Genomic DNA, 144179 nt, shown 5'->3' with positions numbered 1-144179 from the left:
GATATAATCCCAAACATCATGCTCCTGCTACCCATCCAGATACAGCCCAAAGTGTGCTTTACTACACTCTCAAGTCAATCAAGTTGATAGTCAAGGTTAACAATCACAACCAGCTTCACCAGATAAAGAAAAAAACTGCACAAAGAGGTACTTTCTCTACTGGGAGAGTTCTACATTCAAGATTTCCTTTGCTTCTCTTGGGAGGTGAAGTTTCTACACCCTATTCTAAGCTACCAGCTCTCCTGATGAATATTTCAAATCAGAAGTCTGGACCAACTGAAGAAGTAAACCAAAAAAGGTGTGTTTATGAGCAAATTTCCAGCTGGAATTTCTTTTTTTTTTATTTTAAGAACAAGCAAATAAAAACCCAAGTGAAAACTGGAAATATTTTTAGTATAAAAGAAATCATATATTATGAAGTATCTACTGTTATTTTTTTTAATCTAGAAAAAGTAGAAGTAAATACTTTATAATGGCTTCTTTGTCAAAAATTCAGCAAAATCCAGCATTAATAGATCACATACTGGGTGTGATACTCTGTAGTGATATAACTTCAAAGGTCCTATCATAAAGAAACTAAAATAAATTCTAGTAAAATAAACTAAATGATGGTTACTGATAAGTATTGTGAAGTGAATGAGTGAATGAATGAATGATTGTAGCCAAGGGAAAGGAGAAAGAGTAACTCTTTATGCAGGGCAGGGCTGTAGATAGGAGAATGGGCAACTCCATTCCACCGTCCTCTGTTGTGCCTTCCAATTTTGTTTTTGGTTGTTCTTAGGTAGAAAGCTGAAATTCTTTTCAAAACTTTTTCACCTTAAATTTTGAAAGTGACTTAGGCTCTACTAATTGTATGGCCTTGAGTAAAAGTGTAACTCAAATATGTGGCAGTTGCCTTCTACTAAATGCAAGTCCATAAGAGAATAGTTGGTCTTGTGGCAGCAATATTAGTAGATATTTTTGTGTCTGGACAGTATCTCCATGGCTGCTGAGAGGCGGGGTGTGGTGCATTCATTTTTTTCAGAACTTCAAATGTTCTATGAACCATTTAAGAATTTTAATAAATCTTTTAGCTTTAATTGCCTGGAGGACTAGTCCAGTCCCCAGTCTGCACTGTGATGGGTATAGGTAGTCACTGAGAAGATGGAAATATGTGAATACTTTCCTGAACCTGGTGGATTTGAAAGCAGTATTCTTAGCAAAATATGAGTTACTTTGCTGTTTGTGATACACATGAAGCTATGGTAACATTGCCAGGGGGGCTCAGCCAGTAACATGAGGCAGGTTGACTGCTTTGGATTCTTCCTATAATGGAAGTGAAAGTGAGTATACTGAGTAGAATAATAATTTGGGATATGAATTCACCTTGGCTGCCTACTTTGTAATGCAACTTATTTTTACTTACTGAATATTTTTTTATCATAGTATTGCTACAAAACACAATTTCTGACAACCCATAAAATTCATCATACAGAAGAAAAGGATGAAAAAGTCCAGTGATTCTCAGGGAATTCATTATTCCTACATAAACTCAGAAACAATGAGCCTTTTGTAAACACAGATTACACTATTGGAACTGTAAGTGGATGCCTTACCAAGTTAAAATGTTTTCTTGCAGGAGAGTATATGCTTTGAACCAACAAAAGACATGTAGTCCTTTTTCTCTCAAGAGAAGCAACACAGAAGACATTAGATATATGGGTGATAGGTGTTGCATAAAGAGAAATCAGAATTAATTAGATGCAGTATTTATAATTGGGATAAGAGGGAACAAACGAAAAGTAGAAATCTTAATCCAGAAAATGATAGGTCTGAGTGCTGAGAGCACAAAGCCTCCTCTAAAGGTTGAGGTAAAAATTCCTATGATATGTTGGAATTCAAAGATAGATAAGATGTGCACAAACATCCTGGCCCAAACAATAACTACCTTCCAAACTCTAGTTATATTAGAAATCAGAAACAAAAGTGTTTTTGCTCTACAATGTTTTGTAACATAGCATGATAAAATAATGTACCTTATATTTGAGGGAAAATTTGTTATGGGCTAAGAACTCTAAAGCAAATTCAGTGAATGCAATAGAAGCAGTTTGTGATCCATAAGAACTCAGAAGGATGCCATCCCTGAGGCCTTCCTGAAACCAATCATGCTATCACCAATGTCAGCAACCAGGATGAATCAAAACATATAAGTGACAATTATGGTAAGTGTGATGTGAAAAGATGGGGATCCCTGGTATTAGACAGAAATTAAATTGGAAATAGAAATTAATGTTACAAATACAGTACTTCTTAAGTGGAAAAAGAATACTTTAATATTAATAAATTTGGTTTTTATATGTCCACTGAGTATTTATTAAGTGGATCATATATTAAGACATAAAATTTTGTTCAATACATCCCCCAAAACACCCATATTGGACCATATTGCCACAAATTAAAAACTACTTTGGGATAGAGGGGGAAAAAAACTCATAAATAACTCCTTGTACAGATAGAAAATGAAAAATTATAATTAAATAGTATTCAGAAAAAAATAGAAATAAAAGCACTGCAAAGTAAACATGTTTAATATAAGTAGAGGCAATTTCAGCACTTTAAAATTTTTCACTGCTTACAAGAAAAATAAAACATATAAACGATGCATTTTCCAGAGGTTGTGCTAAATAAAATTAAACATAAACAGAAGAATTAAGTTAAAAAGTAAAAAAAAGCAGAAAATGCCAGTTCACAAATACAAAAAAATTAGAATTGATAATGACAAATTGGCTTTAAAATAATACACTCAAACGAATATGTTTATTTTAATTAAACAAGCTGATGCCACATTAGAAGATCAGGAAAATACAACCTACAGATCCAGTGATTGGAAGAGTAAAACACAAGAAAATACAAGGTGTAAACCTATTCTAAAGAATGTAGAAATTTCTAAATGAATGATTTCCAATAAGAGACCTTCTAAAAAATTAAAACAAAAATTAGGGCAAATAAATAACTATGAAAACATGCTAAAAAATTAAAACTCTGGAAATGTTGACAAGAAAATTATACAGCTCAATTTTCTATAATTTTTAGAGGCCTGACGAGTTCCAAAACTACAGTAATTAATCTCCAAAAAACTGTCAGATGGAAATATACCAATTAAATTTACCAACCAAGCACACTATTGATATCAAAACCTGAGAAAACACATAAAGCAAAAACTATGGATCAATATAAGTTACAGATCAAAATACATAAATTCTAATAAAATAAAGCAACATATTATCAAGTATTTTTATCAATTTTTTTGATATTAATCACATAGTATTTACTGATAAATATTTCTGTATTATATGTTTATATGTAAAACTTCATTATTTTGTTATCTAAGTATCTTCTATTATAAAAAAGTAAATAACTGACAAAACACATTTCATTTAAAAAGTAATCATTGTACTCAATAGTAAGAAAGTTGACAAAATGTATGAAAACTCTTGGGATTTAAAATTATATATTAAAAGATTAAAATAAACAAAAAGATAAAACATTCTTGAATAGAGAGGCATACAATTAAAAACTTGTAGTTGTCCTCAAATAATTTTGCTTAATTAAAACCAAAATATCAATTTTGTTTGTGTATAATTTTAACATTTTTGTTAAGAAAAAACAAGTAAAGGTGTACAATATTTTGACAGACTGATAAAGAGTATAAAATTTGTTCTAGATCAAACATAAAGGAATATTAAACATCATACATACTACAGGTAAATTGTATTTTATAAAGTCAAAAGTTAAATGGATAGAGAAATAACCATAAAAAAGGTAGTATCAAGAATTGGTGCAACATTTCAGGGTACCATCTGGCAATAATATTCATTTATAATGTATGTATTTTATTTATCTCAGAAATTTTTTCACTAAATATACAGGTATAATTCTACAAATACATGTGAATACAAAACTCATCATTTTTATATAATTTGTAATGGTAAAGTTACATGGGAGTAAATAAGGTACATGAAAATTTACAAGAGAAATAATTACTAAAATACATTTGTCGAGGATTATTTAAGTAATTTTGAGTTTATGAAATAATATAATATTCATTTTTTGAAAATGAAGATGAATTATCTTATAAGAAAAATATTTTAACAATATTTTGAAGTTGAAAAAATAATATTCAGAACAACATTTTAGTGTGATTCTATGTGTATACTAAAATCAATATATAGTATTTACATATAACAGTGTAATATACAAACTGTTTTTATAGATACAAATATATCAACATAGACATGCAAATTTTCACATCCTTACCTCTTAATGCTTCTTGAGTAGAATGTGATGGAATAGACTCTGATATTTTCAACATGTGTATGTTTTGCATATTAAAAGTTCTTAAATGATTACACCATTAGGTAAATATTAATTATGACAATAACTATGATTGTTAAAATACTGTTTCACTTGTACATAATTAGGTTAATGCACAGATTGGAATACCCAGCCAACAGAAAGTTTTTATGTTAAACAGAATCAGGATTTGTGAACATTATTTGTGAACATAGCCATGTTTTCTGAAGGGCAATGTGGCAGAATTAATCAAAAGCCTGATATCTATGAATATTCTTCTACCTAATACATTTATATCTACAAATGAAATTTAATAAATTACTGTATATTTATGCAATATTTCCATAGCTAAATATAAAGATACAAAATTCAGGAAGAACACAGTTCAAATGAACAACTGATTTGATAAATTATAGAATATACACATAATATATTATTAATAAACTATTCTTGATATAGTTAAGACTTCTTGATATATAATTCGTACATTACATAAAATTCATCTGTTTAGAGTGTACAATTCAATGGTTTTTATTATATTCTCAGAGTTGTGCAACCCTCATAATCTTTTCTTTAATATAGGCATTGATAATTTTATATTTCTTTTATGTGTGGCTTTGGTCACATTCCACAAGTTTTGGTATTATGTGTTTTCATCTCATTCTTCTCAGAGCGTTTTAGATGGCCCTTTGATGGTCTTTGACATACTGCTGAGAAGGATACTGTTTCATTTCCATATATTTATGAAAATTCCATTTTTTCTTGTGTTACTGATCTCTAATTTAATTTCAATATGTTCTGCAAATGTATGTTTTATGACTTCAGTCACAATCACTTTACACTTGTTAGGCTTGTGTTGCTCTAACACACGACCATTCTGGAAAATGTCCCATGTGTACTTGAGAAGATGTGTAGTCTTCAACTATTATTAGTGAATCGTTTATTTTTCTTCTCAGTTCATTCAGTCTTTATTTCCTATATTTTGGGGCTCTAGTGTTAGGTGCATGTAAGTGTATAATTATTATATCTTGCTGATAGATTGATCTTTCATGATTATAAAATGTATTTCTTTATTTCCAGTAACATCTTTGACTCAAAGTCTATTATGTCTGATATTAGTATAAATATATATATTTATTTTCATTATTTTACATTCCTTTCCATTTTTAAATCTCAAGGGTGTCTACTCTAGACAGGCTGTAGGTTGATCTTGGTTTTGTCTTGTTTTCTTTTTATCCAATCTGATGATGTCTGCCTTTTGACATAGTGAGTTCAAGGTCAGCCCCTGAACTGCATAGCGAGACCCTGTCTCAAAAATCAAAAAAGGAAACAAAAAAGAAAGAAAAGAAAAGGAAAACAAGGACAGAACAAGTGTGCATTATGTAGTTTGATATATTAAATTTCTGATTTTCTTCATTTGTTTCTGTGTATTTAAGTTACCATTTGATACAATTTCCTTATTGTGATGTATCCTTGTCTGCACTCTTTCTTTGTGTGTGATCTTAGTGTCAAGCATATTTCATTCTTACATAGTTTTAGCTCACCAATAAATTAAACATATATTATTTTTTGTAGTTTTCAAATAAATTAAAAAAGAACTATCCATATATACTATTTTTTCATTAACCTAAATATTTATCTTTACATTCTTTATGTGTGTGGACCCAATATATTATTAAATGAGAAATATTTTATAAACTGGGAAATTATGTCAGTCTATAGATACACAGCAGTTTTATTTATAAACAAGATAATTTGGAAAATGTGTCAAAGATCAATCATTTTTATTTCATATTTGTTCCAATATCAAGGGTTTTACATTGGTATTTTTTCCAATTTCCTTGTAATGAATATATATTATTTTTAAGAAAAAATGTGCTTTAAAAAACAGATTCTAAGGTAGCACACTCCATTGTTTCAAAGGTCTGAAATTTTTTTCTGATTATCTATCTCTATTTACTTCAGCAACCTTGGTGAAGATCACGATATCTCTGAAGCATTCTGCAATGTCCATAGGATACTACAAAACTTATAATCATTCCAGCCAAAGAATTTACTTTCCTCAAACAATACTTTTGCATCTTGTCAAGAGGAAAAATATCCTCCAAATGAAGTGAAAATGGCAAAGCAATCTGAGCTGTAATAATATAGAAATAATAAGGGAGACTATCAAATTTTTTAATTTATTATTCTTGATGCTTTAGTCATGAAGAGGGCTTATTTTTCCAGAACAAGAAGTAAAACATGTTGCATAGTCATGACAGTTAACCTGGCATTGCTATGGATAAATGCCTAAGATAAGTCTAAGGACACAGACCATAACCACTTCAAAGTGTCAAACTAAGAAGCCCCCTCACTTCTCTTTAAAACATAGGGTTCTAATAAATATTTCTAAATAAATATTGATGCAGGTACCTACACAGTTGCATTGTTAATGGAGTTTTGAAAACTTTGTGTAGCATCACTCTGAATGAATCAGATAAATCTTCTTTCAGAGTAACACAGCCTTTCATATAGGCGTTTAGGCAGATATGCGTTATTTTCTCCTTTAGTTTTTTTTTTTTCTGTTGGGTCGTGTCTGGATTCAAGGTAAACATCTTATCCTAATATGACATAGAAGTGTTGGATCTACTCTGTGTCCAATTTATTTTTCTGAGTGACACCTTAGACTTTTTCCTTTCACTCACCTTTTTTCTTTGAAATCTCATACATTTTTATACACATTGTAATCTAAGGGCTTTTACATAGGTTTTATTTGTGGATGAATCATTTTTAACTCATTATATTTCCGTTCATTTCCTAAATGTATTATTTTAACTAATAAGTGTATCAAGTATATTCCTTCTCATTTTGGTGGCTCTTGCATGAAAAGTTGAGTTAAATAATAAGCTAACCATGATACTGAGGCCTAAAAATGAGAGCACTGTTATTTAGAAGCTACACATGGTGTAGCAAGAATATGGGAACTTTTATGATACATATATATTTAGTTATAGGCTCTGTTTTTAAGAAAGGTGGCTTTCATACCAGAAAAATCTCTGCAAACCTCAAGAAAATTTAAGCAACTTTGAAACTTGAGTGAAAGTTAGACATTTACTTTTCAAAGTATTAATTTAGTTATATGGAATAACTTTATTGCTCTCTGATTATTGGCAAAGGCAAAGTGTGCAAGCTCTTTTTCTGAAGTATATTAATGAAATTGAAGGTTTGTGCCTTCTGCTACGAATGTTCTGCAACATTTTGAAAGCTTAGCTAGGAATCCCTGTGGTGCTGACTGAAGGAAAAAAGGAAGCAAAGTCTTCTCCAGTTTTTGAAAACCAAAAGCATATTTTAGAAGTCATGTATGAAATAAACCGCTTATGAACAAAGAACTGTAATGCAGCCTCAGTTATTGGTGATAGAGGGATCTGTTTAAAACACTCTGACATAAAAAATAAATCAGCTTTAACTTCAATTATTAAGAACTAAAGTAGCATTCTTTGATAGAAAGAATGGGTTTCTGGCATTTCAACAATAAATATGTATGAAAAATAGTTATGTCACTATGGAAACCAAGACTTCATATATATACACATAGGCACATAGTATAGTAGAAACTTGGGATCTCTAAAAACAAACCATTGTTAGGGTATGTTTATGTATTCTTAAATTTTAGCATTCCTTAACCTTCAGCATGTATTTAATGTTCTGAAGGATATTTTGAGATTTTCTCCCAGTCATTTTTGGAATTTCAAGGATTTTAATAAATATTTCTAAATAACTAGTGATGCAAATACCTGCACAGTTGCATTGATAACTGGGTTTTGAAAACTTTGAACAACATCACTCTGAATGAATCAGATAGGTCTCCTTTCAGCACAACACAGCCAACCTTATAGGCGTTCAGGCACATATGTTTTATTTTTCTCCTTTAGTTTTTGTTTCCAGTGAGTGGAATCTGGATTAGAGGTGACGACTGTATCTGAAAGACTTCATTTTTCTTTTGACAAATTTTTCAAACACTCTCTGCAGTTTCTGATGGAATGTGTCTCCTGACTCTCTTAGCCTGGACCAACTCCTGCTAAGCCAAAACATTTTATACTCCCTGCTTTCCTAAAAGTACACTATTTTTAATGACTTCATTTTAAATATACATATATGTAAATATATATTTCAATGAAGGAAATAGTTGGAAGTTCAAAAGTGTACTTTCTTACCTAAGAGGCACTATTTGTGAAAAAAAAAAAAAAAAAAAAAAAAAGCATCAGTCCAAAATATCCAAATCTTTAATCCTAGTTTGACTTTTTAAAGAATTCTGCCCTAGAAAAGCCATCTCATCTCTCTAAACTCTTAGTTCCATGTTTATAAAGTGGAACTCATAATATATGCACATGTCCAAGATTATCTTTAGAGTCACCCCTCATTTTAAATTCTTTTTAAAGACCATAAATCATATTCCAAATGTATGATGAGTTTTACTATAGCTAAAAAACCCCACCTAGTTTAAATCTTTCATAATACCAATATAAGATAAATTAAATTTATAGCTGACAAAGCACATCTAGACTGTGCTCATGTAATATGAGAAATATTCAGTTGAAAAGTAAAAAAATTATACAGAATATATTTTCAAATAAAATCTCACCTGCTTACATGATTTTTGTGATTCCTTTTTGTTTAGCCATCGAAATTATTGTTGGTAATGAAGTTATCACTTTGCAGTTCAGTATAACTAAAAATAAATGAACTAAATTCTTACCTCAAGAGACATAATCAGTTTGGATATGTTTACCTTTCTTATAAGAACTCTGTTTCAATGAGGAAGAAAAATTTTGATATAACTGGACACTAGTAAATTGTTTAAAAAACATATAAGCAAAATGTATTTCAGTGATAATGAACAGTAAAATATCTTGTAGAACTTCGCTCTTTCAGCTGCTGTCTCCTAAAAACGTACCTCCTTTATCCAGAACATTCTCCCAATTCCAGACCCTTGGCTGGATTCTTTGAGTCTCTGGTGTGCAGCTAGATCTCTTGCACTCCTCTGTATTTGACTTTTTGGGTGACTATTATAAAATAATCCTATAAACTATGTGTCCTGTATTACATATATTCCCTTGCCAGCCCTGACCACAACATGGATTATTGAGAATACTGAAAAACAAGAACTCACAAAATAGCTTTCCTATTGAATGACCACATTTAATTATAAAAGTTGTATCTATCAATATCCAAGGATACCTTTAAGTGTTGCCACTCTTTCTTATAAAAATTCAAACTTCAGCCACTTTCCAAAGCAAAAAAGAAGATACTACTTGGACATTTCCATCCATAGACAAGAATAATATAGTGAACTTATACACAAAAAGTAAATATTTAGATAATTTAAAAACAAATCAAAGTCATTTCCAAATCTAGATTATTTCTTACACTAACATCTTGAAATTTTATTATTACTCGGGATTTTTTTAAATTAATACCATTAAATGTAATTCAAGTGTAGCAGTCAGACAATAATGTGACTGAGCAATAGCAATCTCTCAGACAATAATTTGACTGCAGCAAAACTAGTCAGTATTGCCATCCCACCATAATAAGTTAATTTTATACTGCACACTTCTACTTGTTTTTTGTTTTGCCCACAGTATGGGGTTTTGTTTTTTTTTCTTTTTGATACCAGCCATGGAACTCGGGTCCTTCCGCTTGCGAGGCAGGCGGCAGAACCACTGAGCTAAATCCCCAGCCCATTGCCCACATTGTGGGTTTTAAAACTTTCTTGAAAAGTTATACACAATCTTTGACTCTTAAAGGGAGAAAAAAGGACTAACATTTCTTACAAAGTTAGATCAATGATATTTTCAGGCTAAAGTTCAAATTATGATTTCTTTTAGTGATACTGTATCATTCATTGATTTAAGAAACCCTATTAGATTTTAACGTTAAGTTTCCATTTGCCCTGAGAATATTCCCGGTCATTTTTGCAGCTGCATCATTTACGTCAAGATAAAGCGTGAGATTATGGTCCTAACATTACTGCCATAATTTGCTGTATCTTGCTTTTATTATTATTATTGCATTGCTCTAGTACATCAATAGTTTTTGGAAACAGAAGACACCATTTTATTTATAACACTCGGCTTTTAGTAGTGGCACTTCCATTTTGAAAATGTACTAATTATATTTTGCTGAAAAGTAAAGGAATACTGAGAGTGAGCTGCACTTTACCATATTTATAGATATCAATAATTTTTAAAACAGAATTAAAGTACTCAAATGAAGATCTAAGTTTTATATTGTATTCATTTGATGGAAAACTGTGCCAACAAATGTATCCAAAGAGAGTTTAAATCTAGGCTAATGTAGGGAGTAATAATTTATGGTAATGGTAATTAGTTAATGGTAATAATTTGGGGATGTAAGACAGTTAATTTTTTTCTAAAGTATCCCTGATGCATCTTTGTGAGAAAGGTGAGGAAATATTGTAGAAAAAGAAAAACCAAATGAACGTTTCAGATTGAAAGACAGACAACAGACACCTGAGGTCCTTGAACATAAAATTTATTCCAAGCTCTTTCTAGGCTTCATGGTCTCCAACTTCCTCCTTTAAGAATGCACCAATGGAGTCACGTTGAAAACACCGAATTAGCCTGCTGGAGACAGGCAGGTCTGCAGACAAGGTCCCGAGGTCGCCAGTCGCTCTGAAACCAATGAATCAGCCCACGACCCGGCAGCAATCCACTGGAACCCCCACCCCCCACCCCGCCTGCTCCTTTGGCCTCTTCTCTGTACAGTCAACTGGTTCCACACTACAAAGATGCAGAGGACACCGGACCACCAGACCACTGTACTGGAGCTAATCAAGTTCTCAGCATTTGAAGAATTCCTGGCCAGAGGTAGGGGTTTCTGAGCCTCCATCCCATTGCTCCTGGTCCAGAGGAAGGGGCTTTCAGGCCACCATCCCTACTGCCACTCCTGGCCCCTAGCCCACCTCTCCCAGCTCAGAGGGGGTGAGCCACGTGGGCGCCAACAGCATCTCCCCGCCCCTCCCCCAGTTGAAATCAGAAAACACCTAAATAAGTCTCAAAACCAGACTTTCAGATCACCTACAGCAACCCCAAAGGGAAATGAGATGGAACACTCTGATACTCAACCACCTGGACCCACTGAACTGGCTACAAAAGGGGATTTGGAGAAAATGAAATCACAAATGATTTCTCAGATAATAGGAGAAATTGTGCTCCTAGTGCAAGGCATGATTAATAAATCTAGAGAGGAGCTGAGGAACATGATGGAATCCCAACAGAGGAAACAAATGGAATCCATAAAACAGATGCAAATAGATTTCCAGGAGATGAAAAACTCCATTGAAAGTCTACATAGCAGAATGAGCCAATATGAGGACAGAGTTTCAGATATAGAGGATAAGATTGCAATTAATGACCAGGAAAAGAAAAATTGTTTCAAAATTATAAGGGAACACAAGAAATCAATCCAGCAGCTGCTAGACAATGCAAAGAAGAGTAACATAAGACTGATCGGAGTCAATGAAGAAAAAGAGAGAGTGCAGATGACATAAAAAATCTCTTCACAGAAATAATGGCAGAAAATTTCCCAAGCAGGAGAAAAGAACTTGAAATACAGATAAGTGAGGCATGTAGGCCTCTAAATAGACTTGATCAAAAAAAATCTACACATAGGCATATAATTGTTAAGATTCCAGAAACTCAAAAGAAGAACAAAGTTCTACAAGCAGTTAGAGAAAAGAAACAAATCACATACAAAGGAAAGCCCATCAGAATCACAACAGACTTCTCAACACAAACCATCAAGGCAAGAAGAGCTTGGAGTGACATATTCCAAGCCCTAAAAGAAAACAGCCTGCAACCCAGATTGATGTACCCTGCAAAACTATTTTTCAAAACGGATGGAGAAATAAGATACTTTCATGACAAGGAGCACCTGAGGAACTTCATGAATACCAAACCAGCACTCCAAAGAATTTTACACAATATCCTAGGAACAGACATTGAGGATCACAACCCCAGGAAGCAAAGCAGAATGAACCCATCTGGCATGACAAGAAATTAAATGTAAAGGAGGAGAACCCAACAAAAAGAAAATGTCATGGCAATGATAAGTCAATATGTTTCAGTTATAACCATCAACGTTAATGGTCTCAATTCACCAATCAAAAGAAATAGATTGGCAGAATGGGTCAAGAGGCAAAATCCAACAATATGCTGCATACAAGAAACACACTTAATTCAAAAGGAAACTCATAGACTGAAAGTTAAAGAGTGGAAAACAATACTCCATGCAATGGGAACCCTAAAAAAAGCAGGAGTAGCTGTACTCTTTGCAGATCAAGTAGATTTCAAACCAACACTGATTAAGAGAGACAAAGAAGGACACTACATCCTTGTAAAGGGAACAATCCAACAGGAAGAGATGACAATCATAAATATTTATCCACCAAACACTAGTGCACCCAACTATATAAAACAAATACTAATGGACATGAAAAGTCATATATGCACTAATACAATTGTAGTGGGGGACCTCAACACCCCACTGTCACAAATAGATAGATCAACTAGACAAAAAATAAGTAATGAAATACTAGAATTCAATCGAACTCTTGAATAAATGAACTTAACAGATGTTTACAGAGTCTTCCACCCCACAAAATCAGAATACACATTCTTCTTGGCTGCACATGGGTCATTTTCAAAAATAGACCACATACTCACACATAGAACATGTTTAAGTAAGTGCAAAGGAATTGAAGTTATCCCCTGTATATTATCAGACCATAGTGCAATGAAATTGGAGATCCATAGCAAAAGAAACTCAAAAAATTTCATAAACACTTGGAAATTGAAAAACACACTTCTGAATAACCAAGGGGTCACAGAGGAAATTAAAGTAGAAATCAGAAAATTCCTTCAATTAAATGACAATGACAATACAACATATCAGAATCTATGGGACACAATGAAAGCAGTCTTATGAGGGAAATTCATAGCAGTGAATACACATATTAGGAAAACAGAATGAGCTCAATTAAACAACCTGATGCTGAACCTCAAGCTTCTAGAGAAAGAAGAACAGGATGACCACAGAGCTCATACAAGGGAGGAAGTTACACAGGTCAGAGGAGAAATCAATGCAATGGAGACTGAGTGAATGATACAAAAAATCAATGAAGCCAAGAGTTGGTTCTTCGAAAGAATCAACAAAATTGACAAACCTTTAGACAACCTTGTCAGAAAAAGGAAAGAAAAGGCCCAAATCCATGCAATTAGGAATGAAAAGGGTGAAATTACAACAGACCCAGCAGAAATCCAGAGGATCATCAATACCTACTTCCAGAAGCTATACGCCAATAAGATGGACAACACAGAAGAAATGGACAGATTCCTAGATACATATGAATTACCGAAGGTGAACGAAGAAGACCTAAAAATTCTAAACAACCCAATATCAACCAATGAAATTGAAAATGTAATTAAAACTTATCAACTAAGAAAAGCCCGAGCCCTGATGGCTTCACTGCTGAATTCTACAAGACATTTAGAGAGGAACTACTGGCACTAATGTATAAACTCTTCAATGAAATTGAAAGGGAAGTAATACTCCCAAATTCATTCCTGGAAGCAAGCATCACCTTGATCCCCAAAGCAGAGAAAGACCCAACCAAAAAGGAGAACTACAGGCCAATCTCACTAATGAACATAGATGCAAAAATCCTTAAGAAGATAATGGCAAATAGAATGAGGAAGATCATCAAGAAGATCATACACACTGATCAAGTGGGATTCATCCCAGGTATGCAGGGATGGTTCAACGTATGCAAATTAAACAATGTAATACACTACATCAATAGAACCAAGGACAAAAACTGTATGATTATCTCCATAGATGCAGAAAAACTATTTGACAAAATCCAACATGCATTTATGATAAAAACCCTACAAAAAATTGGAATAGATGGTCTCTACCTCAAACTGATTAAAGCCATCTATGAAAAACCAACAGCCAATATCATACTAAATGGTCAAAAACTGAAATCCTTCACACTAAAATCAGGAACAAGACAAGGATGTCCACTATCAACACTCTTCTTCAATATAGTTTTGGAAACACTAGCCATGGCAATTAGACAAGAGAAAACAATAAAAGGAATAAAGATAGGAAATGAAGAAGTCAAATTGTCATTATTTGCAGATGACATGATACTCTATATAGAAGACCCCAAGAACTCCACCAAAAGTCTTCTAGATTTAATAACCAAATTCAGTCAAGTAGCTGGTTACAAGGTCAACACACAAAAATCAAGAGCTTTCCTCTACACCAATGACAGACTCACTGAGAGAGAAATAGGGCAAACAATTCCTTTCACAATAGCATCCAAAAAACTGAAATACCTAGGAATCAACCTAATGAAAGAAATCAAAGACCTCTTCTCTGAAAGCTATGGCACTCTGAAAAGAGAGATTGAAGATGATATCAGAAAATGGACAGACATCCCCTTCTCCTGGGTAGGAAGGATTAATATAGTGAAAATGGCCATACTTCCAAAACTGCTATATAGATTTAATGCAATTCCAATTGAGATTCCAGCAGCATACTTCATAGACCTTGAGAAAACAATTCAAAAATTCATTTGGAACAAGAAGAGACCCAGAATAGCAAAAGCAATTCTAGGTAACAGAGACATGGCAGGGGGTATCACAATCCCCAACCTGCAACTATACTACAAAGCTACTGTGATAAAAACAGCATGGTACTGGCAAAGAAACAGACCTGTGGACCGGTGGAACAGATTAGAAGATGCAGAAACAATGCCAGACACACTCAGCAATCTCATCTTTGATAAAAGACCCAAACACCCTCACTGGAGGAAAGATAGCCTCTTTAATAAATGGCATGGGAAAAATTGGGTTTCAACTTGCCAAAGATTAAAACTAGACCTATATCTCTTGCCATGCACTAAACTAAAATCAAAATGGATTAAAGATCTAAATATTAAAATAGAAACTCTGAACCAGTTGGAACAGAGGTTAGGTAGAACTCTTGAAGACATTGGTGTAGGAAAAGATTTTATGAACAAAACCTCAGTTGCCCATGAACTAGCACAAACAATCAACAAGTGGGATCTCTTCTTATTAAAAAGCTTCTGCACAGCAAGAGAAACCACCAGCAGTGTGAAGAGACAACCCACAATGTGGGAAAAAATGTTCACCTGCTTTTCCTCAGACAAAGGTCTACTATCTTGAATCTATAAAGATCAGACCTCCTAAATTTAAAGACCCAATCTGAAAATGGGCATCTGAAATGAACAGACATTTCTCACACAAAGAACTAGAAATAGCAAATAAATACATGAAAAAATGTTCAACATCACTGATCACTTGAGAGATGCAAATGAAAACAACACTGAGATTCCACCTCACTCCAGAAAGAATGGCTGCTATCATGAAATCAACCAATAATAAATGCTGGCGGGGCTGTGGGGAAAAAGGAACCCTGCTCCACTGCTGGTGAGAGTGTAGACTGGTGCAACCACTGTGGAAATCAGTATGGAGATACCTTGAAGAACTAGGACTGGAAGTCCCATTTGACCCTGCTATTCCACTGCTGGGGATCTTCCCCAAAGAATTAAAAGAATCATACCACAGTGATATATGTGCACCCATGTTCATAGCAGCACAGTTTGTGATAGCTAAAACTTGGAAACAGCCCAAATGCCCATCAACTGGAGACTGGATAAAGAAAATGTGGTTTTTTAATAAAATGGAGTACTACTCAACCATCAAAAATGAGAAATTAGAGACATTTATAGCTAAATGGATGCACATTGAGGTGATACTCTTAAGTGAAATAAATAGGACACACATGTATAAATACCAAATAGTTTCTCTAGTGTGAGAAACTGAAAGTGTAAATGGGGACTAAAATGTATGATAGGTAATGTGAAATAGGAAGCAAAGGGGCAAAAGGGAAGGAGGTGGGAGGAGTAGGGGAAAGGAAAGAAGGGAATGGAATTAATATGAGAAAATGGAAAAATAGGAACAAAATCTTTGTAAATAGTGAGGAATGGAGGGGTTGAAGGAAGGCCTGGGCAAGGGTGAAAGATAGGAACCAAGAGAGATTATGTAAAGGTGCAAATTTCCAATGATGAATGTCATTATATTGTATACCTAAAATGTACCAATGATTAGAATGAATAATCGATAATGCAAAACAGGAAGAAAAGTTCCAAAGGGGTAGAGGTAGTGGGAGGGGCAGGGGAAAGGAAAGAAGGAAAAGGAAAAATGATGAGAAATGGAAAAAATGGAAATAAAGTCTTTGTAAATAGGGAAGGGTGGAGGGGGTGAAGGGAGGGCTAGGAATGGGGAAAAAATAAGAACCAAGATGCATCATGTAAAGGTACAATTCCCAATGAGAAATATAATTGTGTTGTATACCTAAAATGTACCAATAAAAGAATTTATGAAAAAAAAAAAAAAAGAATGCACCAATGCCCTGTTGACAGTAGAATGACGTCGTACTTGTTGGTTTGCCTTCTTGACAGTAGAATGACGTCGTACTTGTTGGTTTGCCTTCAGCATACCTGGCTTGCCGCAGCTCACACGGGATGTAAAGCAGCAGGCATCACTCACACATGGTTCACATGGTTCACAGATCTGAGCTGAGAATTTAAAAAGATGAAACAAAAAGAGATTTTTCTGACAGATCTCCAGGGAACTAGGAGCAGAAGTTCAATATAAACATAACACAAAAAGGCTATGTTAATTTAAAAAGTAATAGTTTTACCAGAATTGAGTTGTAAAACCCTGGGTCTTTGATAACATTTATTGTAATGTTTGTATTTTAAAATTTTGATTCATTTTAGAAAATTTTCTGTATGTTTAAAACCATTGTCACTTTCCATTAATTTATTTATTCCAAAATTATTTTTCTTCATTTATGAGACATTGCAGGACACAAAAATGCAACTTGTAAATAGCTTTGGCTGGGCGAGATTTTATATACACTAACAGATTACATATTGCTCTGATTAGACACACCAAACATGCTACTCAATATGTAGATGAAGAAGTAGTGCAACTCCTGATGACAGCTCATGTGTGATTTACTGCCCTGAAGGCTCACAGCATTTGTGCAGGTTCAATATTCATATTTATTTATGCCAAAATTTAGTTATATAAATGATGTATCAGATGGCTACTAACAAAGATCTTTTAAAAACTGTTTACGTGTACTTTGAAGGAAAAAAATCATATAAATATGTCAAGTTCCCATGAAAATAAAGTAGATCTTTTTAGAAGTCAATTTGTATAAAGCCAATGATATTGTACAATGTTTTCGGTGTCATTTTAGTTATCTACCAAACTGTCAACAAGATGATTCAAACATTTGCTTCAGAAACATAATCTTTGTCTATTAAAAAAAAAGGCCTTTAAAGAATAAAAAGTCACATTCTTTTTTAAAGTTTACTTACGTCAGAGCTAACATCCAAGGGCCTATGGTTGTCCGTGCAAAGCTTGCATAGGATCTAAGTGCTGAACGGTCATTGCTCAAGCAGCATAACACACACTATTTTACCTTAACAATCAGCTGTAAATTACTCTATCAAGGGAAACACTTGTTAAAAGCTTAATGGTCAGAGAAAAAAACATACATATTTCCAAAAGGAAAACAAGGTCCCATTTCTGATTTTTCTCATAAATTGTACCCTGATTGGCCACAGAGACAGAAGCACAGCTCCTTGCCTAGGAAATAAACCAAAACTATTCACTCAAGGGCCAATGCACTGTTGATCCATGTCTTCCTGGAATTTTTAACTATGATCAAGGTAACTCTAATTACAATTTAGTACTGGGAGGAGCACCTGAATAGTTGTATTCCCATGATGGACTAATATAAATATGATATATATAATTAATAAATATTCTTTAAAAATCACTAAGACATATTCACAGTGTCTTCAAAATGCCTTTCACTGACCTCATAAACTCATTTAGTATTTAAAATGGAAGATGTGAATAAAAGTTAAGCAAACATTCTAAAATGTTATAGAAGGTTTGGTGTGGAAGCACACACCTATAATCCCAGTTACTCAGGAGGCAAAGGTAAGAGGATCATGAGTTTGAGCCCAGCTTGGGCAATGTAGTGAGATTCTGACTCAAAATAATAATAGCAAAAGTCTGAAGATGTAGCTCAGCATTATAATGCTTGCCTGCAATGAGTAAGGCCCTTGGTTCAAACCCCAGTGGCAAAAAAAATAAGAATAAAAACTATTGCAGAATGAAGAGAAAAGAATTAAATGATAGAGCGAAAAATAAGGGAGGGGACTTTCAAAAAGCCTTCTTTGGGTTCCATTTCATCTTTACGTCACCCCAAAACAAAAGCGTAATTTTTGCAATTATTAAGACTACAATGAAAATGAAACCAATCTGACTTATATCAATAGTATTCCATTAATCCCCAAGTAACTAATAGATATTTATTATTTTTACTTAAAGGATTAGTGAAACAAAGGTGTAATATGTCTTTTGAAAGTTGGCATATCGCTTATAATCTTTTACACATAATACATTCAACATCACAATGCCAATAATTTCTCTGAATAAAAGTGGCTTGATAAAGACACAGAAATGTAATCAACTATGTGCCTTGGTTACTGAGATGTGTAGAAAAGATCTCTTGAAGATGCAATATCATGTTCTTTTCAAGAAAGAAAAAAGCTTCGTTCCTTCACTTCTAATTTCTCTACAGAAGTTTTCAGCTTATGTATTTTAATGACAATATATTTTATTATGCCTCTTTCAAAATTATATTTTGAACTGTGAAAGTTTTGCTGTGGACTAATTTCGGCAACAAATTTCCCTGACAAGAAAAGAAAAAGACAAACTATCACTTATATAGAACATGTCTTCATTGCTGAATTTTGATTAATTTTTTGTTGATCAGATAAGATATTACCAATTGGGTTAACCTATCCTCTTGTTAATTCAATAATAAGTGTTTGACAGTATAGATATTAGTTCCTAGGTTAGAAACAAGAAGGAAATCTATATTTAGGGGTATAGGGTCTGCTGATAGACTAACAAAATAAAACAAAACAAAAATTCTTGCAATGGACACCAATCCTTAAAATCCATGCTTCTTAAAGATAGCACTTATTTTGCATTGCACTAAAATGAGCCAATTAATATTCTGTAAAAAGGTAAGTGTTTTTTTTAATAAAATGCCATTAGTCTCTCCTTAACTGTCAGCATTTAGAATCTGCATATTTCTGTGGCATGTACTTATGCTCTCTATGATTCTATCAAACTACTGGTTATTTGTTTGGTTGGATTTTAAACAATCGTGTCTTTTTCTCAACTAGCAGAAAAATTCAGTTACTTGTGGGTCCCACAACGGTCACTTAACCTTGCTGACCATTTTATCATCAATGGTAAATTAACAACTGCTCTTAATCTTCCTGAACTGAACTTGCAGGCACCTGTGATGTCGAGCTATTATTCCAGCCATCCAACTGCTCACACAGGTCACCTGTATGTGCTTTTGTAGAGGGAACTGTCACTCACAAAGAGAGACCAAGACTGTAAAAAAAATACCTGTTCAAGTTAGTCCCACAAGTTTAAAATATATTCTAGTCATTCCTTTATTTAATGTCACTAATGATTTGTATTCATTATTTGACCCTCAATTTAGTTAAAATTGTTGAAGTGGTTATATGGGTAGATTTAGCTTTGATTACTAAATATACTGATATGTCTGAATTGGTGTTGAAAGAAAAGAGGTACTTAATTGCTTAATAATTTACAGTCGGTGTAAGAGGTATTGGTTAAACTCTTTGGGTAGCAGGATAAAATTTCAATAATGTAAATAATGCATTATCTATCTTCTGCTTCCATTACAGTACAGTTTCTGATTCTCAAAACTGTTGTCTGACAGGTCTGTGTTCTCCTGGCCAGGTTGTGGTACATTTTGCAGCTTGTCAAATCTCCTCGCTTCCTGGCGCCCTTTTTCATTATACAGCATTGCTCTGTGCTTAGCCACTGTATCCGTTCATGCAGACATACTCTACCTCCAGTATAACACTAAAATTGATTTGCTAGGCACTCCTTTTGCCTCTTCACATTTCACATCTTCCCACTGAATTTCTTGTGTCAAGAACACAGCTCTGTCTTTCTACTTCCATCCTCAGAAATATGAACATTCTTTGGATTTTCTGAATATTTAAATAGCTTTGTGACTGATGTCAGCGTGTTTCATTTTATAGTACTCTGTTCAATGCAATTCTGTATTATGCTTTAAGACTATTCTATGCTTATTTTCATTTTAGAATTTTGTTTTAAAATTATTGGAAATTATTTGTTTTTTCACATGAATTAATGGCAAGAGACCTTTGTGGTAAAAAGCACAGCTTCTAATTAGTACTTCATTCAGGAAGTACATTTTAAAAATAAAAATTTCCATAATATTATAAGGATTTTCCTGAAATTAATAGTGTATTTTCCATCTAAGAAATAGAAAGGAAACAGTAAAAAAAGAGACACCTTTACAGAAAGGGGAAAATATGCTTTCTTTTCCCCTGAAAATATGAAAGAAATGAATGTAAAATGGTTCCAGCTTACAATTTACATGATCTAAGTTGGCACCAGACTTAGATCTCTCAAGAGAATTCAAAGCCTGACTGCTTAGTGCTCCTTGATAAGGCATATTTATTTTGGTATATTGTTTTAACTGGTCAAATTTTGAGACTTTTGGAAGCGTAGGTGAAAGTTCAAACTTCTTTACTAAAAGTGTAGCCATTGTTTAATAAAATACCCAAGGTGATTCATTCAGCCAACCTAATATCTACTCATCAAGGAAGAGAACAAGCTAAGCAGGCATTATATCTTTTTCTAGCATAACATGTTAAGTGCTGCATTCCAATCTAAAAGGTAGAATTGTTCCTTTGAGTAAAATAATTAATGATCTCAACAAAAGAAAAGCCGTTACGAGAGAGACCTCTAGTGGGAAAAAATACAAGTGTCTAGGAAAAGAGTTTTATTGTTTATGCTTCGTCTGAAAAACAGAACTTGACCATGCTATTTAAAGCGGGTATCCATAAAGCAGGAAAGTACATTCCTCTTTAATGCTTAGTACACGCTATTTGTCCAAGCAAAGAATGCTTTTCGGAGCAGGGCCAGCAAAGTGCTGCAGGGAAGCTTAACTTCTTAGACAACAGATTTTGAAAAACAAGTTACAGATATCTAAGAAGAAAGACAAGATGTTTTAAAAGGGACAACAAGAAACTGAAAGCACTCTGTTTTCTTTTGATCTATTTGTTGAGGTAACATTTTAATTACAGTTAATTTTTCTACATATAAAAATATCCAAACCCTTTCCGAGGATGAGGTAAGGATTGGGAGGATTTGTAAGCTTTAAAAAATATAAATTTAAAAATAAGACACAATAAATATCAGTTAAAAGTTATGTTAGAAGAAAAATGACAAAGTTCTGAGATACACAGAGTAGAGAGGAACTGAAGTACAAATTATTTAAAGAAAATCTTTGCTTTTGGATTATGGAGTATTTCATTTGACTAATGCTCCTTAGAAGATTAATCCTCCTTTGTTCTCTACACAGTTACACTTAATTCATCCTGTGATGTATAATCTAATTTTAACTGCTTATTAAATTTTTTCTACTTTAAACAACATTAATGGTAAATATGAAAATCAGGACATGTTTTCTGCCTAAAGATCTAACACTAAATCCTGAAGAAATGTGCACCTACTCACTATGTTTACCAAATATAAAGTAATGTAGCTTCTAATTTAAATTAAAGGTCCACTATAGTTCAGGGAGACACTAATTCAGAACAATAAGCTTAAGTTGTCAGAAATTTTAAAAAGTGAAAGAATTTAAGATTCCAAAAATATAGTGTTAACTCAGCACTGAATGTGGTCACAATTTATAAGTATTATAGCTATAAGAATTACTTGCTTACAATAACAGTTCCTGAAATTCTATTCTGTAATAATGACAAAGGCAACATACATCTTTTACAAATTAATCACAATGGACCTTCAGTATTCATTGCTCAGCTGTATCCTACAAATTTAGGAAAAAAGTATTTTGTAAGTCTGTTTTCATTTTCATTTTCATTGTCAACCACTACTTTTCTTATCCATTTTAAATTCTATCTGTTGTCTTTAATAATACTATTTTGAATTTCTGCTTAGGATGATGAAATTTCAGAGCTTATTTTCAAGGAGCACTTAGAGTCCTCCTACTAATATAGCTCAATTAATACTGCACAGGTTCTATAGTTCCACACTTACCAGAGTCACAACATCCTATAAAACAGGGCATCATTATTCCCAGGAAATGGAGTTCATGAATCTCTTCAAATTTGAGCTGGTGGCTGACAGTCTCTTGAATGACAAGTGGTAGCAGAGTGGGGAGAAGAACAAAAAAGAGTTTGAGAGAGTTACACAAATTTTATTTTTTTTACTTTGTTTCTAGTTTAGAATGGAGCTTTCTCAAACAATGAAAAAATAGCTTCATATTTAGAAGCATTGGATGAGATTCTTATACTTTAACATAATCATAATGGCTAGAAAAATCTTCCTAAAATAAAAGCATAAAGAAACATTTATCTGGCTTCCTTTCTGATTATCTGTTCTTTAAAAGAAAATGAATGGGGGCCGGGGATTTAGCTCAGTGGTGCTGCCGCCCACCTCGCACATGCAAGGTCCTGAGTTCAAAAATAAATAAATAAATAAATAAATAAATAAATAAATAAATAAATATTATAAAATGAATTACATTCCTATGTTGCCAGGTATTCTTCAAATAAAACTTCACAGTTCAGTTCATAGATGTTTTCCCTGACCACATTGAACACTAACTTTTGGTATATCCACTTTTAGAATGGTTTTCCTTGCCATCTTTACAATCTTAATAGGTAGGTCTTACCTTCCTTGCTCTACAAAAACTAAATTTTCAAAGCATCCTGGGATGAAAGAAACAGTGAAAGTGGAAACAAAAGTCTTCAGAGTTTGCCAGAATTTTTATGGGAAAGGAAAAAAATAACAAACTGGTCTACAGAGGGACTAAAATGCAACTCATTCTAAAATGGCATTGCTCCTTGCTTTAGGGTCTCAAACTCACTTACACCTACCCCACCTATACACTCACCCCTACCTACTAACAGTAGGAAAGAAATCTAAAGGTAGAATTTCACTTTTACTGTCGGTAAATTTACTTTTTTTTCTTTTTGCTGTTCTTTGGGAAGCAAATGATGCAGGGAAATAAAAAATTAAAAGTGAACCTGAGTCCTTTTCACACTAAATATGTGCATTATTTTTAATTCTGCTTTTTTAGTTTGGGACTGTATTTGTATATACTCCTCTGGGTTGCAAAAATTTACAATTTCTTCACCATTCAATATCATCCTCAAGGAAAGAAGGGAAAGGAAAAATTATGAGAAAAGAAAAAAAATGGAAACAAAGTCTATGTAAATAGGGAAGAGTGGAGGGGGTGAAGGACTCACAAGTAATGGGGAAAAAATAAGAACCAGGATACATCATGTACAGGTACAAACACCCAATGATAAATGTAAACGTATTGTCTACCTAAAATGTACCAATAAAAGAATTTAGGCAAAAAAAAAAAAAATCATCCTCACTCTTACTCCAGTTCCAACAGCCATGAATCACCAAGTGGCCACAAGATGTGCTAGCACAAAATAAATAATGAAAAACATATAAAAGCCAGGAGATCAGCACACAGTAGATCTGAGTTCTCATCTCTGCAGCTCTCTACTCTGATAGGTCCCTAATTCTACGATGCTTGTCTTCTCTATGACACTAAAATATAAGTATTTCCCTATCAAAATATTGATTTAAAGTCCTTTGAAAAATATAAAGTAACACTGCATCTCAAATTGATGGTAACAAGTGTGGGATACTGTTCAGAGAATTCTTCTGCCTAACTGGATCAATAGTTATACTTGAATCCCTCTGCCTAACAGAATTGATGGTTATACCTGAAATCCTCCTAGCTTAGATCCTGTGCCTATTGCTTTGTGACCACACTTTAGTCACAATAAGGATGCTGTGTGGCTGAGCCAACTTTCAATAGACCTGATCTTGCTTTTGTTCCTTCACCAGTAAAGCATTAGTGCTCAACACTAACTTCCAGCAGTTAAGTGATTTTATGTTCCAGATGCAATTGTGGTTTTGTAGCTCCTGGTTGTTTTAGATTTTTTCATCCTCAAGGAGTATCAAAGGAAACAAGGACTGAGGAGGTCATCTGTCCCCCTTCAGACAATAAAAATTGAGCACCTACAAACCAAGCATAACTTTCTGTTTTTTCAACAAGAGCATGTCTGGAAGACTGATGTTATGTTGAGTTATATTATTATAACTGACACCTTACTCAACATAAGATTTTTTTTTACATAGTTAAACATTAGGCTTAATTTCCCCTTTTCATGAGAAATGAAGATCAGTCAGCATGGGCTACATCAAATGTAGGGAGAGAGGAAACAGAAGTTAGTCATCGGTCTTCCTTAAAAGAATATATGCATAATATATAATTTACCTCATTAAAAAAAATGAAAACAGAAAAAACTTTCCTTACCTTGACTTTATTTATCTACAAGATTAAATCTCTTATTTTATTCTTTTTTGTTCACCTGTCAAAATTCATAGAAATCTTAAAATAGTTTGTGTTAGTATTGGTTTGATTTGTGTGTGGATAGTATGCATGTTTACACACAGAAAAAGAAGACTAGAGGAATTGCCAGGGAGTTGTTTAATATAACACTGCTGAGGTTATGCAGGTATAATTTCAAATTATGTTATAGAAAATTGTTCATATATCCACCTCCTCTACTTGATTATGAGTTTTTGAGAGTAAAGATCACATTAATTGCTGTAGCTCTAGAATCCTGAATTTATTCACCATGCTTTCACTCCACATTTGAGGGCTTAGTATATATCAGGCATAGTGTTAAGTGTAGAAACTTTTATTAAAATGAATAAAATATGGTCCTATCATTAAAAGAGTTCACAGTCTGATAGAATTAAATTAATATTATACAATTTTAGCAACTATACAATTTGAAAATAACGTTTACTTCCATGATATCCTCTGTACCTTAACAACCATGTGAGGTTGTATAATTATCGCTACTTTTACAAATGAGGAAAGTAAATTTCACAGAATTTAGTTATGTTCCTCCAGGTTACTCAGCTAAGCAATGGCAGATCCTGGGCTTTAGCCTTCTTACTCCAAATCTCATGGGTGCATACTACTAATAATACAATTATAGAAAATATTATTTCATAGAGTTGAATTATTAGAATTGTTGGATTATCAGTTTTCTTGCTCCTCTTGCTTCTGATCAGATGAAAAAGTCTATGAAACATCTTCCTAAACATCTGTCTTAAATCCATCCCATAAGCAAATTACATGGACTCAAAGCTAAATTCCCGATCTGACCAGATGAATTGTGAACATAGAATTTTTTTTAAAAAATCAAAAAATTCACAACCCCCCTCCCAAATTTAGTACAACAAATCTAATTCAATCCATTTCAATAGCTTAAAAAGCTGCTTTTTGTGCATAAGGCATTGGATCCAATAGAAGGTTACGCTACTTCTTGCCCTCGTGGTTCCACTTCAAAGAATGTCTGTGCCAGAAGTTGTTTCCTCTGTTACAGGTACAGGAAAGTCTGATTCTTGTTAATATCATTTCCTGTACACAAAAAAGGAAGGAAAATGCTGCCTTGATTCAATCCAGTCTACACATCCACTGTTCCTGCCAGGCTAGATTTGTATTAAAAAGAGAAAAAAAGAATAATATGTTACAAAGCTTGTGTGTTCCAATCAGTCTGTGTGTGTGTGTGTGTGTGTGTGTGTAGGGGGGTGATGAAATCCCATGTGTGCTGAAGAAATGTTACAAAGAACAATTGAAGATCAGACAACACGATATGTGAGTTAATTAGAGTAAAAACATAGAGCCGACAAGCTAAAACTTGGGTGAGGAACCATCAACAGAAGAATCATTTAGTGTTTAATTTTTAAAACTTGACCTGGCAGATCTTGTTTGATCCACATGGAGGAAGTGGCATGGAGGTCATCTTGACTTGGGTCTACATTATTCTCAGGCACAGCCACTACAAGCAAGACCATCTGTGGCCCACATTGGAATATAAGTTTCCCTTTCAGCCTTTTTAAAATTCCTTGCCAGACATTGACTTGGGAAAAGAACAGTGTTTAAGATGATGGAAAATACTGTGCACGATGTTTGAAAATCCCAGGCTGAAGACCAGAAAGCTAGAGATCACAATTAGGTGTTATGAATCCTGTTTACTAGTTTGTCTATTCATTCATCCCACAAAATTTTGTTCAGCATTTGCCTTGGGGTTAAAAATAATGAGTAGGTCTTTCCATGAAGGAATCCACCACTTAATGCAGTAAGAAAGGCAAATATAATTATCTGTGTGGGGAAAGCACATCAGTTAATAATGAAGATGAGAGCTAAATGAAAATGAGGGCAGTCAAATCATCTGATGAGTGTTAAAGGGTAAGATTATTATCAGGTCCTCAAAGTTACAGGCACTGTATGGTTCATCACTATTGTCTACAGTGCCTAGAAGAGTTACTGATACCCTATACACAATAAAAGGCAAAAAGAATAAACGAATGAATGAACGCTGAAGGCCAAATTCCCAAAGACTCCGGAAAGTTCTATTTTACTGGCTCCAAAAAATAAACAAATGAAAAGCTAATAATAAGTGAATAAAATAAATGTTGCTGGTCCTACAGCTCAAAATATCTAGAAAAGATCTTTTTCCTTCATTCAGTAGCTGGTGGACTGCTAGCCCAGACTACATTGCTTTCTTCATCTAATCACCTCATCATTTCATAAGATAGATTGTGTGACAAGGGGCGTAAGTTCATGAAATGGCCAAAGAAGGAGTGCCTTAGTGTTCACAGGGGCCTGGCCTATCCAGTAGTCACAGAGTCGCCACATGATGTGTGGTGCATAGGGCTCTGCATGTGCTCTGAGGGGTTTTTTTAATGCACTTAGAAAGCCTCTTCTGTTTTAAGGTTCTGCTATGACATCACTCTGACAAACAGTAAGCATGATAGCACATTTTATGGCACTGGAAAAATAAGCAAGAAGAGGAAATATCTTTCCTCTACACTTCGGTCAAATATATTTCATAGTTAACTAAGTTTAACACACATGTGATTTTCAGAACTGTGTATAAAAGGACTTTCTATTTTGAGTAATTTTGATCTAATGAATGCTAATATTCACAGAAAAACTTAGAAATTTTTTAAAAATACATTATTTCCTATTTCAGAGATGTATTTTATCCTCTGCAAAATGTCTTTACTATAATTCTCGTTCTAGGTCATTAATATTGATAGGCTTATGGCCCATTTTCAAGCTCCCAGAATGCAAATAAAGTAGTTAAACCTGAAAGATTCTATTCATTTTAAGATTTTTTTCCCAATCACAGCTCTGAGCTCAGTCTCATTTTTATTTAATGGCCATCAGAAAGGGGAAAAATGAAAATAAAAGGAATTAAATTCAGTAGAGAATATATAAGGAACCAAGGGATAGGCAACAAACAGAACCCCAAAGTGGAAATTGAGGCTGCTGTTAGCTTTCTCTCTAGTGGGTTGCATTGGGTCCCCATGCTTTTATTGTGACCTAGTGGTTTCAGAGGGAGGCAAGCCAGGTAACTGATGCTTTCAAAGTGACTCAGGGAAGATGCTTTATCATGAAGGTTATGCAAAATTATACAATAAAGTAATATTTCATCATTTCTTAAGTATTAATCAAAACCTTATGTTGCAACACTTTTTATTTTGCTTCAAATTATTTAACATTGACTTTCCTTCAAAACAGGCATTTCAAAACAGTCTTTTGTATACCTTGCTTAAACACACAGCCCCAATGCATCCTGTGAATATAAGTCATCTCTGTAATAAATACTTACTATGAAAATTACTCTTCATTGTTTTAACATGTAATTCATTTAGATATATAGACAGAATAAGATGTTCGGTTGACTCATTTTTTAAAGTTAAGGAAAAAATATACAATTAAGCTCGGTAAGTTCAACATTCCTCAAAGGTTGGTAGAAATTAAATTCCTACATTTACATACAAAAAAAATATTTTTAATATATTTACCTAAAGAGAAAACTGATTTGCTGTTTCATCCAGCTGACCAAGCAGAGCAATTCTGTTCCATTGTCTACACAAAGTTAATTGCAACTTCTTGTACTATTATAAATGTAGGTTTTCCTTTTTTGTTGTTGTTCTAGCATTTAGCATTTACTAAAGATGTTTAAAATAATCTTAAATTACTTCAGCAGCTGTTTATCAATGTATTGTATGCTTTTTGTTAGCTATAATCTTAGTCATTTTAGTACATTGAGCCCTAATCTTCAAGTCTGTCAGTCCCATTTTGCATTACAAATCATATGTAGTTTTATAACTGTCATTTCCAAGGACATCTAGAAAAGATGGATTTATGAAAGGTTACCATGCATTCTAAGAAGGCCGAGAATTAGCATGACTTTGTAAAGGTTCTTATAAATTGAGCTGCAGCCATCACTTGCAATAAGGTGTTTTTTGCTCTTCTCAAGTATCTTTATTTAAATATTAAGGGAGAGATAATGACCTTTGGCCTTGGAGATCACAGTGACATAGCAATGGGCCCATCTATTAGCTGTCAATGGAGTGCAATAGCCTGACTCTCTCAAGGCCCCTATTTGTGGACAGTGTTATAATAACCCTTCCATTAGGCATCCCCAAGGCAAATAACCTCAGCTTTAACAGAGTCAGTTTAAAACTCCTTAGAGTAACATTAAGAGACTATCTGGTTTGTGTCAGTTTAAGATCAACTTCTGTCTGCATAGGTTCAATTCTGTAAATTTTAAGTAGCCCCAGTTATTTAAGAATTATTTTATATATGCCTGCAGGTAAATATTAGACACACAGAATGTTAAAATAATCCCCAACTGTGTCTTTGATATCTTAACCAACTGTTTTAGAGATTAACTAAATTGCTACGGGTTGAGAATTTTTTTAAACGTGACTCTCTATCTGTTTACATATCTTTTCTTGATAGAAATTTCACAGACTTGCTGCAGTGAGATGGTATGAACAGGGATTGGAGAAATCCAGCACATAAAAACTATCACAAAGGGAAGAAGAGATAAAATAGTGCGCATGAGGAAGCGGGAATATCTCTCCATGTGTGTGCTAGGAGTAATCGTTGGTTATGAGACCCAAAATGTGGTTTTCTCTGCCTTTTCACCCTGATTTTGCCTGCTTCTGACAAATGCTTGTATGTGAATCACAATTGATTGCTCTGATCTCTGACCACTTAGGATCGTTATTAGGCTCAGACATGGGAGGAAAGTTAGATCTAAATTCAAAAGACATCTTTATTCTATGAAATATCAAGGTCAAACTACCCTAAAATGCTTTGGAAACTTGCAGTTGTTATGCGGGATCTAAAAATAATCACTAAATGTATTAATTGTACTTCGAATATTTGGTCAGAAAATGAATGAAATGACTCCTCTAAATTCAATTTTTGTATTTGAGTGACTTCTCTATCAAAACTTCTTTATATAAATCCAAATTACATATTGCAAAAATTCATTGGCTACTGTAGATTGATTCTCAAGTGCCATTTTAGTTGTTTTATTTCCTTCATTTAACACCAAGAGATTAATTGGTTTAATGTGGAAACTTTATTTTTAAAACTCATGGAAAAATCAGCAAATATGAGGCTTCACAATGTGTACATACTATTGACATAAACATACATATCTTCAAATAGTCTTTCCATGCATAAAATTTCTGTCATATTTAAAAGACTAATTTTAGAAAAATAATGTATATATTTAATACCTGACCTTATTTATTGATGCCAAAACATTAAAATGTAAGTAATTGTTCACTGAATTAAGTTTTGTCCCACATCAGATTAACTGTTACGAAGGAAAAGAAAAAGTGAAATGCTATTATGTGCCAAAACCCCAGTGCTCATAAACCACACTTAACTTTTTATTTACAGTGAAATTCTAATTCTCCATTTCTTGTTCCTTCTGTTTCTGACATTGCTTGGAAGGCCATAGGCCAATACATGCCCTATGACATAAGATGTAATTTAAAGAGTTCTATTGATGCTAAAAATCACAAGTAGTTCTGCTGAAGCAGTTTATGAATGGTAGTAAAACACTAAGACTATATTATATCATTAAAATTATGTATCACATGGCAAGTATTGTTATTTGTAATTAGAGACAAAGTATTACAAAACATATATAGATAGATAGATAGATGTCATTTTTCTTGATATTTACAATCTTTCATGCAAGAAGATGTGCTTTGGGGGAGTATAGGAAATTTAGAGTTGTAGAATATCTGTAATTCTAGAGAAAAGGTTTGTGTGTTCTGAGAGTAGACCATAATATTTAGAACAGATTCTGACAGGTCTCACATAACCTAAGTGGTAGAAGTACAAAAGGCCATTCTCTATGGTTTGTCAGCATGCTTGATAAGGTTTGTTAGTACTCAGTTAAAAACATAACATTACAATGACTAACAGTATGATGTCCTAAATATGAGCTGAAGAATGTAAATCTGTTAGTACTTTCTACAGGACATTTAAAACTCTCATGGACTTATTTTTCCACTGAACTGACTGTATTTTTTGCACACGTTGCTGTTCTGAAGCTCTGAAATCATCTGGACTTAAACCTTTCTGGGGGGCATAAAATGACAGTGGCAAATCTTCAACTATTCTGAGCATCACTTTGATGATGAAGAGATCTGTCTCTTTTAATTGCACCTTTCTGTTATTTTGAGTAAATTCTTCTAATGGATCTATCTATGGAACTAAATCAGACAGCATAGTTGAATGCCATGATAGTTCTTCCTTCTGCTATTTAATTTGTTTTCTCAAATAAATAAAAATGAAATAATGTATAGTAGAATATTGCAAGAAGTCTCAGAATATTTTAGGTGGGTGTCTGTCTTCTTCAGATTAATATCACCAAATTGAGGTCAATCTTGATTAAAGCCTAAAATAAGTTCAGACTTGAGTAGCTGCTACCTTTCCTCCCAGACCCTGAGCAGCAATAAGAAATCAAACCTCCAACATCACCTTTAGTTTCCCCAAAACAGTGCAAGAAAATAGGACATTCCAGAATTGTCTGGATTATCATCTATCAGACCAATGTCTATCATTTTGGGCCTGTTACTGGTGTATTTAGGTTTCCACAGAAAGAAATTTATTCCAATGGGAATTTATTCCAATTCTCAATACAATACATGTTATTTTAAAGTGACTTACTGGGAGTAACTCTAGAATTGATTAATCTAAAGATTTAAAGAGGCAGATATAATGAGCTATGACAGTTTAAACATGATAAAAATGACTTTCTGTTGGAAGTTCTATGAGAAATTTCTAGGAGGAAGTACAGTTTTAGGAGACCCATAAAGGTCAATCAGCACATACAGAGAAATATAGTCATTCTGGAGGAGCTTAATTGAGGCATAAGAGCAGAAGAGTGAGAAATTCTGGGTGCATAAAAGAGGACTGTGAGACATTGTCACTGTGCAGACATTGGGAAATACAGAAGCATGCAGAAAAGAAAGCAATTTTATATTATAATTTTGTGGTAAAAAATAATCAGTATTAATATTCTTATATTTCCAGTTGTTTTATGCACATAATTTAAATTAAACAATAATTATTGTATATATTATCATATATTTATTATATATTATTCACTTTTCAATCATTACATATTATTTTAAAGGCTACATATTTTTAATAAGCATGATTATTATTCTTATTCTATCCCATCCTACCCTTTCTGTCCTGTTGTATGATATAATTTCCTATCATCAACTTTCTAGGAAAGTTAAGCTTTTCCTTACATTTAGCTATTTTGAGTAAAGTTGAATTTAGGCTTACATATAATTCTTTGTCTGCATTTGGAATTATTTTCTTAATATGTATTTGAAATGAAATTGGTATCAAATGTGTTAAAGAATTAAAGGTTTCTGATATATATATACTAGTTATATATACTAGTTACACTTTCCAAGTCATGGTGAAGAATGCCATCTCAATATCTATTTACATTTTTTTACTCATACCTAAATTTGTAAATACAGCAGGTAGTATATCACTTAAACTTATTAATGATGATTCCTTTTAATGAACTCCTCCCTACTTTTAGGCCATTCAGTTGCCTATAAGAATGTTAGAATAATTACCATAGAAATAAAGAAAAGTTTTTATTTAATTTCTAAGCAAATAGCATTTTTTCCAAAAATATAAATGGTTGGAAAGCTCCCCTACTGTGAGAGAGGAAGGATCTTTTTTAAAACACTTAAAGTATGAAGGATCAAGTCTAAAAATCAAAACCAAGAGTGCAGTTAGGAAATTTCTCTTTTTATTCAGCTTGCTTGGAGTTCACTGTGCTTCTGGGAGTTGATATCTTTTAAAGAATTTAGGAAATTCTCGGCCTTTTTTTTTTTTGTAAATATTGATTTGGCTCCACGATTTCTGTTCTCTCCATGTGACTCCAACTACACATATATTGGACCTTTTGAGTTTCTGAAGTTTCTTATGCATTGTTTTCTGAGATATTCCAATTGTTTTTATCCTCTCAGATTTCAGTTTTAATATTGTTCCACTAACATGATTTTAATTTTGCTGACATTGAGCTATGTACAGCAAGCTATTAGACTTATCTAATGTGTTCCTAAAATCAGATATTTATTTGTGATGTTTTCTTTCTTTCTTTCTCTTTCTCTCTCTCTCTTTCTTCCTTCCTCCCTCCCTCCCCCCCCCCCGCTTTCTTTCTTTCTTTCTTCTTCTTTCTTTTTTTTGAGACAGGGTCACCCTATGTATCTCAGATTGGTCTTAAACTCACTATGTAGCCCAGAGTGGCAGGCTGGCCTAGAACTCATGGCAATCCTTCTGCCTCAGGCTACCTAACACTGGGTTTATAACTGTGTACCAATATGCTCTGCTGTATTTGCAATTTTTATTCAATATATTTTTCAGTCTTTTCCTTTATTGAGATTGTATCATTTCATCATTTTTTTCCTGTATTTTCTTTGAAGTAGGATTCACAATCATTTTGAACTACTTTTTGCTATTTTCAACCTCTGGACTATACCTGAATTTTCTGATTGACATTTTTAAAAATCTCTTAATTACCAATAACGTGTTTCTATTTCTTTTTATGTATAGTGCTATATTCCAAATATTGTGTAAAATATATTAGAACAACTCCAGATTATATTATTTTCCTATAAGAATTGTAAAATTTACTTCTAACAAGATGTTAAATTATTAGAGGGTAATTTGGAGCTGTGAAGCTTTGGATTTAGGCTTTGTTAAGGTGGGTTTGATTCAGCTTTGTTATAATTCCTAAAACAGATTCATCAGAATTTTTAGGATATCCTTTTATTCCCAGAACATGGATTTTTCTGAACTAAAAGGCAAAGCTATTTGGTAAAGACTGTCTGCTTTATCTGGCCTGAACCTGAATTTTTCTATAGAATTCTGTGCTTTCTGAAATGTACACCCACATTTTTCACCTTCCTACAATTATTCCATGTCACCCTTCCCAGTTTTGCATCATGCATTTACACCACAGGTATTGACTCAGAACAAATTTCATTAAATACCCTCATCTGCTTCTTACTCCTCTTTGATAACCTGCCTGCCAAAACCTACCTGCCAATTAGCCCCAAATTCTATCTTCTGATTCCCCAACAGAGGCACTCATAAATTTCTACTTGAGTTCCAGTTCCATATTTCTTACATGTAAGAATCACAACGGGGCATTCTTCTTTCCAAAAATTATGACCCTATTTTAGTTGCTGTTTAATCAGCAAACAGTTGTTTTATTTGGGTGTTATTTACAGTGAAAGGGTAAGTCTGATACCACCTGCCCTATCATGTCAGGGACCAGGTGTCGTGATATAAAATTTGAACAGATTGAATGTATGAACTGACAAGACAGTAAAAATTTGAAATTTAAAGTTGTGATAGAAGATTTATTGGTGGGTATAACTGACATACTGTTTAATTGATGGAGGCTCATGGGGAAAATGTATAACAAAATAAAAATTTATCTGCACAACTGAAATCAGTAAACTATGTTTCCAAGCATGCTGTACCTCTTTTGCAATTATTTAAGAGACTTACTGTTTTTCATATTTATAATTTTTTGAGTGAAGTATGTTAATGTTCTTTCTTGGATACAATTTTGAAAAACAAATCCCAAGCTTTTGGACCAGACAAGGTATGTGCAACTGATTTATGCTTCTGAATGAAATAATAGTATAATTTTTTAAAGAGATAGACTAGATATAAAGAAAAAATGATTAGAATAACCCTGGACATCATCAGAAATGGAAATAGTCATTCACGGTAGACAAAATACAAATGTAGCAAACTTCATGGTTGCCTCAGCTCCCTGTTAAGACCATGGTACAGAAAAATTTAACCCAAGTAGAATCTAAGAGATTCCCTAAGTTAAGGAAATAGAACTAAAAAAAAAATCTGGAGAGACAAAGCCTTTAAAAACTGAAACTCTGGGGCCAGGGGTTTAACTCAGTGGTTCTGTCACCTCCCTCGCAAGCACAAGGTCCCAAGTTAGTCAGAGATTTCTTAGAGTCCCCCATGGGTATTCACCAGAGTACTAATCAGTATATGTTCCTGAGGAAACTGTGCAAAGCTGGAAAAAGAAACATTAAAAGAACTAAAGTGATAAACCCATAGGACATCCTTCTACAGAGGCTGGAAAGAGTGGCTATTCCAACTAGCCAGATTGGAAAAACCAAACCAACCCAAAGCACAACACAGCTTCATGAGTTTTATACCAAGTGCTGCAGTGCTTAAGAAGGTCTTGCCGTAATGGTGGGGAATAATTATCCTGATTAAGCACTTCTCTAGACTACAAGAGACTTTAAAGAAAGACCCAAAGGGTTCAAATTTTTGCCAAGTAACTTCATACCATTTGAGAGTAAAACATCCATGTGAGTGAGCTAAGAATTGAATCTGTCTCATTTAAACCTTAAGATGACTATAGACTTGAAAAGACTCACGAGTAAAAAGATACAACTAAATTGTGTCTGAATTTCTGATCCACAGAAACTTTAGAGTGACAGATGCTGTTGTTTTAAGCCATTAAATTTTGACAATAATAGATAACTAATTCAGCAAATAATTTCTATAACTTGATAAACGATATTTATGAAACACCTACAGCAGACATAATTTAATGGTAAAAGTCTGAATGCTTTCTTCCAAAGACCATAAACAGATAAGAATGTCTACTCTCTTTCCTTTTGTTTAATTTGCTCTGTGGGTTGCACTCAGTGAAATAGGCAACAGAATAAATAAAAGGCTTCCACATTAAAAAGGAATAGGTGGGGCTGGGGAATTAGCTCAGTGGTGCCATGTGTGCCTTGCAAGTACAAAGTCGTGAGTTCATTCCCTGGTACCAAAAAAAAAAAAAAAGGAATAGGTGAGAGTGTCTTTATTCACAGACGACGTGATTGTCTATGTAAAATCCTTGAAGGACTACCAGAAATAAACTACTGGGACTAATATGTGAGATTAGCAAGGTTGCAAATCACAATATAAATTTATAAAAATTAATCATATTTGTATATTCTGAAAGGAAAAAAATCAAAAGTTGAAATGAAAAATACCACTCACAGTAATACTAAAAACATAAAATATTTAGGGATGAGTAAGACAAAAATATATAATAATTATATACCAAAAACTACTAAACTGACAGAAATTAAAGAGAATGTACATGAAGAAATATATGGTTGCAGACTGGTGCAACCACTGAGGAAATCAATTCAGAGCTACTTCAAACAACTAGGATTAGAAGTCCCATTTGGCCCAGCTATTCCTCTGCTGGATATCTTCTCAAAAGAATTAAAAGAAGCATGCAACAGTGACATATGCTCACCCATGTTTATAGTGGCACAGTTTGTAACAGGCAAAACTTGGAAAGAGCCCAATTGCCCATCAACTGGAGAGTGGATAAAGAAGATGTGGGTTTTTTATGAATGGAGCACTACTCACCCATAAAGAATGAGAAACTAGAGACATTTATAGCTAAGTGGATGCACACTGAGGCCATACTCAAAAGTGAAATAAATAGGACACATATGTAAATACTGAATAGTTTTTTTCTGCTGTGAAAAACTAAAAGCGTAAATAAGGATCAAAATGTATAATTCATATTGTGTAATTACCATTACATGAGCATCTTGGTTCTTATTTTTTTTTCCCCTTCCCCTGTCCTCCCTTCAGCCCCTCCACCCTTCCCTATTTGCAAAGATTTTGTTTCCATTTTTTTCCTTTTCTCATATTTTTTCTTTTCCCTTCTTTCCTTTCCCCTACCCCTCCCACTTCCCCTGCTCCTTTAGACCTTTTCTTCCTGTTACACAATATCAATTATACATTTTTTAAATTACATTATCAAGATCTAGGAGACATTACCCCAGATTTTACAGAATTTGAAAGGATATAGAATGCATATCACAAAAATCTTTTTTGAAATAAATTTGACAACTTCTAAGAAGTACCTTGGAAGACAAATTAATGAAACTAACTCTGGAGGAAATATAAAATTTGAATAGCACCTATTAAAGAAAGTATATTCCTAGCTTGAAAACCCTACCTACATGGCAACAGCAGGCTCATATACATTTTAAGTGATAAATTATATCAAACAATTAAAGCAGAAAAAAGAAGGAACACTTCTCCCCTCATTTTAGGAACTCAACATTGTGCTAATCCTAAAACTGGATAAAGATAATAGAAGAAAAAAGTATGAACATAGATAGAAATTTGTTTAACAAAACAATTAGAAATCAGATCTGGCAGTATGTAGAAAGTGGTTTTGTTATAGGGATGGCAGTGTTGGTTCAGCATTGGAAGATCCACCCAAAAGTCATCATTTTAACAGAGGAAAGGAAAGAGCCATATGATCCTGTTACTAGTGGGAGAAAAAGTATTGGACTAAATTCCACAGCTGTTCATGGTGAAAGCTATCAGGAGACTGGAAGTAGAACAGAATCTTCTCAACAGATTAAAGACATGTACTCCATACTTCCAGCAAGAATGCCTTATATGAATGGAGAAGATACAATGCTTTCTCCTTAAGGTGGGGAACAAGAGCAGATATGCTTACTCTTTACCTGTCCAGTAAACTTTGAAACCTAGTCCCCACCAAAATAGTCTGGCAATAAAATGACACAATTAGGATAGGATTGGCAAGGTAGAAGCAAAATCTTTATATGTAGATGAAATGATCATCTACAGAGAAAATACTAAGAAATCTCTAGGAGCCCCTAGAACTTGTATTTGAATTTAGCAGGATTAGAAAACACAAGGTATGTATAAAAATTCAGATCTATGTATACTTGCTATAAATGAAGAATTGGATATTGAAATCTGAAAGTTATGTACGAGTACAAAGGACCTGGAAAAGTAAATAGGAAAAGAAAAAAAAAGTGTTGGAAGATGTTTAGTACCTAATTTAAGACTTCCTTTAAAGCTACAGTCATCAAGGCAGTGTTGGTGTAAGGAAAGACATATAGATCATTGGAATAAAAGAGAATATAGAAATAGAACCACACATATATGGTCTGCTGAGTTTTGAAAGATTATTTAACATTAACATTTTATAGAATATAAACTCAATTCAAGAGCCAAGGAAAAGATAGTGCTTTCAGCAAACAGCACTAGAACACCTGATATCCATATATAAAAAATTAACCTCAACCCTTTATTTCCAAACATAAAAATAACTTGAAGGGATCTTTGAACCTAAATATGAAAACCTAAAACTATAAAACTGTAAGAAGAAATTATAAGGGAAAATGTTTATGAATTTAGGGGAGGCAAGAACTTCCTAGGATACAAAAAACATGATGTATAAAAGAAAAACATTAATAAATGAGATTCCATCAAAATTTAGAACTTTAAATGACATCATTAAAATGAAAAGGAGTCCTTAAACAGACCATATTTACAATGCATATAACCTATGACTAGAATATGTAAAGAATTCTTAGAGCTCATTAATAGACAACCCAATTAAAATGTAGACATAAGAAGATGATAAATAGCCAGGACAGCACAAGGAAAGGTGTGCAACTCTAGAATCAGAAAAATACTAATCAGTACAATAGCAAGATTGAATTATACATTCATTAGGGAGATGAAGTTAAAAGTTTTAAAAGCCTTGTCATGACTTTTTCTTTTTGTTGGAGTCTCCCGCTTTGAGTTTAATTTGTCACGCCCAATGGATTCATTCTGCTGGGCTTCCTGGGGTTGTGATCCTCATTGTCTTTTCCTAGGGTATGGTCTAAAATTTGTTGGAGTGCTGGTTTGGTATTCCTGAAGTTCCTGAGGTGGTCTTTATCATGAAAGTATCTTATTTCTCCATCAATTTTGAAGGATAATTTTGCAGGGTGCATCAATCTGGGTTGGAGGCTGTTTTCCTTTGGAGCTTAAAATACATCACTCCAAGCTCTTCTTGCCTTGAGGGTTTGCATTGAGAAGTCTGCTGTGATTCTGATGGGCTTTCCTTTGTATGTGATTTGTTTCTTTTCTCTCACTGCTTGTAAAATTTTTTCTTCTATTAGATTTCTGGAATCCTAACTATTATATGCCTATGTATAGATTTTTTTTTTTTTTTTGATCAAAGCTAGCTGGAGTCCTATATGCCTCACTTATCTGTATGTCAAGTTCTTTTCCCCTTCTTGGGAAGTTTTCTGCCACCACTTCTGTGAACAGTTTTTTTATGTTATCTGCACTCTCTCTTGTTTCTTCATTGACTCCAATCAGTCTTATGTTACTCTTCTTTGCATCGTCTAGCAGCTGCTGGGTTGATTTCTCGTGTTCCCTTAGAATTTTAGAGCAATTTTTCTTTTCCTGGTCACTAATTGCAATCTTTTCTTCTATATCTGAAATTCTGTCCTCACATTGGTTCATTCTGCTGCACAGACTTTCAATGGAGTTTTTAATCTCCTGGAAATCTGTTTGCATCTGTTTTATGGATTCCATTTGTTTCCTATGTTGGGATTCCATCATGTTCCTCAGATCCTCTATTTTTTTATCTGCGTCCTCTCTAGATTTATTAATCATGTCTTGCACTATGAGCACAATCTTTGCTGTTATCTGAGAAATTATTTCTGATTTCATTTTTCCCAGATCCTCCTTTGTTGTCAGTTCAAAGAGTCTAGGTGGTTGAGTATCAGTTTGTTCCATCTCATTTCCCATTGGGGTTGCTGTAGGTGATCTGGAAGTCTGTTTTTGAGGCTTGTTTACATGTCTTCTCATTTCCACGGGGCAGGGGGTGCTTCTGGTGCCTGCACAGCTCACCTTTTCTGCCCTAGGAGCATGGAATGGCACCCCACAGTTGTTTATTTGCAAAAAATCAACAAGCTGACGCTAAAATTCCAACGAAAACATGAAGGCTTGAAAAAGGTATAAAAGCATCTAGAACTTTTACTATAGGTTTTCAAGATTTGTTATAATGTTGTAGCAATCAAATCAGTGTAAAATTTGCATGAATTCATCAAAGAGATGAATAAATACAATAGAGAGCCCAGTAATATGCACACAAATATATGCACAGTTGATTTTCAGTTAAAGTGAAAAGGTATTTCTGTGAAGAAAGGATAACCTTCAACAAATGGTACTTAAATATTGGATAATCATACGCATAATAAAAAAAATACTCCACTAAAATCATATAGCCCTCATTCCTCTATACACACACACACATACACACACACACACGCACACAAATATGAGTAAGTTGAACCTCTTTAGCTGGATAAAAAACAATTGTTATTTACTAGAAACATGTAGTAACAAAAAATAAAAATTGAAAAAAAATCTACTAAGGATTTAGAACAAACTTCATATTTATTTATAAAAGGTATACCGTCTCATAAAATAAAGAATATTGCTGTCTTATAAACAATGAAACTGTATTCAAATCAATTGCATAACTATGAGACAAAATTCCTTTACCTTGATATAGATGAGAACCAATTTCTTTGCTCTAATACAATAATTTACATAGCAATCAATTTTCTACAAGTTTATATCTACCCCTTCAGAGTTGTAAAACAACTTAGTAATGAGTCAACCAAATATTTTACATAGTAAGGATATAAGTATTTACACCTGAGTTCAGTTTATATATTTTGACAAAAAAATCACATTGCAAAATATTTTAGAATTTTGAACTATTATACATAATTGTCTAATTTATTTATTTACAAAATTGTGTCTTATTTTATATATTTGGACTAGCTATTTACTTCACTGAAAAGTCAGTATTAAGGTATTTTTTAAAATAAAGAAATTTTTTATTAAAAAATAAGAAACTTGTCTAAAGCAATAGTCACCTTAAACAGTAGAAAAACACTCTTTTACAATCTCCTCTTTATGAGCCTATATCAACATTTGTATGATCCTGTGTTTAGTCATGGGTATGAATGGTCTACCTTCTACATTCATTAGTTCATTAAGAATAAAAACCAAAGAATTCTTACTTCTGTCTACCCACTGGAAGAATTTAAAATACCAGGTAGGATTATCAATAGATTTTTGGGGGAAGGTACTGCGGGTCGAACTCAGGACCTTGAGCTTGTGAGGCAGGCGCTGGAACCACTGACCTAAATCCCTGGCCCCAATAGATGCTTGATAAATAGATAAATGGTAAAATGGAACAAGCCACATTTCCCCAGTGATCTGTACATTCTTTAGGCATAAGTTATTTCCACTAATAAGAAAAAAAATACAGTCACATTAAGGTAGATGAGAAAAATAATTGTGAACAAATTCTGCTCCATTAAAAATGGAGAAAGAGCTGTCTCTCTGACATCTAAATTTCCTCATGCACAGATCTGAAGCTGAAAGAACTTAGCACATTAGGTATGTATCCCTAAGACATAGGAGTTGGGCATTTCAGTATGAGAATGATTTCATACTTCCTGTAACTATCTCAAATGGAGACTCTGTTGAGATCTAGCTCTCATCCTAAACAACAGCACATGGGAGGCATATTCTGTTGCTCTGCAGGTGACCATGGCTCACACATTGAGCCACATGTATCACAAGATTAGGAAGAGTCCTTCCTTAGTCCTGGCATAGCCAATAGCATATTTTCATTTGCCAGAAGAAATTCCCACCAAAGTGACTGAAACATTGAAGAAAACTTTTTTTTTCCCCTAACCATAGAACTTACATTAGATAGGACACGTGGCAGGACACAACTTTGGTACAATTCAATTAGAATTTCAGTTCTGTTCCTCTGGAATTCTCTAATTCCAGACCCCATTTACATCAGCTCTTTCTTCAGGCTGACTTTCTCCCAGATGGGAAGATGGTTGCCATGTTTATTGTTTCCACATATTGCTTTGTTCACAAACAGCAGTCATTTCACACAGCATTAAACAAAATTTCTGAGGATTGAGGCACCCTTGAACCAATAATTTTCCCAAGAAAGATCCACAAACCAATTGTTATATGCCTGGGCTATCTGATACAGTCCACATGGACAATAATCCAGACCTGAACTCAGGAAGATGGCCCCACCAACCAACGCAGTTGCTGTCTATGGGAGAAGAGAAGTAGATGATGGCCTATAATATATCTATCCTGTTGAAGAAGACCTGAAATTCTACTGTCACCATTCTAATATTTAAAATATGTTTTGGTTTATGTTTACAATAATAATAAGTTCTAATATTCTTAACTCATATCTGTCTGGATAGTATTTGGAGGACAGAAGCATTCAATACTAAAAAATGACTGACTTAGGGAATATCCTAGGCATAGGTACTCATCATACTACTTCAATTAGTAATAAATCATTTGCTTATAGTAAAAAGCCATGATGATAAGAAATGTGCTTATATTCTAACTGCTAATAATGTAGTATGTTATTCAGCTTTCTGATACTTAACAAAAGTACCTGAGATAATCAATTTAAAAAGGAAAGAAACATTTTGGTTCAGAACTTTGTCAATGATTATTTGGCCCCATTGCTCTAGGACCTGTGGCAAGGAAGCATAACGGCAGGGAATGTGCAGAGGGGCAAAGCCTTATCTGATGGCTGTGATGCAAAAGACAAAAAGGAAGAGAAGGGGAGTCCCAGATTCCCCTTCAAGGGGATACAATTAATAACCTAAGACCCCTCACTGGGCCCAATTTAAAGGTTCCCTCCCTCCCAATAATGCCAAACTGGGCAATGTTTTTTTTTTTTCAATTTATTGAGTATAGTGGTACATTTTAAGTATACATTATGATCACATTCATCATTGGGAATTTATACCTATACATGATATATCTTGGTTCTTATTTTTTTCCCATTCCCTTGCCCTCCTTTCAACTCTTCCACCCCTCACTATTTACAAAAGTTTAGTTTCCATTTTTTCCTTCTTTGTTTCATTTTTTTATTTCCCTTCTTTTCTTTCCTCCACCCCTCTCCCTAGTTCCCCTTCTCCTTTGAACATTTTCTTCCTGTTTCACAATACCTATTATGCAGTTTGGTCCTTATATACACTGTCAGCTTCTCACACCAGAGAAACAATTTGTGTGTCCTATTTATTTCAGTTAAGAGTAGGGCCTCAAGGTGTATCCATTTAGCTATAAATGTCTCTAGTTTATCTTTCTTTATGGCAGAGTAGTACTCTATTTTATTAAAACAACAACAACAACAACAACAAAACATCTTTATCCAGTCACCAGTTGATGGACACTTGGGCTGTTTACAAGATTTAGCTATTACAAACTGTGCTGCTATAAACATGGGTATGCATATATCACTGTGGTATGATACTTTTAATTCTTTTGGGAATATATGCAGAAGAGGAATACCTGTGTCAAATGGGAACTCTAATCCTAGTTCTTTGAGGTATCTCTGCACTGATCTCCACGGTGATTGCGCCAGTCAATACTCCCACCAACAGTGGAGAAGTGTTCCTTTTTTCCCACAGCCCCTGCCAAAATTTGTTATAGGCTGATTTCTTGATAGCAGTCATTCTTTCTGGGGTGAGATGGAATCTCAACATTGTTTTCATCTGCATCTCTCAAATGACCAGTGATGTTGAACATTTTTTCATATGCTTATTTCCTGCTTCTACTTCTTTGTCTGAGAAATGTTTATTCATTTCAGATGCCCATTTTTGGATTGGGTCTTTAAATTTGAGAGGTCTGATTTTTTTTAAGTTCTTTATATATTCTAGATAGTAGTCCTTTGTCTGAGGAACAGCTGCTAAAAGTTTTTTTCTAGGACTGGGGATTTAGCGCAGTGGTTCCGCCACCTGCCTCGCAAGCACAAGGACCCGAGTTCTATCCCTGGTACCAAAAAAATAAAAAATTTCTACATTGTATGTTGTCTCTTCATTCTGTTGGTGGTTTCTCTAGCTGTGCAGAAGCTTTTTAATAAGATGAGATCCCAGTTGTTGATTCCTTATGCTAATTCCCATGCAAATGAGGTTTTGTTCATAAAGTCTTGTCCTACACCAATGTCTTCAAGAGTTCTACCTAAACTATCTTCCAGCAGGTTTAGTGTTTCTATTTTAATATTTAGATTTTTTGATCCATTTTTATTTTAGTTTAGTGCATAGTGAAAGATATGGGTCTAGTTTCAATCTTTGGCAAGTTTAAACCCAGTTTTACCAGCACCACTTATTAAAGAGGCTATCATTACCCCTGTGAAGGCATTTAGCTCCTTTGTCAAATATGAGGTAGCTGAGTTTATCTGGAGTTATTTCTGGATCTTCTAATCTGTTTCATTGATCTTTGGATCTGTTTCTTTGCCAATACCATGCTGTTTTTATCACAGTAGCTTTGTAGTATAGTTTCAAGATGGGGGTTGTGATTTTTTTTGTTTCAACTTTGGTAATTCATACATATCTAGGAATCTGTTCACTTCTTCTGTTTTCCATCTTATTGGCATATAGGTTCTTGAAATAGGTATGGATGATCCTCTGGATTTCTGATGGGTCCATTGTAATTTCACCCTTTTCATTACTAATTGCATGGATTTGAGCCTTTTCTTCCCTTTTTTGGATGAAGTTAGCTCACATTTTGTTCATTCTTTCAAAGAATCAACTCTTCAATTCATTGGATTTTTGTATCAATCTCTTAGTCTCCATTGCATTGATTTCTGCTCTGAGTTTTATAATTTCCTCCTTTGTAGGAGCTTTGAGTTTGTCTTGCTCTTCTTTTTCTAGGAGCCTGAGGCTCAGCATTAGGTTGTTTAATTCCAGTATATTGTATTGGCATTATCATTTAATTGTAGAAGCTGTCTAATTTCTTCTTTAATTTTCTTTGTGACCCACTGGTTGTTCAGGAGAATGTTATTAAATTCCCATGTGTTTGTCAAGGTCTTACGGTTTCTTTTGCTATTGATCTCCAGTTTCATTGCACAATGGTCTGACAATATACAGAGGATAACTTCAATTCCTTTGCATTTACTTAAGCATATTCTATGAGCTAGCGTATGGTCTATTTTGGAGAATGACCCATGGGCAGCTGAGCAGAATGTGTATTCTGATTTTATGGGGTGGAACACTCTATAGACATCTATTAAGTTCATTTGTTCAAAAGCTTGGTTTAGTTCTAGTATTTCCTTGTTGATTTTTTTTTTGTCTAGTTGATCTAATTGTGACAGTGGGATGTTGACATACCTCACTAGTATTTTATTAGTGGTTATTTGATTTTTAATGTCCATTAATCTCTTTTTTATATAGTTGTATGTACTAGTATTTGATCCATATATTTTTATGATTGTCATTTCTTGCTCTTGGATTGTTCCCTTTAAAAGCATGCAGTGGCCTTCTTTGTTTCTCTTAATTAGTTTTGGTTTGAAATCCACTTTGTCTGCAAGTAGGATAGCTAACCCTGCTTTTTCCCAGGTTCCTATCTAAGGGAGTATTATTTTCCATCCTTTGACTTTTAGTATATGAATTTCTTTTTGAATTAAGTGTGTTTGTTGTATACAGCATGTTGTTGGACCTTTCTTCTTGATCCATTCTGCCAGTCTGTTTCTTCTGATTGGTGAATTAAGGCCATTGATATTGATGGTTATAACTGATATGTATTGACCTATCCTTGTTATGATATTTTGTGGTTGTTGGTTCTTTTTTTTTTTTCTGCTTCCCTTTAATTTCTTGCCTTGCCCGATGGCTTCATTCTGTTGGACTTCATGGAGTTGGGACCATCATTGTCTTTTTCTACAATATTGTTTAGAATATTTTGGAGTGCTGGTTTGTTATTTATGAAATTCTTCAGGAGTTCTTTGTCATGAAAGTATCTTATTTCTCCATCAATTTTGAAAGATAGTTTTGCAGTGTACATCAATCTGGGTTTCAGTTTGTTTTCTTTCAAGTCTTGAAATAATTCACTCCAGCCTCTTCTAGATTTGAGGGTTTGTGGTGAGAAGTCTGCTGTAATTCTGATGGGCTTTCCTTTGTATGTGATTTGTTTCATTTCTCTGATTTTAATAATTTGTTCGACTGTTGGGTTTTTGGAATCTTTACTATTATATGCCTAGGTATAGACTTTTTTTATATATATTGGCTAGTTGGAGTCCTAGCTGCCTCACTTATATGTATGTCAAATTCTTTTCCCCAGCATGGGAAGTTTTCTGCCATTACTTCTGAGAACTTTTTTTTTAAATGTCATTTGCATTATCTCCTGCTTTTTTTTTTTTATTCCAATCAGTCTTATGTTATTTTACTTTGTTATCTTGCAGCTGCTGGATTGATTTCTCATGGACACTTTCTATTTTTAAGAAATCCCTCTTTTCATGGTCACTAACTACTAACCACAATCCTGTCTTCTATTGCTGATATTCTGTCCTTACATTGACACATTCTGATGTGCATACCTTCAGTGAAGTTTTTAATCTCCTGGATATCTGTTTGAATCTGTTTCATGGATTCCATTTCTTCCCTATGCTGGACATTCATGGATTTCATCATATTCCTGAGCTCCTCTTTTATTTTATCTGTGTCTGCCCTAGAATTATTAATCATGTTTTCACTATGGTCACCATCTCTGTTGTTATCAGAGAAATTATTTCCAACATCGTTTTTTTCAGAGCCTCTTTCCTTTGCCAGTTTGGAGAGTCCAGGTGGTTGAGTTTTCAATTATTCCATCTCTCTGTCCATGGATTTGCCTTTGGTGATCTGGAAGTCTGAGTTTGCATCTTGTTTAGGTATCTTCTCATTTCTTTTTGTTGTTGTTTTTGATGTTTTTGGTTTAATTCCTGGGTTGCTGCTTGTAAAGTGCTTATTAGGAGTATCTTTATTTCTAGTATTTAGAACCCTTAGGGAATGGTTACTTCTGAGATTGTCTTCCAAGTATAGTTGGCCTTTGGATTTTGAGTCTATAATGGCCCTTAGGCAATCTCAGTCTTGGTATACCAGGAAGGACAACTGACTAGAGGGATCACATCGCCTTGGCCAAAGTAGTACAATCAACATCAACAATAGCATCAAACATAGCTTAGAGAATGACAAATTGAGCACCTGGAAGGAAGCTCCCCTGCCGCCATCCCATGCTCCTAGGGCAGAGAAGGTGAGCTGTGTGGGCACCAGAAGCACCCCTCCCCCCGTGGAAATGAGAAGACATGTAAACAAGCCTCAAAAACAGACTTCCAGATCACCTACAGCAACCCCAATGGGAAATGAGATGGAACAAACTGATACTCAACCACCTAGACTCTTTGAACTGACAACAAAGGAGGATCTGGGAAAAATGAAATCAGAAATAATTTCTCAGATAACAGCAAAGATTGTGCTCATAGTGCAAGACATGATTAATAAATCTAGAGAGGACACAGATAAAAAAATAGAGGATCTGAGGAACATGATGGAATCCCAACACAGGAAACAAATGGAATCCATAAAACAGAGGCAAACAGATTTCCAGGAGATTAAAACCTCCATCGAAAGTCTGTGCAGTAGAATGAATCAATGTGAGGACAGAATTTCAGATATAGAAGAAAAGATTGCAATTAGTGACCAGGAAAAGAAAAATTGTTTTAAAATTCTAAAGGAACACAAGAAATCAATCCAGCAGCTGCTAGATGATGCAAAGAAGAATAACATAAAACTGACTGGAGTCAATGAAGAAAGAGGAGAGAGTGCAGATAACATAAAAAAACTATTCACAGAAGTGGTGGCAGAAAACTTCCCAAGAAGGGGAAAAGAACTTGACATACAGATAAGTAAGGCATATAGAACTCCAGCTAGCTTTGATCAAAAAAAAAAAATCTATACATAGGCATATAATAATTAGGATTCCAGAAATCCAACCGAAGAACAAAATTCTACAAGTAGTGAGAGAAAAGAAACAAATCACATACAAAGAAAAGCACATCACATTCACACCAGACTTCTCAGTTCAAACCCTCAAGGCAAGAAGAGCTTGGAGTGATGTATTTCAAGCCCTAAAGGAAAACAGCCTCCAACCCAGATTGATGCACCCTGCAAAATTATCCTTCAAAACTGATGGAGAAATAAGATACTTTCATAATAAAGAGCACCTCAGGAACTTCAGGAATACCAAGCAAGCACTCCAAAAAATTTTACACAATACCCTAGGAAAAGACAATGAGGATCACAACCCCAGGAAGCCCAGCAGGATGAATTCATTGGGCATGATGAATTAAACGCAAAGGGGGAGAATCCAACAAAAAGAAAAAGTCTTGACAAGGCTTTTAAAACTTTTAACTTCATCTCCCTAATGAATGTATAATTCAATCTTGTTATTGTACTGATTAGCATTTTTCTGATTCTAGAGTTGCACACCTTTCCTTGTGCTGTCCTGGCTATTTATCATCTTCTTATGTCTACTTTTTAATTGGGTTGTCTATTAATGAGCTCTAAGAATTCTTTATATATTCTGGTCATAGGTTATATGCATTGTAAATGTAGTCTGTTCAAGGACTCCTTTTCATTTTAGTGATGCAATTTAAAGTTCTAAGTTTTGATGGAATCTCATTTATCAATTTTTTTCTTTTATAAATCATGTCTTTTGTATCCTCGGTAGTTCTTGCCTACCCTGAATTCATAAACATTTTCCCTTATAATTTCTTCTTAAAGTTTTATAGTTTTAGGTTTTCATATTTAGGTTCAAAGATCCCTTCAAGTTATTTTTATGTTTGGAAATAAAGGGTTGAGGTTAATTTTTCATATATGGATACCAGGTGTTCTAGTGCTGTTTGCTGAAAACACTATCTCTTCCTCTGCTCTTGAAATGAGTTTATATTCTATAAAATGCTAATGTGAAAAAATCATTCAAAACAGCGGACCATATATGTGTGGTTCTATTTCTATATTCTCTTTTATTCCATTGATCTATATGTCTTTCCTTACACCAACACTGCCTTGATTATTGTAGCTTTAGAAGAAGTCTTACAATTCGGTACTAAACATCTTCCAACACTGTTTTTGTTTTTTGGGGCTCTGTTTTTGTTTTTGTTTTTTTTAACTTTTCCAGGTCCTTTGTACTCTTACATAACTTTCAGATTTCAATATCCAATTCTTCATTTATAGCAAGTATACATAGACCTGAATTTTTATACATACCTTGTGTTTTCTAATCCTGCTAAATTCAAATACAAGTTCTAGGGGCTCCTAGAGATTTCTTAGTATTTTCTCTGTAGATGATCATTTCATCTACATATAAAGATTTTGCTTCTACCTTGCCAATCCTATCCTAATTGTGTCATTTTATTGCCAGACTATTTTGGTGGGGACTAGGTTTCAAAGTTTACTGGACAGGTAAAGAGTAAGCATATCTGCTCTTGTTCCCCACCTTAAGGAGAAAGCATTGTATCTTCTCCATTCATATAAGGCATTCTTGCTGGAAGTATGGAGTACATGTCTTTAATCTGTTGAGAAGATTCTGTTCTACTTCCAGTCTCCTGATAGCTTTCACCATGAACAGCTGTGGAATTTAGTCCAATACTTTTTCTCCCACTAGTAACAGGATCATATGGCTCTTTCCTTTCCTCTGTTAAAATGATGACTTTTGGGGGTGGGTCTTCCAATGCTGAACCAACACTGCCATCCCTATAACAAAACCACTTTCTACATACTGCCAGATCTGATTTCTAATTGTTTTGTTAAACAAATTTCTATCTATGTTCATACTTTTTTCTTCTATTATCTTTATCCAGTTTTAGGATTAGCACAATGTTGAGTTCCTAAAATGAGGGGAGAAGTGTTCCTTCTTTTTTCTGCTTTAATTGTTTGATATAATTTATCACTTAAAATGTATATGAGCCTGCTGTTGCCATGTAGGTAGGGTTTTCAAGCTAGGAATATACTTTCTTTAATAGGTGCTATTCAAATTTTATATTTCCTCTAGAGTTAGTTTCATTAATTTGTCTTCCAAGGTACTTCTTAGAAGTTGTCAAATTTATTTCAAAAAAGATTTTTGTGATATGCATTCTATATCCTTTCAAATTCTGTAAAATCTGGGGTAATGTCTCCTAGATCTTGATAATGTAATTTAAAAAATGTATAATTGATATTGTGTAACAGGAAGAAAAGGTCTAAAGGAGCAGGGGAAGTGGGAGGGGTAGGGGAAAGGAAAGAAGGGAAAAGAAAAAATATGAGAAAAAAAAAAGCAAATAACATTAGCTGGGGGGGTTTTGGTATATTTGTTCAGCTACCTGAATAAATTATTACAGCTTCAAGGATAATATGATCTATCAAAAGAAATCAATTTAACTTGCATTTAAGAAACAAGAAGTACACAGTGATTCTAACCTCTGGAGGTTGAGTTGTCTTGTTTTCTTTTTAACTGTTTTTAATCCTCAACAATTCCAAACTATATACTCTTATCAAATTGGAGCAACTCATTTTGAATCCTGAGGGCAGTTGGTAAAAGATGGTAGCAAAGGGCTGGAATATGGGTGGATAAATGACCCATGGAGGAAATGACTGTCTTATGTTGGGTCTAAAACCTAACTAATAAATATTTATCTGTTATTGCTAAAAAAAAAAAGAAGAAGAAAAGAAAATGACAAATTGTGGTAACTATTAATCTAACACCTTCAACCACATGAACTAGACTTGTGATTATACCTCAAAACCAAGGACCAATCAGAAATATGTTTCCAATAAATAAGCCCCTCAATATAGTGGATTTATGCTCCAGGAAGAAGACTTAGAAGGTACAGAGTTGGGGAGAGTAGAAAGATAGAAGAAGAGGGAGAGGTTAGAAATAGGGCTAGAGGACATATGGAGATCATGCAAACTTTGGGAAACTGGTGAAGATAGGAGAACAAGAAAGAAAGAAGGAACAAATACAAGAACAGAACAAACAGCAACAGGAAAGCTAGAAACTGTATTCACTCTCCTATAAAAATAACAATAGAGAGGAAAAGAAAAAAATAGTACAAGAACAGGAAAAAGAAAGAAGAGAAATGAAGAACACGAACAAGAACAAGAAGAATAAGAAAAACAATAAGAAGAAGAAAGGAGAAGTAAAAAGAGAGAGAAAAAAAAGGGTTTCCTTCAAGGCATGTCCCTGCTGTCACTGGTAGATAATGTGAGCAGCAGTATACAGATCCAAGTCAAGTAATCTCAACAAGCCCATCATAGTTCACTGTGATTCAGGGTTGTTTCCGGCTGGGAGGCCGGAATTGAGCTCCCTGATCTCCGGCAAGTTTGAACTCTCCACAGTTTTACTGCAGGTTTGAGTCACCCTTCCCCTGCATTGAGTCTGTCTTCCGATAGAATGTGCTGATCCCATCAACTCACCAACTGCTGTAGTCCCCTGGGTCTTCACTACAGTGACTCTCTTTGCTCTCCCCTTGGGGTTCAACTTTCAACAAGCCTTGGAGAGGCTCTCTCTCTGCTACTCACCACTGTGCCAACTTCTGGAGCACATAGCAATGGCTTTTCTGGCCCTTGGCCCCTCTGCCACCAGGATCCAGATCCCTTCACCAGGGCGGGCCCTCTCGGGGTTGTGTGGTCTGGGGTGGGCCATTCCTACTAGGTCCAAGCTGGACAATGTTACAGTTTAGATCTAAAATGTACCCCAAATGTCTCATGTGTTTGGGAGATGATTGGTTCAAGGGCACTGTATTCATTAGTGGCTGCCTCCTTTGATGAGTTCATAGCTTAATGTACTGTTAGGAGGAGGGTCTGTGTGGAGGAGGGTCTCTAGGGACATGACCTGGAAGGGGATATTTTTATTACCCAATCTTCCTTTCTTTTTCTGCTTGCTGACTGTCACATGGTGAGCTGCTTTCCTTCACTATGTCTTTCTCCATGTAGTTTCTGCAGTGGAGCCAGCTGACCAGGGAGTGAAACCATAAGCAAAAGTAAACTTCTCCTTTAAGTTGTGGGTACCAGGTATTTTGTCCAGTGACAGGAAAATAGCTAAGACAGGGACTAAGCCTTTACCACATGGGCCTTTGGGAGATATCTCATATGCAAACTATAAGACCTAGTAGTGGCAAAATTGGGAAATTAATAGCTTAATATCACCAGGCACTGTGTCTGGACTACAAGTATATCCAAACCTACCTGTCCTATTATATGACAAGTTTAGAAGAATTACCTATCACAAAAAGACATATAGGTTTACCTGCATAACTTGAAAACTACCTGTCTCTTTGCCCACATCTCCTTGCCCTCCCCCTTTTCTCTCACCTCCCTCCTGCACCAGGCTTCCACACCACCTTGGGACTCAGTATGTCTGATATCGGTTCAGAGGGCTTGTTGAGTACTTCCAGTGTGTCTTTATTTCACCATAACACCAGAATTCTAATGACTTTCATCTTTTGTGTTCTTCCTCTTCAGCAACAATCATTGTTCCCTGAGAAATGCCTGTTAAAGGAACAGTGAAGGAATCAATGACTCTAGAATAGGTTTCTCTCTATCCATTATTTTAAAATTTGATATTATTTTTATTTCTGAAATTCATATTTTAGATAAACCCAAAGAAGACATAAATATTTATCCCACTGTATTTGAAAGAATTGCAAAAGAAGATTGAAAGAACATTTCAGTGAATAGTCACTGATTTGAGTGAACACTATTTCATTATCTGAAGAATCTGCATACTTCCCGTATTTACAATTAAGCAACACTTAATCTTTGATTAAAAACATAACATATTAAGCAAGACTCTATGCTAAGTAATATAAGATACAGAGCAAGCTAAGGCTAGATACATTGCATCCAGTGCCCAACCATCTAGCGAAGATGTAATCTATGAATTACACACCAGGGCAATAACAGAATTAGGCACCAGCTGCCTGGCATATCTAGAAAAGACTATGATGATAATATCCATGGACTAGAGTGATGAGAGAAATCCATAAAAATAGGAAGATCATGAGTAGCCTTGTTAGACTAAAGAACAGAAGAACCAGATAAAGACTGACTTTATTGAATTGGAGAACTGTATAGAAAGATAATCCTTCTACGTCTCAAATATACTTTTTTATACTGTTAGAGAGATTGCATGTCTTGAAAGACTCAGAAACCTATTTGTTCTCTATAATAAATCAATATTTTTGAAGAGATAACCATAAAAATTCAAACAACCATACACACATACATTTATTTACTCATACACACAGCATTACTTTTCACTTATGTAAACAAATAAATTATAATCTTGATGATAGTATTGTTTGCACAATTTAATTTTTTCTGAACATAGCTCTTATTGTATTATAATGCTTGAATGATTCATATGCAGTGTTTCCCATCCACTTCTCCTGGCCTGTAAAACTTTTTAAAGAAATGTTAACATTTGCAGGCACCAGATGTTTTGACATAAGGAGAAGCAGTATGTAAATTTTAATCCATGCTAGGAACAATAGCCCGCAGGCACCTTTTCCTTATTATGTGAATCATATATTTAACCACAATGTGGTCTATTTTTCCAAAATCATCATGATCTAGAATGTTGTAATCTTGTTTTGTGGTTACCAATTAATGAAACTGATACCCATGTAACATGATATGTATCTACTATGTAACCAATAAGCCTCACTGTATTAAATTTTACCACTTACCCGTTACATGGTCAGCAGTGTGCAAGTGGTAATAATAATAACACCACCAACTCTCTGGGTTTTAATCTTTCTTTTGGAAGTCAATAAAATCATTGTGTGTATTACATTTTACTATTTTATCACTAAAAATACCATGTATTTTAGTGAAAAATATTAAAACATGTTACAGCTTTCTTCATTTCTTTGACTTCACTCAGAATGAGGTAGGTGTGTGTGTGTTTTTCCAATAGAAGAGATGTGACAATAGCTTCAAATGATTTTTAAATGTACGATCTAATAAAGAATAATATAAAAATAGCATATTGCTATGTACAGAATATTTTCTAATACTGAGATTAGACAACTTTTTATAAGCTACCACAGGGCCACACATATATGTAAACATACAATAAACTATCATGTATAAAATCCATTCAGTAATTCATCTTTTCAATCTCTATAGTGTTAAAATAGCCTTGACTTATTTTTATTTATATTAAATTGGCTATTCCTTCTACACAGAAATTATATTGATCAGTATTATTGGCATTGATAGTGTTTTGCAATATCTATTTATGTGGTTTTTGTTTTTTTTAAGCAATGAACCTGTATTTAAATATAGAATACTATTCTTTATAGTTATCTCAGAGCAGTTTTGTTTTATTATGTTTGAAGCAGGTATGTAGAAAAATATCCATAAGCATGATATTAAATATTAGAATGTCTTAACACAGCTGAAATTCTTATTAATTTCATTATCAAGGGATAAGCCTAGTCAATACCAATTAGCAGCTTTAAAAGGTTTTACATATTAGAATACAGTATTCTATTTATCCTAGAATGTCTGGGGAATGTCTAAGTATATTAAAAGATGTTTCAGAGTTTCTTAGTGATCTCGCTGCTACTATTATGCCTGTTAGCAATTTTTCAACATTCTGATAAATATTTTCCATAAATCAAAGCCAAAACAGCACGGAAAAGCAGATGGCAGGAGACCATATTAAAGAATGTAACAATTACTTTTAATAATGGAGAGAATATTGGATCATCATTTTCAGCATGGGCTATGTAGTGAATAGTTGTTACTTATTAAGCCTCGTGTCTGTTAAGTATCCCTTCAGATGATAAACTCACACTATATTTTTTAGTGCAGTCTATATACAAAGGCAAATTAGTATAGTAAAGCATTGAATAATTACAGTGTTTCATGTAATACATGCAAAGAAAATATTGGTGCATTTTAAAAGTACTTGTGCAAAGATTCATGTATGTATTAAAATACATCAATATTCTTCATTTTCTCAGAAAATAAGACACATTACTTTGTTATTAAAAATAAAAAATAGCAATAATTACAACTTCTACAGTCTTATTGCATTAACGTTTTCTTGCTCAAACCAATATTAGATTAAAATTATAGGAATGTTACTTCAAAAATTCATATATATATATTCCTATTTATGTTTAACATATATATACATATATATATTCCTGTTAAAGTCAAAGATTTTTAACTATATTGTTATTGTTAAGATTAAATAGCTGAAGTTCATTTTAGCTTGGCATGTCATAAGCAACTACTATGCTGCTTGAATTTAGCTTGTATTTAAATTTTAGTAATCATAAAGAATAATATAATATGTAACTTACTGATTATACAATTATTTCAGTAAAACAATAGTCTCTCCATTCTTTTGTACGTTTTATTTGTTATATATAAGAACAAGCATTAAGTAACACACAAAATTTGTTTCGATGGAAAAATACAGAATTTTGGCAATAAAAATGACAGTGCAGGAATGGTAGAGGTAGTTTTGCAAACTTAAAAATCTTTGTGTTCTTTAAGCCTATTATATAATGCAGGAAGAAGACATTTCAAAGAGGATTTCATCAGTAGAAAACAATAAAAATCATCTAATTATATAGAAATATACATATAAATCTCTTACAAGGACATAAAAATTTCCCTTTTATATATAAGGCAGGAGATAGTATTATTTTATCCTCAAATTGATGGAATCCTGGGGGAGATTTTAAAAAATCAAAATAACTGTTTTCTGATAATTTAGGATATACTCAAATTCTCTATAACACACGCAGAGGAAAATGTGGCACAGAAACTTTGAGGGTATTTTTCTCAATGTTTGAATAGCTTCTTTGTTTTCAAATTAAAAATCATACAAATGATAAAATACTTGTATATCAATGAATAATGATGATAAGAGGGTCATGATAAATTAGGTCATAAGCACTCTAAATGTGTTTAGTATTTATTAAATACATGTAATTGAAATATCTATACACTTAATGTACACTAACACAAATCGACATCTTATATTTGTCAGTATGCAGGGCACTGGAGGGGCAAATGATGGTATTCCACATAGCACATATAGCTGTGCCATTATCAATACTGAAGCAAAATTCGGTGCTTCGGGTGTTTTCAAGCTACTCAGATGGTTGACCTAGTGCTGATAGCCTAGAAAAATGATTAACTGATTCTAGTTTCAACCCACATCTTACATATCATAAGCCCAGTAAATATCACCCTAGAGACATTATAGAAAATCCTGATGAGTTCATTCAGGTTCTTCTCTTCTATTTTGAGATATATAATACATTATTGTTAATTATAGTCACTCTGCTATAGAAAGTATGTTAATAGAAAAGAAAAAACAGTGGATCATTATCATTATTTAAACCCCACAGTGTCAGGTCAATAAAAAGTATTTTCATGATAACTTAAAGTATAAGAAAATTCTAATGCCACCCAGTCTAACAAAACCAAATAAAAATACATCCTTTGGAAATTTGTGAAATCTAAATTCTCCTGACACTACAGAAAATTAGACAAAATCAAGACTTTTTCTGTACTTATTTTTTAAGTAAGAACTATGAATTATTTTGTGTATAGTCATGTGAGTGAAAAACAATAAAAAAAGGATGAGGAAGGCTATTTTTCAAAGTGCCTATCTCATCTGTCTATTACTCATAGCTTTTTTTTTAACCTGTATGAAGAGATGGTCATTGACATGACAATAAACTGAGGAAATATGATCTGTACATATGTTCTCCAATTGAAATAGGAAAAGTTTGGCAAGAAAAGACACTAAAAATATATATATATAAAGAGCTACATCTATTCATAGGAGGTCTTCATTATATTCAGATAACTGTGAGTTAGAAAAGGCTGATTAATGCAAATCCACAAAATGGTAATCAACATTTTATCACGGAGAAAAAGATTAGATGGGACTTTATCTTGAAAAAGCACCTAAGATAATAACTTTATTTAATTTTATTATTTTAATAAAATAATTTTTAGAATAATTACAATTATGCATTAATACTTTGAACAAGACTTCATTAATTGTATTATAGTCCCATGGTAATTGATGTTTTTGTAACAAAATTATGATATACTATTTTATTCTCTTACTGTTATGTCTCATTTCTGCAAAAGTATTCCATATATTTATCAGTTTTCCTAAGGGTCTCTCTTGATTGTTACTCAGATAATTTGCTTTTGAATTTATGTTATTTTTACTTTAAAATGTATTTGCATGATTTCAAAGTGTTACACAACATTTAGTAAGCAGAGAGAACTAACTCGTAAATATATATCACACAGTAGGCATGATTTGTTGATTGAGGAGTGAATGTTTGAAAGTGGACTCCTTTACCAGTGAAAAACATCTTAGTAAATAATTTACATGTGGGTGGAGGGTAGAGCTGGGGTAAAAATGTAATAACCTAGTAATTGATGTGCTTTTACTTTTCCATCCAGTTTCAACATGATTAGAATCAGATAAATTGCATTCAGATAAATAAGGCTCCCTCTTTTCTCATTATATATGACATTAAATGCACACCCATATTTTGATACATAAATAGTTAATTTGTTATATATGAAAGTTTCACACTTGATGCAGGAATTTTTTACCTGGGATCCAAGGCAACATTCAGGAGGTGCCTACAGCCTTTAGATTGCAAAACTATTAGATGCAAACTATTGCCCACAAATACACTTCTACATTTTTTTTAGGGAGACAGTTTTCACTAGATTCTCAAGGGACCCATGCCATGACAAGTTAAAACTGCTATCCAATTGATTTGTAACATATTTCTGTTGACTGAAACACAGAAGCACTCTGTCTTTTAAAATCCATTACCCATTTTACAAGTCCCTGACATTTTATAAACTGGAAAAAGCAGTGAATATAGTCCCTTTTCCAAATTTTTTGTGTCCAGGTTCAACTATCCTGTGCCAGGTCTCTATGTCAGCCTTGAACAGAATTTAAAATCATGCTAAAGTAATGGCATCAACAGTGAAAATCTTCTTGGCATACAGAGAAAGAAGAATAACAGATAAAATGGGAATAGAAAGTAACAATCTAGAAGAGTTTGTTTTCTAGGGACCCCAAAACATATTCTTTCCCATAATTTGTAAAGTTGAATCAAATTATCAACTTAGGTAATACTATGGAATTTTACCATATTTTTAAAGTCTATAAATTTCCTTGACAATTATTAAGTGTATTTTTTTTCAGTTAGAACATTTCATATGAACACATCTATTTACAATGACCGTTTTAGAAGTTCTCTTTCTATGTCAAACTAATAATTTTAATTCTCCAAAATCTGCACAAACCATGTAATTTAAATATGAGATAATCATTCTACTATAGAATTTAGTATTTCTCCACTTCTATCAGCATTCAAATCTCAAATTTTGTGACAACAAATTTTCTATGTGAGAAAAATTTAAGATCTTTCCAAAAATTCATCTCAAAGTTTAATATTTTTGAGAGGTTACATCGCAGTCAAGTTAGTAACACATTTTAATTTTTAAAAATCTAGTAAAATTTTTTTCATATCTACATTTCATCCTAATTTTCAAAGATCTCCAAAACCTGTTGCCAATTTCATTTTCCCCAACTCCTCAACAAGCATCATGTGTTAGATGACCGAATCTTTCTCATGAATGTCTCATAAAGATAACTCCCTACCTTATCATCATTTTCATCATTTGGTTGATATTATTCCTCTATATTTCTTCCCTCTCACTCAATTCTGCTGTTTCCCTAGACTTTGTCATTCATTTTCATTTTCTCTGCACTTCTCTACTTTATGGCTTATGCTTACACTGTAATTCCATATTTTCTACCTTTTTGTAGAAAACAATGACTTCATGTAGTCCTGTTAAGCATACCCTTGCCAAAAAGTAAAATCATATCTTTCTCATCTGTTCAATATTTTCAAAGCCCCGCTGCAGTTCTCAGTATCCCTTCATAAGTACTGATTGATTAAAAGATCATTTATTGAAGTCCAGAACATAGCAACATGCTTGGTAATCCAATTCCCAAACCCAAACAAGCTCAAAAATTTCGAGTATTATAGATATAAGTATTTGGGATAAATGGCAACTAAGCAACCTGAGGTTATAGGGTACTCTAAATACTCAAGAGAATAGAACTTTATCCTCCACTCAGAGCTGAACAAGATACAGTTTCTGTTTAATTATTTTTGCCAGTTGGCAATCCAATTTTCAACATTTTATCAATTTGGAACAAAACTGTATTAACAATTAATCTGTATCCAATATTTGATATGATGATAAATATTAAATACCTGACAAATTTTCCTAGTAGGACATTTTTATATTTTATTTACTAAAAATAAATAAATATTTACCTGACAGAATGTGATTTCTGATACTGATTATATAATCAGAAGAATGGAAAACTAGAAGAATAAATTTTGCCCACACTGCATACTTATGTGTGGGTATAGTTTGTGTGAAATGATAAAATGTAGGCCATGTTCTTCAAGAAATTGTTCTTAGTATTCTGAATAGAATATAGAGAGATAAATATAAAAGAATGCTTTTAGAATTAGTGCAACTAATCTGACTACAGAAATTAGAATCTAATTTTAGTAATCAGTGTTTTTATAAATTTTCTGTTATATTGTAAAAAAAATCCTATGTTTGTGATAAGTTCACATTTCAATTACAAGTGAGAGATAATCTATTTTCTAATTATTTTCTCTGTAAGACTTGAACTTTGGGTATGTCCACCAGACAATGGAAAAAGACAATAACCATCATATCTGTTGACCTTGATTTTTTAAAAACTCATATGGTAGAAGGTGAACGGCAGAATACAGATGTGAATGACTAAGGGAAGTATTGTATATCTCAGTCAGTTTACTTTTACAGGCCATTCTAGTAGTGCATTATCATGTTGCTTCATCAGAAACATCGGGACAGAGATATTTCGTATGCTGTACATCGTTCCAGAAAAACAAAATGTAAGTAGACATGGACTCTGTAGAAAAAGAGGAAAATATCAAATATAGTCCTCAATAATTCAATGCCATTTTTTTCTTCCTGTGCATTCTTCTGTTGTTTCTAATGACGTTTTTGTAAACAACATATTCTTGTAAGGAAAACTAAGTCAAAGCGATACATGAAACACCGAACATAGTTGAATAGTACCAGCATAGCATTGCTTCCCAGTTGATGAATTGGGCCTGTTTATATCTTATAACTCCTCACCATCCTCTGAGCTGAAGCTACTTCTTCTACTGCTGGATTTAGAAACTGCAGGGGAAGCAGCAGATAGCAGTGGATCTGTTCCAAATGGGGATACTGTGTCATCCAGCAGCATGCCATCCAATCTTTGCTCCTCTTTCAAAGCAGCAGTAAATGATAAATCTGTGAAGTGTGACAAAGGATCAGAGAAGGCAATAGCTTGATCACAGAGCTTGGGGCTTGGCCCCTGAGATGGAGTCAGTTGCCAGCAATAGTCTACTGAATTCTGCTCAGGAGTCTGCTGTTTGGTGAGGTGAGCACCTAAATCAACTGTGCCAAGGGAAGCCAGGGTTGGCAGACCATGGGCATGAGCCTGTATTTCTAGTTCCTGCAATTTCAAACAAGAATCATTAAATAATGCCTTTAAAAGTGGACATAATGAGAAAATAAACCAGAAGTAGAACCAAACTATTAACAGCATTCGAAGTTCAGAGTAGTAAAAATTATAAGTATTCTTTGCAAATAATGGAATCTGGTTCATTTCTGATCCCTGAAAAGTAACGCAGAGAAAATTACCCAGAGATTTAAAAATTCTCCTCCTATTGTTCTGTAAAGGGACTCATGACACATTAAGGTCCCAGAATGGCTCAAACTACAATACAGCCATTCTGAAATAGTGGAAAATCTTCCATTTATTTTTCCTAATTTCTCACCATAATTCTGGACCATTTCATGAAACAGAGCAAAAACTTTACCTGGCTATGAGCATGCTCACATTGAAAAAGAGAAAAATAAAAGCCCATACTTTGATATTTTGTGTTACTTGCACAGATGAGAAGTGACTTAATATAAACTGGTACAATATGGCTTCAGCGATGAAATCCATAGCATTATTATTAAACAGATGAAAGCAAGAAGAGAGAATGGAGAATTTAGTGTCCAATATTATCTAGAGAAACAAATACTCTACTTAACACTGTTTTTTTCTGTGGGGGCAGTATCATAGGTATTTATGAAATGAGCTCTATTTTCTGCACTTTGTAACTAGTTCTTTTCATTCCTTATATGCATATTTAAGTCATCCTGATCCTGAATTTCTAATCAAAACCTAATTGAAACAACCCAATTAGTGAACTTTTAAAAGGTAATAAATTTATCTTTCAGTAGTAAAAAATAAATGTTAGTAAGGACACAAATTGTACCAATGAATAAAACTAATGTCAAGTAAGTCATATGTTAGCTACCCAGTCCATGGCAACATTCTTATAAAAACCTGAATCCGGAGTAGAAGTCGCCTGTTAGCCTGCTCTAATGTCTTCTGCCTGTGTTCTAACTCTCGGGCTCGCTGTTGTTCTTTTTGTAGCCACTTGATGTACTCCACGGATGCTTTCAGAATGGTTCCTTTGTTCCAGCGCGTATCACTGTAGAACGGAGAGATAACCTTTTCACAATTGTGCATGTCAGCAGAATTCATAAGAACTTACAAAATCTTTTACATTAATATGAAATAATGATTTACATGACTATTATTCACTCTTAGATATTATTGCTTCTGAATAGAAATTTTAATAGAATAGTTAAGAAGCCCTTATATAGTAAAATTAATCCCAGAATGAAAATAAGTGTCAAAAGAAAGTAATAAAGTGACTTTTTGTGAGAGAGCTAAATGCACTATCATGATTCTACCATTACAGTTTTTATATTTTTAGTGAAAATTGCTTTTATTATTAACTCCAAGATTAAAATCTATGTGCCGTATTTCTGCATTAATGAACTAGGAAATGTACATTACTGATGACTTAAGCCTAAATTTTTAAAGATTATTTCAAATGTACCAATCCTTTAACCTACTTCCTAATAAAGTTGCTTTTGTTTCTAAGAAAAAAAATAAATTCTCTCCTGAATGGTGATCCTGAGTGATTGTAAAACATATCAGAGTTTGGTAGTATCACTTTATGCAACAAAGTAAATTTTCTAAAACCATTTGAACAATTCTTCTACACAAATAGCATCAATACTTTTTAAGAAGCTTGATATGGATACCTATTTTTAAATAAGTTTAAAATGGGTACCTACAATTAAAACATAACTGGGTAATCTTTTAGGCTATAGCATAGAAAAATATTTTACTACACTACTTAAGACAGAAGAAATTATAGAGATAGAATTATGGAGCAGGCTATTGAATATAATATGAAATATTGAAAATATACATGAAAGAATGTAACGTTGTATGAGAACTGACAATTCATGTTGAAAATAAAGCCAAACTAATAACTAACTATTAATGATAATGGCTAAATAATCTTGTTGAAATTTCAAATTTGAGCCATGAAATGTATTGAATACAGCATAGAGTAAACATGTAAGGGAATTACATACTTTCCAACTTATAATTTTGGTTTACATAATCTATGTAAAATATGTTTTATATATTTTTTTGTGATCTGCTGGGAATATATTGAACTTCATATGAATTTAGTAAGAGTTAAAAGTAGGAAAACATAGCTTGTGAAATATTTGATTTGAATGTCTCATTCGAAGTTCAGGTTAGCTGACAAGGTCACTAACAATACCAAATTAAAAGAATGTTCATTTTCCTTCCACCCAGAAGAAATGCTTATTAGGGTCTGGGAAAGCCATCTTCTACTAAAATGCACAAAACTGTTGCTGGCATTTTATATGTTTGAAAATGCTTTATCAGTTTTCTAGGACCATAACAACTGTTGGAGTCATTCTACTCATAGTGACTTGTCGTATGTTGTGATGGGTATGAAAAGACACGTTACTTTTGTCACTGAGCCAAGAAAGTATCTATAGAAAATTGTAGTGGCTCTGTGAAAGAAGATTAAGCAGTAGCAGGAGCTTTATGGACTCTTTGTTTCATTTCTTCTCTTTGGAAGAAAAACTTGAAGTAGAAGGAATAAGATGAAAGGGACAACCCAGCCAACTTTGAAGTTTAGATTATTGTTTATTTAGATCTAAAATAGACCTTCTGCATAGTTATAGTGAACACGTAATATTTTCTTTCCTTTCTGATGTAATTTACACTAAATTTTTGAAAGTTCACTTTATTTCAAAACCATCCAAATATACGAGATTTTCTTCTTGAAATATTTTAGGTTTCTCTCATATATTAATCAGATTTTGCCTCTCTCCCAAGATAATTTCAAGGAACTTACCATTAACAATATTAAAAAATAATATGATGCTACTCTATAAATAATGAAAACTCACAAAAGCATAGCTAAATAAAGAATATGGATACTGGCCCTTCATTTTCTGTAAAATAATTTTCTTCAAGGGGGAGGCAGGTAAAAGCTTAAGTGAATTTAGGGCTAAAGCAGGTAAAAGCAATGTGTAAATTGCAGTAGGAATGCCAACCGCTAAAACTGTGGAAAATGCATAATTTATTGCCATCTTAAGCATATACATCCATTCAAACATGTTACTTTTTAAACTAAAAATGTAGAAAATAACATCTAATTTATAACTTGCTCAACCTAACTTTTCTCTTTATTTTCCCTTCTAACTCCATTATATCAACCTGCAAAGAAGTATAGATTTCTGAATGTTTTTGAAACATTGAAGTGTCAACTTCATTGAATTCAGTCTTTTCAGCTACTAGCTTTAATTTGTTACCCCAAAGTCTGTTCAATCATGAACTGGAAAGGTCCTCAGAGTTGAACCACTCCATGGTTCCTACCATTTTCTCTAGAGCATTGGTGTTTAGAAGGTAAGCTCGGGACAGCCTCTCTCAATTCAGTACTCTTTCTGCAAACCTGTGGCTTTCTTCCCTGTTCAAATGCATCTGTCTTAAGAAGCATGTTTTATACTGTAATTCTGTGCATTCTTAGCCCCTACAATTGCAACAAAGTTTTCATGAGTTATTAATATTCTCTTGTGTATAATATGTAATACTCTGATATTTTCAATTCTATCCATTATTGTTTATAAAGGCTGAATCTGTTCCACTTGGTTGGTTTCATGATCCATTAATAGTTACAACACGTAATATGGAAAACTTCATAGTAGACGACTTTATAAGCTGATGAGTAGTTTATTATTTTTTAAAGAACTGTTCTCAGTCATTTTAATGGTTGTAAAAGCCACTCAACATATTATTCTAAAATTTCTTTAAAATCCAGCTGAAATCTTGTTTGATCTTTTTAAATTTTCAGATCCACTTTTCATTAGTTTCACAATTGCATAACATAATGATCCCATTTCTTCATTTTCCCACCTTCAAACTGAAACTTGCCTTCTCTGTATTGTCCCCCCCTTTTCATAGTATTTTTTTTTCTGAAACTTTTAGACACTATCCATGGTAGTGTCTAAAACTTTGACAAATGAATGAAAAATAATACTATGCAGTACATATTTATTTTTTAGTCAATGCAACTAAACTTTACTTTTTAGGTAAAGTTCATTTTAAGATGCTAATTCTAGGCTCAATCATAGAATTCTCATTGCTGAACCCCGAGGGACATTGGAGTAGCAGGTGAGACCACATCATGCCAAGAAATTAAATATATCAAAACATAATTAGTATTCTGACATTTGGAATGCCACACTTTGGTAACTTTCTCTACCTGTGTTATGCGGATTGATGCACATATAGATGTATTTAGCATCTGACTAATGTTTCCAATTAGACACTAATAAATGTAATTTGCCTAAATATAACACCATAGAGTTCAAATAAATAATATCTCTCCTTTCTGAGATCCAAAAGGAAGAGAAAACAAGACTATGTACAGTGAAGTTTCTCTGACTATGCTTTTTCAGTAAATTGATTTTCCATATTCTAGACCAGGAGTAGGCAAACTGTAGCCCACAGTCTATTTTTGTCAATAAAGTTTCACTGGATACAGTCATGCTCCTTCATTACTGATAGTCTGTGTCTGTTTTTGGGATAGAATGACAGGTAAATAACTATGACAAAGACTGTAAGGGCCATGAAGTTTGGAATCATTTCACTCCAGCTCTTTATAGGAAGTTTATCATTGCCTGTACTGGACAATGACAGACTAGAAAGGTATATTTAGGTAATTGAAGCTTCTATAAAAATGTACAATATTATAATCCCTCATGCAATCCTATAATTTGTATTTCCATATATGTTATTGATTTTATATTTCTAAAACTCCACTTTTATAGGGAAGATTTGTATTATATCTGGCTAATAAAGAGTTCTATGTTTAAATACTTTAAAAGATTTGAATGATGATTGAAAGAGCTGAAACCAGGACTAGGCTCTTCAGATTCCCCATCCTGCACTCTGCTACCATTGGATACTAGGTGCTGTCACTCTCTAGTATGCTCATGAGGATAACTGCATTTGTTTCTACCACACATTATTTAATTGTCCAAGTTAATACTCAACTCTCACTAATATTGCTTCGTCAAACTTTATCATTTCTCGATAATGGCTAGTTGCCAGTATTTTGAGAGATCGTTTTCAAATCCTTAGCAAGGCCACAGACCATATTTTTATGTTTTAGTGTAATCACTCAATATTCAAATAGACACTTTGATTAATTAACCTAGTTCTTGAGATTTACAACCTCAATGTGTTTGCCTCTGTATTTGCCACAAAAACCTGGTTGGCATCAATTTACAATGCCATTTATTGAATGTATATAATTCTCCAGAATTTGGGGACCTCTGAAAATCTGACAGCTCTATCTTCATGTTCATATAATTTTAAATTGGAAGAAATGTCATGATCACAATTTGAGCATCCCAGGGAGCATTATAAATAGCTTTTGGCACTATCATTAAATTTACCTATGTCAATACTATAAAATAAACCCACTATGAACTAAAGAGATATCATTTACTTCTTTTCTTTTTTTTATTTACTTATTTTCTGTGTTCGTGAGAGTAACTCTAGGAATAGGCTTGATGCTTAATATCACCCTGGAATAGACATTTTAAATGAGACCAGTGATGGCCTTATTTTATCATAGCTGCTTGGTTTCCTAGTCATTGGTTCTGTCCTCCCTTCTTCCCTCCCACTCATTTTTGGGGGTATTGAAACCATAACATTATTATGAAATGATTTTGAACTCACGGATCATTAGACTTCGGAATAAGAGTGCCAAGCTCCTTGATTCGGTAATTAATATTATACCTTCTTCTTCTTTCAACTATTACAGAAGAAATATTATTGCTTAGTCTCATTAAATTTCAGTTCAGTTTTCATCAGCTATAAAGTTTCTTAATGCTCTTTTAAAACAGTCCACAAAAATATTTCCATTTAGTTTAAAAAAAGAACTCAATAATAGAATAACAATTCAAAAGTATCTTTGTGTTAGTCAGCTTTACATTGCTGATAAAATACTTGAGAAAATCAAATTAAAGGAGAAAAGGTTTATTTTGGCTTAAGATTTTGGAGGTTTCAGTCCATAGTCAGCTGGCTTTATTGCTTTTCTGGCCCATGGAAGGGTAGAAACATCATAGCGAAGGGCATAGTGGAAGAAAGTAGTTCATCTCATGACAGGAAGGAAGAGAGAGAGAGAGAGAGAGAGAGAGAGAGAGAGAGAGAGAGAGAGAGAGAGAGAGAGAGAGAAACATGATAGAGTGACCCAGAGAGAAATAGGACTGGCGCAAGATATAGGCAATATAGTCCCTAAGGGCATGCTGCCATGACTCATTCCCTTCAGCTGGGCCCCATCTCCTAAATTTCCATCACTTCCCAAGAATTCTATCAAATTCTGAATTTATCCACAATAAAGTTAGACTCCTCATGATTGAAAAGCCACATCTCTGAAAATCTGAGTCTACTGAGGGACATTTTAGATCCAAACCACAACAATCTTACTATAAAAGCAAAAATTACATTAGAATTATAAATATATGATTTATAATACTTTAAAAATATTTTGCCTCAAAATAGTTTTAATTCAATTTCTACATTAACTCACATTGATACATATATATGCATATATACGTGTGTTTATTCTGTTTGTCATTTTACACATACACACTTTGTCAATCCATTAGGACTGCAGTCTTTTAAGATCATGCACCTTGCTTTATTCTTTCATCTACTCCCCTCAATGTTTAGTACATTACAAGTGTTTGTGCCCAATTATCTGTCCCCATCTTGAGAGAAGTTGGTACATCTCATTCATTTTTGTATTTGCAGAGAGTTTGGTCTACTTAGGAGGTGCTAAATAAATGTATGTTGATTAGAATATCAGCTCATTTTTCTAATTTAAAGTTTTCAATAATCTATAAATTAGCAGTTTTTAACCTTTGGCATGTATCAGAAGCACAGGGAAGGATCATTAAGTAGATCTGTATGCCACATCTAGAGATTCTGATTTTAGTATATCTGGAGTTATGTCTAAGAATAAGCATTTCTGACAAGCTCCCAGGTGATGCTGATTCTGTATGTGTAAAAGCCATGATTTGAGAAATACTGATAAAGACTTTCATGTAGAGACTGTTTTTGCTCATGCATTCATTACTACGGCAATTTTGTGTATGTAGTAAATAATCAACGAATGTCAGATATATGATGAGTTCTCTATATTGGCTCTAAGAACAATCATCTATTCTATATTTGTAATATCAAGCACCATAATATATGGTATTTTTCAATAGTTGTATATTTAAAATATTCAAGGAGATAAAGGTATAAAAAGGTCACAAAAAAACATTTTAAATGGGTGATAAAATACTTGCATAGCGCAGAATTGAGAATTAAGGTCTGCTACTGAAGATCAGGAAAGTTATCAAAGAATGCAAATTGTCTTAATGAACCTATTCTACAAAGCAAATTATTATGAAAGGAGTTGACCTTCTGGAATAATACAGGGGGATCCCTCTAAAATTAGAATACAATTGATTTTGAGAGAATTTATTTTGTCTCTTCACTAATTTGTTTCCCTGTGCATTTAATTAAAAAAGCTAAATGATATCATATTAAAAATACTAAGAAATAAAGATAAATCTGATAGCATACATATGTATTTTACAGTGAGAATTTATTAATAATTCAATGTTCATATACATTATCTCATATTACAAACCAGACCTCCGAAATTTTAAAGAACAGCTATGAAGTTCACAGTTTTATTTCAAAGTGGGTGACTAATTTTAGTTCTCTAATGTTTCTTCAAAACTTATCATTTAAATTTACCTCATGTAAAATATCAGAAGCTCATTGTCCACTCAGACTATTACCTATTTTCAACTGGCTAATGTTAATTTTGCTTTGCTCCATGTTGTTTATATATCTAGCAATAGTTATTTGTGAAATAGTTATGCTTTAAGAAATGGCTAAGCTATTTTACACTTAGTGATTTCACTCTTTACAAAGTTTTTGACACATTCACTCAATCCTCTCCCTAGATCCAGGCAGAAAAGGCCACTACTCCCACCCACACTTAAAGGACACCTACTCCTCCCTTCTCTGGCCAGACCTCTTCCCTGTAAGCAAGGCAGCCACAGGGCCAGGGAAATTCCTTCCCCACTACACTCTGGGAATGTGCACAAGGAAGTTCTCTTCGAATCATGGGCCCACTTCCAGAGTCCGTGCAAACCTCATCTCAAGGTCTCCCCTCCTGGGGGAAAATCACTCACGGCACCAGTGTTCTCATCCATAGGTCAGGATGTGACCCAAGGGCAGCTATTTACAGGATTATGTATGGAGCATAAATGTACAGGGTGGGCTGTTCACACTCATGTTTGAGGCCATTTATAGTACAGAGTAGAATAGAGACTGAGGAGAGAAGTAGAATAGGCTGCAAGCTGAGGGCTGTTATTGCCCTTCCCTGACATTCCTGCCTCACTCTAGCAACCTGAGAATTTTAAATTCACTCCTGACCTTCTAATGCCTTTAGGAAGGATGGGCCATATTTAATTTAGCACTTTTTAGTTTGAGTTATACCTCTTACATGTTTAACCATGTGGTAAGTGGGACCTTCTCTGTACTTTGCATGCTCCCACCAGATTTGTGTTTTCAAGGATTGGTCTAAATTCATTATACTTAACACTTATGATATCTTTTCATGTTGATTTTTCCCCAAAAGGAAGATAATTTAACAAGAGAATCCAGGTTAGAAAACACTTCATTAAGGTACACATATCAGACACCTACAATATTCTACGGTAAATGACTTAACTGCTTAAGCTGCAAACAGAAAAAAGAATGGCAAAGACAGTAATAATTAACAGATTTACAAAGAAACAACTCCATACTTCCTCAAGGTACTAATTCCTTCTCCCAATCATTAGCTCTCCCCAGTCATATTCACCTTGTTCAAAGTCTGGAACAAGGTTTTCTGCTCTGCTATTCAGGTTTGTGGAAGTCAGGTCATTTCCCTGAGGCCTGTTGGAAACCTGTGTTTCGGCTCTTTCCTCACACTCACTCAGTCAACTAACACTCACCGCTCTGCAAGGTGCATTAGGTAAAGGTGTAGATTCACAGGTATATTCGGAATCAATTTCTGCTCATTGCATGTAAGGAAATTACTGATTATTCGGGGCTTTAACATTTTATTTATTTTTCTTTGTTTTACTCTTCCTTCAGTTTTTGATTTGGCACCCAGAACAAAGACCCTTCGTTCTCAATCAGTCAAGCTCTCTCAAGATAGTCACACACTTAACACATGACCAAGCACCCTAAAGCCCAGCCCTGCTGCTAATCTACTTCTTCACATTTCCCATCTCAAGTAACCTGTTATCAGAGTCAACCTGACCTGGAGGAAGGCCTGAAAAGCCATTTTTCCCCAGAGGTGGAATTCAGCATTACAACACTAGAAATGCCTTTCAGATAAGATATAATTAGGAAGGGAGGAGCAAATTGACACAGAAAAATGGGAGCCTGGACTTATGTTTCTGACTATTAAGATGGCATACTATTAAAATGGTTTCTAAAGTCACTTTATCTTTTTAAATCTTTGAATCAGTGAATCACAACACAGTTCAAATGTAGCCTAATGCACTCATCTCAGTCAAACACAGCCTCCTAGGGAATGAATGATCAAGGAGAGATGTTTCACTTTGGAAAATATACAATTTTTTTCTTTCACTGTTCACATGGGTTGCATTTCCCAAAAGGGCTTGTTTGCAAGCACTAGCAATTTTGATCATCCTTAACTACTTATGGAGTTATAATAAAAGCCTATATAATTCAATTTCTATGCATTCACTATTGTTTTAGTTCAGTTTGAAAAAACAGAAAAAATGTACTCACTGAGGTTGTGATTGTCCTTTTTTTGTCTCTCTTTTGCCAACGCTCTGGTGTCAGCTTCTGATCATAAGAAAAATAATTGAAACAGTGCTTTAGTTCTACTCTAAAAATTTTCTCAGGCAAAATGATTCAGAAATACTAGGTGAAAATACAAGATTGCTTGTTCCAAAGTGGTAAAATAATATTTTTGATGAAAATATTTGGAAACTTGAAACAGAGATCTCTTTAGTAAAAGGCAATGACAAAGCCTTTAGACTCTGGGGTAAGAAAAGCTGGATTTGTTTTCTGGCTATCCATGTAATAGCTGTGATCAATTACCAAATTTCTTTGTGTCTCAGAATTTTCATCTGTAAAATGAATGTAAAATACCTACCTGATTGTCACTGTGATGATTATAAAAGAGGTGTGACACACAGAACGTATTAAATTATTCAGTCATTGTCATTATTATTTTCAGAATTTGAGATTCAGAAAGAAATTATTCTGGCCTAAAATCTTCATAAATAATTATGACTTCTACATCCCATGAGTTGGAACTAACTACCTTTCATAGATATTCCTATCAAATCATTCCACACACTCTCTTCCACTTACTGACACTGTCCTCATGCTAAGTGGTTGAATTTGTGCTCATCCACCATCAGGATGGCCCCCAACTCTCATTTCTTGGTGTTCATACCCTTGGTAGTTCTCTCCAGCAATGAAGGAGGCTGACCTATGAAATGAACAGTGTTGTGGAAATGTCTGCTGTGGCTTCCAAGGTTAGGTTATAGTAAACATTTGCAGCTTCCACTTTGGTACCTCTTGGTTCACCATTTTTCATGTCTTGAGGATTCATAAATAACACTATGGAGAGGTCCTCACAATAAAGTATCAATATTGCTCATCAACAAGCGGCACTAATTTGCAAGGGCTGTGAAGGAACCTTCTTGGGAATGTGTCCTCCAGCCTCTACCCGTGAAGTGTCAGACTGTGTACATTTGCCTGACATCTGGACCAGTGCCCTATAAGAAACTCAGAGTCAGAACAAATTTTCTTGGCTCCCTTTGGTTTCCTGACAGATACTGGAAGAGGGTATAGATGTTTCCTTCAAGCTGATAAATTTTAGCATTAATTTGTGATTATATTAAAAAGGTAATTGTTACAATGTTCTTAGAATTTAGTTTTAAAAATAGGTAATAAAGCAATACATCGTATTTATTTAAAACACATTAGTTTTAATCCAAATACTATACTTTTAACACATACTTTTCTTTTTTTTTTGGTACCTGAGATCGAACTTGGGTCCTTGCACTTGTGCAGCAGGCAGCTAAACCATTGAGCTAAATCCCCGGCCCAACACATACATATTTTTTAGTTATCAAGCTCCGTTAATGGCATGCATTGTATTTACCTAAACTATTACTTTAAAACGATGTAGTTTTTCAGCTATGATCCAAAAGCTCATTATTAAACTTTCAAATGAATTTTATTTTATTCTTATGAAAGATCTAACACTGGATTGGTAAATCAGGAAATCATTAATACATTTTTGACTCTGATCAGCTGTGTGACTTTGGCAAAATAATTCCTCAGGCCATTGAAGAATCTGACAAAACTTCTATGATTCCTTTGATTTGTAACAATTTTGAAATGAATTGTTGAAAATTGAGTTTATTTTTCTCAATTGAGAAGGTTTAATCCAAGTCCATCATGAAATCAATAGAAAAACTTAAAAGGGAAAAATTTAAACTTTTTTATATCTAATTCTACAAAGAATAATTTTTCTAATTAATTATAATTCTGCAAATGTATAAATATCAATTTGATAGAAAAATGACCTTATGCTAAGTGAAGCTATATTTACGTATCTCTGTGAAAACTACATATGTATTTCTTAAAACAATGAATCAATTCAGTCAAACTGCAAGTTATACTAATCCACTGTCTAGTTGTCATAAAAACATGATGGATTTATTTTCTGAAACTCTCCCTTCATTTGATAATATTCTTTTAAAATATGCTACTTAGCACAATACCTATCACTCATATCTTAGGTAGCTGATAAAAATTTTAAAAGGTAAAACTATAAAAGTAAGATTACCTGTAATTTTATTTTTCATTGGTAGACTAACTGGACAGGAACCACTTGTAAGCCCCATATTAATTGGTGAAATTCCCTGTTCATCACTATATACATCCAAAATACTTCCTGATAACTTGAGAGGAAAAGGAAGAAAAGATCAATTAAACTTTCTGTGCACATGAGTATCTTTATTTGTATACATTAAATTCTCCTTTTTAAATTTATCATTTTGTCAGTAATAATAATGATAATATATAGCATTTTAATTTTAAACAAGAGATGAGTATGAATTGACTATTTTTAATTACATTACGGAATGATTGTGAATAAGTTATTCTGAGAAAAGCATTTATATTTAAACAAAAAGATAAATCAGTTCATGCATGAAGGAAAATTCTGATTAATGTTTACAAAATTATAGAAGTTTGAACTAGCATATGACATGGTTATAAATGAATACAATTAAAAATATTCTTTCAGACAAAATCAATGCACATCTTAGCAAAGCTGGAGAAGTTCCTTGCATACCACAAATTAGGTATAATTGGGAGCCTTTTTACACTATCAGTGCTACCAGCAACTCACAGTCAGGAAGCATTTTACACTATTGAGAAACTCCTTCCTGGAAAGCATACTTTTTCTGCATTGCACATTTACTATTCTAGATTATTATAAATATTTCAGCTGGAAACCAAAAGTGCTCTACATCCAATTGTAGCAACACTGCAATTCTTCAAGTGCTTCTTAGGAATAACTTTTCAGAAAAGCTAAGGTATTTTATACACAATATTCATATTTCAAATGAATATCCATCATGTTACAACAAGCTGCATTTAAAATGTAGGATTTGAAATTTTAAAATATTTCCATTCTACATATCTTTAATCCATTTCTGGGCAGTTACCCAAAAGCTGAATAAGAAGTAATTGTTTTTCTCTCCTCAAAGACTGGAAACAATACATATAATCAAATGTAACTGTAACAAGATCATTAAGGAGAAACTAACTCCACATTCCCATTTTTTGTAAAACTCCAATTTAAAGTGAGAATTTTTTGATACTTTTAAAATTAGACTGGAAATAAATATGAAGAAAAAACATATTAAGACCAAAATCAGTATCTGGGGTAATAAACCATTACAGTATATGCAATAAATGTTTTATATTTCTAAGGGAAAAAATTAAAATATAACTAAAATCACCTAGTAAATAATTATATATACATATAAATAGATGCATTTTATTTGGCATATGATTCAGAGATACATATTTCACATATTGTTTCCTTACCATTAACTTTATTAGAACTCCTCACAGTTATTTTATACAAAGTCATTATTTTTAAAATATGTTTTTATTTTATGGATCTTAGATGAGAGTTATATAAGTCAAATAATGATTCCATTTCAATTTTTTCATTTGCAAAATGGGGACAAAGTTGATCAATTTGGTGAGATGATATGTATGAGTAGCAGGTTAAAAAAAAAACAGGAGGAAACCAGAAGACAGATAGATGTGAGTCATTTAACCATATATTTAAAAGTACAAATTTTCCAAGATCATTTTTGAAAAAGCCTGTTGGTTATGAGCTGAGGCATCACCAACCTGAATTGTACATTTCCACTGTGCCTTTGAGAAACATAATGGATGCACTGAACAAAAGACAGGGAGTGAAGGGGAAGGAACTAGAAAAAGGGAATTTCTCCTCTGAAGGGCTGAATTCAGATGGATTTCATTGCAGAAGTGGCAAACTTCAGAAATGTTAAAGGAAAAAGAGCTATAGTACATACATACTGTAACAATAAAGTGATAGGTTCCTAACTGGAGCACTTCTTTGGGTCCACGTTACCTGATCAGACAGAATTCCTTATAAATGCATTATTCCTTATAAATGGGGCAGATATTCTGACAATGAATCTGATCCTGCTTAACAATAGCTATATTACATCTTTTTCTGACCTTAGTTGTTGTCCAACTTATGCCCTGAAGCACAATGGTTAATATCCTATTTAATTTTATGCCATAGATACTAGTCTATTTCATATAAATGGCTAATCACATTTTAAATATCATTAAACTATTAGGTTTCAATTTCAAAGCATGTAATATATTTCATGTAATCTAATGTGCCTTTTCTCCATTAAAACATGTAAAAGTACAATGTTGGTGAAAATTTAACAATTCTGTATACATATGAAAGAGCTTAGAATGCAAATTAAATGTACCTGTATTAGAGGGGTAACTAACTTAGGTAATAAAGTATAAGTTTTAACTTTATTCTGTAGATTATTAAGCAACAGGATAGGTAGTTTTTGAAGAAAGATTTACTCTAATTAAAAAGCAGATTGCTTTCTCAGTAGGACAAAACCTTTGACATGACAATAGATGAACACATTACCATTAACAAGAAATGAATTTTAAAGATATTAAGTAAAGAATTTATCATAAAATCCTTTCAACAAATATAACATATATCTCTAAAACTATATTTTCTGTGATGGAAAAAGTGAACTCCTAGTCTGAGAAGTTGCTTTGAGATGAGAAATGATTGGCAACGGCATATAGATTTTATTCGCATTTCCACCACTGAAGTGATAAGGACTAAATGAGTTGCTTCCCACCTTTCCACATATATTCTTCCATTCAGGGTAGCCAATACTTCCTGAAGAAAATGAGCTCACATGGGCAAAACATCTGAGGTAAGTGACTATTTCAAAAGTAAAACATTGTGCAACATCAGAAATAATAACAAAAGCAAAAGAAGTCAAGTTTGTTAAGTTAGCCTAAAAAGGGAAGGTATTTGTAATAATTTTAATGATAATTAATAAGTAAATATAACAATGACCAAAGTGATCAACAATGACAAGAAGAAATAGGAGATGTGAAAAATAAAATACATGGGAAAAACTGTAGAACAAAACAATAGCATAATGAATATACAGATAAAGGAGTAAAAAAAAAAAATCAAAAAATAGGACATGCACAAGGTCCTGAGTTCAATCCCTGGTACAAAAAATAAATAAATAAAAGAAAGAAAAAGAAAGAGAGAAAGAAAGAAAGAAAGAAAGGCAGATGAAAGAAAACAATATGAAGGATAAATTTGATGATAGAACTAAAATACAGATTAGTCTTAGAAAATAAAATTAGAAGGCAGAAAATATTGCTTTAAAATAATGAAGTTAAATTTCCAAGAATTAACACTAAACAAATGACTAGAGTGACTTCTTTATTTTATCTTATGTTATTGGTTTTTTGTTGGTGGTGTTGTTGTTTGTTTTTTGTGGGGTTTTTTGGTACCAGAGATCCTAGTCATGACCTTGCACTTGTGAGGCAGGCTAAATCCCTCACCCTATTGTTACTTTATTTTGATTTAAAAGTCAGTGACTATAATGCAAAAGAAGAGAGACAGGAACAATTGGCACTCAGACATATTACACTGAAATTTAGGAATATACAATAACAGAGAGAAAAAGCTTAAAGCCTAAATGGAGAGGGAAAGGTTATATAAAAGGACACAAGAATCAAGCTGGGAATGGTGGTGCTATCCTACAATCCTAACACTTGGGAAGCTGTAGCAGGAGGATCCTCATGAGTTACAGACCAGTCTGGGCTACATAGTAAGTTCAAGACCAGCGTCAACTATATAGTGAGACCCTGTCTCAAAAAAAGGGAACAAGAATCAGATTAATATAGATTTTTCAATAGCACAATTAAAAATAAAAGGAAAAGTCTATAAAAGTTAAGAAAACAGTGCACTATTTAACAGCAACAAAATGAATAAAACACTTAGGAATGAACTTAACACAGGAGGCAAGGTCTTGTACACTAAAAATTAAAAAGTACAGCTAAAAGATTGGATTGGATTGGACTTTTGCAGTACTGGGGCATGACTCCAGGGCCTTCACACTATTCCCAGACCCCAGCCACTTATTTTTATTAGTACATGTTTGCAATTCATGCACTTTACAATCATCTTGGGAGTGATTACATATATATATTACAGCTTTTCTTTTTCTTCCCCTTTCCGCCCCTCTCCCCTCCCACACAGGTTCCCCTGTCCCTTTGTTCATATTTGTCAATATTATTTGTTTTAGCTCATATTACACCATATAATGTTTACATTAATTGGAGTTATTAGGTTCCTGTACATGCCATATCTTTATTCTTATTTCCCTTTCCCCTTTTTCCTCACCCCTTGTCCTAGTCCTTTGGATTGCTTCCCTATTGCAAGAGATCCATCCGTCCCCTTGTCCCTTTCTCTCAATCCTATATCATTTTCTTTGTTTATACTTTGGTTCACTTAGATGAGAGATACCATACTATATTTAGCTTGCGTGTCTGCTATATTTCACTCAACATTATATTTTCTAGGTGCATTCATTTCCCTAAAAATGTCTCAAATTTGTCCTTCTTTAGAGTTGAGTAGTATTCAATTATATAGATACCACATTTTATTTATCCAATTGTTTATTGATATATACAGGCTGCTTCCAGGATTTAGCAATTAGCAATAATGCTGCTATAGACACTGGTATGCAAGTGTCACTGTAATATGATGACAAGATCTTTGGGGAAGATACTTGGCAGGGGAATAGCTGGGTCATATGGAATTTCTAATTTCAGTTCTTTGAGAAATCTCCATGATGATTTCCATAATGGTTGTTCTAGTTTACATTTCTGCCAACAATGAAGAAGGGTTCCTTTTTCACCACAGCCACACCATCATTTGTTATTGTTTGATTTCCTAATGATTGCCATTCTTTCTGGTGTAAGATGGAATCTCAGGATTGTTTTAATTTGCATTTCTCTATTGGCCAGAGATGCTGAAGTAATAAACAATCTCAGCAAACTAGCAGGATACAAGATCAACACACAAAAATCACTAGCATTTGTGTACACCAAAAAAGAACAAAATGAGGATATTACAAAAACAAAACCATTCACAGTAGCTTCAATAAAACTGAAATATCTAGGAATTAATCTAACCAAGGAAGTGAAAGGTCTCTACAAAGAAAACTACAGTACCCTGAAGCATATTGAAGAGGACATCAGAAAACAGAAAAATGTTCCCTGCTCTTGGATAGGCAGAACCAATATTGTCAAAATAGCCATTCACCTGAAACAGTAATACAGATTCAATGAAGTCCCAATCAAAAGCCAATAGTGTACTTTACAGATCTAGTGAGAACAATTCTAAAATTCATATGGAACCAGGAGAGACTCAGAAAAGCAAAAGTAATGCTAGGCAATAACAGAAAAGCAGGTGGCATAACAATACCTGACTTCAAGCTATACTGCAAAGCAATAGTGATAAAAATTGCATGGTACTGGAACAAGAACAGACACATGGATCAATGCAACAGAATACAGGGTACAGAAACCTCATCAGATACATTCAGCTATCTGAGCTTCGAAAAAGAGATCAAAAGCATGCATTGGAGGAAAGATGGCCTATTCAACAAGCAGTGTTGGGAAAACTGATTATCTGTGTCTCAGCAACTTAAAAATTTTTTTTTTATTATTTTGAGGCAGTATCTTGCTCAATTTCCCAGGCTGGACTCAAATTTGGAATCCATCTGCCTCAGCCTCCAACAGTGTTAGGATTACAGGTCTGTGACATTTCCCCCAGCTCAGCTGAAAAAAAATTAAAGAAGACATAAATAAATGGAAAGATACTGAATTTTAATTGAAGAAAAGACTTGATATTATTAAAATGACAGTAATACCAAAGCAATTCAATGATTCAAGTAATCGCTATCAAACCCAAGTTGCAGTTTTTGAAGAAATAGAAAATTGCATATTAAAATTTACATACAATCCAAAGACCCCTTAAAAATCAAATAATCTTGAACAAAGTTGAAGGGCTTACATTTCTGGATTTCAGAATTTATTACAATGCTATAGTAATCTAAACAGTGTGATTCTGATATAAAGACAGATACACAGACCTATGAAGAATAAGAGCAAGAACAAAAATACACCTCCTAATATATGGTCAAATAATTTTTGACAAATGTTCCAACCATTCCATGGGGAAAGGGTACCCTTTTCAGCAAATAGTTCTAGTTACACTGGATATTCAAAAGAAAAAGAATGAAGTTGGGTTCTTATCTTACACTACAAAAACTACTTCAACATACACTGAAGAACTAAATGAGAAATTATAAAACTCTTAGAAAAAATCATAGAATAAAGGTTTCAATACATAGGACTTTGGCCAAGATTTTGTAGATATGATACCAAAATCACAGGACAAAAAGAATAGATGACTTCAACAAAATCTAAACCTTCTGTGCAACAAAAGACACTATCAAGTTTGTGAAAAAATGAACCACACAAAAGAAGCTATGCATTTATGTAAGAGATTAATATCTAGTCTTTCTCTCTCTGTCTTTCTCTCTGTGTGTATTTTATATATGTGTGTGTGTGGACGTATATATACAACTCAATAGTAACAACAAAGAACTAACAACTCAATTTTTAAAAGGAGCGGAGGTCTTCAATAAACATTTCTCCTAAGAAAATATACAAATGAACATGACCAGTAAAGCATACAAAGAGATGTCCAACAATACTCATCATTAAGGATAATATGATACTTCTTCACACACATTAAACTGATTATCAAAAGAAAAAAGATAATAGCAGCTGTTAGGAGATCTGGAGATATTAGATCACTGAGGTATTGCTGGTAGGAATTCAAAATGGTTGAACCATTGTGGAAAACAATATGATGCTTCCTCAAAAGTTAAATACAGAATTACTGTATGATCCAGTAATTTCACTTCTCAATTAGTAGGTATGTACTTTAATTAAAATAAGGACTGGATCAGATAATCGTGGATCAGTGTTCATATTTACAATGCCTAAAAGGTGGAAATAACCCAAATGTCCATTAACTAAATATATATATATATATATTTAAATATGTATGTATACATATGTATACATATGTATAATATATATAGATTGGAATATTAATCACCCTTAAAAATTAATGTAATCTTGCTCGACATAGATAAATCTTGAAAAAATTATGATAGGTGAAATATTCCAGGTATAAAATTATTTTACCTATATGAGGTATGTAGTCAAATTCACAGAAACAGAAAATAAAATGCAGATTATCAGAGGCTGGAAGTAAAGGACACAAATAGCTATTATTCAATGGGTAGAGTTTCTGTTTAGGAGGATAGAAAAGTTCATAAAATGAGCAGTGATGGTGGCTGCACAACATTGCAAATGTATTGTCTTATTTTTTCTTGTTGCTGAGACGAAATACCTGATATCCAAAGTTAAATCAGGAAAAGTTTATTTAGTTTACAGTTTGTAGAGGTTTCAGTTCATAGTTGGCTGGCTCCAAGGCAGAGTGGCATGGCAGAGGAGCAATGTAGAGGAAACCAGTTCATGGTAGGCAAAAGGTAGCAAAGCATTGAAGTTGTAAAGAAGCAGCAAGCGACAACAGCAGCCCTCTTTCTGTCCCTTATATTCCATCCAGGTTACAGACCCTTAGGGCAAGTAGCACTAACACCCAGAATGGGCCTTCCCATTATCCACACCCAGAACTATGCCAAAACAATCAATAAACTAATTTAGTAATCACACACCCTTAATCCCAGCATCATACACTCTAGATCCAGCCACCTCTGAAAGGCCCCACCTATGACTGCATAAGGCTTTGCGAGGACATTTAGATACAAGCCATAACATGAACTTAATCACTGAGTTACACATTTTAAAATAGTAAGTTTTAGTTATGTATATTTTACCACAATAAAATAAAAATGAGATAACCTTGGGCCAGGGATTTAGCTCAATGGTTTTGCCACCTGCTGAGCAAGCGCAAGGACCCAAGTTTGATGCCCAGTACCAAAAAAAGGAGAGAGAGATAAGCTAAACTTAGTGGCACATGCCTATACTTCTGGCACTCATGGAAGGTGAGGTAAGAGAACTGTAAACTGAAATTCAGCCTGGGTGAATTAGCAAATTATAGAATCTGTCTCAAAAAAAAAAATTTTTTTAAGTGTTAGAATATGCAGCTCAATTCAAAGGTCAAGGGTTCAATCCCTAGCATTGAAAAAAACAAAAGATGAGATATTACAACAATTTGCCTGTGATTGTGAGTACTTAAGCAAAATGCATAAATTTTTAGAAAAATATAATTTAGTAGAACTGACTGAAGTAATGTAATGTCTTGAATAGTCTTAGGATTACTGAAGAAATAAAAATAAGCTAAACAGTTCACAAGTAAAATATCTTGACTAGACAGATTTATGGAGAAAAATGTCACATCATCAAGAACTATATCATGTCACTTTTATGCAAATACTTCCAAACAGTAGAGGCAACAGAAATGTGAACCAACTCAGTGAAGCTGAAACCGTGCAAAGACATTGCAGAAAAAGAAAATTATAGGCCCATTTCACCCATAACTCTAAGTTTTAAGCAAAATACTACTAGCAATTTGAATCCAAGAGAATATATATGAGATAATTTTCCACAATCAAGTTGGGTTTTCCAAAAAGGTATTGTGTGATGTTTAAAGAGAACAGGAAAGTTATGATTATGTCCTGCATTTATGCACATATACAGTCCTATATATAGTAATATCTTGATTCATGAAGACTTCTGTTCATGAACAACTTCATTTGCAAACAAGCTTTTGGGAAAAATTTGCTTCCAGTTGTGAATGCTGCATCAGGAGAAGAATACAACTGTGGCCATCTTCTCTGGACAAACACGAATGTAGCCACCTTCCCCAGAATCATTGAACAAATTAAGTTCATGAACCAAGGTACACTCTATACCAGAAATTTGACCAAAATTTATTCTCTTATGATAAAATTTAGTCTACTAGGCAGAGATTTTCCTTAATTTGATAAAAAGCACACCTGTAATCTCACAGCAGATGTAATCCTAATTGAGAAAATTTTAGAATTACTTCCTCTGAAATTATTCCCTTTGGCATTCAATTTGGTATTTAAAATTTTAGTCAAGATAATAAGGTAAAAGAAATAAGGTGGTATATTCACAGAATCAAGTCTGCTCTTCATGTGAAATATAATATTAAGAGAAAATATGCAAGTTACAAAATGTTACACACAGAATAATATACTAATTTACATACACAAAGTTAAAGACAAATAGAAACAAGTTTGTTTATTTTTCCTAGCCCAAAGCATGGTATAATAGCAAAGGAGATAGATAGATGACCAATGCTATCAAGTGTGATGTAGTATAGAATTTTTAAAAGAAGGAAAATTGGCTGGGTGTAGTTTAATAATAGTACTCGCCTAGCATGCTCAAAGGCTTTTGATCTCAGCACCAAACAAAAAAAAAATCTGAATAAAGGCATCTTTACAGTTTCAAATAAAGTTAACTGAATTTTAATTGGCATTTATATGAAAATAATTGTATATATAATTATATGTTTCATAGACTTTTTGGTAAGAAAAATAATTTGACATGATATTTCTTTCCTACAAAAATTGTACCACTGAAAAACTTTCCCATATGGAAGTTTTCCTACCTTTCAAGTCTTAGAGATTCTGATTTGTTTACCAATTTTGTTAATCTCACACTCTACTATGGTGAAAGATATATTTGATGTGTGGCTGATTTGATTATACATAGCTTAATTTGTGTTCTCTATACTGGATTCTATACAAAATTGTGAAACAGAGTTTATCATATATCTCCTTGTCTTCTGACTGAAATTTTTAAGGACCAAGGATCCAATTAGGTGTTTGCTTACTGTTAAAAACTAATGTGCATTTTGTATGACATTTTACTGGAATCCTGCCTTTCCTTAATAGAAGTGGCTAATAATTTCAAATTACAATCTTAAATCTGGAGGGAAAGACCATGAAACTTTCACTGAAATCAATGAGAAATAGTAACTTTCTATAACCTTAGGAAAAATATAACTTTGCTTTAAAATAAGTACTGTCCTATGAGAAAATAAAATCCAGTATTATTGTAGAAGGATCTAAATAAACTCTCATTTACTCTCATCAGGATGAATATAGTAAAGCACAACATAAATAATGTGACCCAAATTCTACATATGCTCTTTCTACTGTTTTGGCCCCTTTCCTCTCCATATATTATATTCAACCTGCCACACACCACTATGGTTTTTTAAGAATAATTTCTCACTTTAGGTTTTCTTCTCCATTCTCATATGTCAAGATCCACAAAGCTCTACACCTAAATTACGTTTCTCTATCTAGTATCTCTTCATCCTACCAATTAATTCTAGCTGCTCCTCTCAGACCAACACATTTTAAAAATGTAAATTCTTTAAGGTATCTCTCAACTCTATTATCTAAAGTTTCTCGAATTGTATTCATATATCAAACCAAAACTTTTGTGTCTGGCTTTTAAAACACTGTCATATGGCCTCATTTTACCCACTCAACATCAAACCACAGCCATGTTTTGAAAGATTTCTTATCACCACATACACACATCCTATGCTAAAGGGTTCCAACAATAGATTTGATCTCAGTAATAGGAGATGGGGTAAAGGACTACAAAGAATCTGTGATTCACATATGGGCTTTAAAAAATATAGTAGAACACAAGCATTATAATAACATGTACATTCATCATAGAGAGTTGATTATTATATGCCAGATTAGTTGAGATATGTTTCACAGTAACTGAAGTAACAATATCTCAACTAATCATTTTAACAACTTTTTGGAGTACTGTAATTACTATTTTAAATATAAAAAATCATGACCAAGAGAAATTAATTATACCATAGTTATATGCTTTATAAATAAATAGGAGCCTTGGATTCAAACCCAGCTTTTCTAACAGAACAATTGGTTTACTACTACCTATGTTAATATGTGAAAGGATTCTTGCCTAAAATATATTTAATCTTATATGTTCTTAATGTTCAGGAAGTTGAAAGTTATTCAACTATATTTTTCTCCATTTTATATTTTCCCACTGTTACCTTCTGTACTTCACACTGTCAATAATAATCAAAATCCAACTTACTTGCTATGCTTCAATTTAGATTCTAGGCCAGTGATAGCGAACCTTTTAAAACTTTCAATGATACAAACAGCCTCCTGTGGCACATGTGCCATAGGTTTGCCACCACTGGCCTAGGTCCTTTGCCACACTCCTCTTCATAATAGCCTAGTTTATTTTTCTCTTCATCTAAATACTATAAGTCTAATAAGCTCAGTTGTAAAATTTTCAGTTTATTTTCTACTTATTGTTTTATTATTTATATTCTGTCTGCAAGAGAGGTCTTATAGTATCATCTTACCATCTTGCCATCTTCCTGAAAATGAATCATTTATGTAAATCCTGAGAATTTTCTGAAAATATTTATGTATATATACATATATAATCTCCCAGATCATCTCACTATGAATACAAAAGTAGGTAACAAAATCTTATATATATTTTCAGAAAATCATATATATATATATATGTATATTACATTTTCAGAAAAATTCCTAGTAAATACCAAAAGGAAAAAGATAAACCTAGTCTGTGTGTGTGTGTGTGTGTGTGTGTGTGTGTGTGTGTGTAATATGTCACATAGTTAGTGTGAGTTGCAGGGGAAACTGGAGAAAAATGTAAAGTTGTTTAGATTCTTTGCTTTGCTTTTCTGTGAAGACATTCAGGGTGAGCCTAAAATAATAAAAGCAAATAAGATAACTATTATATAGAACAAGTATAGACCTAAAATGAAGCTAAACTTCTGGTATAAAGAGGATCACTATAGGGAAGCATATTCTGTACAATGTATGAATACATAAAACCTGACATTTGAAAGGTTCTTTTCCTTCATTTTCAGTGTTTATTCACTCACAAGCAGTAAGCCAGATTTTTCCAGTTTTAGGACACACACCACTGACTTCCCTCTGACTTTATTTTATTAAAGCATCACTATGAGGCTTAAGTGACAAACACTGACCGGAGAAATCCCACTGTTATTATTGTTCTTATTATTTTTGCTCTATTGTGAGTGAATAAAAGTAATGAGTGGGGCCAGAGTGGGATATCCCTTGTTCTTTGCCAGCTGTCTTATAACACAAATAGAAAAGCTAAAATGCAAAACAGAGAATAGTATCAAAGTATTTTTGTATCTCACATTTTAAATGCACATTGTCTATTTTTAGCACTACATCAATGACGATAATTGCTAATTTAATGTAAATACTGTAGCAAATAATTATTGGAACCCTAATCTTTTTTCTACAATAAAACTTTTTTAGTAATTTTTTACTAAAATAATTTTACTAGCAATTTTAACTGTAGCCCAGAGCAATAAAAGCAATTTTTAAATAAACAAGCTTGTCATACAGCAGATTATATTTTACACATTTCAAAGCACAATTTTGACATACCTTATTGTATTGGCTATAAGTTTCTAAAATTCAAATTCAGTATTTAAGCTGGCTTCATCTCCAAACACAGAAAGAATTCCAAAATATACTTGCTCACCAGTTTTAACTTTGAAGGGTCTATAACCTTCACAATAGCAATGGTTTTCTCTTTTTCCTTCATCATTTTCTTTCCTTTAAACTTGCAAAAACTAACTGAAAGGTGTGCAGGAATTTCTTTACTAAGGTGAACTTTGGTTCTTCCTTGGACTTTAAGACTAATCTGGTCTAGCCTGTGATTGACAAAAACTTGCTCATTGATGTTATGCAGTCCTTTCAAGTTCCAACCAAGCACAGGGGTTGTTAATATTTACTCGGTCCTCGTCTCTGGAATGGTCTTGAACTATCACAGTTTACTGAGATTGCCAAATGCCACCAGCATTTGCAGACACTTGATTGAAAAATACCTCTATGTTTTAAAAGAAATGAGTTACTATCCATCACCATGTCTCTGAAACAAAGGGGTGAAAGTAAGATCAATGAGTGAAAATTACAGAAAGACAGACCTCAACTCAGAAGCTAAACAATCATTCAACTAAAGTGTGGCAGAGAATCAGATTTGTATCAGATCCCCTCAAATTGAAAAATTCAATGGCTCTGTGAAGTAGCTACCTCCTTGCATCTGCTGGCACTGCAGAGTGGACAGGATCATAGCATTTGGTTTCACATAGAACTAGATTCAAGCCTGTACTCTGCTATTCACTAAATGTAGGACTTTGAGCAAATTACTCCATTTTTCTAAGCCTCTTTTCTCATTTATAAAATCATTATAGGCCTCCACCTCATAGTATTGTTGTGAAATTAAATGCATTTTTCATGAAAACTGTTCTTACAAAATACTTATCACATAGTACATACCCAATGCATGCTAGCTATTATGGTTGTTCTTGTCCAGTTGCTGCTGCTTTTTATCCATTAAAGGTATTCTTGAACAGACATTATGATGGGAACACTAATTTTCAATATTACCTGTGAATTATAGAATAATGTATTTTATATGCATTTGCTGAGCACCTATGTTTAGGTGCTAAGAATAAAACAGTGAACAAAGAGGCCAGTGTTTGGGGAGAGGAAATGGTCAGAAGCAGTAAGATTCTGGAAATTTGGGTGCTGATCCATATGGGTGTGGAAGTGAGAGAGAGGAGACTAAAAGTGATGGGGGGGGTTGTTTGGTTGTTGTTGGGTTTTTATTTGCTTTTTTTGTTTGGATTCCAGTATTTTAAAATAGATTTTAGGGGAGAAGGAAAAGACTCTTTTCAGGCATGTTAAGTTTGTGATGTCTCTTAGACTATGAAATGCAACAAGTAAGCAATAGGATCATGGTTTCAGCATATAGGAGAGAGATCTGGGCTGGAGATGGACTGAGATAATCTATAATGTGTGAATACAGAAGAAAAAAAGGCTGACAAGCCAGCCTTGGGATCTTGTGCATTTAAATGTCTATTAGGGGAGAAAGAACTAGAGAAATAAGTATAAAACTATAGAATCCTAGATAGTTATTCAAGGAGGGAGCAGTCAACTATGTCAAGTGCCCCTGGGAAGCCAAGTCGGGTGAGAAGGGAGAATTTACTATTCTTTTGCATTAGGTAGTTGTAAGAGCCCTGTGAGAATTATGAGGACAAAATCTCTATTGAAGAGGAGAGAGTGGAGGTAAGAAAATGGTGACAGGGAGAAAATAGAGGCAATAAGTTATTTTGTGTGTAGAGGAGTCATGAAATAGCAGGACATCCAGACAGAAAATGTGTTCAAAAGGAGATCTTTGGTTTGGCTTGATTTTCACAAGGTGTTGTTAAAGATTAATGTAATGTTGATATTTATAATCCTATTATCAATATATAAGGTGAAATAAAAATATGATTAATAGTTAAATTTTAATATTTTAATACAGTTAAAGACACATTGTCATTAATCCTCCCTCAAAATACTCCTCATCATTCTGCACTTATCTGACTATTCTTGCCCCTTGCTGAAGGAATTCTGGAAGTCCTCTTTTGTGTCTTTAGTTCCACTGTTATGGCTGCCTTGATGTCCTGAATGCATTTAAAACATTCATCTTTAATGGGTGTTTTTTACTTTGGGGAAGAGCCAGAAGTCACAGGGTGCCAGATCCAGTGAATATGGAAGATGAAGACACATTGTAATATTTTTATTTGATAGAAATCACCATAAATATTTCATCAACAGAGAGTGATCAAAAAACATATGGTAAATATTTAAATAATTTCAGTAACAGACATTTTTCCATTAATCTCCCTCATATTTATCCCATTGTTCTTGGCAATGTGTCTATTAACTAGCTGGGTGTGGTGGCGCACACACATAATTCCAGCACTTGGCAGGTTGAGGCAAGAGGATTACTGCAAGTTCGAGGCCAGCCTGAACTACATAGCAACTTTGTCTCAAAAAATAATAATAATAACCTTTTTATCATTCCATGTAGATTGATATAGGCAGAAAAGTTATTTTTTAAGAAAATGAGTGGGATCCAGGAAACAGGTGCTGAGACTTGCTATAGATCATGAGCTATGATAGCTCTTCTGCTTCAGTAAAAGGGAAGGCAACAAAACAAAAACACATGCAAAGGTTTAGTGAAAGTAGTGAAGCAAAGCTAATGAACAGATTTAATCTGATTCCATATATTTTCTCTCTGAAATATGCCATGAAAGGGAAATTCTCAGGAAAGCAAAGAATGGTGGGGAATTTTTGAGACTAGAGGAAAGAGGAGAAGTGTATTTATCATCTCTCCCATCATCTGGAAAAAAAACATTTGATACTTGAAACTTAAAGGAGGAGAGGTTTCTTTTGACTTACAGTTTCAGTGAGTGCAGTACATGGTAGGCCAACTCTCAGGAACAAAAAGCACAGTGGAAGGGCCTGAGGCAGGAAAACTGCACATGTCATGGCAACCAGGGAGAAGAGAGAGAACAGAGGAGCAGGAACAAGAATACTCCCTTGCAAGTAATGTCCCAGTGATTCACTTCCGACCAGGATCCACTTCCTAACAGCTCATTCAACTACTGACTTCCTCAATGGATGGATTCACTGATGAGAATAGTGCCCTCTTGATCCAATCACCTTACAAACATAAAAGACTTTTGGGGAATATTTTAGAAAGAAGGCATAACAAGAATGTATTAAGTAGTCTCAATTATTGGGAATTTGACAAGCAAATAGCTGTAGTTCTGTCTCATTGTGGTAAATGCCTCTGTGAAATTTTGGTGATATATTTGAAGAAGTCACTAAGGGCAATGTGATGAAATCCTACTCATTCTTTTGCTTAGAGTAAGATGTGATATAAAAGGGGAGTTTACCCAGGGTGGGAGTTTGGTCAGGATAGGAAAATAGGAACAAATTAATAAAACTTGCAAGTGTCTTGGTTATAGTGCTGAAGCAAAAATTCTAAGGTTAAGGAACAAAAGTTTAAAGTATTCTAAGTGGGAAGTAGTAGCTATTAAACTAATGATTGCCACCTGCTGCACAAGTGCAAGAACCCGAGTTCAATCCCCAGTACCAAAAACAAAACAAAACAGTAATGAGCTTGAACAATTAGTGAACTAGTAATAAGTGAGTGCGTGCAAAAATAGGATTTGGTGGTCAGAAGTGTGAGATAAAAGGTTAGCCAATTTCTCTGGGCTTGAGTTCACCCTAGAGCTGTGACTTGAGCAGCTCCACATAACAAATTACCTGTCTTAAGAATGAGAAACAGGAAAAGAGGAGTTGCTTCCAAAGTAGATGTGAATGGATTCTAATCAGGCTAAATCAACAGATGATAGATGTAGGACAGAAGTTGTCTCAGTTACAATTATTCCCAGGATTTTAACTGGAGTTAAGAGCAAAAGAAAGCTCTCCTTCTCTTAGGTTACCATGCCTGCTTTAATACACCCATTAGAAAGTATCTGAGGATGAGAATCAGAAAACACCAACACAATTAGTTTATCGAGTAAAAATTAAAGCTTACATAATATAAAAATCCATAGCCAAAAATTTTGTAGGAGCATTAAAAACAGCATTTCTTTGCATTTATCATGATTTTTTCTTTTTCCTTTTGTTTTTCCTCAGTTTAGCAACCCTTTGGCAAGAAAATGGCCATAGCAGCTCCCTAAGTCACGCTGTCATATAACAGCAAGGAGAAGCAAAAACTCTCTTTCTTGAGACTACTTTATAACTGATGAAAATGCTCTAGCAATTGACAGCAACCTGCTCAGCATGCCAAAACTGCAGTATGAGCCCATTCTTAAAACAATTTCTGTCACAGGAAATAGAACCATCAGGATTGACTTAAAGGAATTTCTACTTTCTTATAAATGAGTAAATTTATTTAAAAAAACAGTAGCAAAAAAATATATAAAGTATATGTGTACCTAGGAACAGGTTGAAAACAGACTTTATTCTCTGCTCAACAATAAAGTCTGCACAGAAGAAAACAGAGACAAATTTATGGGAGGGATGATGGTATACAGTATTTCTTAGAGGGTTTTATTTGACAAGTGCCAATAAGTTTCTTTCATGCTAAAACTTCACGTTAAATTAGGTTGTACCACCTTCAACCAAAAGTTCACTGGCTAGCATCCATAAGCTTTCCTCTAAATCACATACGCCTCTATTTTTATCTATATGAACTACAAATTCTCTCAGAGTTCTGTAACTTTTATAACTTTTCTTACATTCTCCTTTTCTTACTTCTTGCCTTATGTTACTCTCCTAACTTGCTACTGCTCTTTTATATGTCTATCTCTTAAAATCTTGACTACCTGATGACTGTTTCAATCATCTCTTCTTGTAACATGCTCCCACATTCTTAATTTAGCATGATTCCTCCTTCATTGGAGTTCCAAAACAACTCTCTGATCAGCACTTAAAATACATATGCAGCCTACTAAAATATAAATTTGAAACAGCCTCAAGGATCAATATTTTTAATTATTCACATAATGCAAAAATAGAAAACAAAGCAAAGCTACATTATGTGACTTATGCAATGTGTAAATTAGAACTTGGGCCTAATACCAGCAGACACAGTACTTCCCTCCCTGTCTTCCAAGTACAGCTCAGTGTGCTGTCCCATTATGGTGTAATCTTTTGATGTGTCTCCCTGAGTTTATAGTCTCAAATGGTGCAAATATTGTCTTAGCCACTTTCTTATTGCTGGGAAACAATTACTTCACATCTGCAAGTTAAGGGGAGAGGTTTATTTTAGCTTATAGTTGGTAGAGGTTTCGGTTCAAGGGAGCTCCAAGCCAGAAAGGGAATGAGGAGGGACCCAAGGGGGAAAACTGCTCATGCCATGAGGACCAAGAAGTGAGAGAGGGAGGAGATATACCAATCCAGGCCACACCACCAGTTACCCTCCTCATGCCTCCCACGAGCTCTGGCTCTGAGCACATGAGGCTTTGGGAAGGATATTCAGATATAAAATTAATTTTATGATTTTTATAAGTATTCAATTAATTTTGCATTAAATGCACTGTTTTAAGTATAGATTGAGACTTATCAATGATTGCTGATGGACCAATAGCAGATTGTTTACAGTATCAGTACAAATGACCCAGTGGCATTCATCTCTGTAAAAGTACCTACTGTGTATCAAGAGCAAATACCCCATAATCATTACCACCAATTTATACCAAATAAGCCAGTGTACACATCCTTTACCAAACAAATACAATAATTTGACAAAGAACATTTCAATATATAATTTCAATGAATTAAGTACCGCACACAAGGGAGAGACTATTGCAGGAAATTGATATCATTTCCTCAAACACAGAACTTGAATACTAGTGAAGAAAACAGTATTCTCATACTGTGAAGTTAGAAAGGGAGAAATTAGCATTAATAATATATTTATTAAAGAATTAGTTTTCTTGTAGCTGTGCTACTTGAAATCTGAAGAGAGAAAGGTAGAAAGAGTTGCTACTCTGTCCTAGAAAAAGTCCTGCAACTAAAACTAGGTTTTAAACCTTATCTTCACTTTGGCAATAGAATTTGTGACTTATTATATGTGAAGTTATGTATGGCACAAAAAAGGAGAAAAAGATATATTCCTTATTAGATAGTCTAGGGATTAATAAAGGAATGATTTCAAAAAGTATTTTTGTTTTGTTTTTTTGTTTCAAACACATCTAGGCAAGCACTCTACCACTGAGTTATACCCTCAGCTCCAAAGTACTTCTTAAGGCCTAATTTTAAGTCTTTCATTATAATATAGTCTGAGGATGAACGGATGTGTTATGTGCATGTGCCACTCCTGACAGATGTAATCATTACGTACTGCAAACATGTACCAATAAAAATAAAAATTTTAAAAATAAAAATTGAAATCACAAAATGTCTACTTCAGGTTCCAAACATATTCCTTCACTTTCTTTAAATGAAATCTTTAAAATAACAATTCAATTAAAATCTTTCATATTATTTTCTCTTATGTTATCTTAACACAAAACAAACCAAAAATAACATGTGTGGGGAAGTTCTTATACAGTCTTTACTGATAGCATTTTTTCTGATTAATAAGTGAACCATGAGAAAGCAATAGCAATTCAGTAGGAGATAAGATACCATTACTTCTTTGAATACTATTCCTGGAATTTGTACTGATTTCAACACAGAAGCCTTTTTACACACTTTGAAGTAGAGTGAGGCCTGCTCTACCTTTTTTATATTTCATCTTTAATCTCTCATTATTGGCTCTCATTATTGTTATATTGTTGTGATCTATTTCTGTCCTCCACAAAGATGTAGAGCCCCTGTGAGTCACAGATATTAGTCATGGTAAAATAGTCAAAACTAAGTCATGACCTCATGAAGATATTTGATTACATACCGTGCTTCAAATAGGAAATTTGAAGATTAAATTGCTCAAGGCAAATAATATAGTAGATTAAATATATAATTAGATGCATGTGTACAGAGAATAGATAGATGCAGAAATAGATACACAGACACAGAGAGAATGGTGTGAGCCCTGCAATCTTCCTCAATAACATGAAACTATTGTTTGCACCAACAAATATTTTCTAATATTCACCCATTATTTTGCATGTATTTCAAAACTGCAGAAGAAAGCACTACTTACTAATGAAATGAAATTTATTTTTTTAATCAGCAGAATACACCATTCATTTCAGTCTCTTTGACTTCCTTGGGTCTAGAAAAACTTACTGTTCTTTGCATTAGCACAGGAGAGTCTGTTCCTTTCTCCTTAAAACTTGATTCCATACCGATCACATCCTCAATAACGTCCTCCATCTAGCAAAATATAATATATTTAGAATATTGTGCATAATGGTAAAAAGGGAAATATTGTCTGAAATCACAAAGAATTCTAATCATCTCTAAAAGTTTTTAAACTGATTAAATTGAATATACATGTATACCTAGAATATTTCAGAAATGAAAATGATGTTGTTCTGACACACAAGTTTTTTTGTTTTTCCTTGCATTTGTTTCCATGAACTTACAGGTGACAGCTTGGCAAAGTACCCTGGGCCACTCTCTTGGAAATCAGTATCTACATAAGTAGAGTGGGTCTCATGAAATATTGCATGTCAGAGTCCACAAACTTGGCATATAGAGGGATGACTTTCTACTGTTTTCCTCTTGAAATATGTTGGTTGCTCTATACAGATAGTTATCCAAATGCCAAAGGACAAATTTTAGCTGACTAGTCCTCATGATGTAGACTACAGAATATAGAAATATTGTCCCACATGCTGTAAAATGCTTCTTTTGTTTGTATATGCCTCTTTCTCTCAAAGATTCTTAATATACAAGTTAGAAAATTCCCAATTCCAATCATTATACCCTCAGGTTGCTCTCATAGACTTATCCTATGGTACCTATGATTTCTGTTGTTTTCTTTGAGTTAATGAAATGTCCTCTGATCTCACATGAGGTCTAGGCTTAGGAGAAAGAAACACCAGAACATGATAACTACCACCACCTCCTGAGCTCCCACTCTGCTTTTGTATTTAGAACTTTTAAAATGTAAGCACTGAATCAACTCTTCAAGACATGGGAATGTAGCTGAGAAAGGTTAGGACTGAGACCTAATAGGTGGTGGTTCTATGTTACATTGTCTGTGTCTGTGTAAAGTCTATAACTTTCTGCTTTGAGACACAGGCTCCTAGCACCAATAAAAGGACATTAAGAGATTCCAAAACCACAGAATACATCTTAGCCATGAAAGACAGTAAGTCTGTGAATGATGGCAGGATGGCAAGCTAAATTCAAAGAGACTACTGCTGACTAAAACTATTAAAGACTGAATAAAACTATGACTACATGGAAACTAATAATGTTTGAAAAAACACTTGCATAGAAAAAACATAATGGTTAAAAAATAGAAAAATATTTCTGCAGTCATTATTCACACTGTCTTTCACAATTGTAACTCTTGGGATTTCCAACCCTTCCCAGCCATGCAGTTCTTTGACTGAGACCAACTAAAGAACCACCAGGGCTACACAAACATCCTGTACAAATATATGTAGAAACTTACTATAAATGCAAAGATAAAGTCTATAGTCTGAGGAATAAAACATATTAAAAAAAACTCCAAAAACTGATATATGTTGCTTATCTATCTAAATTTCAGGAAAGCATGTTTTATAACATACAAGATTATTTTCTGGGTTTTACACAAAATTAACTGATATAGTCACATCCTTTGGGATTCTTTTCCTTTAAAAATCCCTTTCACATGGAAAATAGACTTAGAAGAGGTGGTTGTAAGATAAACTGCATTGGGTACAGTTCTAATATTTACTGTGCAGATGATTTTCATCCTACATATATTTTTATGATCTTCACAAAGTGAATAAAGAACCTGGTTTTACAATTCTATTTTTTAAGTTCTTTATACATCCATTATTGAAAAGTTTAAGTAAATACACATGTAGAGGTTTACATTCCATTTTGGATTTCAGACTCCTATTGTGTGGTTGTTTTACATTTCATTTAAAAATCTCCCGGATTCTTATTCTTTTCTCTTTGCCAGATTGGTATAAAATTTGTTTTCAAAAATCTTTCTCTATCACATGGATTCGAAATGAGATTCTGAGCACTGAGTTGTTGTGCCAGGAGGCTGCACACTTAATAGCTGAAAAATATCATCCTTAAATCAGCAATAATCACTAGGAATTTAGATTGGAAGAGTAAACCTGGGAAATCAAAGAAACATGGCTCCATCTAAGAAATATAATTGAAAAAAGAAAACAGAATAGAAAAGAGAGTTCTTTTTTAGTGTAGTTTTTCTACACTGAGATATTTATAGTCTTTTTCAAAGTTCTCATTTCCAGTTGTATTTATTCCTCAGCACTTTTTGAAAATTCATTTAAAAGCAAATCACTGTAAACAAATTCCGCAAAACTAGACTTTCTTATTTTATTCTGAATCTTTAGCATTACTAAATTCCTATGGTTTAGCAAATGATAGGCAAAATTTTGTTGAGAACTGAAACTAATGCATTGAAAATCAAACATTTAAAAATACAGATAATATTGAGTAAAATATTAAATATAACAGGATCACTAGTCTTATTCTAATATATAAAGAACTGAAAAATATCAGATCCCCCAAATTCAAAGACCCAATTCAAAAATGGGCATCTGAAATGAACAGACATGTCTCAGACAAAGAAGTCAAAGCAGCAAATAAAATATGAAAAACTGTTCAACATCACTGGTCATTTGAGAGAAGCAGACAAAAACAATACTGAGATTCCACCTCACCCCAGAAAGAATGGCTGCTATCAAGAAATCTAATAAACATTTTTAAAGAACAAGTTTACTGCTGTTTAGATAATTTCTGCCTGCTTTATGTTAGTGGTTAAGATAATATAACTATTAATAAATATTTTAACTAACGTTACTTAGAAAACTTTTACAATTAGAGTTAAATCTTGTAAACACATTACTATAAGTGATTATTTTGTCACTTATTAGTACTTAATTGAAATGGGTAAAAATGAATTGCTACAATTTATTATGCATAAAAACTGTATATTAATTAATGATAATAGATTATTTTAAAACACATTTCTTGTGTTAAGTTAATGTAGATTTGGAATGTTTACTGTAAGTATTGATTTCAATTTCTTTAACAGTGTTTTTCTCAAAAGCTGATGATAAAGTGTTCATAATGCCATTAGACATACATGCCATTCCACTCTGCCATCTTTCCCGAGAGCTAGTAACTTGGTGAATGGATTTCCTGTGAGGCCAGTGGCACTGTCAGGACATGTGTATCCATGCTGTGCCAGAAGACCACAGCTTGATGTGGTAGAGTGTGACCGTTTCAGAGTCTGACTGACGATTTGGTGGTCAAGGGTCACGAAGGATTTTATTTGCTGTTTCTGGGCCTTCTGTAGCAGAGGCCTTGTAGGACTTTCCCGATGTGCTGGGACCTACAGAATCAAAACCAAACACACATAACATGAAGCATGATCTGGTGAATCAAAGTTCTCGTTCCAGGATGGGGCTATGAGTAAACCCACAGTGACAACTAATGTTTCACAGACCTACGGTTTATGATTGTCTACTAAGTTAACATACAACTTTAAAAGACTATGATTTTTAAGAAGTAACTTAAACTACTACAATAACTTCAATGCTAACCAATATTTAAAATGATTATCTCTAACAATTAGGAATAAATATAAAAGCAACAATACTTTGAAGGTCTGAAAAAGGAAGACCTAACACAATACAATGACAAATGTATTTGATTCACTATTATAAATTATTTTTATGTAATATGTATTCCTTGTATTCTTTAATTACAGAAAATATTCTGTGCATTATAAAAAACTTTCCATTGAAAAAAATTAAAATTTGTCCACAAAGGAGCAGAAACTAGAGAACTAGAAATGTATATACAAATATCAAGTGTGATACTCTATGAGTGGTGAAAATTACAGTAAGTTTTTCTACTTTTCTGTATTTTCTGAAGTTTTCACACTGAGGCAATTTCTGTAAAAATCTTATTTGAAAACCTTTCCATATTATAAGCTATAAAGTAAAAAACTGGTAGAGTTGTTATTATGAATTGATAGATACAAACATTTAGAAAAAAAATCTAGGCACTGTCACATGCAAAGTAAACAACTGTCCTACCTTTTGATATCCCTTTTACAAAGTATACTATTAAAATTATGGGCATCTTCAGCACAGTTATCGTAGTTAGTTTTATCCTATCATTTGTAAAAGGACAATTTTAAGCAACTTAAGCTTTCCCTTTAAAAGCCTATGAATATAGCATTGCCTGCCAGTTGCCTTTATATTTACTATGCTGTGATGTGACTTCTAATGCATTTCCCTCAAGTGGCCTATATATAAACCTATTTAATATTTCCCTCATGTTAAACAATAGCAAAAATTGCTGTACAGTGCTTATTTTTCTTTTTATTTCAGTTATACAAACTACACCTTAAATCCCTTAACATGCATTAACCCAGATAAATAGCCTTTACAAAGTATTTTGCATTTAAATTAGCTGGTTTGGGATACAATATTGTAGTAGTTACTTTAGTTTAATTCTGTTATACTGACATTTTTAGCATTATTTTAATTGTACTACCATAAAATAATTTTTCAGTCATATAAAAAAGATTAAGAATGGTAATAAAGATTACACATATTACTAATTATATTGCTGTGAGCTTTGAAGTTGTAAAATAACATTTCATTAAAATGCCAATGGCAAATTTTTAAGGGTAGCTATTTATATTATCCAACAGTTTTAAGTTAATACCTCTTAATCTGTATGTATTTACAAAATCTATGTTATAAGGAACATTTTCCGTTTTATAAATCTAAATAATTTTTCACACTATGTAACTGAATCCTCGAGGATGTTGTATTCTAACAAAAGGAAAATATCTCTTGTCCTAGAATGTTGAATCAGAATTTACAACATTTATTAAATAATTTATTTTTCACTTTTCATCCACTGATTTTAAAAGCACTTATTGGAGCACGTACTCTGTACAAGAGTAGTTAGAGATGTGATCCTAGGGTCCTAGATGTGTACAATCCACCAGACAGCATTAATATCAACTATAGCAGCAACAACAACAGTAATAATAATAATAAACAACAGGTACTAGTCAGTTTGCTAATCAATTTGCATATATTATTTAGTTTAATCCTTGTTATACACTTTGGATAGGTATCATCAGACCCTACTGCACTACATAGACAAAGAAACCAAGATTTAGGAAAGTTCAGTGACATGCCTACTAACATTCAGCTAATGAGATATAGAGCTGGAATCCATAGTTTGCCTTTTTAAACATTAAAATATTTATTTCTAAGTACATTAAACATACTGGAAGAGAAACACAAGCTTAAATATCACATGGTTTCTGTTATATGAAAAACCCAAAACATAAATATAACAAAGGATAGAGAATAAGAAGTAGGGCTGCAGGTCTTTCTTATATGGGAAGGAGATTAAGAGATGGGGAGGGAATGGGAAGAGGTGAAGGAGTTGAAGAAAAAGAATTAAGGTGTGTCATGTAGATGTGCCACCTCCATGTAAGGAATGTAATCACTCTGTATTGGAAATGTACTGCTAAAAATTTTTAAATTTAACAAACTGAAAAAAAAAACCCTAGGTGTTGTAAGAAAATCTTAAATGGAAAGGATTAAAATGAAAAGACAAGAAGTTGAAAAATAGCTGCAAATCTTAGTCATACAAAAGAAATCACATACAGTATTCTGTTCTCAAAGAAATACTAGCATCTTCTCTTCAGGCCACTAAAGAGATTGAATAAAATATGAAATGGGACCAACTATAATTCTACATAAAATATTGGCTATTTCTAGAAAAACACAGTCAGCTTGCAAAGGTGAGGACTCTCTTACACTGTGTCTAAAACAACATCTGTATATTAAGTAGAAGAGCCTAATAGTTTCACAGAGCAGGGGAAGAGTCAATGAAATGTGATTACACTACTACCCAGAAAATCTGACTTTTCCAACCATGAACTGACTTCAGAACAATGAAATAACTCAGTGTGAAACATCAGTCACACCATGTGCAGCCAATTTTAAAATATGTTAAATTGCCTGAGTTGTAAAAACATAAAAATATCGGTTGGATTTCCTTTTACTGAATGCCCCAATATTTTGTGGAATAAAGTAAATCAAATTATAGGCTTCTATTTTTCATCTATTTGCTTTACAAAGAAACAGGTTTTTTGAGTGTAAAAAGTGTGGGCACTGAACAGTGAACAAAAGGTATAAGAAGGATGACAATAGTATCTACCCTCAAATGGCTTTAGTCTTGTAACAGACTAGAAAAAAATGGAAAAGATGAGTTCCCAAAGAGTAAGGATGGTATTTACCTTGCTGACTACTCACTGCTATACTTCCTGTACATAGCCTAGAGAATGACACAAAGCAGACCTTAAAATATTTGTGCTCACATATGTGCAGTTAATGAATGAAAAATAAAATGAGTCATTAGAATGCAGTGTATGAATACTATAGTGACTACAGAGAGCTCTGAAAATCCACAAGAAGGGCATATTTTTACCTAGAATACCAGAGAAGCCATAGACTGTGATTTGTTTCATTGAACTGTAAAAGAGATTAAGACCATTGAAATGAAGAGAAATTTTGTGTTATGGCTTGTATCTAGATGTTGCCCCAAAGTCTCATGCAGTTATAGGTGGGTCTTTTTAAAGATGGCTGGATCTAGACTGTGTGATGTTGGGATTACTTGTGTGATGCTAGGATCAAGGTTGTGTGATTACTAAATTATTCCACTGATTGGTTTGGCATAGTTCTGAGTGTGGATAATGGGAAGGCCTATCCTGGGTTGAGTGCTATCAGTCCTAAGGATGTGTATCCTGAACAGAACATAAGAGATAGAAAAAGGGCTGCTGCTTTCTTGCTGCTTCACTGCTGTGCTGCCCTCCTGCCTTCTGCCTGCTGTGAATTCTTTCTCTTCTGCAGTGCTCCTCTGCCATGTCACCTTGCGTTGGAGCCAGCCAACTAAGAACTGAAACCTCTACAATCTGTGAGCCAAAATAAACCTTTCCTCCTTTAATTTTGGGTGTCAGGTATTTTGTCTCAGCAATGAGAAAAAAGTAACTAAGACAATTTGCTACTGAAAAAACTAAGTAAATTATACTCCAGAACTCTGAATTATGGCTCAATATTTTTCCCTAATATGCTGCTGTTAGAAACTATAACAGCACAAACTATAACACATCTTCCCATCACATTATTAAAGGCCTATTTACAGCATATTTTTCCCAGTACCTCATATCTAGCTAATTACAAGGCATACTAAAAGCAAAAAGCATGGTTTGAAGACACAGAGCAAGCATCCGCACCAGATTCAGAAATGGCAGATCAGTTAGAATTATCTCACTGGGAATTTTATTAGATACAGATAATGTGTTAAAGATGCTAATTACTACAGTAGGCTAACACAAGAACAGATGAGCAATGTAAACATAGCAATGAAAATTCTAGTGAAGAACCAGAAAGAAATGCTAGAGATCAAAAGAGATCACTATGTCAGAAATGAAGAAGATTCTTGATAGGCTTATTAGATGGAACACAACAGAAGAAATATCTGACTTTGAGGACTTTTGGATAAGAACCGCAAAAACTAAAATACAAATAGAAAAAAGATTAAAAACAGTCAAGAAATTCAGAATATCATGTGGGAAAGGTATGAAAGTTGTTACAAACATATAACAAAAATAACAGAAGATAATAAAAGACCAAGGAACAGAGTAATATTTGAAACAGCAGTATCTGGGAATTTCTTCAAATTAAAGCCAAATACTAAGCCACAGATTCAGAAAGCTCAGAGACAACCAAGAAAGATAAACAAAAGAAAAGTGAAAGGAAGAAGCAAACAAACTATGCTTGGGCATGTCATATTCAAACTACAAGAAAAAAAATCAAAGATAAAGAGAAAATCCTGTAAAAAGCTGGAGGGTGGAAAATAACCTAGAGAGAAGTAAAGATAAGTATTATATCTGATTTTTTCCTCAGAAATTATTCAGCAGGAAGATAGTTGAGTGAAACATTTAACATGTTGAGAGGAAAAAAGACACCATCCTAGAATTCTATGTTTTGTGAAATTTTCCTCCAAAAGTGAAAGAACAATAAGAATTTTCTCAAACAAAAATTGAGACAAAGTTCTCAGTAGATCCACCCTACAAGAAGGGCCATGTTTGCTGGCAGTAAAGTAAAACATATGAGTCAAAAACTCAGACTTACATAAAGAAAGGAAAAGAATCAAAAAAAAGAAATAAGTAAAGGTAAAATAAAATCCTTTATTTTTTATTTTCATCGTTCTAATACATAACATTCATTCAAAATAATAACAATAGGTATTGATTATGTACATTTATATATGCACACATATAAGTATGCATTCATAGGCTTAATTTAGTTATTCATAAATAAATAACAGCAATGATATAAACAATAGGGAGGAGGAATTCGGATTGTTTTGTTATTATAAGATATTTCCATTTTCCATGAATTACTATAATGTTATTTGAAAGTGGACTTAGATTAGTTGTAAACCCAAGGGCAACCAGTAAAAAAGTTTTTCTTAAAAAAAATGAGGTATATTCAAAGAACTAGGACTAGAGGTTCCATTTGACCCAGCTATTCCCCTGCTGGTTATCTTCCCAAAAGAATTAAAAGAATCATACCACAGCAATATATGTGTACCCATATTTATAGCAGCATAGTTCGTAATAGCTAAAGCTTGGAAACAGCCCCAGTGCCCATCAATTGGAAACTGGATAAAGAAGATCCAGTTTTTTAATAAAATGGAGTACTACTCAGCCATAAAGAATGATAAACTAGAGATATTTATAGCTAAATGGATGCATATTGACGCCATACATTTAAGTGAAATAAATAGGACACACATGTGTAAATACTGAATAGTTTCTCTAGTGTGAGAAACTGAAAGTGTAAATAAGGATTAAAATGATTAAAATGAATAATTGATAACTTGAAATAGGAAGAAAAGGTACAAAGGGGTAGGGGAGGTGGGAGGGGAAGGGAAAAGGAAAGAAGGAAAAGGAAAGATTATGAAAAAAAAATGGAAACGAAATCTATGTAAATAGGGAAGGGTGGAGGGGGTGAAGAGTGCATAGGTAATGGGGAAAAATAAGAACCAAGATTCATCATGTACAGGTACAAGAACCCAATGATAAATGTAAATGTATTGTATACCTAAAATGTACCAACAAAAGAATTTAAGCAAAAAAAAAATATGAAGTATACCGGTACACTAAGAAAGGAGAAAAGTAACATCATAATAAAGTTTTCAAAACCTCAAAAGATAGAAAAAGTAGGGAAACAAATATGGGGACAAAATAAGGGCAACAAATAAAAAGTAGTGACAAAATAGTACATATTTTAATTCAACTATATCAATAACTGTTTTGAAAGTCAGTGGTCTAAATGCACAAACTAAAAGAGAAAAATAAATCTATTTTACATATAAAAGCATATATGGATTAAAAATAAATGGAGGGACAAAACTATATTGTATTAATATTTATCCCAAAATGCAGAAATAACTATAAAAAATGAATTCATACAGAGCAGATCTCAGAACAAGGAAAGTGATTGGGAATAAAGAGGGACATTGCACAATGATAAGGAATCAATTCTCCAAGACATTACAGCACCTAATGTGGGGACACCTAACAAGAGAATGTCAAAATCCTTGAGACAAAAACAGAAAGGCAAGGAGAAAGAGAAGATCCACTATTGTAGACTTCAACAACCCTATATCAAACATGGACAGATCCAAGGAAAAAAATCAGTTATGGAGATAGTTGAATTCAGTAATACCATCAAACAACTACAATATGGACCAATGTCTTTCAAAAATATATTGTAAAAATCCTCAATAGCAAAATATGGTGGTGCATTAGGAAATTAGAAATACAGGAAGTCTTCTTTAACTTTAAGATATTAAATATAAAACAGGAAATTTACCTCACTAATATAGTGTATGTTTACTATGTCCAAGGCCCTGAGTTTTATTATCATAAATGGAAAACAATTAGTTTAAAATAAATCAAACCTATACATAAAACTAAAACTATAAAATGCCTAGAAAATAACATATGAAGAAAATCTAGATTACCTTGGGTATGGTGCCAACTTTCTAGGTACAACAGTAAAACATTTAATAAACAGAACTTCATTAAAATTAGAAATTTCCTCTACAAGATACTATCAAGAGAATTAAAAGATAATCCACAGATTAGGAGAACATATTTCCATGACATATTCGTAAAGCATTATTTTAAGAACTTTCAATATTTAGCAAAGAAAAGGCAAACAATCTGAGTAAAAAATGGGCCTCAGACCTTAGCAGACATCTCACCAAAAAAGATACACAGTTATCAAACAAGCATATGAAAAATGCTCCATATCATATATTATCATAAAAATGCAAATTAAAACAATAAAATACCCATTTTATTGACACTAAAGCAGCCAAAATCTAGAACTATGACATCACCAAATTCTGACAAGGGTATGAAGCAACAGGAAGTCTCACTCATTGCTGGTAAGAATTCAAGATAGTTCAGCCATTTTGGAAGATCTGAAATTTTTAACAAAACCAACCATACTCTTATTATAAAATGTAACAATTGCACCCTGCTATTTACTCAAGTGAATTGAAAACACATCTGCTCCAAAACCTGTGTATTTATGTTTATATAGCAGCTTATTAATAATTGCCAAACTTTGAAGCCATCAAGACATCTCTCCTAGCAGGTGCATGAATAAATAAATTAGTTAATGAAGCATTATACTGCACTAAAAAGAAATTAACTAGCAAGACATAAGAAGACATGGAAGAAACTTAAATGCATGTTACTAACTGCAAGAAGCCAATGTGAAAAGGCTACATCCTCTGAGATATCAACTATGTAACATTCTGGGACAGGGAAAACTAATGACAATAAAAAGATCTGTGTTTGCCATGGGGTGGAATGGATGAGAAAATTGACCACAGAGGACTGGATTTTAAGAGCAATGGAATTTGTCTATACCGTAGTGGTCAATACACATTATTATATACTTTTCAAATCCATGGAATATTCAACACTAAGTGAAACTTTAGTGTAAACTAAAGACTTTAGGTGACGGAGAGGTGTTAATGGAGGCTCATGGATTCTATCTGTACCACTCTGGTAGGGTAGATTGATAGTGAGGGTGGCATATGTGGAGGCAGGGAGTATATGAGTCCTCATCACATGCTCAATGTTGCTGTGAATCTAAAAGTGCTCTAAAAAATATAGATTCACTAATAAGATAACCAGGGGTAATGTGCTTAATGAGTAAACAAAAGTAAGAAAAATCAGTCCTGAACATTGCAGAAAATACAATAAGCTAATGAGAAGAGGTGGACAGGAAGAAAACAAGCCATCTATAAGTTGCAGAAAATAAAGAATCACAATCAAAAATATATTCATCTCAGTGGTTTCACCACCTGCCTCACAAGCAGATGGTCCCAAGTTCGATCTCCAGTACCTATATATATATATATATATATATATATATATATATATATATATATATGTGTGTGTGTGTATGTATATATATGTATATATATACATATATATGTGTGTGTGTGTTATTTCAACTTTTTTTCCCTTTTTCTATTTCTGTTTTGAGTAGAATCAATATAGGATTTCTAACTGTTGAGAGAATGGATGGAAATCCATGAGAAAACAACCTTGGCCATAGAAAGAAGTCAGATATTATTATTTGATAATAGTAGTTGAAACAACACAAAAGATGATTTTAGAGTCTATGGTACTGATTTCAGATCCTAGCATTTGGATTAGTCATGGGAGGGGTTGAACTTACAAATCACCAAAGATTTAGTTGGAAATGAATTAAGATTACTAAATGCTATTAAGTGATCTATTTGCATCTTGATTTAAAATTTCTGGTAGGTACAAGAACTGTGGAGTAATGCAGGTCATCCCGGTGTTAGGAAATCTCTATATTCACATAGAAGTCAAATTTTTCTCATAAATAAATGCATTCATTCCCCCAGATTACTTCCTAATATTCCACATTACAGTCTTTCAATCTAGTTTATATGAGTTTTAGGTCCTACCAAATAAATAGAGTATATTCTACCAAAACAAAATTAAGAAACAATGGCAGTTTTACCAAAAACTTTGAAAGACTCCACCAACCCATGATTTCCTAGTCTAAGACTATTTACTTGCATTATACCTCCTTCAATACTGCTATACGTCATATAAATGTTTCTAAATACAGTTCATATATTTAGGCAGACTTTACAACTTTGTCTTCTTTAAAATGTTATCTCTTTTTATGGAGAAAGCATAAGATAATGGTAAAAATCTCTTGGATAATTCTTCCAACATTCACTGAGCAAACATTTAATGAGCGTTTGCTCTTTGTTAAAGCCAGTCCCAAGGGGAAGTTATTCCTTGCCAGAAAGCAGGGCCATGACCCTTATGTCACCATCCACCTGGAGACCACTTATTTAAACTGAGAGCAGAGAATGTGGGAGGAGATGAATCAGCTTCTGGTTACTGGATTTAGAAACTTAAAACTAAGAAATGACAGTAAACATCACACAAGCAATTATCTCACCAATACTTTTTATCACTGTTATTTGGACAGGCCAATCTAATTAAGCAAGCAGACATACACACCTACCTAGTAAGCCTTTTTTAGACCATCAGTATGAATAGGGAAAAAATATCATGAGCTAGAAATAGATTTATTTTAAATTTATTACTTGGTGATAATAAATACACACATCCATGAATGTATGCACACACATACATATCCAAAAGCAAGACAATTCTATTCATTACAGTATGACAGCCCTTATTTAATTTTGTTAATTTTATACTAAGTTTGAATTTAATAAATGAAGTAAAAAGTTTGGACCTCACAAATGAGTAATAGGTAACTATTAATTATGTTCCAGATGGCAGAGGTATATAAGAGGAAATCTATTTTGGGGGGCTTATGAATCTACTACCTCCTAGGTACCAACTTATAAAAGCCACATGACATTTGTTAATGTTCTGCAGTAAAGATTAATAACTCATTTCTCCAAATCTTACTTTCCTCACAGCAGTCTGAAGATATGATATACCCATAAATCTCATCTTGACTAAACCTAAAATTATACAGTCTAACTTGTTTGATTGAGATATAACTACTGAACTAAAGTAAGAGTCAGTTCATCAAAAGTTTTACTTAGTTTTGTGAATAACTGTCAGCATATTTCTGTTGAGTATTATATAACCCACAGCTATTTAATGGCTAATAATATAAAATGTGATTGAACATATTCCTTCAGTCCCAATCATTTGAATTTGGATAATTCTAGTGGTGTGTCTTTGAGGAGAGAGCTACACTTAAAAGCATTTAGAAAGACATGAATATTATTGAGCAGTTTTCCTAAATCAATAGTGTTCTAGCAGCAAAACGCTTGCACTCAATGAGAGCTTATATTTAGACTACAAAGTTTAGCTTCCCTTATAGATCCATCTAACTCCATTTATATATCTGTTCATTTGTTTTGTTCATATTAGCTTCTCTGTAAAATTGACATTTTAGATTTTTTAAAAAAAAATAGAACAAATACCATCAATAACTGTTGTTTATTTAGTCTGACTTTTTTATTTAAGGATATGTGTGTTTGAAATTCTTGGAGCAGTAAACATTAACCAGAAATCACATCACCATCTGGGTGTGGTGGTGCATGCCTATAACCCCAGATACTACAAAGACTGAGGAAAGATCACAAGTTTAAGGCTAGCTTAGGCAATTTCAGGACTGAGGTTAACCTTGTCTCAAAATTCAAAAAAAAATTTAAAAAGATTTGGGTATGTAGCTCAGTGTGAAGGTCCTGGATTTTACTCTATCCCCAGTATTGCAAAAATAATCAATCAATAAAACTGGGAATGGAGATAGACTGCCCCCATGTTGTTCTAAGTACCACAAAAAAGTCACATCAGAGACTATTTCACATTGGTTTCAAAACAATACAACCCCATAGACACGGTAGTCAGCTGTCACATCAAAAACCAAAATAAGATGTTATGAAACATTCAGAAAACTTAAGCTATATTTACCTTAAAATGTAACTGAGACTGTAAGTTTAACATTCATTGTTTCTGTACATACTTTTGAATGCCTGCTACACATCAGGTTTTATTCTATTATAATAGGTTTTGGAGTTATAAGAATAACAAAACAGACATAACACATTATTTAAAGAGTTTGCAGCCTATTAGGAGAGATCAGTATTTAAACATATAATTATAATTTAATGTGACAAGTCTTATGAAAGTAAAAGGTTATCATAAAATCAAGCAGAAAGACAGGTAAAATATGAACAAGCAATTTAAATAAAACTCCACCCCTGATACTAATTTCAAATGTGTGCATCCTGGGTATGGTTGGCATTAGGGAAGGTAACAATGGTCAGCAAGTCCAGTATTATTCCTGTCCTCGTGGAGCTTATGGAAGATAGAAGAGACAGATTTTAATTTAAAAAAACACACACACACAAATGACTACAGATTTTCAAGTGCTATCAGTGTTAGGAAGGAGAGATAAAGATGACCATGAGCATGTGGAAAACAGACACTATCTAGGCAGAGGCGAAGGCATACTTCCCTGATGTGGGGCTGAGTGTAAGAAGAGGAAGAATATAGGGAAAAGCATTCTAGTGAGACTCAGCCTATGTGCAAGGTTGAAGTTTCCCAAAATGTGAAGTTGGGGAAAATGCACTGAAAGGAGATAATGTGACCAGAGCCAAGAGATTATAGCTTGTTCTGAGGCTTCAAGGCCAAGCTCCCTCAAACTGTTTAGGTATCGAAATATATCTTATTTTCATTAGCACAAAGGAGACTCATTAGAAGTTAAGTCAGATGAATTTTTAAGAGGTAAATGAAGGATTTCAAGCAAGAAGGGTCCCTTAAACCCCAAGGTTAGTAAGGTGGTCATTTTGACACAAGCAGCTGGATTGAAAAGGTGTTTATAAATGGACTAAGGATTGATGCGAGGGTTCCTAGCTTAAGTAACTAGAGGGACAGCAATATCCTTCATTGAGAAGACTGTGGTTTTATAGATCAGGGAATCATAAATATTTAGTTTTAATTTATTGCATTTTTGATGCCTTGAAGGTGTTCAGAAGAGGACATGAAGACCTAGGTGAGTAAATGTGTCTAGAACTCAGAAGTAAAGTCTGAGCCTCATTATGTCAAGGATATAATTTATGTGACATCTAGAACTACGTCACGACTAAGAGTATAAATGGAGAAGGATTAGGTGAGAGGAATTCGAAATGAACATGATAGGCCTCCAATTTCTACTTACACAAAGGAAAATCTTTCTGATACTAACATCTTTTTCCCCTAGTCCCAGTGATTATTATTTTTTGAATACTTTACAAAATGTTTATTTGAAGTTTATGTGTGTTACCTTGTCAGGTGAGACTTCCTTACTTAGATAATTACTGGTTTGTTTGTTTGTTTATTTGAGACAGGATCTTGCTATGTAGTTCAGTCTAGCCTTGAACTCACTATATAACCCAAACTGGCCTCAAACTGGTGGTGATCCTTGTGCCTCAGCCTCCCAAGTGCTGGTATCACAGGGGTGCACCACCCTGCTGGGCTAGTCTGTTGGTGTTTCCAAAATTCTGCATCCACCCTTTTGAAACAAATGAAGCTTGTTCTCTTAGGCCAACTGTACTACAACTTTCATATTTCCAGTTCTCAATCCTTATCTGCAATTTCAAAATTTAAAAGTTTTGAAAATCAGACTTTTTAAAAGATTAGAATAACCACATATAAAGACAAAAATCATACATGAAATGTAATGAGGCTAGTTACACAGTCTTTCTTTATCCCAGTGAAACTAAAAATCATATGATTTGCTCCAGTTACACCGATGTGTTTGATTACAGAATGCTGCCTTGGAATCCTCAGGGGGTGTCAAATAATAAATAATATATGGACTATATTATCTTTCTGAATCTGAAATATTGAGAATTCTGAAACACATCTAATCCAAAGTTTTTTATAATATCTTTAAATCTTTTTGTTGTTTCTGTTTATTGAGTGACTAGCATATAAAAAAAGCTAAGCTACATACATATATATATATGTATACATAAAATTTTAGTTATGGTATCATAAAATCTTGCAATATCATACAATTCAACTTACACACTTGTTTTTAAAAACCTCCATATAGGCTGAGTGTGATGCTCCACAGCTCTTGCCTCAGTATTCTGGAGGCTGAGGCAAGAGGATCCCTTGAACCCAGTTCAAGGCCAACCTGGACAATATAGCAATACTTTGTCTCTTAAAACTATGTAAATAAATAATTTAAAACTTTATACAATAGTTAGTTGCTTATTGTTTTTAGAAACTATAAGGTATCAATAAATTAAATTCAAATTGACCACTGTACATATTTATCTCTTAAAGAAATAAGATAAGAAATTGTCTTTTCCAATTCAGCAAACCAACTGAATGAATGAAAATGGATTTTTCATTTAATATGAATGCCTTGTACAGCTACATTAATGGTATATTTTGGCACTATTAAATGTGTTTGTATTTAGAATGTATAGCTACATTTAAATAGTTAATATCAAAATTATGATTTTTAGAAGCTTAAAGTCCCTTATAATTCAATAGTTTCTAATAAATGTAGAAATATACAAATTGTTTACTTACATTATATTTAATAAAATGTCTTCATTTTTTCAAAAGTTATTAACCTGATTGCACTACAGTTTAAACACTAATATTTATTAAAAAGATTTTTGTAAAGCAAAAATACATTCTACTTCAGAAATCAACAATTGTGTTTAGGCAATGTTTTACACTTCAGTTAATTTTAAATTAAAACAAAACTCTCATGTAACGCTTAAGTGTACTATTTTTCATCCTAAGAATAGTGACCTTTTGATATCATTTTCATTATGGAGGAGCGAATGTTCTTTCAAGGATGCATAGAAGAAAAGAGAAACAAGACTGGCTTGCTTCAAAGGTCATATTTCAAATATCATGGAAAATCATTAATGCATTAAAAATACTACATATTCTAAAAATATACCTAAAATCATAAATGGGAACATCTATGATAAAAATCAAACCTTACTATGTTGTCATCTCTCATATTATTCTGTCATAAATACAAAACATTTATCATTTTTATTATTATTATTTTAATGGTTGTATTTGAGATGATACCAATATAATGTCCTATTCAGATCTTGTAAGGGAACTTTATAGGCCACTTAATGTAGTTGAATACATAACAAAAATTTACATATATTTTTAAGAAAAAAAGAATTATAAAGGCTTAATGTTGAAAAAAGTCCTAAACAACTCAAATGTTTTTATACTATCTTTGGTTGGAAAACTTTTTATATCCATTATCTACTTACATGGGTTAATATATGACCAATTAATGAAGTCATTTCTAACATAACAAAATGTCATTATTAGAACTGTCATATTATAGCCTAACAATTTTCTAAAGAATATGATTGGGGCATTTTAGGTAGTTAAATATTAAAATAATCTAATTGAAAATGAGATTTCATGATTATTCATTCTGATTGACAAATGCCAGAAAGTGGCTTTGTTCCTAAGTACATTTCTATCACTTGATTTCTGTAGATATTGCTATTATATCTGAGAAAAGGGTAAAATTTATCTTGTCTGTTTTACTAAACAAGCAAATATGATTGATTTTGGTTTTCTCCATTTTAAATGCACTTATTGTTAGCATATCTATATTAATTAAATTCCTCAAGTTTAAATTCCTTCCTCAAGGTGTTTCTTAGGCCTCTCCCTAAGAAATACCTTCAATTACACAGTTGTCATAAACTCGCTTTTCCCTTGTAAATGAAGAAAAATTTTCCTTTATAATAAAAAACTTCTGTTTTCAATTGTTTATAGATATAAAAAGTACATCGGCATGAAATATTAATTTATGGTCAAAATTAGTAAGACCTCATGGACTAGATAAAAACCTCAGAATGCAAAGCAATAAAGTCATGGTCATAAATTAGTTTTTTTCCTTCCCCTTCCCCTCTGCTCTTTCCCCTCTCCCTCCATGCCTCGATCACAATTTAAGTAAGGATGATTACTACATTTCATAGAGGAAAAAACTGAAGTTCAAGCAGGTTACCAGACATGCTTACAATAACAAAAGCAACAAATGAAATCAATTTCTTATCTTTTGATTTCAAGTAGGGTATTCTTTCAACTGCAAGCTATTTGATTTTAGTTCACAAAGATAATAAAATTAACACCAACCTGTTTAAAAAAAAAAGTGTGTACTATACAGATATAAAAATATGAGCCAACTTACCTAATTTTGATGGAAAAAAAACTATTGGAGTTGCTTCCCCAATACTGGTGAAACTTGACTGGATTCACTCACAATTTTGTTTCAGTTTTATTTTGTGTTTCACTAAGTCTATCCTGTAGCCATCATATAGTGCAAGATCCGGGTTCACTGTATAACACAGGACAATGCTGTAATTGAAATCTACCACCCTTACATAGAGCAGTATTTCATTTCTTTAAGTTTGTTTCTTCAATTTTAGTCTTTAGATCTAAGTAATAAAAACACATGATTTGGAGTTTCAGCCCTCTTCCTGAGGAGAAATTTTAGTTTCTTTATATCATATTTGTTGTTATATTGTTTCACTTACTGAAAATCTCTTATTCTACTCTTCAGAAGGGATCAAGGGTAGGTTCAGCGGGAGGGAGCAGAAGGCATGAAATAATTTTTTTCAGTTTGGCTTATTCTAGCTGAATGACTATTCTATTTAAAGTTCTTCCTCTGAGGAATGAATTTAAGAAATGAGCAAATGCATACAAGAAATTAGTATGAATTAAAGTGATAGAAAGTTCTTTGTAAGATCTTTCCTTTATGTTAATTGCTTTTGAGAAATAAAAAAAAGAAAATGCTGAGTAATATTATAGTTTTATATATGAAAATATATATGAAATATATGAAAATATATGACAAACATTTTACTATAATGTTAGAAAGGAGGATTCAGTATTCTTTCTTCATAATGACTGGAGCAGGCAAACAAACTTTTTAGAAAAGGAAAGAAAAACTTTTTTCATTTAAACTAAAATAAAACAAAAACATATTTAAAACTATATTGCTTTAGCCTTGTTAAACTTCTACCAACTATTTGCAATGCCTCTGTAGTGGGTAAAATTATGCCTCCCTCAACAAAGACATCTGTGTCTTAATCCCCAGAACCTCTGGATAAATAACTTTATTAATAAACAAGGAACTTTATAGATGTAAATAAATTAAAGTTCTTGAAATGGAAGGATTTTCATGGGTTATCTAGGAGGGTCCAAAGTAATCTCAGGGGTTCTTATAACAAGAGACAATCAGAGTGAGACAGGGGATGTGACTATGTTACTTTTGTGTTTTGGGGGGGGGGCACTGGGAATTGAATTCAGGACCTTGAGCTTGTGAGGCAGGTACAGTGCCAGTGAGCTAAATCCCCTGCCCATGACTATGGAAACATATGTCAGAGTGATGTGCGTGGACCACTGAGCAAAAGCACAGGCTTCCTCTAGAAGCTGGAAAAGGCAGGAAGCAAATAATCCCCTGGAGGCTTCAGAAGAACTATACCTGGTCAATACTTTGATTATAGGCCAGTGCAACTCATTTAGGACTTTTGTCCTCTAGAATTATAAGATAATAAATTTATGTCCTGATTTTAAATCACTGTTTATGTTAAATTTGTCATAGTAGCAATAGGAAAGAAACAAACATGTACTTTTCAATTCTGAGTTTTATTTTGTCATTCTTGTAACATTATGAATTTTGCTGATGACTTCTAAGATACAGCCTGCTTAGAAATGTTGGTAATATTAGATTTCCCAATCATAGCTGAAGTTATTTGAGGGAAATCTTAACAAAGATCAGTTCCCCAAATCAAATGTCTTTAACCTCTCAATGTTACTAAAACAGTCCAGTAGCAAAAGTTATAAAGCCAAAATGCTTTCTCTCTCTCTTCCTCAGCAAAATATAGGTAAGAACAAATGAAAATAGAAACTCAGGCAGAGGAAAGATCATAAAGAGGTACAAGCACACTTCTAATCTTTGTTCTAACCACCCTATTAAGCCATTTAAAGCTTTTAGTGGGATACTAACATGATCAATCAGAAATTCAATTCAGAAAGAGTCCCTAGAAAATGATATAGAGACTAAATTATTGAAAAACCATCCTAGACATAAGGAAACAAGTAAGAATTTGGTAACATTCTGGGAAATAAAAACAAGGCCTAGGTTAAATCAATAATGCTTGGAATTATAAAAAATAGGCCAAATATTACCTATAATATAGAAATTAAAGAAACAATATGTGTTCTGATGTCAACCTCCAATTGATTTACACAGGTAGAGAAAGGGAAGGAAGATTCATATATAACACTATGGTATCAAACGGGAAGTAGTGGAGAAAATAAATTCACTGGAGAAGAAATAAAAGTATAAGTAAAAGTTTTAAAGGAAAGATGATACATTCAGTTTTGACTTAATGAAGTCAATGTGCCTATGGAACATCCAAGAGGGAGGCCCAGTGCACAGCTAAATGTTAGCTAAACTTGCTCGCCAGTTTAGAAGTCATTGAATCTGGACTTTAGATAAATTTACACAGATGAAAAATTAGAAGGACACAAGACACAAAGTTAGAAGGACAAAATATTGAGTCAAGAACTCTGAAGAAAATCAACATGGAAAGAGTGGGAGAAACTGAAAGAATTTCAAAAAAGCACAGGGAAATGAGGACAGTACACTATCACAAAGACAATGTAGGAAAGAATTTCAAGAAAAAAAGACTAGTTAACAAGGTCAAATGCCACAGAGATAAATGAAGAGAAAGAACAGAAGACAGGCCAGCAGACCGGCAATAACTGGGCCTCAGTGTTCCCCGGAACACTTTCAGGGGACACATCCAGAATAGAAGTCAGTCTTATTGGTCTAGAGGGACTATGAATTTTGAAGAGACCTTGGGGCTCCATCCACTTTCTCCATATTCCAGATGGAGGTACTCATCTGTTCTCATGGTTGAAATACCTTCTACATGTTAATGTTAATGTTAATGACTCCCAAATTTTCATTTCTATTCTGGATGTCTGTGTGAGGTAGAAGGTAGAATGCAATGACTACAGCAATTAATAGGAGGTGCCACAGGACTCAGCACCAGTACCTCACTTCTATTGACTTTCTGAATCAATAATACCATATATTCCCATAAATCTCAAAGTTATAGTTCTACTCCAGGATTTTTTATTCTTTCTAGGATCCCCAGATATATATATATATATATATATATATATATATATATATATATATACACACACACACACACATATGTATTTATATATACACTCATTAGTTATATATTATATATGTGTGTATATACATTTATACGTGTGTGTGTATTAGTACCATAGTTCACAAACAATTCTTTCCATGATTCTGGTTGCAAATCAAATTGGACGAGAACTGAATCAAATTCAATGGGTAGGTTCAATGTTGACCTTATGGAGAAATTCAATTCAGTTCTTGTCCAATATGCTTTACAACCAGAATCATGGAAAGAATTAAATTCATGAACTGAAGTTTCACTGTGTGTGTATAGATATGCATATATGTGTGTGTGTTTATGTATGTATATAAACACATATAGTATATCATATACTGTATGTAGCAGATATATATGTATATATGGCCAGCTTTATATATATGATATGCTATATGCATTTTATACTATAACAATATTGATGATCACAAACATCTCAAAATTTAAAGTTTACACAAACTCATTATTATCCCCTAAACATGCTTCTCCCTAGTCATCCTTAGTTAAAAACTGGTATCTTCTTTTATTCCTTCATTTTCCTTCCCCCTGACAACCTCACCATTTATTCTAGCTCTCAAGTATATCTCAGATAGATCCATCTTTATCTCTACCACCAAAACTCTAGTCCAACCCAGGATTCATCCTACTGTGAACCCTTCATTACTGATTTTCCACTCCCCTCCATTGTGCTCTCAAATCATTCTCCATATATCCTTCAGAATGAGGTTTTCTAAATTCACAAAACGGATTACCTTTTCTCCTGTCTAAAGTTGTTCAGTTGCTTTCCATCTTATCTAAAACAGAATCCTGTTCCCTAACCATGGCCTACAAATTCAATAGGTAGCCCCTCAATTACCTCCCCAGTTTTTCATACCGCTCTCTCCTTGTTCACTGTGGTTCATCTCCAAAGGACTCTGTCTCAGCACTATCCCATTCACAGAGCCTTCATATGTGCTTTTCTTCTTTTAGGGGCATGCCATGTGCTTCCCAAAGTTTTTCAAAGGACTGTCTTCTCTCTTCTCAGGAGTTCATTACATAGTCTCCTGACCACTATTTAAATAAACAAAGGACTTTCCTCTTTCATCAAGTATTTGAAATCCAGTTTTCTGATGTTAATCTTTGATTAATGCTTAGTAAGTGGTACAGTCTCAATAAACTCATAAAATAAATGAAAGAATGAGGAGAAAATAATAGCAATAATAGTAATAATATTCAACACTTGCTATATGTCAAGAACTAGTCAAACCTTTTACATGTATTAATCTTTTAATATTCACAGTAACGCTATGAGGTAGGAAGTATTACTATCCCACTTCAATCATGAGGATACTAAAATAGAAAGACATCATATGCTGAACAACAAGCAGCTAGTTGATATAGGATTTGAATCCAGGAAGACTGGTTCCAAATCTCAGACTTTTATCCTGTTTTAAAGACTTTAGGGCAGGGGATGTAGCTCAGTGGCTCAGTGCCTGCCTAACAAGCACCAGATACTGAGTTTGATCCCTGATACAAAAAAAAAAAAAAGGTTTCAGAGTATCTAACATAAAAAGAAAGAAAAACCTTCAGGATTTCATTTATTACAGATAGCATTAGAGATTATAGGGGTGTGTGTGCATATGTATGTAGGTTCCATGCTTTTATGCAGAGGGTAACATGTTATCAAGAAAAGGTAGAAGATATGTGAGAAAAGATAACCAGTGAAATAGATGACTAAAAGCATAGGCATTAGACCTAAAATAAGAAACTTGACTTTGGCAGAATCAATCTTTTTCTGTGATTTTAGACTTCTGGTGAGGAACTTTAAAATTTATTTACTAATGTGGACAAAGGTGGTAAGAATGAGTGAAGTAAAACGTACAACATCTACCAAGTAGAATGGAAGAGATGAGGCAAATAGCCTATTCTCTATGCCCACCACAACACAAGAGAAAGTGAAGCTAAAGGGTGGGATAAAGAGCTCTGAAGCAAAGAAGGAATTCAAACCCAAACTGGGTTTACTACTTAATCTTTGCTCCAATCATAGCAATCATTAAAACAAAGTTTTGCTTTTCAAAATAGCAAATATTTTTAAGATGAGTATCTAGTACTGAGAAGGAAACAATATAAAAAATATTCCCTTTAATTGCTGCCAGGAGGTAAATCTGTACAATATATTTGCATAACCTAAGGAAATAGTTCCAAATGTGTAAAAGATTTAAAGCATCAGGATGACCAATGAAATATTGTGAATGATTCTAAAAGGTACAATCTACATGTACATTCTACAATGTAAAAGACATATAAAATTTAAGTATATACTCTCAGTGGCCTACCTATAGCATTATGCAAAATGTAGGATTTGATTTAATTTTCTTTTTTACTCAGGCCAAAGAGCTGATAGCATTTATTCATAAAATAACTAGAAGGGCTAGGGATTTAGTTCAATGGTGCCACCACCTGCCTTGCAAGCACAAAGTTTGGAGTTCGATCCCCCTTACCAAAAAAAAAAAAAAGACTAGAAAACATAAATTTGAAAAGAAACCTAAAGTAAGCTTTTCTTCTCTCTATTAATCATGAAAGTTTTTTAAAATAATATATAAATTGATTCTAATATAAAGAATTGATTTTTCAGCCAATTTGAGAACTGTGTCATTATATAAAAGTTATTACTGACATTTTACACTTAACTTCTATTTAATGTTAGCATTGAATTTATTTCTAAAAAATACCTAAGATAGTATCGAAGTCCTCAACATTTACAAAACATTTTCACAGAAAAAGTCAGAATTCTAGGTGGGTTAAAGAGCAGCAACACATAAGTAAATCTTTCAGACAATAGCAGGATATTTCAAATTTTCAATGTAAATACATTTAGGACCAACATAAACCAGACTTTATGAAAATGTGCTTTTCACAGACAATTAATTGTTATGTTCTCCTCATAAACCCAACACTATAATATAAGCATAAATTTTTTCCATCCTTATATTGTTATTTTTGTCCTGCCCATATCTGGAAGTTCATTTGAAAAAAAATTTTAACAGAACATAATAATTGATATACACAAAGACTTACTTTAAAAAAATAACTGAAGTAATAAATTTAACCAAACTCTCTTGCCTCTCATAAAAGGTTTTGTTTGGTATTTTATTTTTCTCGCCTAAATTCTTCTCAGGATTACTATTAATGACAAGGTCAACTTTGCTTACCGCAAATCACTAATAGCTGAATTAGTAACTCAATATCTGAAAAATCATTTGCATGCATACATCTATCAGCAACCTATCAAAAAGTAAGATAATATGATGCCTTATTAAGACACTACCCCAGTTATGGTAGAGTTTCAATCTTATTGAACTCTATATATGTATAGGGAAAATGCGATTGTGTTGTAGCCTATAAATATATTGCCAGCTATAACAAGCAATAAAACATCTCACTCTAGAAAGTCAAATACTGCAATATGTCATTTCAAACTTCTCTTCCTGGGCCCAAGAAAATAGGTATGGATTTCAAATAAAGTTATTTAAAGTAGATTCTGGTATACAGACACCCACATCCTCCCAAGTTAAATTTTTCTGTTAGATTATCTCCAATCAATCTGACCACTTCAACCTGACAGACAAGCCAGTCAAATAAGCAGTAAGTAGGCCTAAAATCTGTCAGAATGGTTGGCTTCCCTGGTGATTACTTTTTGACTGACTTCAGCAGTCAAGTTAATCAAAACAGGCTCACCAAGTTTCCCATGTATATACAGCCTCAAAGCTTGCTGTTTTAGTAGGTGTGTCCTGTTTATATATTTGAAAGGAGTTGTATTAAATTACACTGTTTAAGAGAAACAAGCCGAAAAAGTTGTAATGAGTTTGACAATTAGGTCTCCCCTCATAGTTGGTCCTCAGCTTCAGCACTTGGGAGAAAAGGCTCATGGCCCTGCCTGACAGGTATGGAAAAAGAGGGTAGAGGGCCAAGAGAAAAGCATATGGAACCATTGGCATGCCCAGCTGCTAACATTTTCTGCCTAGGGGACAAACCTGTGCTGACAAAGGAATGGGGTCATGATACTTACTGAAGTTAAATAAAAGCATTCAAAATTCCCTGGAATGGATGTGATCATTCTGTATGTCTAAAATTACCAGTAAAATTAATTCTTTAAGCACTTAGGATAAAAATGACCTACTTAGCAAAATTGATACAACTGTTGACAGTAGTTTTATTCTTAGTATGAACAGAAAAAAATAAGCTTGAAAAATCTTATAAATTTAAAAATGGGGATGAAGACAATTTAATTTCTCAGCTTGCACAAACACCAATGTTGAAATGCAATCAACAAACACTGTTAGACCATCAGTTAAGATTACAGGTTTTGGAATTGACCCACCTGACCTCAAACCTGGGTTTCCAACTGAAAAGCTGTGTGTCTTTGGGTTAGATATCTCCCTGCCAATATGCAAAGTTCTGACCTGTACAATGGATGTCATCACACTGTTCAATTCCCAAGGCTGCTCTAAGTACAAAAGGACCTAATGTGGGTAAAGACTTTCCAAAATGGTGGGGTAATGAAGACTTACTATGAACTCATAGGATGGAAAGAGAATGCAACATAACTGAGAGCATTTTGTTCAAATAAGAAACTTTACTGAGTATTGGGGGGAGGGGTTTGTACCAGCATCATATGTATTTTTAAAGTTTTGTTTCCAATCATTAAATATTTTCATAATATCTAATAACAGCACTAAGAATCACTAACTAAAGGTACAAGAGCTTCATTCTGTACAGAAATTAAGCTTGTTGCTTTACTCACTTTCACATTTAATAACCATAAAATTCCTAGGAGGTAGGTTAGGTTTACTGATGAAGAAATGAAGTTACAATCAAATTACATAAATCTCTGAGATTAAACAACTGTTTTGAAAGCTAACCATCTTACTTTAAAACCTATGCTCATTCTAAAATCACATTTTTAAGACTCGTAATGTAGTAAATATCTAATTATCAATAACATGTATTTTTTGTTATTCTAGCAATACTTAGTGGTTGATATTGAAGGTTTGGAACTTCATAAAGACAAATAGTTGTCTATTGAGCCTCAGAAGTAAGTCATAGTAGCCAGAATGATTCAACACTGATCTATCATACCCCGAGTTCTGTGCTATTTCTGCTTTCTAAATTACTTCTTTTGGTTCCAAAACAACAAAACTATAAGTACCTGAATGACAAAACTCACAAATTCTCAAGAACTGGGAGGTAAACAGGATTTCAAGTACTGGTTAATTGAACGACACTGGTGAGAATGTCTTGTTACATGAAAACAGCTGGAGCACAAATTAGTAGCCAGAAACCTAAGAAGTTTTTGTAATAACAACATGATTTCATACTGTGTTCTTGGGTGATTTTTTCAGCCATTGATATAGGTAGTAGTCTCAGACAGTAATGTGCAAAAACCTAGACTCTGAAGGAGCATGAACAAATGGTACCACTGGGAAGAGCCCAAGCTGCTAGCTAAAATTTAACATAGGAGGGTGTAATCTAACATACAGGATTAACATCTCCAGAGTCTTGCCCTGGGTCAGCTCATCTCTCTATGATGCTTTATCCTCTAGACGGAAATAAAAACAGTGAGCTCTTTTAAATGTGCCCTATGGTCTGATTAAAGATTGAAAAGGGCTCTAAAAATCCACACTACTCCCAGGGAAAAATGCTAAATATCATTATCATTATTACACCAAATGCCATAATTTGGTCTCCTCAGATTCCCTTTTTATGTAGATTCCATCAAACTCTGACTTTTGACTTTTCCCCTCTCTGACCAAATCTCCAATGAAAAGCAAAGGGAAATGTTGAGGCAATTAGTTGGAAATGGAAGCAATTAATTCCCTTTTTTAGTGGAGACCTGGCCTGTTTGAACCAGTTTAACCAAAAATAATCAATGACCTTTCCCTGCCCATACTGAAGCAAATCTACTTGATATTTGTCACTGGTTATCCATCTACTACTTCGATATTAATGAGTCTCTTCATTTTATCCCTTTCTTTTATGAAATAAGCCATCTCTTCTGGTCCCTTGCTACCTCTGTATCTGCTATTTTTGCAAATCTAATACAGTCAAAGTCCTCATTATCCATGTGGCAGCTTGAGAAACTTGCATGACCATGATTTCTTATGTCCCCTAACCCTTCCCACTTGAACAGTTTCCCTTTCAGAGTTATAACAATGGGATGTTATTCAAAATTAGTAAAAGAGAACAACAAAGTTTAGTTAAGTGTCCCAGAAAGGATAGTTACCTAGATATAAGTACCATACAGACCTAGGTCCAAGTTGCTCTCTCATTACTTACTTCCAGGGCACCTTGGGAAAGTTACCTATTCTTTAAAAACCTCCCTTTACTATTCTGAACAATGGAGACTGCAGCATTTGCCAAAGGATATTGTCAGACTAAAATGAGGTGTTACACACAATATCTTCTGTGAAGAGAACATAATCAATGCTCCCTAGAATTACCTAGAGTAGAAAAGAGAAGAGAAAGACAAGAAATGAAGGGAGAAGGGAGGGAAGGAAAAAAGAAAGGAAGGGAAAAATAAGGAAGGGAAAGAAAAAGAAGGGAAGGGGAGGGGAAAGGAAAGGAATAAGTAATGAAATATAGCTGACTGTTGTTCTCACTCAAACTCTTCTAAGACACCATACTTAGTCATGAGTACTTAGCATTGAGAGTGTTTTATCCCTCAGTAAAAGACTTAATATTTTAGATTACTTATTTTATGAAATATTTCTTTCTCCTATTAATTCTGGAATAACTTTGCTTGCTGTATTTGTTGGTGTTAGTGTTTGTCTCATCTTTACACAAATACATCTTAAGTGACTGCTCAGCAGCCTTGTCTTACAACCCAAGTGAATTTAGAGACAACCAGTGTTTTAAATGCAAATCAATGGAAAGGGAAATAAATTGACAATACATTTTGAGAAAAATGGGGGGAAAGTGGAACTGCCCCATGGAGAAAAGGCAGATTAGCAGTTATTTAACAAATTATGCAAAGAGTTGCTTCATTTTTCTCTAAAAGCAGAGTCCTCCAAGGCTGTTTAGATAGGAAATTGTATTGAGGGGAGAAAGGTTAGATTTGGGAGTAGTAGTTTGTTATGTTTCATGCTATGTAAATCTGTCAGAAACATGAAATAGACAGGGAAGTTGAGAGAAGACCTCCTTTTGTGCTGTGAGCACCTATGTTCAGTGAAAGTTTGATCTTCAGGGAACAAATTCAGAGCTACTCTTCAGGTAGAGGAGTAGACTCTGAGCAGTACCCAGATTCCTCCTCCTTTACCCTCTGGCCTGACTCCTTTCAGATATTAATCTAACACAAAATCTTTAAGAAACACACAGATACACATGGACTTATTCAAAGTCACATGGAAAGTTAGGATCAAGCTAAAAATGTTGAATAGAAGACTTTCTATTTCACAGTGTATTCCACCAATTCCAAACCAAGCAACCACAAAGAAGCCACTGAATCAACTGCACATATTTGCTGGGTCAACTTATTTGAGAGCTAATCCGTGGTCAGTGTAAGTGATTATTTTTTTCTTTTTAACTTTTTAAAATTTTATTAGTACTTCTTTGCAATACATGAAGTTTACAATCATCTTGTGAAGAGAGTATATATATGTATTGCAGCTTCTTTCTTTTATTAGTACATTTTTTATTATAAATATAAATTCTTTTATTAGTACATTTTAGGTATACATTTACATTTATCATTTATCACTATACATGATGTATCTTGGTTCTTATTTTTTCCCCATTCCCTCCTCCCTTCAGCCTCTCCACCCTTCCCTATTTATAAAGACTTTTTTCCATTTATTCCTTTTCTCATAATTTTTCCTTTCCTTTCCCTTCTTTCCTTTCCCTTTCCCCTTCCATTTTTCCTACTCCTTTGGGCCTTTTCTTCCTACTTCAAATTATCAATTATTGGTTTTAATCATTTTAATCCTTATTTACACTTTCAGTTTCTCACACCAGTATTTACACATGTGTATCCTATTTATTTCACTTAAGAATATGGCCTCAATATGCATCCATTTAGCTATAAATGTCTCTAGTTTGTTGTTCTTTATGGCTGAGTAGTACTCCATTTTATTAAAAAAAAAAACACATCAAAAGAACTAGGACTAGAGGTCCCATTTGACCCAGCTATTCCCCTGTTGGGTGTCTTCCCAAAAGAATGAAAAGAATCACACCACAGCAATATATGTGCACCCATGTTTATAGTGGCACAGTTTATAACAGCTAAAGCTTGGAAACAGCCCAAGTGCCCATCAACTGGAAACTAGTTAAAGAAGATGTTGTTTCTTTTTTGTTAATCCCCTTCCCTCCAAACTCCCTCCCTCCTCTTCTAATTCCCCACATGGTCCTTTTTCCAAAATAGATCACGTACTATTATAGACAGCTAAATTAGGTAGAAATATTATAGACAGTCAGACAGGGCTCGGCCCTTGAGGGAGTCAGTGGAAAAGATAAAAACACATCAAAAACTAGCTGGAGGCACATCTGAAGAAGATTAAAGTCACAATAGCAAAATTTACATACTTCCTTAAGAAATTTTGAGATTACTGGTACCATCCTTTTTGAGATTTCCCATATAAATAAACCATCATCTCATTAGGGGTGGGCCATCTTCTCCCACCTACTAAAACCAAAACTACTAAGACTAAGACTAAAACTACTAAGACTAAAGACAAGACTAAGACTATAGATTATCAGCCAAGGTTACTGATGTCATCCATATGCCCTTGCTACTATTGGATCAGTATTAGCTAGGTGGCTATACTTGTACTTGCATTGGTTGATTATAACTTGACCCATGTTGTACCGGCCCTCCTGACTTTACTGTATAAAACTTCCTCAGAAAAATAGGATCATTGGAGGGGTCAGGGATTTAGCTCAGTAGCACCATGCCTGCCTCACAAGTGCAAGGTCCTGAGTTTGATCCCTAGTACCAAAAAAAAAACAAAACCTGAAAAATGAAGTAGGATCATTGGAAACCCATTCAGGACCCCTCCTTTCTCTCAAGAGCTACTCCTACTTCCCATTCTTATTCCCTATTCCTATTCCTCATTCCTATTTCCCAATAAATTTCCCTACTCTTAACCTCAACTATTCCTTAGAATTCATTCTTCCACTTCAGGGAACATGAACTCTGTGTATTTAACTTCTAGTGAGTTAGGAGTTAACATTTATTTTCCCTATATCAATAGTAATCCACAAAGCCTGCTTAAGTAAATATAAAAGTACTGAAATTACCCCAGGCATACTACCAGATGACTATGAAATGAAAATAGAAATCAACAACAGAAGAAATTTCAGAAGAGGCAAAAGTTCCTGGAAAATTAACAACATACTCCTCAACAACCAATAGGTCACAGAAGAAATGGAAGAAGAAATTTAAAACTTTCTGGAAGTTAATGACAATAACTGTACAACTCAATGAAACCCCTGGGACATTACGAAAGCAGTTCTAGAGGAAAATCCATGCTCACATTAGGAAAACAGTGTTAAGCCCAAATAAATAACCTTACGAGAAATCTTAAGACACTTGATAAACAACGATGAACCAGCCCCAAACCAAAATTGAAGGAAATTATAAAGAGAGCAGAAATCAATGAAATGAAGGGTAAAAACAAATCAATGAATCAAAGAGCTGGTTCTTTGAAAGAATAAATAAAATGCATAAGCCCTTAGCCAGACTTACCAAGAAAGAGAGAAAAGACTCATATCAATGCAATTAGAAATTTAAAAGGTGAATACAAAAGACACTATCAAAATCCAGAAGACAGTAAATACTTTGAAAAATTATATTACAACAAAATACCAAATTTTGAAGAAACAGATTCTTAAATAGATACAAATTACCAAAACTAAACCAAGAAGTCATAAGTATGCTTAACAACCCAATAACAAGCAATGAAATTGACAAATTAATAAAGAATATACCAACTAAAAAGAAAAGCCTGGGACCTGATGAATTCACTGCTGAATTCTACAAAACTTTTAAGGATGTTATATCACTAATACTGCTCAAGCTCTTCAAGGAAATTGAAAGGGACAGAGTGCTCCCAAATTTATGGAAGCCAGAATCACCCTGATCCCCAAACCAGAGAAAGACCCAACTAAAAAAGAAAATTATAGCACCAGGACCAGTCCGCGCAGCATGGAGCCCCCCCTGCCCCCCGCGCCCCCGTTTCCATGGTCCGCCCACCACAACCAGCTTAGCTGCCTGGGCGCCTGCAGGTCTTGTCCCGCCCCACCACCACCACCACCACCTCCTGGCTGTGTTGCTACCTGGTTCCACACTACAAAGGCATAAAGGCCATTGTCCTGAGCTCCGGAAGATAGAGCAGAAGTGAAGAACAGAAAGAGGGCCTCTTTCAAGTCTCCTCGACGAAAACTGAAGCCCACTGGAAAACTGTAGAGGATATGCAATAAAGGCACACCAGACCACCGTACTTGGTAAGTTGAAGGGATCATCACCTCCCATTGGAACCTGCACTATCTTCAGGGGAAGGGCAGCTGGAATTTGCAGTAGAACCTTGCAGAGTTCAACCCTGCAGGAGGACAGGAGCTCAACTTGGGACTAGTAGCCAGAAATCTGCCTGAATCTCACAGGTCTGCTACTGGCTTGCTGAGGCTCATTGACTTATATCTGCACACAGCTGCCCACGTTTTCTATTGTGACAGCCGAGACATACCCTGAAGGAGGCCCTTCATTTTTATTTTTTGTTATTTGAAAAAAATTTTTTCTCTTATTTTTAATTTTTTTCCTACTCTTTTCAAATTTTTATTTTCTCTTCTTTCTTTCTTTTCTCTCCTCTCCCTCTCCCTCTCCCTCTCCCTCTCCCTCTCCCTCTCCCTCTCCCTCTCCCTCTCCCTCTCCCTCTCCCTCTCCCTCTCCCTCTCCCTCTCCCTCTCCCTCTCCCTCTCCCTCTCCCTCTCCCTCTCCCTCTCCCTCTCCCTCTCCCTCTCCCTCTCCCTCTCTCTCTCTCTTATTTTCTCGATGTCCCACATTGTTGTTCATGTTTTTGTTCCTGTTCTGGACCTAATTTGGATTTCTTCTTTATTTTTCTTTTGTTCTCTTTTTCCTTCTCTCAATTGTGATTAGTTTTAAAGGAAAGTAAATACAGTATCTAGCCTCCCTATTGCTGTTACATTGTTCTGTTCTTGTCTTTGTTCTTTCATTCTGCCTTTTCCTCTTGTCTTCAACAGTTTCTTAGGAGTTAGTGTGTCCTCTGGCCTCACTGCTAACCTTTCCCTATCCTTCTACCTATCTATCCCTCCCTCCCCAACTCCTTCTAACTCCCCATCCTGAAGGGTAAAGTTGCTATATTGAAGAGTTTATTCACTATAAACATATGTTGGGCTGGTCCTTGATTTTGATTTAATTCACACAGTTAAAGGTGACAGATTAATAATTACCACAAATTGTCATTTTCTAAGCTGTGCTTGGTGCTATGGTGCTGCTGATTGTATCATTTGGGCTGCAGAGCTCTAAGAGACCACCTACAATGTGGGAAAAAAATTTTAGCAGCTGTACCTCAGACAAAGGACTACTATCTAGAATATATAAAGAACTGAAAAAAATCAGACCCCCCAAATTTAAAGAGCCAATTCAAAAATGGGCATCTGAAATGAACAGACATTTCTCAGACAAAGAAGTAAAAGCAGCAAATAAACATGAAAAAATGTTCAACATCACTGGTCATTTGAGAGATGTAGATGAAAACAACACTGAGATTCCATCACACCCCAGAAAGAATGGCTGCTATCAAGAAATCAACCAATGACAAATGCTGGCACAAGTGTGGGGAGAAAGGAACCCTTCTCCATTGTTGGTGGGAGTGCAGGCTGGTGCAGCCACTGTGGAAATCAGTATGGAGATACCTCAAAGTGCTAGGACTAGAGGTCCTATTTGACCCAGCTATTCCCCTGCTGGGTATCTTCCCAAAAGAATTAAAAGAATCATACCACAGCAATATATGTGCACCCATGTTTATAGCAGCACAGTTTGTAATAGCTAAAGCTTGGAAGCATCCCAAGTGCCCATCAACTGGAGACTGGATAAAAAAGATCCAGTTTTTTTATAAAATGGAGTACTACTCAGCCATAAAGAATGAGAAACTAGAGACATTTATAGCCAAATGGATATATATTGAGGCCATACTCTTAAGTGAAATAAATAGGACACACATGTGTAAATACCAAATAGTTTCTCTGGTGTGAGAAACTAAAAGTGTAAATAAGGATTAAAATGAATAATTGATCATTTGAAATAGGAAGAGAAGACCCCAAAGGGTAGGGGAAGTGGAAGGGGAAGGGGAAAGGAAAGAAGGGAAAGGAAAAATTATGAGAAAAGGAAAAAATGGAAACAAAGTCTTTGTAAATAGGGAATGGTGGAGGGGGTGAAGGGAAGACAGGGAATGGGGAAAAAATAAGAACCAAGTTACATCATGTATAGGTACAAGTACCCAGTGATAAATGTAAACATATTGTATACCTAAAATGTACCAATAAAAGAATTTCAGCAAAAAAATAAATAAATAAAAAGAAAAAAAGAAAAAAGAAAACTATAAGCTATTCTCCTTAATGAACATAAATGCAAAAATCCTCAACAAGATGTTAACAAATAGAATGTAGCACATAATCAAAAAGATCATACATCATGATCCCAGAGATGCAAGGATGGTTCAATGTATGTAAGTCATTAAATGCAGTACCTCACATAAACAGAAGCAAGGTCAAAAACCACATGATTGTATCAATAGAAGCAGGAAAGCCTTTTGACAAAATCCAATACCCCTTCATGATAAAAACCCTGAGGAAAAAACAGGTACAAAAGAATCATACCAGAATTTGATAAAAGATATTTATGAAAAAACCAACAGCCAGCATCATACTAAATGAAAAACAAAAACAAAAAACATTCCCCTTAAAATCAGGAACAAGACAAGGATGTCCACTATCATCACTTCTATTCAACATGGGACTTGAAACATTAGACAGAACAATCAGGCAAGTGAAAGACAAAAGGGATACATATGGGAAAGGAAGAACTCAAACTATCATTATTTGCTGATGGCATGATATTCTAAATAGAAGACCCAAAGAACTTCACCAAAAAACTCTTACAATTAATAACCAACTTCAGCAACCTAGCAGGTCAGAAGATCAACACATAAAATCATTAGCATTTCTGTACACCAATAATGAACTTTATGATAAATAAATTATGAAAACAATACAATTCACAGTAGCTTCAAGAAAAATGAAATATGTAGGAATTAACCTAAGCAAGGACCTCTACAAAGAAAACTATAGTCTCTGAAAAAGGAGATTGAAGAGGACATCAGAAAATGGAAAGTTATCCCTTGCTCTTGGATAGGCAGAACCAATATTGTCAAAATGGCCATACTCCCAAAACTGTTTTACAAATTTAATACAGTCCCAATTAAAACACCAACAGCTTACTTTATAGTACTAGAGAAAACAATTCTAGAATTCAGATGGAACCAGAAGAAACGTAGAATACCAAAAGCAATTTGGACAACAAGATCAAAGCAGGAGGCTTTGCAATACCTGACTTCAAGCTATGCTACAAAGCAATACTAATAAAAAGGACTAATACTGGAACAAAAACAGACACGTGGATCAATGGAGCAGAATAGAGGACACAGAAACATCTGACACATTCAGCCAAATGATTATTTCTCTAGTGGAAAATGTTGCTGTGTATTACCTTGAATTCTCTCATGAAATAGGTTCTATCATATTTTCATAAAAGTGCTTCCTCTCTGTTCATTGAAAATGCACATCTACTTGCAAAGTATTACACAGAAACAGACACCACATACATTTATTTTTGCTGTATCTACATCTTTGCAGATATAGGAACACTGTATAAACAAAAATCTAAAATTAATGACTCCAGCCTTTCACCCTCCAATCTGTCTTTCAAATGGCTAGCGTCAGAAAAGTCCTTCTAAAATAAGAAGTGCTTTACATTTTGAGAACACTGAGAAATTTTTTTTAAAAATTGGGCATGCTTACAGGAAAAGGAAATTTAATGGTAGATGTAATTTTGATAGAAAGAACAAATCATCCTCTGTGTGAAAATTTTCTTCCAAATGCAAAGGAATCATAGCTACTGAAGAGGAAAAGTCATTGGCTAAATGGAGACAATATTTGAGAGTATGATTAAAGATTCAGATGTCTCTTAGTTTAAGAGTAGGGAGAAACCTAGAATTTTACCAAAATGTATTATCATTGTGAAAATGCTGATGACAAAACTTTAGTTGTAAACTTTAGATGGTTCAGTAATTCAAATGTTTGAATTTACACAGGTTCAAAGGGACCAGAGAAGGTAAACATCTTAGCTGCTTAGAAATTCCATGTAGACACTAGTGGGTAGAGATGTTGTCTGCCTAAAGACAGAATGCAAATGGAGTCAATACCAGCCTAGATTTTGGGGGACTGGTGAAACATGTTTGATAGACTGAGTATCAGCAAAGTGTGTCGGGGTGGGGGTAGAGAATAAAGCCAAATATCTAGTTACAGAAAGTCCTGGCTTACATTCTTATTTTAATAGAAATGTGTCTAAAAATGTCAACTATCTATCCTAAGTTAATTTATTCATAAGCATACAATTTTCTGCGTTTGGAACATGTTTGTATAAGGAAGGACTAGAAAAAGAAATGAAAAAAAGGCTGGAACTCTCTGGCCCAGTGCAAAAAGCTAGAAAATGAATACCATCTGTTTTAATAGGGAAGAAGAAGAAGGAGAAGGAGAAGAAGGAGAAGGAGAAGAAGGAGAAGAAGGAGAAGAAGGAGAAGAAGGAGAAGGAGAAGAAGGAGAAGAAGGAGAAGAAGAAGAGGAAGAAGAAGAGGAGGAAGAGAGGGGGGGAAATACTCTTCCATGACAACTCTTAGAAATGAACATAAAGGGACAGGAGAAACTTTGCCTAAAGTCCACTTCTATTCCCAGACTCATTTCCTACTGTGCCTCATTTGTGCCTTCAAAAAGAGATCAAATAGTACATTTTCAGATCAAATTCTCACTTATTCTTTCAAACTTGAAAATATAAAAGAAAAATGCAACCCAATGTTATTTTAAGATCATTAGCTCAATCTCCCTCTTTCCTGAGAGCAACTGAAAATAGAAACAAGGGTTTTCTCCCTTTGACCAATGTACTCTTTAACACAGGTCACCTGAGGAGATTCCACCATCTATTATACTATTTCACTTTTCCACTTGTATGTATTCCCCAATTTTAACATGAACTGCCTCATTTTTGTTGGGAAGTAGTCAAGGTTTGCCATGTTCCAATGAATTCAATTCAATGGGAACACAAAATTATCTATCATCAACTACATTTACAAAGTAAATGGCCGACAAATTTTGATCCATCTCCAAACAGCCACAACCCAACTCCACAGATTCCTTGATTAGCTGGCAATTCATAGCTCTATAAAGTGAGGATTAGTTTTTGATGATTCATTCCTTGCTTCTCTTTTTCCTTCCCTATCAAACTTACAATTAACCTCTGTCTTCATAGGTTATGTTTTTGCAATGTTTGTCACTCTTATTCCTCTATGCCTCACAGGTTCTTCTCTTTGATCATAGTAAACATCATTAGTAAAACCTGGAGGAATCCATAGGTACACTCTATGTTTGGTTTGGTTTGTTGCCAAACCAAAATAGTCCAAAATACAAATCTGCTATTTGTAAATATTGTCTTTCTGGATCCGCTGTCATTCCATTTCTTACGCTAAAAAGAAATCCATTTCTTTGTACAATAAGAGGTTATTTCCATGAAGAATCTGTATAGTTTTATTTGTATAATGTATAAAAGATTGATTGCATTTCCATATGTATAAAATGTTTATTATTTTATCAATACCTATCATGATTCTATTTGAACTATATTTTGATAGTTTATTTGAAATTATTGTGCAAGAACACCGCATTTCTTTCATTTTCTTCTTTCCTTATTTCTCCTTTCTTATTATCCAAACCAGTTTTTAAAATTATTTTCTACTTTCACCATCCTAATTAGTATAATTTATGAAAAGGTTATTTATGCTAAAAGTTTGCTTTATATTTAAACATTTTGTAATTCTTTAGGGTATCTACAACTAAAGCACTTGCATGTCAGTCATTAAAATTAAGCTGACTTTGAGAAATATGTTTCATTATTTACATCAATTTCAAGTTTCACTTCAGCAAAATGTACTTATACTGCCTTATTCTATTCCTTTGGAATAAAGCTGAAAAGTACAATAATAAAAATAAAACTAATGTAATAGATACCATTAAAATTATATGTATTGCATTTGTTTTAGGACAACAAAGATTTCTTTTCAATTTCCAAAATAGAAACCATAAAGTCTGGCCCACTGTAAGTAGCCTTCACCAACGAGTTAAGTTTAGTATTAATTCAAAGCTACTTAAAAGAGTATAGCTACACTTGGATTCTAAAATATGAGTGAAGCAGAATTATCTGAATAATCTTAATAATGAACTCCATGTTCTGTTACATTTTGCCTTGTTGACACAATCTCTGAATAGGGCAGAATAATCAAGATTATTTTAAAGTCTCAATATTAAATGAAGTTTCCAGTAAATAAGTTACTAATAAACTATTCAAGATGAATTGAAGATTGCATCAGTTTTATTATTTTTCTCAACATTTCTATTCCTAATGAAACATTCTGAGAGAATACTGAAAATGTAGAGTAATAATTCATACAAATATATGTATATGTGTAATACACAGAATTACATAAATAAATTTTAAGTCCCTACTATAACTTTTCAAATTATTAAAATTATTATTTTAAAATATTAATTGCTTTACAATACTTGAAATCTCCTAAACAAATGGTTTAAATTTACATCTGTATAAAAAACAAGAATAATCTTTTAACTCTGGAAAAAAACATATACTAATATACTGTCTCGTGTTATTTCTGATATGAACAGAACTTATATTTTCTTACCTCTAAAAGCTAATAAAATAGATATTGCTGGAATGTAAACAGAAATTAACATTTACTCATAAAATAACATGAGGCAATAAAATGTTAAATCATGTTCCAATTTAGTAAATATCTGAGAATATTAAACTGGAAGAAGAAATTTCTTTGGTTATCATGAACTAAAACAGTGATTTCTATCTTGATTAAAATAAGACATTCATAGAGATTCAGTTATATTTTACTCAAATTACAGCATATCACAGCTTGACTGTTCTAACATCCTGATACCTAGTTATCATACAAGACAAAATTATAATTATAAGCAAGCTACACGCATCAAAGTAAAAGAGGTATTGATTAGACTTGCCTTCATACTTTGTTTAACGTACAAAGAATTAACCTGCCAGTTTAGTTACCTACCAGCAACGATTGGATTCTATCAGTGTAATCACCTCTACAAACAGCACCAAATTACAATCCCTTTTCCCATAGCATAAGCACCATGTCCAATGAGACAAGCAAAGTAAATGATCTGATCCTGATCGTGAGTAATGAATAGTTGGACTGGTTGGAATCCACTTAGTTGAGGAAAAAGAAAAGAGAAGTTGCTCATTAGGGCATTTCCTGAACCCTGGTTGGAATTTCAGTTAAGGAAGAAGAAATGACACAGCAGTTTCAAGTTAAGGCGACTTCCTTTCTTTATCTGAAATATGCTACTAATTTGAGAAACAGCTCTCCAACAAAATTACTCCACAGTGGTGTGGCTGCAGTAAAAGCTCTCATTGATCCCATTATTGCCCCATCATTAACTTTTTTCTTTCTGAACATACAGAAGCAGTGTATGGTCGCTATCAGAATAGACTAAGATCCCACATTTATTGCAACATAGCGTGGTGCACAAGTAATACTTTTTAAACTGATCTGCATCGTGTTTCATTTCTTAAGAACTGTACTTCTATTTAAAATATTCATAGAGTTTTTGTATAGGACTATTAAAATTCCCATATTTCACATCATAAAAAAATTTCTTACATATCATCTTGCTATTGAAGTTACTCTAGGATAATAATCTTGCCCAGATTTCTATTTCTATTTTTATTATTATTATCATTATTTATATCCTAGTTTGGTCTGTATTTTTAAGACATAAGCACAGGTTACCTACTGCCCTTATCAGTGAAACTTCTATGTTCTTATTTCGTGTATCAGTTATCTATAGAAATTTAAAAACCAAAAGATACAACTTTGTTCCCACCCAGTGATTTTTGTTGTAAAACTCTGCATTCTTCTTCTGGTACACAATTTGCTTATTTTACCCATATTTTTAAAACATAGAAAGCAAGATATTTAAGTAAATCGCTAATATTTCCTGTAAATGTTACATTCAAGTGTTTCTTGCTCTTTGGTTTTAAAAATTGAGCAATTAAGTTGCTCTTAGTGTTTTCAAAGAACTGAAAATTATATGAAAATACTGTATCTTACCATTTTGTATCTTGCTTTAAGAACTTCAAAACTATTTTGAAAATGTTCCAGCACTGTCAGTAGAAAATGTTTAGGTTGTCTCATATTTTCTGGTTATTTTATCATACATCTAAATCTCCTGGGGTGTTTGGAAATAGTAAATAGTTAATTTAGTATAAAATTGACTGATTTGGCTTAACATTAAGGAAATAAGATTCATGTTAGAAACACTGTCAGGAAAGAAAAGATTTGGGAAATTAAATTGAAATTAATATATTTGTATGATATGTGTTTAATACATTTATTTAAAATATATTTGTGAGATTCAAAAGTTTTAAAGCTATACTGCTATATAGTTGTATATTTGTTATTCAAAAGTTGGAAATATGAACATACTGACTTATAAACACGCCTAAAGGACCCATAATCTGTGTTAATAATGGTTATTTTTAATGATGACTCAATGGGATAGGTATGACTTTTAAATTTTTCTTATCTATTGCTTCTATATTTTATAGAGAATATGTGATATGAATACGTGATATTTGTTATATAAAATTTGATCTTAAGTTTAAAAATAATATATATCAAAACTTTAAGAAATACGGTAGCATACAACTTGTCGCAATAATTTTATCACAAATTACTGCTTCTTTATGAAAAGAATAATATCTTGAAGATGACTCATCCTAATTTAAATCCTGTCTTTTGTTATCACCTGGTTGATGTTTAGGGACTCCCTGAATAAAATATTTCAGTTAATTAATCATGTGAAGAAGAGAAAAACAAGGTATCTTCTCATGATTCATACAAAAAAATCTTTGTTTATGGCGGAGGGAGCATTCTCACTCTTCCTGTGTACATGGCCCTTGAGTCTTGGCAGTTCTATTCATGAAATGCGTCTCACAAAGAACTTCTGACTTGCATTTTACTGGTTTGATTCAAATCTCAGCTCTGCCTCTGCTAAGCTGTGGCACATTGGTTAAAATACTTAACATCTCTTTGCCTAAGTGTCCTCATATGTAAAACAGAAATTATAATAGTATGTATGTACAGTGGACTGTCATGTAGATTAAATGATTACTAGAAGTCAATTCAACAGTGCCAGACAATAAGTAAACGCAGTGTGAGTTTTCCATCTTCATTGTTTCTGTCAACCTCTTCATACTGTCCCTGTCATCTTCCACCCTTCACCAGATCTACCCACTGCCAGTTTTTGTACCCAAATAATCTAGCTTCCAATTTGTTATCATAGATGATGACATGTTATCTTACCTAGAGAAGAGCTCTCTACATTTGTACTAGATTTCTCCCTTCTTGCCTACCTAGAAACATCACTGAGAAATTTCCTCCTCTCTTCTAGAACTTACAATGTCAAACATTTCCTGCTAGGTCATTTCCATTAGAATACAAAGGGATGTTCTTGCTCTTACCTAAAGGGGAAAAAAATTTTCATTTGGCCCCACTTTTGCCAGTATCATTCTATTTCTTCATTCAGAAAAACTCAAGAGTTATCAGTACTCACTGTCTTATATTATTTTTTATTTATCTGCTCTTAAACCCATTCCAATTTTGAAAACTCTTACCAGAGTACAAAAATTGCCCTTGTCAATATTACCAGTCAAGTGGTCAGTTCTCAGTCTCAACTTTTTCTATCAACAGCACATTTTTGATAATTCTCTCCTGTATTAGTTCCCTATCTTTATAGGTTTTCAAGACCTCACAAACCATCAGATATTCTCATACTTCACTGGGTTTTTTTTCTCTGCCTCTTTGTTTCTTTCTCTTTTCCCTAATCTACTAATATTGAAGTGCTCAAAAGCACAGCTTGTTATTTTCTGTAGCTGTACTTGTTACCTTGGCTACCTCATTTACTCTGATGACTGTAGATCATCAATATCCTGATGCCTCCATGATGACCTCTCTCTCATATTCCACACACATACATCCAACTATGTACTCTACATCTGCATTTTCCTGTGTAGCAGACAACTTAAATCTGTCTTTCCTTCCAACTATGCACTGTTTACAGCTTTCCCTAACTGCATCTTCATCTCTCCAGTGGATCAGGCTCAAAATGTTGATAATACTTTTAACTCATCTTCTCTTATATCCCTTCACTTATCCACAAGTAATTTCTGTGAGCTGTAGCATCAAAAATACCCAGAATCTAACTGCTTCAACCAACTCCCATTGCTACCATCCTAGTCAAAGCTAACTTAATCTCTCATCTGGATAAAAGCAAAGACTGACTTTCTAACTAACCTTCCAGCTTCTTTGTTGCTACTCTTCCATTCACCAAGATACACAGCTCATTCTCAAAGGCAATCAAAATGGTTTTTTTTTTTTAACCCAAAGCTAGTTCTGTATCTCTTCTGTTCAAAACTCTCTCATACCATCCCTTTATACTCAGAATAATAACTAATTTCAATTTCTTTAAATGGCTTCTAAAATCCTAAGCCTATACAACTTGGTTAAGTCTTTGAGTAATATCAAGTTCAACTTCTCACTGAAATATATCCTTAAGTGGCCTAAAATTTTACCTCTCTCTCCTTTCCCCCAACTTCCCACCTCTAGCACTCTTTATCTTTCTTATCAGAATCTACACTTTACTTTTTTATGGACCCCATTACCCACTGAGTTTACTATTTACTTTTTATTATCCGCTGAAAAGTAGGCGTCACATGAATTAGATTCCCTATTGGTTTGCTCATTGGCATATCCAAAGCACTTGGGCAACATATGGGTGCCTCTCAATGTATATGTGTTGAATAAGTGAATCAGTAGGCTACCTAACTGATCTTGTTGACCTATTTCCTACTAAGTCCCTTCTTGCTCCCATCTTGCTTTCAATTCATCTAACTCACACATTTCATTGTTTTATTTCTTTTATTTGTAACCATTAGAAACTTCCTACTGTCTAAATTTTGGTTCCAAATTCTCTAGAACAGCTTCTGAAAGTCTTCACAATTAAATCTGAATCTGGATTTCAAGTTTCTTCATAACACATCTTCCCACCCCTCTCTTTAGAATACTTTGTGGTAGGAATCAACCTCTTCAGTTTAGATCACACTTGATCTCACTTTTAGAACTTTCCTTGACATAAACAGAGTCAAATGTTCCAGTGTGTGTATGTGTACAGTAATGGCAATTTGTACATATTTCTATCATAAATACTAATGTTGATATACTTTAATTCCTCAATTTTTATTAATTCACTGAGATATCAAAACTTTAGTTATATGCTATTGAGTATGTTTATTAATATTTCCTGAGAATAAATGAACAGTCATAAACCAAGTTATTTTGAAAATAATAGTGAAGATTTGAGCAATCAGTGTCATACAGAATATAAAACTAAAATAGCTCACTTATGGTACATTTAAAAAAACTTAAAGCTTTTTACACTTTTAGAAATTTGCTATATAATGAAGTTACAAAATATTGACATATCCCTTAATAAATATTTTAAGATAAAGGCCTAACAATTTGATGTATGGAAAAGAGGCATAATTCCATACCTCTACTGTATCAAAAATTCAATTTCAAAAATCACAAAGATTTGAATTTAAATATTTCATTACTCAGAAAAATATGTGAGTGACTGTTTTGTAACCCATAAAGTGGAGATAATAGCACCAAAGAAAAAAAAATTTGGCTATGTAAATATTAAACTTCTATAAAAAAATTCCTTGTTATATTTGACAACAGAAAACTGGGAAAAGTTTTGTTCAATAGCTTTAAAACAAATTTTATTCAGACAGTTGTTATATTGTATTGTAGACTTTTTTCCTTATTTGTTTTCTTATCTGAAAAAGTGCTTATTAATGGATTGGATGGTAACATTGTCTTCTTTGTATTGGTAGCTCTATCTTAGTTTTATCATACTCCAAATCATGGAAAATACATGCTTCAGATAAGACTCTTGCAAAAAGCAAGGTAACTGGAGTATTTACAATGAGTTCAGACTGCTTCCAGGAGAACATTAATTCCCAGACATATTATGCCCAAGTAACATATGGGAAATCTCATTTGTATCATCTGAGAGCAATCTTCTGACAAAAAGTTTTGACTGTTGAAAGATAAGCTGCGCTTCCTGAAAATAGAAGGGTGTTGCCATAGTTTGGATCAGAAGCCTCATATATTAAGCTTTGTTCTCCAATCTGAAGCTATTTAGGGGTAGTGAAACTTTAAGAGGTATGGCATAGTGGGAGGTCTGTGGAGCACTGGAAACACCTTTGGAGAAGATTGTGGGAACATGTTCCCTTCCATTTTCTTTCATTTCTGTCCATGAGGTGAATAGGTTTGGTCTATCAAGCATTATTGCCAGAAGGGCCAACCAATCAAGGACTGAAACCTCCAAAACCGTGAGCCAAAATAAACCATTTTATCCTCATGAACTGATTATCTCAGGTACATGTTACAGTGAGGGAAAGCTGACTACTTTCTGACAAATATATTTTTGTCAAATATGGATCAAACACCAACAGTATATGCTGTAATTATTTAGAATCAGTCTCATCACATTGTAGACAATATATATTAAATCCTAAGTCTTAATGTTCTCTTTATTAACCTCCTAAACAAAACTAATAGCACATTGACTTATCGATTTTTTGAATAATAATCCATTAAAAGTCTGCCACGTGTCAGGCCCTAGGCATATAAAGACAAACAGTTGTTATCTTCATAATTTAAATTACTTCATGAGAGAGAAAGTTATTTAATGAGATATATGTGAAATAGAAAACAGAAATTAACATCAGGATGAAAGAATAATTTTTGTTACAAGTGGCTCTTGAGAATGTATTGGATATTGAAGTGAGAAATACTTTTCATTCACCTCAAGGAATTTCAGAGACACCAATTTATCAGTCTCTCACCTGTTTTAGCAAAAGTACATGTACTTTTCATTGCTCCATGAGAAATGGGTAAAACCAATCAAAATAATCAAATGATGTTCACAAATTTTCTGTCCCCCAATAACTCAGTTTCGAAGAAACAGGAGTCTCTGGAAACCTTTACAATATTAATATTATTTAATTGTTCTATGATATCAAGGACTTTAAGATTTCTCTAGAGCTTATAATTAATCTTGACATTCACTAGAAAATTAAACAAAAAAAACCCAATTCAGCTAAAAAGTTTAAAGTAAGCAAAATTTGCCTTGAACATGGAATCTGTGTCCAGGTCACTTTTGCCAGACAGGTCCCACAGTCCCTTATCATCTCTCTATTTTTGCCACTACCTAAAACTATTTTTAGGAAATACTCTAATTAATTCATTATACTGTATGCCTTATTCATGAAGGCTTAAATGACTTATAAGACTTAAAATATTCTCCCCCACAAAGGCATTTATATTTGGAAGGTAATGGAAACTTAAGGTAAGAAAGAGAAGAGGTATTTAAAATTTGGCAAGGAAGATTGTACACAAAATTCCAGAACTCAAAAATATTTCATAGAGTCTGCCATCTAATTTGAATATGATACATTCAGACTTGACAACATATTATCCATAAAGTAAATAAAAGTACAGCTTCTTCCTTCATAATGTTAGGATGTTTCAAATGTGATGGAATCTCTTGTGATTGACGCTGCAGTCCCCTAGAGATTAGAAAAATGACAAGTCTTCTACAGTCTGTTTAATTGTACACTTGTTCTCTGTCAGACAGGGCAGGGTGGGATATGCTGTCATAACAAAACAACTCCAAAGACAGTAACTTATAGAAAAGCAAATGTTACTTCATATGCTATATGTCCCATGTGGACTGGTGGAGGAGCTCTGTTCCACAGTTACATAGGTACTCAAAGACTCAAGATGATACAGGATCCATCTTCAAATATGCTCTCAGCACCACTTAGATCAGAAATGGGGTGTGGAGAATCATAAACAGGTTCACTTTGTTTTTGTTTTTGTTTTTTGTTTTGTTTTGTTTTGACAGCGTCTTGCTATGTAGTTCAGGCTGGCCTTGAACTTACTGCGTAACCCAGGCTGGCCTCGAAGTCACAGTGATCCTCCTGTCTCAATCTCCCAAGTGCTAGGATGACAGTTGTGCAAATTTCTGCACTAAGTGACATTTATCTCTTCTGTTTATTAAGAATTGGTCAAAGTAGTCAGTGGCTGTACCTACTTCAAAGAAAATAAACATACAGTTTTACCATGAACTAAGAACTTGGATTATTTGTCATTAGGACCAGTGACTGTGACACTCTGCTAATAGTCTTTAACATGCCATCTTTTGGGGCCAGAGATTTAGCCCAGTGGTTCCGCCACCTGCCTTGAGAGCGCAAAGTCCGCAACATCCCGAGTTTGGTCCCCGGTACCAAAAAAGACAAACGATTAAAAAAAAAAAACCCAACAATATGCCATCTTTTTAAAGAGAATCAACCTCAAGTAAAGATTAAATTCAGCCCATCAAATAAACTATAAACCTTATTCTTAACCATTTCATTGTAAACAGAAAGAAGAGAGAAAAGAAAGAGATCAGAAAGTATTGATAAAAAAGAAAGGAGTAGTTAGGCAAACCACTGAAAATGAAACTTTGGATAACCATTAATTTCAATTAATACTAGAATTTGAAAAATTCTGGGTATATGTATATTTATCAGCAATTGGATTTTTGTTCTCATGATCTATGCCAAAACTCCTTACAGAAACTGAAAGGGGAAATTGTCATCTTGCACAGTAGGCTAAAAATATGATAGACATTTTGAAATAAAATTTTTGCTATAAGAAACAAAGTTTTCTCATGGAAACTGACAATTAGTATAATTACCTGTAAAGGGAGAAAATCTGGAAAGGAGAATAAATCAGAGAGATAGAAGCAATATATAGAAGTATTTTTCATGTTTCTAATTTATGAAGTTCTTAAAATTTCCTGAGATTAAAAAATGCCCTTGGATATAAAAGATTCAATACACAATTCTCATTTTACTTTCAAGTTTTTGGTTGATATTTTTAAATATAATAAAATTACAATATGATGAATAAAATTAGAAGAACTGAGATAAGATTCCTTTGTTGCTCATGTAAGGTAGGTGTAATTTGTAAAATCTAAGATAACCTGCTTGTGACCTGGACAAAGAATAGAATAAGACAAAGTATAAAATGTTTTCCTCGGGATGATTCATACTTCTAGTGATAACATATACCAATGCTGTCCAGCATTTTCTTGGGTGGTACTTACTCACTGTATGAGAATAAATCAGAAGTAAATGAACAGCTCATTGGACATTAATTTAGTTTGTCAACAAATCCCAAGAAAATGAGTGCAGTTAATAGTTATAATAGTAATATTATATGAATATTATATATTATATATTATATAATAATACTTGTAATAGTAATATTAATAGTTTCATTTTTCTTTTATTGATAATATTTTAAGAAGCAATCAACATGATTTGTCCCTATTTCCTAATTTTATAAATGAATATATAATCATTTAAATAGCAATAGAGATTAATTTTTCTATTAACAAGTTATCTCATAAAATATAATCTTTGAACTCTGAAAAGATAAGCTAAAATAAGCACCCAAACAGCATTTGAGATATCCATTCCTTTAAATATTTACAGGAATTCATAAAGTAGAAATTACAAAGACTTAATATTTCAAAACAAATTTTTCTTTAGGATTGCATTTCATGTGCTGCATTTTTTTTTATTTTCTCTTCCCACATTAAGAATCCATGATGATGCCTGAATTACACAGTGCTGTGATCATCAGCTTTGAGAAACACAGAAACTGGCCAGTACATATCTGTAATAGCACATTCACAATGTCTAGCATCTAATATCGTCACTATTGAAAACGAGGCTACACTTTCCAAGACACTTACCCAACCCCACATCCACCACTGTTGACTCGTTTGATGTGGTTTAATCCTGAATTTGCATACTCCATATATGGCCTCTGCATTTGGGAGTATTGTGTCTCTTAACGCCAAATGATAAAGAGTTAACATTGGGGTACTCACTTTTATTTTGACAGAATTCAAATAGAAAAATGAAATAAATATACTGTCAGGGCTTAGGAGATGTAAAATTGACTATGTTCTTATTATACGGAGGTTTCCATCAAAGGAATGTGAATATTTAATTCCTCAGGATACTTAGTTAATATTATCTCCAGTATCTAGCTCTTGTCCTGAGACTGAGATTTAAAGGGTCTAATAAATTTGCTAACTGAAATATTTTCCAAAATGTAAATAAATGGGTGCATCTAGACTAGTATTAGTAAACATCCCAATTTCACTAGGTCTGAGCTGAGTTGCTTTATTCTTTAATAAAACACTGCGCATTTTACATTTCTGATATGGTGTTTTCATTCATCATTGTCACCTTTTTGTCCCTCATCAGATGGCATTCGATAAAGCAAAGGGAAAAAGATATAAACTAAAAAAGGAACTAAGAATAAGAATATGCCCCCACAACACTGTGAGAGGAAGAAAGTCAACCGTTACAGAATATAAACACAACTCTATTCAAATATCAGCTCAGTCTCAAACAACTTTGGGCCTTCGTATTAACTACCAGGAGCTTTCACTTCTACATGTTATGGAAGGCAGTGACTTAGAGAAAAAAAGCATAAATGAGGTAAATAAACCAGAAATTATAAAGTTAGAATAATACAAAATTCAAGTTCTAGAAAATTTGCCTTTTTAAACAAGAGAAAATGAGAGCTGATTATTAGCAGTGCCCAGAATTGTGTGTCTGAAAAGCCATGACAAGTAATAATATGTTCAAAAATGATTCTTTTCTTCTATGTGTAGACCTGGCTGATCATGTAGAAAACTGTACTTCATTGTCTGGTTTCATCTCAAAGCATGCAGAGCTTTGGAGAAAACCAAAGATCTCCCAGGTTTTATATTCCTTGTTATGCCTCTCTATATTAGATGTCAGTTCTAAATTAAGGTGAACACACATATGCACACTCCACACACACAGAGAGATGCATGCACACATGCAAACAATCTCAAACAATCTGGCTGTGTGTGATTCTGACCCCTCTAAGTGCAGCAAAATTAGCCAGTTCCAAAAACAATGGAGATGAGGCCCATCTCTCTTTCACATAATATACAAACCTACAACTGTTCACCTTCTGCATCTGACACAGACCTACAAATCCCATATTAGAGAAACATAACAGGTGTGACAGAAAATGAACAATAGTGGAAGTGATACCTACTAACCTTAAAGAAAAACACAGGTGATATTATCAGACACAGATTTTAGATGTCTATGTTATCAATTCAGAGTATAGGTAGCAAAGTGAAAATGACATTTAAGCACAATGGGATAAATGCAATCCCACAGGTACCACCGAGAGTTGGTAGAATGCCATTCTTTTCTAGAATAGAGCTGTGGAAGAATATTCTTGGCTTTAAAGAATATATAATACAGCATAAACGTTAGGAGGATTGCATTGTATATGAAGAGGAAACAATTAAATGGGTTATCTGGGCTCAGGGAAGCACAGTATCGATGACTTTAACCAAATGTTGATACAAAGAGAACTAAGGTAATATAGAAAGCACCCCAGATAGTCAGTAAATTAAGGTCATTTGGCTAATATTATTTAATTCTGGATAAGGAGTGTGTAGCTGAAGACAGGGTTTCATTTAAAAAATGCAAAAATTTCAGTTCATGATTGACCTGTTAATATTTCATCCCACAGAAATATTAAATTTAACTGTAGAAACAATAAATAATCCCCAGTGATTTTTATTATATATCATTACCAAAAAAGTATTTGTAAGCTAGAACTAAACATTTAAAAAGAAAGGCACTGATCTAATAGACTGCAGGACTCATTCAAGAGTCAGACGGAGGAAATGAATCAGAAACAGTCAATATCTAGGTCAATATGACTCTTCTCCCTCTAAATTCCATTAATAAATCTCATAAATTCCATTGAGGCATTGCTGAATAAACCTCAAAATTATAAAGTTAATGGCATTTCTGGACTTCTTTTAAAGCTAACGGTTCATATTTTCTAGAAATTTAAAATAAACTTTCCTTACATTGAGAGACAGTTATAATGTGCTAGAGAATTGATCACAAATATATGTACTTGCTAAAACTTGAATCTCTTTACTTGTTAATTCAAACTACCCTGACTACTCATGTTTATGCAAAACAGATTTTTTTTTTGGAGGAAAAAAAGAGAGGTACTGTAACATCAGAGGAAATCATCAAAGAACCAGTGGCAACATCTTAAGGCTTTTATCAAAGTAGTGAGGGAATGCATTAAAGCAACAATATCTGAAGCTTCCATGTGATGGGACTGCTAAATTTAATAGTGTATCTTATGAACATATGTGGATATAATGATTTTCTGTAAGAATACTCCCCTCTAAAGGACTTTTTTTAAAGAGAACATTATTCTCTCAAGACAATTCAGAAAAAAGAAAAAAACACCACCAATGTTTCATTAATAATAGATGCCTCACACCCTACAAACCAAGAACCAAAGTTTTTGAAAAACTATATCCAGTGTAAGTGAAGGTTATAACAAATGGGAATCAGCTTATGAAGGGAGAAAACTCTTTAAAATACCACACAACAAATGATTGCAAGCAAATGGTGTGCTGAAACATGAATTGTTAAACTTGAGAGTAGTAAACAAGAGTTTAAAAATAAGAAGATCTCATTTTGCAAATACCACAATGCAAGCTATGGTCAAATGTAAGGTTTCTAGCCGCATTTGTCAAAATATCTTACACATAAACCATTTATAAGTCTTAAAGAAAACATATTGAAAACAATATAGCTTTATCTGCAAATAATAGGAAGAAAATGGAAAGAAACTTGTATGGGAACACACATCTAAGAATTTAACAGAGTATGATTATTTGACATTCTCTCCTAAGAAAAAATATAGAAGATTACCAATGGATTAACACACACTGAAGAGTCCAAGGTCACCTTCTTATACATATTAAATTTACTTGAGGTCATAAAAAAATAAATGCTATTCAACTCTGATAAATATGGTGAAATACCCTGGTGAGAATAGTAATGCTATAAAGAAAGCCACTTCCAGGTGCTCTCTGTGGCCTAGCTGTGAATGTGAACTGCAAAGCCACTAGGACTCAGTTCCCAGAGCAACTGTCATGTAATGCAGTAATTTTTTCAAAAATAAAAAGATACTCTGCTGAATCATATCATCTAAATTTATGGCAGAATTAGAATCTAAGTCTTCCAATGGGAAAGATGTAAAGTTTGACTCTGAAGTTGTGAACTTGGGCCTATCAATATTTGACAGAAAAGTGACTTGCCACAAAGAAGACAGCAGTGAAATGAACTGAATATCCTGAAGTTCTCACGTGTATATTCTCCACCCTGGCCAAAAAGTCTTGTGGGCTACCAGGCAAGCTAATAATAGGTTACCCTCTTCTCATTAACATTTAAAGTTATTTGATCACAGGAGATATTAGATATTTACTCAATAAATGATAATAACATTCTTTTATATTCATAATTAACCCCAAAACATTTGTCACATAATCTGAATATAAGATTGAAATTATTTAGAATATTCTTTCCTTTTCACAGCATTATATATTATAGACAAAAGACTAGATGTAGCTAAACTACTTATTTCTTTTTTTTTTTTTTTTTTTTTTTTTGGTACCGGCGATAGAACTCGGGTTCTTGCGCTTGCGCAGCAGACGGCGAAACCACTGAGCTAAATCCCTGGCCCTAACTACTTATTTCTTGAATACTTATCAGAAGGAAAGTTTATTTTTTTTCAGAGTGCTTTCTCGGTAAACTGTCTCTAAATATCTAGTTCTTGTTTCTGCCTCGATTTTTTGAGCAACAACTATTTGGGAAACATATTTAAAGTTTAGTGGTTAGGTGGTAAAGTGAATCACAGTTCCTGGTCAGATGCGTCATCCTCCTTCAGCAATTTGAGTGCCTGTGCCTGCTCACCTCCAGAGCTTGACAGTTGCCTGGCCTCAGGCTGTGAGGAACAACCTAGTTCCACATGCAACCTGCCTATGTAATGTCCTAAATATTCAACCAGGATAACATCTATGGAGAGGTTTCTTTTGTTAAATGGATTTCCACCGAGTAGCACTGTCTACTTCCGTGGAAAGGAGACCAAATTAGATTTGACGAGTTATACAAGGGCATCGTGTGGGCAAATTTGAGTGAATACTGCATTTATCCAACACATATATCCCAGTGGTGCTGCAGGTCTTCCTAAAAACTGACACTCTACCCTGCCACAAAATAGTTCCAAACTTTAATCCAACATAGCTATCATAAAGAAAAGAAATTGTTAGGCTAATAGTAATTTATATGAAATTGATTTCCCACTTATTTCTAGGAAAGTAGGAAGTAATGAAGTTACAATTGAACATCCTATCACAAACTTGTGTACAACATATGATTACTGTTTAATACTTCTTGAATGATGAAAAGTCGCAGACATTTCATGTTTTTTATATTCCTAACACTTTCACTAAAGCTAAAATTGTCCTTTTGGTTTCAGAAAGATGCATATGCCAAAAATGTGAAAATATGTATATGTGTGTGTGTGTGTGTATATATATATATAT

General features: G+C 33.6%; 1 protein-coding gene across 6 annotated transcripts; it reads right to left on the bottom strand.

The window, feature by feature from the left end:
• Window positions 1-56410: 56410 nt before the first annotated feature.
• Tfec (transcription factor EC) lies at window positions 56411-130721 on the bottom strand. 6 transcript variants are annotated; one of them, XM_087204615.1, is made up of 9 exons: window positions 130568-130720; window positions 110120-110266; window positions 94864-95112; window positions 91869-91955; window positions 72311-72425; window positions 70231-70287; window positions 66097-66172; window positions 61294-61441; window positions 56411-60408 (listed from the first exon to the last, which is right to left on the bottom strand). In XM_087204615.1, the coding sequence occupies exons 4-9, from the start codon at window positions 91953-91955 to the stop codon at window positions 60031-60033; spliced, it is 861 nt and encodes a 286-aa protein (XP_087060741.1). In that variant the 5' UTR covers window positions 94864-95112; window positions 110120-110266; window positions 130568-130720; the 3' UTR covers window positions 56411-60030. The 6 variants fall into 6 exon arrangements, with proteins under 6 accessions (XP_087060741.1, XP_087060740.1, XP_087060742.1 ...); XM_087204614.1 differs by lacking the exon at window positions 110120-110266 and having other exon boundaries at window positions 130568-130721; XM_087204616.1 differs by lacking the exons at window positions 91869-91955; window positions 94864-95112; window positions 110120-110266; window positions 130568-130720 and adding exons at window positions 74086-74140; window positions 84672-84910.
• Between the last annotated feature and the right edge of the window lie 13458 nt (window positions 130722-144179).

Source organism: Heterocephalus glaber, unplaced genomic scaffold (genome assembly GCF_053883595.1).
Source record: "Heterocephalus glaber isolate CG9 unplaced genomic scaffold, H.glaber_assembly_v1.0 deba00000546, whole genome shotgun sequence".
Classification (NCBI taxonomy): Eukaryota; Metazoa; Chordata; class Mammalia; order Rodentia; family Bathyergidae; genus Heterocephalus; species Heterocephalus glaber.
This window is presented reverse-complemented; position numbering and strand designations above follow the sequence as displayed.

Coding starts and splice junctions, on each gene's coding strand:
- Tfec (XM_087204614.1), bottom strand. CDS start 91,955: ATGGAGGACGTTATTGAGGATGTGATCGGTATGGAATCAAGTTTTAAG. Junction 61,442..66,096: donor ATTCCGAAGTCTAATGATCC/GTGAGTTCAAAA, acceptor TCCGTTCTACAG/TGATACGCGCTGGAACAAAG. Junction 60,409..61,293: donor GACTTCTACTCCGGATTCAG/GTTTTTATAAGA, acceptor TTGAAATTGCAG/GAACTAGAAATACAGGCTCA.